Genomic DNA, 144,179 nt, shown 5'->3' on the forward strand with positions numbered 1-144,179 from the left:
AGACTTTAAGACAAAGCTTTATATGCCAGTAGACTGAATGGTCGATAATGGTATTTTAATCAAATATTTTTTTCCACAGTATAATGTATATATTTTTTTTTATCAATTTGAAGTAAGTTTTTTTGAGTTTTGACCGTTAGTGATCTTTTTTAAGGTGTCTCATTGCATAACAGCTTTCATTATTAGGATTAATGTAATTTAAGTGTTCTAACCGATTTATATCGTTTTTCCTTATACCAATTTGTTTATCTGAAATCTGCTTCGTTTCGGTTTCCACAATTACGGAATTTATTTATTTCTTCGTGCTAAGATGTGCATCAGAATGCTCATGAAAATCGAAGAAATTTTTATGCAATATCCTGAAATTTATTTACAGCTGCACCTGCTGAAGAAGTTGATGATGGATCATGGCGTATTGTCGGAGGATCAAACTCTGGGGCTGTTTCATACCAAGTTTCCCTGAGGTCAGCCTCCAACTCTCACTTCTGCGGAGGATCAATCCTGAACGCCCGCACTGTCGTCACAGCTGCTCATTGCGTTGTTGGGTAAAGCATATATAAATAAATTCGTATTTCAAAAGAGTTTATGCATTTTATTTTTGTAATTTTATACAAACATATGTGTTAAACAAAGAAAATGCTAAGAAAAAAACAATATGACAAAATTGGTATATTCTAGGAATAGGTCCAATATACGGAAATTTAGGCTAGCCGATTTGTTCTTTTGTGGGCAAATGTCTTTTCTAAGAAACGGATTTTCTGTAGGTTAACGCATTTAAGCATAAAAAAATCATCGAATATGTTTTACAAATATTTGAAAAAATCAAACAATTGTAAAAAAAAGATATTGCACATTGGAAAACTGAATAAAATTTGAAGACAGTACAAAAAAATTAAATTAATACATCATTTAATTAAAGATATACTAATAAAATGATTTATTCTAAAACAATTGTTAAACTCTTTATTTTTGTTTTTTTCAGTCAGTCAGCGAGCAACGTGAGGGTGGTTGTTGGAGCTGTTCTTCTGAACTCTGGTGGTACCACATACACCGTCTCCAGACTAACAAGCCATCCACAATACAACGGAAACACCATCGTCAATGACGTCGCCGTGGTCATCACCAGCTCTAACATCGTAATGGGATCAACCGTTGCTCCCATCGCTCTATCAACAGGAACCACTGGCGGTGGAGTCACCGTGAGGCTGACCGGATGGGGAAAGACTAGCGTAAGTTTATTTATTGAAATTTGAAATGAACACTCTGGTATTTTGAAAATGTCTAAATGTTTGTGGACAGGCTAGATTTCACTTCCTAGGGTGTTATTGAAATCTCAAATTATTGCAACACTGAGAAAAAGTATTTTTGAGAAGAGAATATAAATGTTTAGGGATTTACTGGTCTTATGACCTGAAATTTGCGGGTTTAAGTGGCCACATTACACATAATGTGAAGTGTACAATGTTGATACTTTCATCCGTTGGCTTTTTTTACAGCAAAATAGCTGAAACCTTGAAACCCTGAGATGTGGGTGAGATCCATCTGGCTGAATTATTTCACCTACTAGGCAATGACTGAAAATGTTATTCAATTTCATTTCATTTCATTCATTTTAAATATTGGGAATAAAACAGTTATGTCTTCTGAAAAAGAAATAGATACATCTTAAAATTGAGGCATGCAAAATAAACTTACTAATTGTTTTCTTCCAGTACCCATCAAACACCTTGCCCAACAACCTTCAGACCATCAACCTTAACACCATCACTGTTGCCGACTGCAAATCCAAGCTCTCATCTGTTGGAAGCGTCTCCGATACCCAAATTTGCACACTTACCAAGTCCGGAGAAGGCGCTTGCCAGGTATGGAATCAGCTTCTAAATAACTTTTTAGTAACTTACAAAAATATGTCTTCAATGACATTTCAGCATATTCCAAATCCCACAAGTCCCACAAATCTAAGTCTTCAAATATCAAGTCCAGATTAAGCGCTCTCACGTCGATGGGGACCAGAGGTTTTGAGATCGTGGGTTTGTTTTAGGATATATTCAGATACACGTCATATAACCCAATATGTTTATTATCTTTACTCTGCAGTTCAGCAACCAACAACTAGAATTTTAAATAACTGTATAAATGGTATAAATTGAATATTTAGTTATGTTGTGTTTTACCTCTGCGGTCTCTGTTTTACAGTTTTTGTTGTTTGCAAGAAACAACATTCCTCTCTTACGAAGTTCCTTTGTCTTTCTTGATTGCTCTTCCATCTACATTTGTTCTTTTATTGTAATCATTAACATAACCTCAATTTAAATCTCCTTAAGCTAGGGTTTCCTAGGACAGCGGTGCCCGTATTTTAACGGCCGTAGTGAACGGTGATGCGGTGGACAGTCGTCGTTACGTCGACTAGAGAGTGGTTTCATAGAGAAACGGTGTTAAATAGTGTTGATAACACCGTTTTCCTAGAAAACCACTCTCTAGGCACCGTTACGACGGCTGTCCACCGCATCACCGTTCACTACGGCCGTTAAGATACGGGCACCGTTGCCCTAGGAAACCCTAGCTTTAATGGTTGACAAAGGAGTTGTTTCATTATTTTATTTCATAGTCCTTCAATAAACATCTGAAGTATAAGGTTGTTTATGGTAAGAGCATATTTACATAAAAATAATTTGACAGAAATTGGTTTTACCAATGCAGTATCATATTTATCATCAGTTGTGGACTGGATGAGAGAATGATGCTAATAATACGCACCATTATTGATTAAGGGAAACTAGGCGGGTAAATCACATATTTTTTGCATAAAATACAGCATTAATTATCTTATGTATATCTATTTCGTATCGCTGTCACTCTGCCGCATCTCTTACATAACTGTACGAAATAGTTTCTTATACGCACATGTCAATTTCCAGGGAGATTCTGGCGGTCCATTGGTTGCTGGTAGTACTTTGGTTGGTATCGTCTCCTGGGGATCACCTTGCGCTCGTGGATACCCCGATGTCTTTACCAGGGTCAGCTCCTTCGCTTCCTGGATCCAGAGCAATGCTCAGAACTAATTTGTTGAAAGCAACTTAAAATACCTCATCATAAATATATAATTCAAGTTAATACTGAGTTAAAAGAATTTATAATGTCTAACTTTACTTGATATATATATGACAAACCAGAAATAAAACATTATTAAAACTTTATTGTGAATTGTTTTTTGTCTTGTTTTCTATAGCCATTTGTGCCTAGTCGTATTCTGTAATCTTGAAAGTAGAGACAAATAAAAACGCTAAACGTTATATATATGTATATATCTGTGACAGCCTCCGTGGTGTAGTGATCAAGACGCTTGACTCACACACGAAGGTTCCGAGTTCGATTCCCGGTGATAACACAAAAATTAAATGTGATTTTTCTCAAGCCTGGGTGTTTTGTGATGTAATTCACCTCATAACAATGAGGTCTCCTCTCCTGTTGCGGTGCAAAAAAATGAAAATATTAAAAAAAATAAAAATATACAAGAAGTCGTGTTGGATCAAGTTCTGTATCCAAAATTCCCTGCGCGCATGCGTGAAGTGGCCACGTAATGTTGCCAGACTGTGAACAATATATTATCATAACAAAAATATAAGTGAATTTTGGGTTATGTTTTACTACAAAATATATTTTACTGACTGAACATTTGAAAAAAAAAACAGGTACTCTTTTATTTGGCAAACGGAACAAAATCATTCAATAATCATTTTGTAAATTAATACCGTTTAATATTATACTAAGGCATATTAATAGAAAGTCGGGTAAAAAAATCGACTACCCTGGCATTCCTAGGAAACCACTCTCTGGTCACTGTTACGACGACTGTCCACCGCATCACCGTTCACTACGGCCGCTATGATATGGCCACCGCTGTCCTCAGAAACCAGTTTTATACATGAAAAGTGATACCACCGCATTTCCCTTTAATCCCAGCAGTATTTTGACACCTACAAACGACACAACACGGCATAATTTAATTTCAATCGGCAGTTGCGTACAAAGCGACGTCTACAGAGTAACTAATGGCTAAAACGTAAAACCACTCATTTATGAGTAGTTTAGTCCCCTTACGTTTGATACGGTTTCTGGACTTATACAATAGGGTATTATCACTCGGGAGGAATATCGGATTTAACCCACTTTACAAATAAAATATATTTTAAAGATTCTCCTAGGGTTTATACAAACCCTTATAATGAATATTTTTATTTATTATTTTTCTTTCGAAAATAAGGTCTTTTGAAAACGTCCGTTTCTCAAGTTGGTATTAAATTTTGTCACAAAAGTTCACGAGTAATGCATTCATTTTAATGGTGGTAATGCCACAGGCCACAGACAGAAATATAAGGAGAGTTATCCATGCATATTGTCTTAAGCCCCCCCCCCCCTCCCTTACCCACTCCACACTCCAGTTCCAGGCACTGACAGATGAAAGTTAAAAGTGATTACATCTTAAATATCGATTTTCTTTTATTATTTTATGGTTTTCAACCTCTTTTTAACATTAATTTATTATGATAATGATAAATTGATAATTCAATTTATCATGAAAACTGTAAAATACAACTCGTGGCGTTTGATAAGTGACAGGACGCCAAAAATGTAAACAAACGACACAGAAAAAGGAAGCTATCTAAATCCAGAGACATTGATGAAAATAATCTGATGACGTCACAAAACATCCGAAGACGTCATACTTGATTACGTCACGAATTTAGTACATATAGAACGGCTCTTCTTCTTTATTTCATTAGTAATAGTTCTAGGTAACTATTTGTTACTATTGTTAAAAATTTGTTTTAAACTTCTTTTTTAGTGTTTTTTTTTTCTTTTTTTGTTTCTTTTCTTGAATTAATTTATAAGTAAAAAATATTTCTCTTTATCATTTTTTTTACATCATTATATAGTTTTATACATAAACATATACTATTTACCTAAATATTAGTTTTAAATAATACATATATATATATATATATATTTAATGTTATTCAATATTGTTTTCTTAGTTTTTATAATTTTTTTTTTAACTAGTTCAAAGTATTTCTAAGACTAAATTATCTTTTTTTTATCGATAATATCTATAACTGGTAATATTTTATTCTTTTAAATTGTTTATATAGTTTATATTTCTTAGACTTTCTTAATTAATAATATTGTTTTAAATGCTCTGTATTACTTATGCTTACACGTATGTATATTTAATTGTATTTGTAACTAATATGTAAAAGGCACTAAGTGCCGTTTATTTCAATAAAATAAAATAAAATTGTTTGTTTTTGTCACCATTCAAATTACTCGAATATAATCCTTTCTACCTCTTCTTAACATTAATTTATTATGATAATGATAAATTGAATTATCAATTTATCATGAAAACTGTAAATTACAACTCGTAGCGTTTGACAAGTGACAGGACGCCAAAAATGTAAACGAACGACACAGAAAAAGGAAGCTATCTACAATACTTTATAAAATCCAGAGACATTGATGAAAACAATCTGATGACGTCACAAAACATCCGAAGACGTCATACTTGATTACGTCACGAATTGTTTGTTTTTGACACCATTCAAATTACTCGAATTGCTCCTTTGTATCTTCCTTATTTCTTAACAGATTTTAATAAGAATAGTACCGATCGGCTTGTGATTTTTCGGATTAATTTATTAGTTAATAAAAAAATCAATCCATTCAATGTCTGTGGCTCATATATCAAAGAGCCAATGTCGTAAGTCTCAATATTATAGGAGTGTAATTTTTCGATTCATCAATTTTGAGGCGATATATTTAACTGTTTGACGTGACGTATCTATATAACGAATATAAATTATAATTATAATCGCATTCGCATGTGTTTATAAAATAGTTTAATACGTTTTTTTTGTTAACATAAACCCTTTACAAAATGTTAGAAATAAACTAATTAAATTTGTTCATCGCCAAAATACCAAAATGTGTACCAGTAAAAAATACCGGTGCGGCGCGGTGTTGCGTTCGCATCGCATCTAAACTACATGGAAAACAATGTATTGGTAAGTTTCGATTGCTTCCGTTGCCTGGTGAGAATTGAAGTGTGGGCCTGCGCCCGGACTACGCGTTCAGTACGGCGCTGGAACAGAATTTCGAATTTGCTTTCACCGCGATCGTTCTTTAAATCGATACCCAGCTAGCCGGTAGCAAGTACTAGCCGATCAGTACGCGCATGACAGCGCTGGTAAATGGATGTGCTAGTGGGCTGCGTCGCTTTTTAACATTTTTTTAATAAAACCATTGTAAAATTCTCCCGCAATTTATCGCGATTTTAAATAAAATTATTATTACACTATTTGTTAATAGTAATCTAAATGTTAAGTATTATAACTGATAGTTAATTTATTAAACATGCTATTTTATAAAGATTATTTGGCTAAATTTCGGTGAACCAATGGTTCCATGCGTTCTATTAGCGGACCGCGCATGGTATTTACCGGAACTAGGTAAGATCTAAGTATTGAATCTCCAGAACTAATAAATATTGTATCATGATGGATGACTAAACCAAACAAATATTTGTCCAAGAGAGAACAGCTCTTGAGAAAACCATAATTAGATATGTCTACTGTCCACCACTTGCAGTCACAAAAAATTATCATGGGTATTGTGAAAACACCGAATTTTCGGGTTCAAAATACTATCAATAAACTAATTATATTTGGTGACTACAACTTTCCTAATTTGGCCTGGAAAAATAGTGGAAGTGGCAAAAATGAGAACAACCAAGGGTGACCAGTACGGGACACGATAAAATTTTAAATTTTTAATCAACTTAATTTTAGGTACAACATGAAGAACATGAAGAATAAATTATTAGATTTCAGTTTCATCAAATTATGCTAATCTAAATGGTGAAAAAAGCGTTGATCCGATCTTGTCAATTGATATCCCACCTTCCTCTTGGAACTAATATTACATTTACTCGGAACTTGTTCATATGACGTATCTTTGAATTACAATAAAGCTGATTTTGATTAAATTATTACTCAACTTTCCAAAACAGACTGGACTTTTTTAAATATTGATTATAAGGAATGATCTATTTGCCACATACATTTGTCCCGTATCAACGTAAACAATCTTTCCCAAGTGATTTACCGCCGAACATAAATTTTTACTACATTTTTAAAAAGGGTTTGGCAAAAAAATTCAACAAAGTCTTTGAAAAATTTATAAAACTTCTTACACAGGTTGGTAATAATAAAAAATAATTGAAGGTAATATAATAAATTTATTTAATAAAATTTTCAATTACAAAAAATAAGTACTTTGGCGTACTCATTGCTACAGCAATATCTTCCAGCCATCTAAAAATCAAACTGGTCAAAAATTCATCCTAAAAAAGTTTATCAAAAAACATTTACAAATTTTTGTACATAAATATCAATGTTACTTCAAACCGTCTTGATATATTCTGATGAAGACGGCGATTGTAATAAATTTGTAAGAGTTTTACTGTTGCGGGTAAACTACCGCGTGATTTAAAATTGAAATGCGCGCTTGGCTTAAAACAGGAAAATAATTAAAAATAAAGAAGGATATTAATGTAAGATTTATCTTATCTCTCTGTAGATGCCAATTGATTAGTGATCATCGGGAAAACCTGATTGTCCAAAACATTATCGAAAAACAAGTAATCACATAAAGATTAGCGATTAAATATTATAATTCAAGCTTTATTTACATCTATTTGAAAAATATTTTTTTGATAAAACGATATCAACAGATTAAAAAATTAAATAAATACCCTAACCACAGGTTAATTTTTACTATCAGTAGTACCTTGTTAAAATGTTTAAGGTTGTGTTCCTATTGGCAGCACTATTGGTGTCAGCTTATGGTACGTTTTAAGATATTCTAATATAAATTTTAAATTTTGGTTTTCTGGGCAAACGGCCGGGATTTCGTGCAATGGTATAGGGGATTTTGGAGCTGTCCATTAATGGAATTTTTGACTTAATCTCTCCATGATATATTTACTATGCAATGGGTATCGCAAATCCGTCTAACTTCTTGACTCTAGATTCTGCCTCTTTTAGGTTTCCCTGCCTTTTGTACTGTCTTCTTTGACGTTCCGAGCAGTTATTTAGTTTTTCTATTTAGTTTTTATATTTAGTTTTTCTACTAGGTTTCTCGTATTTAATATTTTCTCTCTATCTATCCTTGCCTGTTGTTAACGCCATGATTTGGTCTGACACACGTTTCCAATAACTATGTGTTCATTGTACTTAACGACATTTCTTAGGCATCCAGATGTTTACTAACTGAGATAGATATGTTCTCATAATCACTATGTCAGCATCATCTGCATGGCATGTGATGTTAATGACCTTATCTCCTTTGGTAGATTCACGACTTTTTTTATTCTTAAAAGCGTTTTTTTTGTATATATTTGTTCTGTTTGTGTAAGAAAAGGTTTTTGGCGTATATATTGTTTATTTATTGTGTATGCAGACAATTGGTAGAATTCCATATTTAATTTGGTAATGTATCCAAAGTAAAACAAGTTTATTGGATTGTAATTCTACTTTATTTTTTATAAAATATAAAGTACTGCTTGAGTAGCTATGTCAGCTACTTTTAACTTGTTTATTGTGTATGCAGAATTCTACCAATTGTCTGCATACACAATAAATAATTTAAAAGTAGCTGACATAGCTAATCAGGCAGTACTTTATATTTTATAAAAAATAAAGTAGAATTACAATCCAATAAACTTGTTCTATTTTGGATACATTACCAAATTAAGTATATAGTGTTGTCCTATATTTAGTTATGAAGGTGCTAAACTTGCTTTGTTTATTTGTTGTTCTCAATATGTGCTGTTTTCTAAATTTTAATAGTATTTATGTCGTATTATACTTGTACAATACTTTGTGTTATATGATTTAGATTTTTTTTTAAATATGTCAATTTAAAAGCATTATTGTAAGATATCGCTGCGCTGGCTTGAAGTTTTTCACTAAAATACGGCATCTTCTTCTTCAGCCCTGTTCTGTTTACTGCTGGATTTTACTACCTCTTCTATGCATACTTCTGTTTACTACCTCTTCTATGCATTTTTACATCGTTCTATCCCCCGCTTTTTAATCCTTGTTCTATTGGCTATCGTGGCAATGTCGTCAGCCCATCTATTTTGGGTCTTTTTAACAAGTCTTTTGTTTGCCCATGGTCTCCACTTAATTATTCTGGATGTCCACCTGCCTCATTTTGTCTCGCCACGTATCCAGCCTATTTTAATTGACTTGTTTATTTTCAAAATGTACCTCCATTTAGCCCTATTCTCTTTGACAACCCCTCTGTCTGTTGTCTTTACCAAGTTTGACTTTGTACGACTCATAATATTTATATTTTATGTATTCATTTTCAAAACCGAACCTTTCCGAGGTTTTATGTAGTTCCATAGAACTTTCAGCTAGTTCATCCGTATTGTTACTTATAACAACAATGTCAACTTTGAATCTGAAGTAACTTAAGTACATGCCATCGATATTTACACCTTTATTCTCCCAATTATACACCCCCCAAGGCTAGTGAAATGAGCTTTGGCGATATTGTGTCCACCGGTCGAAACACTTTGATTTTATCAGTTTTTGTTTCCTTGTCAATCTTCACATCCGTAGTAGCGTTATCATAAAGGAATTGTATTAGTCTTATGAATCTAAAATCATCTCTGAACTTTTTGATATGACTTTAAGATAAAGCTTTATATGCCAGTAGACTGATTGGTCTATAATTTTCGATATTTTTGGTGTATTTCAATAAAAAAAAAAATTCCACAGTATATAATGTAAATATTTTTTTTATCAATTTGGAGTAAGTTTTTTTGAGTTTTGGCCTTCGTGATCTTTTTTAAGGTGTCGTATCGCATGACAGCTTCCATTATAAGGGTTGATGTATTTTTGTGTTCTAACCGATTTATATCGTTTTGCAGTCGATGTTTTATGCCAATTTGTTTATCTGAAACCTGCTTCGTTTCGGTTTCCACAATTACGGAATTTATTTATTTCTTCGTGCTAAGATGTGCATCAGAATGCTCATGAAAATCGAAGAAATTTTTATGCAATATCCTGAAATTTATTTACAGCTGCACCTGCTGAAGAAGTTGATGATGGATCATGGCGTATTGTCGGAGGATCAAACTCTGGGGCTGTTTCATACCAAGTTTCCCTGAGGTCAGCCTCCAACTCTCACTTCTGCGGAGGATCAATCCTGAACGCCCGCACTGTCGTCACAGCTGCTCATTGCGTTGTTGGGTAAAGCATAAATAAATAAATACATATTTCATTCGAGTTTATACACTCATTTTCAGTTTCTTTATACAAACATATGTGTTAGACAAAAACAGTCAAAAAAAACAACTAGGAATAGGCCCAATACGAAAAGTTGGGCAAGCCGATCTGTTCCTTTGTGGGCAAATGCCTGTTTTAAAGAACCGATTTTTTATTGCATAAAGCTTTTCAGTTAATCATCGTATATGTTTCTCAAAAATATGAACAATATTAAAACAATTGAAAAAAGTTTTTTCACAAAAAAGAAACTGAATTGAATTTAAAGACAGTGAAAAAAAAGATCAAGTAATACATAATTTAATTAAAGACACACCAATAAAATGAGTTATTCTAAAAAAATGGCTAAAACTCATTATTTCTGTTTTTTCAGTCAGTCAGCGAGCAACGTGAGGGTGGTTGTTGGAGCTGTTCTCCTGAACTCTGGTGGTACCACATACACCGTCTCCAGATTAACAAGTCATTCACAATTCAGTTCTGCCACTCTCGTCAATGACGTCGCCGTCGTCATCACCAGCTCTAACATCGTTATGGGATCAACCGTTGCACCCATCGCTCTGTCAACAGGAACCACTGGCGGTGGAGTCACCGTGAGGCTGACCGGATGGGGAAAGACTAGCGTAAGTATATTGATTTAAATTTGAAATGAAAACTCTGGTATTTTGAGTATGTCTAAATGTTTATGGACAGGCTAGATTTCACTTCCTAGGGTGTTATTGAAATCTCAAATTATTGCAACACTGAGAAAAAGTATTTTTGAGAAGAGAATATAAAATTTTAGGGATTTACTGGTCTTATGACCTGTAATTTGCGGGTTTAAGTGGCCACATTACACATAATGTGAAGTGTACAATGTTGATACTTTCATCCGTTGGCTTTTTTTAAAGCAAAATAGCTGAAACCTTGGAACCCTGAGATGTGGGTGAGATCCGTCTGGCTGAATTATTTCACCTACTAGGCAATGACTGAAAATGTTATTCAATTTCATTTCATTTCATTCATTTTAAATATTGGGAATAAAACAGTTATGTCTTCTGAAAAAGAAATAAATACATCTTAAAATTGAGGCATGCAAAATAAACTTACTAATTGTTTTCTTCCAGTACCCATCAAACACCTTGCCCAACAACCTTCAGACCATCAACCTTAACACCATCACTGTTGCCGACTGCAAATCCAAGCTCTCATCTGTTGGAAGCGTCTCCGATACCCAAATTTGCACACTTACCAAGTCCGGAGAAGGTGCTTGCCAGGTATGGAATCAGCTTCTTAATAACTTTTTAGTAACTTACAAAAATATGTCTTCAATGACATTTCAGCATATTCCAAGTTGTCCATTTTGTTTGACTATCAGACGAAACCAATCTACCCTCGCGTGAATGGGAGAAAAATGATCACGATTAGAAGTTTATCTTTATTTCATTTACCCAATTTTGCACACTTACCAAGTCCGGAGAAGGCGCTTGCCAGGTATGAAATCACCTCCTAAATAACTTTTTAGTAACTAACAAAAATATATCTTCAATGACAATTCAGCATATTCCAAATTGTCCATTTCGTTTGACTATCAGACGAAACCAATCTACCCTCGCGTGAATGAGAGAATAATGATCACGATTAGAAGTTTATCTTTTACAATCTTTTGACATTTCTGCAACCTATGTGTATCTTTTGTAACGTTCATGTTAATTTAATATCGTCTTACAAACCAAAGTCTCAAGTAGAAATTAAACGCTCTCACGTCGATGGGGACCAGAGGTTTTGAGATTGTGGATCGTTTTATGATATACTCAGATACACGTCATATAACCCAATATGTTTATTATCTTTACTCTGCAGTTCAGCAACCAACAACTAGAATTTTAAATAACTGTATAAATGGTATAAAATTAAAATTTAGTTTAGTGACGTTTCATCTCTGCGGTCTCTGTAAAACAAGGAAACACATTCCTCTCTTGCGGAGTTCCTTTATTATTCTTGATAGCTCTTCCATCTACATTTGTTATTGTAATTATTAACTCAACCTCAACTTCAATCTCATTCGTGGTTTACAAAGGAGTTGTTTCATTATACTATTTCATAGTCCTTGAACAAACATCTGAAGTATTAGGTTGTTTAAGAGCATATTTACATAAAGATAATTTGACAGAAGTTGGTTTTATCAATGCAGTATTCTATTTATCATCAGTTGTGGACTGGATGAGAGAATGATGCTAATAATACGCAGCATTATTAATTAAGGGAAACTAGGCGGGTAAATCACATATTTTTTGCATAAAAATAGCACTAATTAACTTACATATTTTTCTGTCACACTGCCGCACCTCTTACATAGCTATACGAAATAGTTTCTTATACGCATTTGTCAATTTCCAGGGAGATTCTGGCGGTCCATTGGTTGCTGGTAGTACTTTGGTTGGTATTGTCTCCTGGGGATCACCTTGCGCTCGCGGATACCCTGATGTCTTCACCAGGGTTAGCTCCTTCGCTTCCTGGATCCAGAGCAATGCTCAGAACTAATTTGTTGAAAGTTACTTAAAAGAGCTTAACATAAATATATATATATAATATATATTATACAAGTTAATACTAAGCGAAAAGAATTTATAATGTCTTACTTTATTTGAAATATATGACAAACCAGAAAAATAAAACGTTTTAAAAACTTAATTGTGAATTGTTTTTTGTCTTGTTTTCTGTAGTCATTCGTGCCTAGTCGTATTCTGTATTTTGGAAAGTAGAGCCAAATAAAAACGTTTAACGTTATATATATCTGTGGCCATATATATGTTATTATAATATACCAGAAAGCGCGTAGAACCAAGTTCGTATACATTGTAGAGTATCCAAAAGTCACCCTCTACCCGACATCCCACCTACGCGCATGCGTGAAGTGGCCGCGTAATGTTGCCAGACTGAAAAATATATTAACATAACAATAATATAAGTTAATTTTGTGTAATGTTATGTTTTGTTATGTTTTACCACAAAAAATATTCAACTGGCTGGACCATTGAAAAAAAAAAACAGTTATTTTTATTCGGCGAAAGGAACAAAATCATTTAGTAATTTAGTAAATTAATACCGTTTAATATTATCCTAAGGCTTATTAATAGAAAGCCGGGTAAAAAATTCGACTACCCTGGCATTACTAACAAAATGATATTTAATCATCTGACAGATAGTAAAATAAATAAACTCTCAAATAATATTTGTTAATTCGCTTCTTAAAGCTAGGATTTCCTAGGACAGCGGTGCCCGTATCATAACGGCCGTAGTGAACGGTGATACGGTGGACAGCCGTCGTAACGGTGACCAGAAAGTGGTTTCCTAGGAAAACGGTGTTGACAGCATTTATCAACTTAATTAATTAATTATTATTAATGTTACTAACACCGTTTTCCTAGGAAACCCCTCTCTAGTCACCCTTACGACGACTGTCACACAAAATAATAAAAGACATAACATAGCTTAAAAATCTTTATTTTAAAATGGAGTATACGACTTGTTAATACAATTTTATCGAGATCTATAAAATTACTGCTTTGATGATTTGAAAGATCTCCATACTTTGTGAAAGCACAACGCGTCGTGGAATCTTTGAGTAGTGTATTCTAAAATATCCAATTTTGATGAATCCATGATGCAAATGAACTAATCCTTAGAAACACATCAGGAGGACCAGGCGAGCAAGAAATAACCCAGTCTAGTATTCCAATAAGACGCCCATCAGCAACCAAAGTACTGCCATACTCGTTCTAAAAAAAACATTAAAACAAAGCTAGCAAGCATTACCTGACGCCAAGCATTTGAGAGATTGTCTGATGACGTATTTTAGTTGATCATAATAATTGAAGGCGTTGCTGATTTTATCACAGCAATACTTCGTAGACCTATTTAATTTTTTTATTCGTTAGACTGATTCTTGATTTAAGAATCAGAAACTAATTAATTAGTTCAATACAACTTTACATGTTTAAAAATATGTCTAAAATAGACAAATCAGTTAAAAAATGAACTTATTTTTAAAACGGCATTTCAATATGTGTTCATTTGATTTTTTTGTAACCATTTTCTGAAAAATAAAAGCAGTGCTTGATCTTCTATTATTTTCAGTAGTTATCTTAATAGCCTTTTGAAATATTAGCTGCAGGATAGAAATAAATCAAAAGAACATAAAACATATTTAAGATAATTAATTTTTGGTACATTTGCTCCTGGCGTTGGAGTACCTCAAGGGAGCCTTTAAGAACCAACATTTTTTTTACCACATTAATTTGCTTAATCTAAATCCTTGTGCCGAAATAGGTAATATTTTTAAAGGTGCAAATCTTCGCTTCCAATATTGTTCTTACAACTAAAGGTAATATTTTTAAAGAAATAGAGGTAAAAATTTATATCTGGGGCACGTAACGCGTGAAGGAAACTACCACTTGCTATATTTGATTTTGAAGGATAAGATTGAAGGTTGCCGATGGATTGGAAGAAAACTTATGTCCTGACTGCGAAATTTTTCAGACTGGACTGGTTTCAAGACTGTGGAGCAGATTTTCTGGCAACACAAAATAGAAAGTCCTTTGCCAGAGTGATTTTCAATGTTAGAGATACTTGGCAGGGCACTTAAAGAAGAAAAAGTGGTAGACGTAACGTCAGAGAGAATGCAACGCATTGCATGGTATATGGCACGTCTTGGTAAATAACTCAAATCTCATAATATTAAAATGATTGTGATTAAATAAATATTGGAAAATTCATGTTTAGCAAACTCGTGAACTTTTGAGTATAATTTTTGAGAAGTGAGTAGGAATTTGAAGAAACTCAGTTCTTTTAATTTTATTTCTTAAAATCTTTATTTTTATTTTTTATTTATTAAGGAAAAACAACAGTTGTTTTATAAGAATACAAAATACATAAAATAGTACATGCATCCAGTTATAGTTTTTCACAAACATAATGAGAGAACATGTTACACAGTAAAGAGAAAAATAATATATTATGTAAGACATAAGAAAGAATAGAAAAAAATGAGCTCGTAAGAAGGTTAAGGGACGAGGAAATAGAGTGGAAGAGTAGAGAAGAGGAATTATAATATAATTGACCAATTCAAAATTTCGAAATCATAATAAAATAAACATATTTAAAGAAACATAAACTTATTACACACTGACAAATGTTTCATTTTACAGTGTTTCAAATAGTTTATTTTTGAAGTCACAAAATTTTGTATTAAAAATATCTAAATGGGGAAAAAGTAAATTAAATTTGGAGCAGCTACGATAAATAAACGAATTTTGAACATTATTTTTTCTGGACAATGAATTATTAAAAAAATGAACTTGTCGTGTTGTCTTTACAGGACAATTGATTGAAATACGCTCCAAAAGATATGGACAATCGATAAAATTGTTTTAGTTTTAAAGAGGAAAGACAGATCAGAAATGCTTCTACGTTTAGTAAGGGAAGTTAAACTATGAACAGAAGAAGAGTCTTCATACGAGTCAAAATATGTAAGAGATTTATGATCCAAAAGTTTAAGGAATCTATTTTGTATTCTATCTAATTGTGATATATAAATTGCATATCGAGGATTCCAAACAACAGATGCAAACTCAAGATGGCTGCGAACGTATGCATCATATAAGATTTTGAGGGATGCGGTTGTTTTAAATTGGTGAGTGATGCGTATAATAAAGCCCAGATTTCTGTAGGCCTTATTTATAGACGCCTGAATATGGTAATCCAATAAGAGTTTTTCATCCATAATCACACCTAAATCTCTCAGCTCGTTTTTCCGGACAAGACTTATATAAACGTTTTCTTACCCAACAGCCTTTTCCACTCTCTGAATATGTGCATATATTATATTCTTTAATTGCAGGTGTGTGTGAAGAATTAACGCTTGCTTCGCAATCTTCCATAGGTATTGTTCGAACATTTAGTTTTTTTAACACGATAGAGAATTCAGTAGAGCTCTAAAATGTGAAAAAAAATGTGTTGATGATATTTCACATACAACAAGAATCATAATATTAATAAGTATTAAAAACATTCCTACATTATGGTGTAAGTTTCTCGCCATTAAAATCATTCTACTCGTATTACCTAGTGAGAGCATAAGGTTTCTTTGGCAACTAAATCGCACCAAGAAATTTTTTGTAGTACCTAAACAGCATTTATGACGACCAAGAACATGCGGTTACATTCATACGCTGCAACCGAAAGTCTGAAAAGTTGGATCGGCAAATTGTGCGAGCAACTCCAACCTGCGACGTAGGAAAGAAAAGTGTGAAATACTAGTATGGAAAGAGAGCAGAAAATACATGTATAATGGAAAGACTGAAACCAATTAATGACTTAAGTAATGACTTAAGTTATATTAAAAAATGGCTAGACGAAAACCTGTTGACTTTAAATTCGGATAAAACAAAGTTCATACGTTTTAGTGCAACTTCCGCCGGGCAACCTAATGAAATTCACGAACTTCAACTACATAATTGTTCAGTGATGGTAAATTGCAACTGCAAAAAACTGAGTAGTGTTCAAAGTATAAAATATCTTGGAATAATTATAGACCAGTATTTGAGATGGAATGAACAAATTGAAACTATAACTGCAAAAATTAAGCGCTTAATACATTTTTTCATCCCACTTAGAAATATACCTAAAGTCCCGGACTTGAAACACCTATACCATGCACTGGCAAATTCTGTGTTGACTTACGGTCTAATTGGTTGGGGAGTTTGCACAAAAACCGCCCTTGAACCTGTAGCAATTGCACAAAAATCTTTAATCCGAGTCATTTAAAAAAAAAACATTTCGTTATCCAAGTGACTTGCTCTTCAAAGAATTCAGAGTACTGAATATTATTCAACAGTATATATTGAGAACGGTAGTGGTTACACACATAAAGAGAGACATTTACCCAGGCGTCAACCACAACCATAATACAAGATACTCTAATAGGGATCTGATACTAAGTGAAGGGGTCAACACTGTTCTGGCATCGAGACAACACTATTACGTAGGCAAAAAGGTCCATAACCTTTTGCCAGAATCGTGGAAAGGCGGGAGTGTTGTCAAGTTACGGAAGGTGTTGACCTCGCTCTTTCATGACATTGGTCGTAGGGAGTCAGAAAAGTTTATGCATGCCACGGATAGGAGAACCTTACTGGATGTCAAAAATAAAATATAAAAAATAAGGAATAATTAAAAAAAATATATTTATAGATGACAACCATGAAGTTTCGCATAAATAAATTGTCTATGTTTTTATGAATGTATGTATGTGTATGCGCATGGGTGTATGTACATGTGTATATATGTGTATATTTATATATACATGTGTGTATATGTGTGTATGTCTGTATGTATATGAATCAAAATGTGTATCCGAATAAGTTTATATTTTGTTTGTCTGTGCTCTATATTAATTTGTTAACTATTATAATATATTAAAATGTAATTGCCTAGCTTGGAACGGGGTATGTACCCTTGTTAGCTGGGCAAAGTGAACATGGAATTGTATTTTGATAAAGAGTGTGAATAAACAAATTTAAAAAAATAAATAAAAAAATGATTGGTTTTGAAAATTTACAGAAATTATCAGTAACACAAAGGAAAAGAGAATTCTGAGTATTTCTTTAAGTGACCAAAGAATTCATAAATGGATAAGAGCTAGAGACAAAGACACCGGTGTGGTCCACAGGGTTGCCAACAAGTAATGAAGCTGGACTAGTCATATCGCTGGACGAAAACGATTCAACAAAAAAAGCTTAAAATAATGATTATGATAAAATTATAATTAAACTCTTCATTGAAACTTCTTGTTTTAGTTTTACTTTTTATAATTAAAAAAAACGCAACATTCGGGTGGGAATAGGACAAACCGTTACATCGGTCTCTTCATTACTTTACTCTTCAAAATTTAGATTCCGTGTCAGTACGGAAGCGACGCAATTATTGTTGTGTTTACATTGCTGTGTGAAGGACGCAACGCAGACACACATATAGTGACCGAAAGCCGGTTGAGTCGATTTCATTCCAACACAAATGGCATTTGATTTGATTTTTTAAAATATTAAAACGACCAATTTAGTTTTGTGATTGTTTCGTTCCGACCTACCGATTATCTTAGTAACTTAATTAAGTTAATGTTATTTTATTATATAAATTATCGATAATCTTAGTAACTTATTTACGTTTATATCATTTCATGAATAAATAAAAACATGTGTTTGGTGACCTGATCTGACCTAATAAAAATTAAATTATGTTTTTTTTTTAAGGGAAAAAGAAATATTTGCGTTTTTATGATTTACCCAAATATTTAATTTTGATAGCCATTTTCAACGAGTTGTAAATAACTCACTTTTATAAAATGGAATCGAGTTGGGGTAGAGTGGGATTTAAATCACGGACCTTTGGTCCGTGAGTCCTCGATACTAGGCACAGGACCACAACCCGATTAAATATTATTTATCAAGGTGCTTTTGTTCTTTTTTTTTCTATCTGATAATGACTCAATTTATTTTTTCATTGATTTATGGCTGAAAGCCTTCGGTATAATTTTTAATTCAAAATTTGTTTTTTTTTACTTCGAAAAATATGAAACAATCGTTGAAAGAATACAACGGTATTAAAATTTACATTCTTCTTTTGCAATTTTCTAATAAGTTGATTTTTTAAGTTGAGTCATTTTCGTCCTAAAGGTGCGATATGGCCAGAGCCACAGACTCTAGATGGAATGAAAAAGGCCTAGATTAGTGACCCAGAACAGGCTAAATAAATATCGCAAGCTTCAGGAGTAGCATGATATTAAATGGACTCTCTGTTAGCGTGTATAAATACACTTAAGTACGTAAATACGCGTTAATAATGCGTTTTCTACGCACGCTTTTGCGTTCAGAATACCACCCCTGGGGTAATATTTCAAACGATTTCGCGGCCGCAGCAAACACTTTTACTTACAAAATACACGAGATAAAAATGTGTTATACGACCGCGAAAGCGGTTCAGAATAGCACCGCTGGAATTGGTTAAATGCAGTTCGCTCAGGATAAAGAGTAATATTATTAAAAACAACTATGACACGAAATCATAACAAAAACCTTTTTTTTTTTTTAATATTTTTTTGGTATTTAAATTTCATACCAAAAATATTAATAATTAACAATAAAATTGGCATTTTATTGTAAAACGTCACCACCCATTATTTATTTATTTATTTTTAATTGGGGAAAAAACAACAGTTTTTATTTATAAAAAAAATAAGAATACATATGAATGAAAATTGTGAAAACAGTCAATTAAAAATTTCTACAGTGGTGTAAGATATCGATTAAGTACATTATTGGTATAAAAATAAAAGCAATTAACAATTGTTAGGCACGTTAAAATTTTTTTAAAACATTTTTAACTTTTTTTTTTGCACCACAACAGGCCAGGAGGCCTAATTACAGTGATGAATTACATCACAGAGCATCCAGGCTTGAGAAAAATCACATTTTTATTTTTTGTGTTCTCATCGGGAATCGAACCCGGAACCTTCCGTGCGTGAGTCAAGCGTCTTGACCACTACACCACGTTATGTATACAAGAATTGTTTTTTCTTTTACGTAATGGGAAACGTTAATGTAAAACGTGTATGAAATATATATAAAATTTGTATTTGGTAGTTTGTGAGAAACGAATTCCCGCGCGGATGCGGGGCGAGAAATAGCGAAGGCGAAGCCCAAGGGCTACGATATAGTGGACTGTATTTTAAATTTGATATAAATAAATAAATATCCTTCTATGTGGTAATCGGCCACAACCCCAACGAATGAGATGGATTAGGAATTTTTTTTTTTTTTAGAAAAAAAAATATTGGCGTTCTTATAATTTACCCTAAAATTTCAATTTCGCTGGCCATTTTCAACGAGTTGTAAATAACTCACTAGAAGAAAATGGAAATCATGTTGGGGTAGAGTGGGGTTCGAACCTCGGACCTCCGGCCCGTGAGTCTGCAATACTAGCCACGGGACCACAACCCGACATAAATGGATGCCACGAGCCTGGTTTGTTCTTGACGGGATTGTGGTGGTCCGATAGTTCAATTGCGAGCGGCTCCAACACAAGGCAGGCCCCCAATCTGGTGCTGAACACTGGTGGTTGGTGGAAACAAAGTCTATGATGCGGAACACGTTCAACAAAATAAACGCGCGATTAACTTTACGAGGTCTCAACGTGGCGGATGATCATAGGATACTGGGTGGGAAGTAAACAGTTGTTGTGGGTAAAAAGGATGTTGAAGTGTGACAATATTTTAACAATACATACCCACATATTTCGCACGTTCGCTGAATAAACCAATTGAGATTAACGAGGAGGGATATGTTCACCATTAAATACGAGATGGCGCATGGTAATTATGATGATAATTTCGTAGTTTAATAAAATAAATAAAATAATGTTTTTTCACTTTTCACGTTTATGTCAACAAGAAATTAAGCCGTGTATGTCAAATAAATAAGTAATAACTTACATTGGTTGGGTAACCCCATCCCGATAGTTGGGCCTGAACACCAGACTCAGTAAAGGCAGTAGATATTGGGATACTGTAGATGTTTTTGAAGAATACAAATGGACTACTTAAAATCAACAAAGCAATGTTGTTTCTGGTCAGACCTGGGTGAAAATAGTAATGCAATTTTATCTCCAATCCACTTTGGAGCGATCCTCCTGACCGGTGAAAATTAGTTCCTGCGTGTGCAAAAACTTCGGTAGGATTCCGACTAAAACAAAGAGATATTTTATCACATACGTATCGAAATTGAAAAATTATGCGCAAATAAATATTATCGTCATTCCCCTTTTTGGTTTTACAATTTAAATAAGTCAGGGTACATAACTAATCGTATCTTTATATGTATAATTCTTCCATACGTGTGATGTCACTGAACTCCTAAACGGCATGACCGATTTACGTGCAAATTTTCAGTGAAATGTAGATTTTTGCGCTGCGCGTGTTCGTAGATATTAAAATTTAAAATCGAATTTGTAAAAAAAAAAAGTTAGGAGCATAAATCTTTTTTCATCGATCTTCCAGGGTTACATTCAACGAGAATGCATGCACAAAAAAATTGAAGGATGTTGTTTTTTTGAGTTTAAAAAAAGTTTGTTATTGAATGTTTACAAACAACATTCGCTTTTTATTGATCCCAATCAGATTCTTTCCTTACATTCCTAATAATATTAACTGACATTCGATACATTTTTGAAAATAGCATTCATGAATAAAGTGCACCCCTGTTGGTCAGAAAAGCCGAGTTTGACATTTGAAAATGAATTTTTTTTTTTTGGAATTCAACCAAATCTAGGTACCTACTTAAATTCAATATTTGAAAATGAATAATTTTTGCTTTTGGAATTCGATCATAAATAAGTACCTATGTACCTACTTATTAATTGAAAGTCTTTTTCTAAGCTAATAGCAGGCAAGCCAACGTTCGGGCAGGACAACGTCTGTCGGGTCTGCTAGTTATTTATAAAAATATGACTTCAATTATTATAAATATGAACATAAATGTATACTTGAATACAGAACACCAATGTCGGTCGCACAGTTACACATTATATTCATAATTCAAATAGTGTAGTCAGCGCGTTTGTCTTCCATGCACGTGGTCTCGGGTTCGATTCCCGATATAGTTGACATGAAATATTTATTTTATAAAGTTGTTTTTACACTCGAATATTTCACAGTCTCTGGACTGGCACCTGAAGCGTAAGACTGATCATCTTACCTTCATGTAACAAAATGATCAAGATACTGTGATGCGATTGGTTTACCAATGCAGTGCCCTATGCACTATTAGGTGCGGATAAGGAATTATGATAATGAAGGTGTATTATATACCTACTTATAACTCATGCATATGCATACAGGGCAGCCATCGTATTATGGACTCCGGATTCAAGGAATTACTTCTGAAGTTTGTTAAACAAACTTCATTACTAGCGATGTATAAGACACATTATTAAAATCAATACGATTAAATTGGAAAAATAAAGTAAAATTACAGTATTTAAAAAATATTTTTTAATTTCTTACGCAAAAACGCATAAACCAGTCGTGACAACAGTTCGCGGTGTAAGTATTGCCCCTCCACAAAAAGGTTCAAAAGATGAAGATCTCAACAAAACTTGGTAAGGAATTTCTCCTGGTTCAGTAACATAATCCCCCCCGGCTATTTTTAAGTTTGGGCTTCCTGCAGACAAAAAGTATTTTACATTTTTGATCTTGGGCGAAGCAAAATAAACAAATCACCATGTTGTTTCACCGTAGGGGTAGGCAAAGAGAATAGAACGCTTGACTACTCTGTCTATCAGGGGCAAACCGTGTATGGAAGCGATTACGCGCAGCTTACCATTATTTTTGACTATCCATAATGATTTTTTACGGTAACTTTATATGCTGAAAAACAAACAAATAATTAATATTTCTTATAAATTATTGCCACCATTCGTATTTTCTCCAAATATAAATCAAAATATTATTAAAGCGCCCCCATCACCAGCAATATGAGCCAAGGAACTAAATAATTACTCCAGCTTTTTTCTTCATACAAAAAAGTGTACTATATTTTGAAAATCTTAAACTCAGTGGCGGGATTTTTCTCCCAGAGTAAACTTGCAGATTACACAAATTCTTTGAAGATTCTTGATTTGGAAAACAGTGTTTCAAACATTATTTCTTAAGGATTATTTTTCTTTGAGATGATACTTTTGACATATGACTCGCAACACACGTGGCGCTTGACACGGCCGTTTTTGGCATTATTAATATCTAGAATAAATCGGCAAATTGACATTTCAATCGTAGTGAGAATACCCAGTACTGGCTAAATGCATTGGGGTATTTTTAATAAAATTTTACATAATTTATGGGTTAAATTAATAGATAATATATCTATTGCAACATATCGATTGGATTCGATCATATGACGTCTGAGATGACATGTCAGTAGATCAAAATTTGCCATACCGAGGAAGATACAGATAGTAGAAAAATTCAATATACCGATAAAGATAGCGTTTGTAATTGCGGCCGTGGGTTCGATTCCAGACATGGAATATATGTTTATAAGTTGGTTTTACACCACAATATTTCATAGTCTGCAGCGTAGGACTCACCACCTTACCTTCTCGTTACATATGGTTAAAGCACGCTGCGATTGATTTCAATAATTAGAAAAATCAATCAACATTTAAAATGCCACGATATTCGTATAATATCATTCACACAACAAATCGTCTCTGTTAAGATATTCTATTTGTTAAAATTCAGAACTCGTTTACAAAGTTCAGTACAATCGTAAAAATATTTCTTATAAACTTGAATTATTTATTTTATTTAATTTTACAGTACGCCCAAGGGGCATTTACAAAAACTATGCAGGTAAGTACAAACATAGTAAGTAATACTTTTAAAAATAAACAAGACTTTTTTTTTGTATACATGTAGAAACAAAAAAGCATGCTGCAATGAAAAATAAAAGATGAAACTTTGCATAGTAAAAAAGAAAAAAAGATAATTATGGACATATAAAAATGTTAGAATTGAAAAGCAAATTGTCAATAACTTGTAAAGAATTTAAGCAAAAAAATGATATTAACAAATTAATGTTAAAAACAAATAATAAAAATTAGTTTACAGTAAGTACATATATGATAATAATATAATATTTGGTACACCAAAATATTTGATAAATTAATTTCAGAAAGAGATAAGATAATAATACGAGTAATACACATCAAAAACAGAGAAAAAATTGCACAAAAAAGAAAGTTTTATTACGACTTTAATAATTAGTTTTAAACAATGCATTTAAGAACGTTTTAAAATGAATGATTTTTGAATTAAAAATGTCTTAATTTATTTCAAAACAGAGGGAAAACATTTTTGAGAAGGGGAATATGGAAGTCTAGGCATTTACAGGGCTTATGACCTGTCATTGGCTGTTTTAAGTGGCCACTTTACAACTGTGTAACATTCACCATTCTGCCCATGTTTGAACATCCACATTTCCTCAACTCTTCCATCTGTTGACTTTTGTGAAGTCAAAGAGCTGAAACCTTTATCACGTGGGTGAGATACATCCGGCTGAACCAAATCACCTACTAGGCAACGCTTGAAAACAATTTTCCATTTTTTATACTTCTTCTTTTACCAGGTAGTTAATTCAACAATGTTTGAGTATGTCCAAATGCTTGCAGATTGGCTGGATTTTCTCCCAAGGGAGTTGTTCATATTTAAATTTATTTCTACAGAGAGGGTAAACGTTTTTGAGAAGGGGACTATGGAAGTCTAGGCATTTACAGGGCTTATGACCTGTCATAGACTTCCATATTCCCCTTCTCAAAAATGTTTTCCCTCTCTGTTGAAATAAATTCAAATATGAGCAACTCCCGAGGCAGGAAATCCAGCCAGTCTGCAAGCATTTGGACATACTCAAACATTGTTAAAAATGTCTATATCACAAGTAAATTTGTTGGCTAAGGAATGTAAACGCGAAATCGGAGAGTTTCCTGCAGAATAAACCTGATTTATAAACAAAGTTGTCACCAAAAAGTGTAATTTAATATAGTCCGTCACCAACTAATGTAATTATAAAAACATACCATCGACCAACGATACTAAGCCAAAAACAATACATAAATAATATTTTGTATGCATTTTTAATTATGAAAACTAAATCGCACTCAAGCTCGTATTAATTTTTTTATTGTATTTGTTGTTGACAATTTGCTATTTATGGAAAATTTAATCTTATCTTATACAGGAAATACTTTTTGTAACAGTTAAATTTGATAAACAGTTATAAGCAATTAAAAGTATAATGATTTCGCAGAAATTGATATGATTTCCATAAAAAAATATTTTTGTTTTGAGAAAAAACGTGTTGTTAAATGTAAATGATAATTTTATTTTCCGTATTTTATTTCTCACTTGCAAAAAACTATTACAACCCAAAAAATGCTCACCTAGGATAGTTGGACTTAATTTTTTGACTAGTACCAGCAAATAAAAACAAAATAAAATTATGCCTTTAAGAGGAGGGGAGGTAAGGTTAATTCGTTGGCTTTGTGGTGTGGTCAGCGCATTTGCCTACCATGTCATGCAAGGGGTCTCGGATTCGATTCCCGACATGGTTGACGGAGCGGAGAGGGGGACACATATTTAGCCTTTTGACAGTTATCGGCAAATACGTTTGTTGTTGTTTCGAATTGTTTGAAGAGACTTAAGAAGATATATTTTTGAAAAGTAATATTTGTTGCTGACTAGAGCCGGAGCGCAGCTCCGCTCAGATAAGAAGAGCCGGAGCGCCGCTCCGGTGCGCTTCTGCCCGACTGGGTTGGAGAGGAACTATATTTCACGCCCAGCCCGGACGGTGCGGTGGCTGAGCGAATGAAACACCAAAGTTCACTTTTATTGTAAAAATGCCCGTTTAAGTTAAAATATAAATCTGAAGTCCACTTCGTTTTAATGCAATATCAGTAGACCCTGATATACTATTTTTATATGTACTGTTACCATATACATATTTAAAATAGAAAGTTCTTTACAGACAATATTTTGAGTTTGTCCAAATTTTTGTAGACAAAGACTGGATTCAACTCCCTGGGGAGCTGTTTATATTAACATATTACAACAGAGATGAAGAACATTTAAGAGAAGGTAATATAGAAGTTAAGGCATCTACAGGGCTTATGACCTGTCAATGGCTCGTTTAAGTGGTCACTTTACACACTGTGTAACATTCACCATTCAAACTTAAAATATTGTTGATAAATTACCTGGTCCATGAAAAAGTATAGAAATTGAAAAAAATAATATTTTCAGGCGTTGCCTAGTATGTCGGTGAAATAATTCTATTAGATGAATCTAACCCGCATAAATAAAGGTTTCAGCTCTTTAACTTCACAAACATCAACAGATGAAAGCATTGAAGGAATACAGATGTTCAAATATAGGCATGTTAGTTCTTTATAGCTTGAAATCATCACATTTGGTTCAAATTTATGATGTTTTGGAAATCGCACAATCACAACATCTTGTTTCCTGAACATTTCTTCCAATGTGACTACCGTGGTTTATACTTTAAGGTACAGAATTAATATTTTACTATCTTTGTAAAAAATATTATTAAATCATCATCAAGGCTGATTTTGGCGAGTCATGTTCGTATCATTTTAATTTGATAATAATTAAAATGAATTCTTAATAATTTCTCTAATGATTTAACGCGGGTCATTTAACGAATGGCGTGTAGGTGGTAAGTAGTATTAAGATGCAATTTATGATATAAAGTAACTTAAATCAATCACTAATAATCCTGCTGATAAAAATGGTTGATTAAAATAAATGTATAAATAAGTGGTGTTATTTCTTTTGTTAGTTTTTATCGTAGTTAATGTGGGTAAGAATGCTTAAGCTAACACTAGTTTTCGTGTTTTTGGGATTGACGTTTTGTCATGGTATGTACATATTGTATTTAAACGATTCCCAGATAGGGGTGTGTACCCAGTTAAGTCAAAAATTGACTTATTGATTGATTTATTGACTTATTTTGTTCAACTCCATATTTAAACTTATAATTAGAAATCAAACACTGATTTGAGTCTACTGAACACTTTATTTTATTTTTACAAAAAAATATAAACATATAAAAATGAAAACTTCGTGACAATTGTTGAATCATGTTACAATTGCATTTATATATTTTGTTGAAAATAGAAAAATTGTATAATAATACATTTATGTTTATATAAATTTCCTCATAATATTTCAATCATGTTTTAAAATTAAAATGAACAGCACCCTATTATAATATTATTGATATTTTTTCGACAACAATTATCTAAATTTACAAAACTATAAAGTTTCATTAATTATCTCACAATACATACTTGTATGTCAATAAATACTTACTTTGATATATTTTCCCCGAAATTCAAATATAAATACCTAAATTCCCCATTACCTATTAAACACTTAGCCTCACCCTAAACCATTGGTTTTTCCCTCAATTATTATTAATGTACATGCTATAGTTCATAAGATTATTTTTATTTTCTACTTAAGTACCTTGAATTATATAACTATACAAGGACATTCAATCCAAATAACCTTCACATTCGTTTGAAAATGCTCTAATAAGGCGAAAAAATTGTCACGAAGTTTTTATTTTTATATGTTTATATTTCTAAAATAAAATAAATTGTTCAGTAGACTCAAATCAGTGTTTGATTTCTAATTATAAGTTTTCAAAAATTGACGTTTTGAGGACCAGCAAGAGCTTAGTTAAAAAAAAATTCAAACAAATAACGATTTATGTTATTGACTTTTTGTTTTATGTCCAACATACTAGCTTATCAAAATATTTCACAACGAATTTGACGATTTAAAAAAAGGTGATGGACTTATTTAGATTGTCACAAAATATTAATAGTATAACACTTTGTATCCCAGAGCCGCGTAAACACGTGATTAAATAACCACGCGTTGTGTCCCGGTCCCGTATTTTCACGTGGTTTACCAGCTGTCCAAAAAAGTGCATTTTATTGACATCTAGTGACTTTTATTAGTACTTTTTTGCTGCTGGTGAACCACGTGAAAACACGGGACCAGGACACAACGCGTGGTTATTATCATAACGTGTTTGCACGGCTACGGGATACAAAGCACGGGTTGTGGTCCTGTGGCTAGTGTCTCGGACTCACGGACCAAAGGTCTGTGGTTCGAATCCCACTCTACCCCAACTTGATTCCATTTTCTAATAGTGAGTTATTTACAACTCGTTGAAAATGGCCCTCAAAATTAAATATTTGGGTAAATCATAAGAACGCAAATATTTCTTTTACTCTTTTAAAAAAAAAAAAAAAAAAGCACAATAAAAGGAGTGAGACCCTGTATGTGTGCGAACATTGCAATGTGGCTCTCCATAAAGGCCAATGTTGGCAAAACTATCATACAAAAAATGACTTATTAAACTATTTAAAACAAACATGAGCAGTTTCAATTGATTTAACCCAGTATTTTCATAATTATGACACTTTTAAGAATCCCTTCAAAAAGCATAAAATTTCACAAAAATGGGCCGAGCACAAGGCAAATTCTATGTGTGTTCGCCGGTGCTCAAAGTGCTCACACACTAAGGATTTATGAGTTTTATTTAGTAAAATTAAAACAATATACCTCCCCGATTATGTACGAAAAAAGACTGACTACGCTCGACTAATATCGACAAAATTGACGTATGTTTTTAGGAGCCCCATCATCTCCAGAGAGGATTGTCGGAGGTGAATTGGCGCCTCCAAATGCGGCGCCATACATTGTAAGCCTGAAGAATCCACCACCAAATAATAACTTATTTTGTGCTGGAGTCATCATCACTCCAAGAACTGTTTTAACTGCCGCTCACTGCTTAATTAAGTAAGAACTTAAATTTATTTAAAACCAAAACTAACTAACAACGTCAAACGTTGCTAACTATAATATAATCAAGCTCGTTCCTTAAGAGACAGGGCGATTTACAATATTTAAGAAAACTATTTCTTGAAGAAGAGCGGTTTGATGAATAAGGTATCTGAATACAGTTTGTCACTCTCTAGCAGATGCCTCCTTGAATACTGAACGATACAAACAATTGCATGTTGGACTGAATATGCCTAACTAAAATCGACAAAACCGAGTTCTTGCATTGCCGAAAACTGAACCAATTTGGATTTGTTAAAAAAAAAGAGTATGATAAAACATTTTTTTATACAACACAGTTTGTTTTTTTAAATTTAATTTATCTTATTTATTTAATGTATTTTGTTTGTTTTCTTTATTTGGTTAATTTTTTTTTTTTTTATTAAATTTACTTATTTTTATTTCAAATTGTTATTTCAGATATTTTTTATAAATTATATGTGACCACAGCATGCAGAAATACATAATTTATAATAAATATTTTTTTAATTAGCTAGCTTAATTGATTGTGTTAAAAAAGTTATTACAATAAGTTATTACTAACAGGTTATTACAAATTAATTTACCTAACTAACATAAGTGACAATTTGATTTTATAAATTGCGTTACAGTTTTTCTATAATAATTAAATGTATCGTTAAAGATATCAATATCGGCATTACTTTCTACATTATCATACAATCTTAACATACGTGATAATGCATTAAAGTGCGCCATATTATTATTGAAGGTAGGAAGATAAAATGTTGTGTTCGATCTCAATCGCCAACTGGGGACATTCAGGGGTACATTCTCTAAACAAAATGTAGAATCAACATTACAATGAATTATTTTATAAAAATATATCAAGTCTAAAATCTGTCTGGTAAATTCCAATTAATCCAATTAATAGTTATCATATTTTTATACCACAACCCTGCAGATAAAAGTAGGCGCTTTCAAAGGTTTTTGGATGGTACTAGCTCCTATAAATAATTTATGAAAAAAATATAAAGAAAACAGTAAAGAACGCCCATTCTTCCTCACAATGCCGACATTCAAAATTAGTTTTATGCGTGTTTTCTCATTGTAATAGTCCATAGATCTAATAATGACTTCTAAATAGAAAGGCTCTCAAGAAGGTCTTGATTATTAATTCCAAACAACTGAAATTCTTTTCAGATTCTTTGTTTTTCATCCGTAAAAGATTACTTGTTGAATATTAATGGTGTTTAGACCTTTTATAAGCAGATTTCCAGACATATATTAATTTTTGTATTTGGCCCACTTGAGTATTCTGATTAAGTCTTATAGCGTGTGCGTATGAATATTTTTTGTATTTTACAATTAATACTCACATTTTCTTTGTAGTTGTATTTTAGTTTTAAATCTGTAAATATGTACTATTGTCTAATTAATTATTATAGATAGTTGTGTAATTAATAAGAAAGCTCTTAAATATTTAGGTTTGCTGCGCGGTAATATTTCTTATAGGGGAAATACTTACTTTGGAATTATGCCGCTTGTTTAGGCAAGTTCAATTTTCAACTGGCGCGTCTTGACGCCGGCCGTTTGCTTTATAAAAAAACTAATTTATTGTTCTCCTATATAAAAGGGGAACGCATTGAAATCTCAGTTAGATTGAAAAGACAATCAAACAACTAATTGGTTAGATCGGTGGAGAGTGTAAATCACGCCGTTCCCCCACGGGGGTAGGTGGAGAGGATAGAACGCCGTATTATTCTGTCTTTGCATATGGACCTCATTTTCTTTACATTCATACGTCTCATCTTCGCAGACGACATCTACACCTTGTTTTTTACTATTGTACTTCTTAATTTGTCTGTGTTTTTTCTACATTTTGACGTACATGACAGCCAACTTCCAGAACCAAAAAGACAATACAAATGGAATACTAAATTGGTTTTCTAAAAGACTTTTTAATATTATTTATTGAGGATATCAACAGTATTATATATTTATATTATAAACAAAATATATCGAGAAAAAAACCAATGAAAGATATCCACAGGAAACTTAATTTATGATTTCAGCAAAGAAGCTTGGGCTGTTATAGTCACTACTGGAAGCCAAAAATTGAATTCCGGTGGCGATAGATATGTAGCCGAGAAACTGATTATTCATCCTAATTACCATGATTATCTGATCGTCAATGATGTAGGACTTGTTATACTGGAAGAAGAAATAACCTTCTCTGCTTCAGTTGCCATCATACCGCTTGCAGACAGTAAAATTGAAGAAGGGTCGAACCTGAAGTTAAATGGATGGGGAGCCATGGAAGTGAGCGTGATGATTATTTTTTGAATTCTATAATTTAACTTTATGACAAAAAAAAACATTATAAACCATCAAGAACAAAAAGAGGCATGGTATAGAGACATGTTCGATTTGTACATTGTAAATGCCTTAACTTCAAAGGAATATAAAGGTGAAAAAATGGTACCCGTATGGAGATCCGTCTTCTACAAATTTCCAATCAAAATTGGCAAGTTGTAACATCTTTAGCGCTATCAATAATTGCGGAAATCCAAAATTTTGTTGTAATTTTATACCAAAAATGCTATGAATCAATTTCATTATTGCCTTTTAATGTTTTTCCAAATTTCCCTGTCGGAACAAATTCGGGTCTGTTCTGAAGACCTTTTTTGGTTTAATTCTCGGATTCGTTTGCAACAAATACCTGCATATTTTTCATTTATCATAACCTTCAACTGCTTTTCTTAACTTTATGGTTTATACTCATTCAGCAGTAGTGAATGGTAATTTTTTTTTAGAGGTAAGCTACAAAAACACTCATAAATTTGTACCAACGTTAAAATACGTAATATATAAATAGCTACTTTTTCTGTGGTTCTGTAAAATCATATTTTTGCTTCAGCATCTGACAAAAGACGATTTTTGTCAAATATCTATCAAATCAAATAAAACAACCATCATTATTTGATTTTGGTAAATTTTTTTACTTAAAAATGTCACTATGACTCAGTAAATATATTTCCATTATGATACATACATACATACATTTTTTTTTGCACCACAACAGGCCAGGAGGCCTAATTACAGTGGTGAATTACATCACAGAGTACCCAAACTTGAGAAAAATCACATTTTAATTTTTGTGTTCTCACCGGGAATCGAACCCGGAACCTTCCGTGCGTGAATCAAGCGTCTTGACCACTACACCACGGAGGCCGCCCCGCTATGATTGAAATGTTAATACTAAGCCCTGGCTGATTTCTCCAAGAAGTTAATAATGACAAAAAGACACGACGAGCGCCACATGTTCTATGTCAACCGTATCATTCCATGTCCGCTCCCAGGTTGGAGCGTATGGTGTCCAGAAAGAGCCTTCTGGCATCTCTATTAGCTGCCAGCTCTTATGCGTCCGACTTGCCATGTCAGGTTCGCGCCCTGTAGTTTCGACACAAACTACCGACCAACAGTTAGCATCAGACGTCCGGGAAGACGAGAGCCTGATACTTTGTAAAGTAGGCAAGCGTGGTTAACGCTCTCAGGAGGCATCCGCAGTATATAGCCCAGCCAACCGTATCGCCTCTGCTTGGTGAAAGTTGTCACTGATTCTGTATCATATCTATGGAAAATAGTCCTTACGAAATTACGTTTGAAATAGGTTATCTTCATGATATTTATTTGTAATGTGCAAGCTTGTTTTTGTACAAAAATACAGTTGAAACGTAAAATAAAGCGTACACCCTTGTAAACAGAAATAATCAGCAAGTTTTTCCGTTCACTGAGAACGGGCTGGCGCTGGGCGCGCTTTATCAATATATTTATTCATTTTATTTTATTTTATTTATTACGGTTCACTAACAATAAAAAATACATACAAAATTGGTACAATGATCCCAAATTGTTGTTTAAGATATTGTTCATTAATTAAATGTGAACGGAGCATGAACAAATAAAGAAAAAAACGTTTTTAATATTTTTTTTATTTGGCTAGCTTATTAAATAAGTATTACTAACAGTTAATTACAAAATATTTATAATCAAATTTATTTCAACAGAGAGGGAAAACATTTTTGAGAAGGAAATATGGAAGTCTAGGCATTTACACGGCTTATGAAGAAGTATCGAAATTGGAAAATTGTTTTTAGGCGTTGCCTAGTAGGTAATTTGGTTCAGCCGGGTGAATCTCACCCACGTTATAAAGGTTTCAGCTCTTTTACTTCACAAAAGTGAACAGATGGAGGAGTTGAGGAAATATGGATGTTCAAACATAGGCAGAATGGTGCATGTTACACAGTGTGTAAAGTGGCCACTTAAACCAGCCAATGACAGGTCATAAGCCCTGTAAATGCCTAGACTTCCATATTCCCTTCTCAAAAAGGTTTTCCCTCTCTTTTGAAATAAATTTAAACATAAACGAATATTCGATTTTATAAATTGCGTTAGTTTTCCTATAATTATTTAATGTATTGTTAAAGATATCAATACCAGCATTACTTTCATTATTATACAATTTTAACATGCGTGATAATTAGAGACCGGAAAACAGTGGTGTTATTATTTGCCAAAAGCGGTGTTATTTTTGAAAACTGGCGGTATTATTTTTTAGAACCAATTTGAGTACACGGGTTGATAATAAAAGTCAAAGGCGTTGTTTTTTTGCAACAAAAATATTTATTTTACAATAATACAACATAAAAAACACTAAATATGAACTACATACTATAAACTAACTTGTAATATATGTTTTATAAACTGAATACAAAAATTTAACCAAATATTACATAAAACGCGGAATATAATATATGTGTGCCATGCACATTGCAAAAGATGGTCACCCAAAACCACCTTCAACGTCTCAACACATTTGGTCATGTAACACGCTGAATCTGTCACTACACTCTTCATATTTTTAAACTCAATATTGTAGTCTTTCAGGGCATCTATTATAGCCCTGACACAATTTGTAGCGTTGGCTGACTCTAAAAATTTCACCCCTGCCACAAACAATTTTACATCTTCAGGACTTGTATGAATTCTAAATTATTATTCGCCATACTTGGCAATCACACAACGGCCTAAAGAATCGGTAGTTTTGTCACAAACAAATCAATTTTTTGTTTTGTAAAACTTCTTTCACTTTGAAACTCCGTCGGCAACTACAATTCCGAGATACTTCTCCCTTAATGTTTATGTGCACGGCAAATCTCCAGCACCTGAAAAAAAAACAATTGTAAACTGAGAAAGGAAAACTGTATTTTCGACTTTTTTTAAAGTCTACTGTCAAATGTTTTCATTCGGCGTTAATCTTGAAATTATAATAGTGTTTGTAAAAGTTGTGGCTTTGGAAATTGTTTTGATCAGTGATGTTTACAAAACAAATTCACTGCGTACAATAAAAATTACAGGTAAAATGTTGAATGTCGTCACTTTATGAATATGTATCAAAAATAGTTGGGTTATCGAAATCGGTAAAATAACATAAAAAATAACTAATACAAATGTTTACACTTTGAGTACCGGCCGAATACACATAGAAATTTACCCTGTGCCCTGCCCATTTTTGTGAAATTTCATGCTTTGTGAAGGGTTTTTTAGAAGTGTCATAATTATGAAAACGCTTAGTTAAATCAATCGAAACTTCTCATATTTATTTAAATAATTTTATCAGTCATTTTTGTATGATAGTTTTGCCAACATTGGCCTTTATGAAGAGTTACATCGCAATGTTCGCACAACTGGTTGTGTTTTTTATAATTATTTTAGTTTAAATTGCTTATCATGTTAATAATAATTAAGTTAATTAGATTAACATATTACAACAGAGATGAAGAACATTTAAGAGAAGGTAATATAGAAGTCTAGGCATCTACAGGGCTTATGACCTGTCAATGTCTGGTTTAAGTGGCCACTTTACACACTGTGTAATATTCACCATTCTGCCTATATTTGAACATCTATATTCCTTCAATTCTTTCATCTGTTGAAAAAAAAATTGAAAAACTCAAAATATTGTTGGTTAATTAGATTAATTACATTTTTATTTTATTATTATGTTAACTTTGTTATATAACTAATTTAAGGCATGTTTTACTTGTAGTTAAATGTTTCCCTCGGCACGGGACACCCCAGTGACAAAGAAGAATACAAACATTGTTAAACTATAAATAAATTACGTGGTTTACCAGCAGCGAAAAAGTACAAATAAAAATCACTAAATGTCAATAAAATGCACTTTTTTAGACAGCTGGTAAACCACGTGAAAACACGAGACCGGGACACAACGCGTGGTTAAAAAATCACGTGTTTACACGGCTCCGGGAAACAAAGTGTTAATATACAATATTAATTTTAATTACTCCTCCATAAATATAGTTAATACAAAACATTATTATGGATAACCATTTTGGTTGAGTGAATTTATTAACTATGATTTCCTGTTAAATACTTTGAACTTGTTAAAACTAGCTGAAAGAAGAAAAATTATAGATTTATTGAATTTATTTAAGATTGTCAACATTACACAAGACTGCCCAAATCTATTAGCGCTCATTAACTTCAAGGTACCTGGACGAATGACTTGTCAAGTACATCCGTTTAGTTGCAACAATTCACGGAACCGTATACTCGTATAATGCTATTCTGAATCGACACCATGTTCTCGGCAATAACTATTCCGACGTTGCTGATATTTTTCATTTAAAGTATAGCTTATATAAATTAACGCTATTTAATCATTTCAAAGATGATGAACGGTAATTTACATTTTTTAGATTTTAGTGCTTTCTATGTTTACTTTTGTATGGGTACTATTGTGTACCATATTTACGTGTTTACTTATTTTTTAAATTAGTTTAATTGTCATTATTATTTTTTTTATATAAAATAATTTTACTGTATTTTATATACTTATATTTTGTATCTTTTAAAGAAAAATATACATAAATTATTTTCCTTTTAAAATTTTATTTGCACACATTGTTTAATTATTTTTTATATTTTAATATGTTTTTTATACAAAACTGCTGTATTATATATTTAGTATTTATGTAAAATAATACTTGAATATTTAATTTTTTCACATTATATTGAAATGTTTATATTTTTTTAATATGTATCTTTTTAAGGTAAAAGGCACTGCAAGCCGTGTATGTTAATAAATAAATAACCAAATAAATTTTGAAATAATTATTGCAGGCATACGGAGATGTTTCAAACGATTTAATGGAACTCAAAACAATGACAGTAAACTTTGATGACTGCCGGGAGTACTTTGGCCCATCAAACCAAGTATTCCCTTCTCAACTCTGTTCATACTTTGGAGTAGGGTATGGTTCTTGTGGTGTAAGTTTATTCGCTATTTTTATTAAAATATACGAAAGAACCGAGAAACAAAAGGACAACTGGCCCACAGTAAAGACGTCGCCATTGAGGGGAGATCCACCCGCAGCTGTTATATAGTCCTGGGAGACTCTGTCAGCTGCGCATAGAGGAAAGTTTATGTAAATATTCCCAAGGAATACAAACCCCATGCAGATTAAGGAGGGGGGAGGAGGATGTTTGGACAGTGGCCAACACATCGTCCTTACCCCTGAGGATCCCCTCAATGCCTCTATTTTTTTTATTAAAAAAAATGTATTTATACAAACAATTTATTTATTTAATTTTACTTTTTGTACATAATGTTATTTGTACATTGGCGGGCTTATTGCCAAATGGCAATTTCTTCCAACCAACCAATAAAATAAAAGTTTTATTTATATAAAGCAAGTTACAAAACATATTCAATAGAAAAAAAAATTAAAAAGCTAAAGATATTAAATAAAAATAAACGTAATAAATTACCTTAAATCAAAACTATTACTCAATGTAAAAAATAAAAAAAGAGGAAAGAGGAAAGGAGGAGAGATTAAGGAAGAGAAAGGAGATGTTTCTTCAGACGTGATTCAAACAGAGATAATGTAGTAACATCTTTGATGGTGGATGGGAGATGATTCCACAGTCGAGCCGCATGGACACTATATGAGTTAGAGAAGAAAGAGGAATTGTGGATGGGTATTAAGAGAGTGCCTTGAGAATTAGAACGAAGAGGTAAACCATGAACTGATAAGCAGTTTACACAAATAAACGTATACAAATACTAACATATTACAACAGAGATGAATAACATTTCAGAAAAGGTATTATAGAAGTCTAGGCATCTACAGGGCTTATGACCTGTCAATGGCTGGTTTAAGTGGCCACTTTACGCACTGTGTAACATTCACCATTTTGCCTATATTTGAACATCCATATTTCTTCAATTCTTTCATCTGTTAATGTTTGTGAAGTTAAAGAGCTGAAACCTTTATTTATGTGGGTGAGATTCATCTAATTGAATTATTTCATCTACATACTAGGCAACGCCTGAAAATGTTATTTTTTCAATTTGTATACTTCTTCATGGACCAGGTAATTTATCAACAATATTTTGAGTTTGTCCAAATTTTTGTAGACAAGGACTGGATTCATCTCCCTGGGGAGCTGTTTATATTAACATATTTCATACGTATACAAATACACAAAAACAATGCCGTAAAACTTTAGTAACACAGCAAACATAATTAAAAATTGAATCATGTTGTAGTCCCATGGATACTGTCTCGGACTCACGGCTCAATGGTCTGTTGTTCGAATCCTACTCTACCCCAACATGATTTACGCCCATTTCCTAATAGAGAGTTATTCACAACTCGTTAAAATGCCCCTTAAAATTAAATAATTGGGTATATCATAAGAACGCAAACATTTCTTTATTAAAACAAAAAAAAAGAAAGAAAAAAAACACGTCGCCGGGTAAGAATGCCTACGCTAACACATACTTTACGTTTTCTTACCTGGCGACGACTTTGCATGTGAAAAAACGATCGACCAACGAAACGAACGAGCGAACGATCGAACGAATAAAGTGTTTGGAAGCGAATGCTGATTCGATAAATTTTATATTATTAATATTTAAAGCATTAGCGTTGTGGTCAAAAATTTTACGAAATGTTATTAAATATTTGTATAAAACCATTTACCGACAATTTATGTCTACCGGTTTTGAGACGTACCCTTCTCTTCGTCAGGACACTAATTTAACCTGCTGGTTTAACTTGTTGTAAAACCCACTATACGCCTTCACCATAGTTGTAAAACCAACAAGACATGCATTTTAACCCTTACGCTGCTACGCAGTTTTTCAAGAATCTAATCAGAAATCCTCTTATTTATTCATTTTAAAAATATTTTATCGAATACTTTGTTTTCCAAACACACTACTGTTGATACTACACTACATCAATTAATAGCAATTCCAAGAAAAATCTTCCATTTCATAAATATCTAATTCAAGCCCAATGGAGTGAGCAAGATAGACAATTCGTGCCGAAAATATACAATTTTCGTACAGCGGTTGTAAACCCTTTCTTAATTGAAAATAAAAACAAACAAAACTGATCTCGTACTGCAATCTCAAGGCGCATTGTTATTATTGAAACGAAATAATTATGATAGTTTTTTTGTTGATTGCGGGGCAAAGTGCTCTGTTATATATTATCAAACCTACCACTTCCATCAATGCATCTAAACAAAAATTGTGTAAAATATATCTTGAAATTTGTTGCAACAGAGAGAGAAAACATTTTTGCCAAGGGAATATGGAAGTCTAGGCATTTACAGGACTTATGATCTGTCATTGGCTGGTTTAAATCACCACTTTACACACTGCGAAATATTCACTATTCTGGGTATGTTTACACATCCACATTCATGATTATTTTTACATTACCTCAACTCTTCCATCTGTTGACTTTTGCAAACTAAAAGAGCTGAAACCTTTATTGATATCGGTGAGTTTCATCTGGATAAACTATTTCACCTCTTAGGTAATGCCTACAAATACTTTAAATTTTTTATGCAAGTTATTTTAATCAACAATATTTTGAGTATGTCCAAATGTTTGTAGGGAGTTATTTAGATTGAAACTTAAAGGTAACCGGTAAATTTACTAAGAAGTGATATTATTTCTTGGTAGTTATAATATAATTTTAATTTGAAAAAAATAATGTTTTTGTAAAACTGTCTCACAAATTGATATCACTCCTAAGAAAAATATTCCGTTACACTAATAGCTAGTTCACGCATAATGGATTGAGCGAGATAGACAACAGTTGCCGAAATTACAAACAGCTGGGGTAAATTACATATTTTTTACATTTATATATATTTTTAATCTTACTTTGTTACTCTAACTAACAATTTAACCCTGCAAAGCGTCCTTTTTATTATGAATAAATTTACAAAATATATCATTCAAAATGATAACGGATAGTGAAAGTGATAAAGAAGTTCAGTCATATCACTCCACTACTTCGGGAACTACACTGGCTACGTTTTCCACAGAGGGTCGAATACAAACTCTGTTGGCTTATGTATAAGTCACTGCACAATTCTGCTCCGGAATATCTAAGGGAACTATGCATTCCAGATGAACTAGCTGACAGGCGTCTCACGCTTAAGCTAGGGTTTCCTAGGACAGCGGTGCCCGTATCTTAACGGCCGTAGTGAACGGTGATGCGGTGGACAGCCGTCGTAGTGGTGACTAGAGAGTGGTTTTATTTTTTAACGGTGTTATCAACACCATTTTTATAGGAAATCACTCTCTAGTCACCGTTACGACGGCTGTGAACCGCATTAATGTTCACTACGGCCGTTAAAATACGGGCACCGCTGTCCTAGGAAACCCGAGCTTTAGATCAGCTACGTCTACGGCGAGAGGAAAAGTTATTATACCTCTACGCAAACAGCGCACTAAGGTTGCAGGCCCTATGGCATGGAATGCTCTCCCAGTAGAGGTGCGAGGCTGTGAAAGTGAAGTGATTTTTCGGAAAAAACTAAAAACCCACTTGTTCTCTAAATCATTCGAATAAATCCGTAGCATGTGACAACAAAATAAATTATTTTAATTAAATTACAAATTTAAAAGCTTCAATTAAATTAATTTAACAAATAAAAACACTATGTAAAGCGCCCTTGAGGTATTTTATTACGAAAATGGCGCTATATAAGTTATCCATAATAATAATATAATAAAAAATAAATAATAGTACCTCGCCGAGAAACTCGGAGGCTTAGCAGCTCAACCTATTCCGAAAGTGAATTAGACAACAACGATATTTTTTTAAGTGATAGTGATAATAATTTATAATATGACTCTTACGTCTTCGTCTCTTCTGCACGAAATCGAAGAAGCTTTTTCTGAAGTATTTTTGGATCAATATCGAGCTGATATACCTCTTTTACGTTTTGTTTGTAGAATAGTTTGTAGAATAGAGTTTGTATAGTAATAATTACGTTTTGTTAATAGAGTAATAATTACTACCTAATGAACAGCTAAAACATTTTGATTTACCATTACTTAATAATAAATTAACAAATGATTTCTTTAATATTCAAACGTCCTAATTGACAATCATTAGGTTCCATGGTAAATTATTTTTATGTTTTATGGCTCTTTACTTATTTGTTTATATTCTTAATTATGGGGTTTTCCAGTGATATAGGGACCTCACTAGATAAGAGTTATTATATTAAAGGTAAAGTATTCAATTAGTTATTCATTACGGAAGTACATCAATATTTTCGTAATCACTGAATCGGGTTTAATAGTGGGGAAAACACCAAATATAATTATTTTCCTCAAATATCATATAAGTGATTCAAAATCTAACTATTAACGTAGATTTATTTTTTTCACTGTTTTTGGAATGTAAAAAAGTTCACTGTTTCAGGTCCCGACTAGCTAGAAGTTTCCTGTGTTTAGTCGTTTCTCTTTTCTTAAAAGCACTGTAAATTTAAAAATCATAAGTAAATTTATAATGAGGATGTTTAGTGGTTTAAAAAAAAAAATGTTTTTAGACAAAGTTTTTTAAAAAAAAAATTTTTGTATCGTATTATCAGCGCTACGGTCTTTTAAAGTCTTGTATTTCTGACATTTATCCGCGTTTGACGTCGCAAAATCTCTTCCGCTTCTTCTCGGTTAGTTCTGTTGATTGGTCCATTGACGATTAGCAAACCGGAAATCTTACACAACCCTCTTATCATTGGTTGATTCATATGAACAAGTGACGTCGTTCAAAGCTGTTCGTTTTCATTAAAATATTTTAAATGATTTTTCATTCATTTTCAAGAAACTTTGCTGTACAATTTAATGCTTAAATTTTTACTACGCGTAAGAAATCATTTTTTGTATTATTTTTTTCGTAGGGCTGAAATAGGTACGAAACTAAATAATAACCCGTCGAATAAGTAATGTTTATGTTTTGAAAATGTTTTATACCACTGACGGTTAAGTGCAACAAGCAGTTCCCGAATTCATTTACCCTTTTGGGGATTATGACGTCAGCATCAGTCTAGTTAGAACTTTATGATAGGGATTAACAACAACGATATATCGTTGTTTAGCAGTATAAGGGTTAATAAGCAACCCTTACATGCACTGACGAAAAGATTTTATGTTGTGGGGGAAATATTTGAAAAATGAGGAAGAGAATGAAGGGTGGGGCGTGAGTTTAATAGATATAAGGTGACTTTTGTAATATAATTGATTACATTACAAAAACAGTTTTTCCGAATTCGCAAATCACATAATCAATTGTAAAAATTACTGTAATGAAGATACAGGAATTAAAATCTTAGATATAAATAATAAAGGGTTGAAAGCCTATAATTTGGAAATATTTCGCACCAGGAAAGGTTTAAAAAATAATGTTCTTTTGATCAATGATCCATTGGAGCTGCACCAGGCTGCGTATTATTGCCCTTACTTTTTAACTTATACTCAGAAAAAATATTTAAGAATACTCACTCTGATGTCAGAAAAGGAATACAAATTAACGGCAAAATTATCAATAACATCAGATATGCTGACGATATCAATATCCTGGCTGACAACTCATGTGTCCTTCAGGAACTCCATGGTAAAATTGACGAAGCTGGTAGAGTCGTGGGCTTGAACTAAACGCTAAAAGTTCTAAAAAAGGCTAAACAAAGAAGATGGTGTTTAGCCGAAACCCTCACAATAATGCTATTATTCGATTTAAGGGTCAAACAATCGAGAAAGTGGCTAACTTTAAATACCTCGGCAGTCAAATCACTTTTGATCTGGACCCAGGTAGAGAAATATGGTGCAGAATAGAGATAGCACGATCAGCATTCAATGGCATGAACTCATTCTTCTGCAGTGATAGTCTTAATTTAAAACTGAGACAGATGATGATCAAGTACTATCTGCGGTCAATACTGCTCTACTGGGTTGAAACATGGACTCTCAAGGTGAACTCCATGAACCGATTAGAAGCTTTTAAAATGTGGCTTCCCCGGAGAATGTTGAGCATTCTATGAACAGATTTAGTGACTAACGTGGAGGTGCTGAGACGAGCTAGTGCCAAAAAAGAACTACTGTTTTCAATAAAACAGAGAAAACTAGCATATTTGGGCCATATCATGCGCGGAAGCAAATGTGCGCTTCTACAGCTAATCATGACGGGGAAGATCGAGGGAAAGCGTGAAGTTGGAAGGTGACAGATGTCCTGGCTGAGAAACATCCACGACTAGACGGGAGTGGGCGGGGTTGAGGTGCTGTTCCAGTCGGCACAGGATCGGAATGCCTACTCTAGAGTGATCGCCAACGTCGGAGAGACCTGATATGCCACAGAAAGAAGACGATCAATAATCAAACATTTCAATATAGCCCATTATACGATTTCCAACGGTAATGGTCACCCTTTACCATTAAATTCACACCCCTCCCTTCATCCCCTCCCACTATTTTCAACTATTTTTACCACAACATAAAATATTTTCATCATTGCATGTAAGAGTTGCTTATTAAAATGCATGTTGTGTTGGTTTTATATTTGAGTTCAACAACTATGGCGAAGGTGTACAGTGGGTTTTGCATGTTGGTTTAATTGGTGTCCTGACGGAGAGACAAGTACGTTTCGAAACCGGTAGATTCAGAAAAGTCGGTAAGTGGTTATGTACAAATATTTAATAACATTCAATAAAGTTTTTTTTTTTTTAATAAAAATAAATAGTTGCGTTCTTAATTTCGAGGGCAAATTTTAACGAGTTGTAAATAACTCACTATTAGATAATGGGAATCAAGTTGGGGTAGAGTGGAATTCAAACCACGGACTTTTTATCCGTGAGTGCGAGACACTAGCCACAGAACCACTATCCGATACAACCACAACCACAACCGATTTCTTATAACCGAGAAATCTGTAAATAGTCTAACTTTGAAAAATCTTATATTGAAACCCTGTTTTCTGTACAAAAATACTGCATTTCAACAATAAAATAAATAAATTATTACACTTCTTTTCCAGGGAGATTCTGGTGGACCACTTGTGACTGATGATGGGAAGCTCTATGGTTTGGTTTCCTGGGGAATACCATGTGCTCGAGGTGCCCCGGATGTAAACACTCTGGTGCCTTATTTCAAAGAGTGGATCATAAGCAAAGCTGTGTAAAAGCAAAAAATCAATAATAAATAAAAAAAACTTAACTTGTACAAATTTTAAACATTTTCTTTCTTTAACCCTCTTGGGCCGGAGTCGGGTATCTAGGGTCCCCCAGGTAGCATATTCTTCCAATAACTTTTTTATTAATCGGCATATACTACAGATCTAATTTTTTGCGTTATCCTACCCTAAAATGTTGAGAATGTATAAAAGTAATTGAAAAAAATAAAAGAATTCTTTCCATAATTTATAATCGTCTTTGCTTTCCCCCCGTGCAAACAGCAAACTTTATAATTCATCGCTTTACAGTTTAATAATTTTTGGTATATTGGTCAGTTTGCTATTTAAAAAAATTTCAGCCATAAGCACAAAAATCCGGATTTCTTAATTTACATTTTATATCAATTCCCCCTCACAATTCTCCGCTGTACTACCTCGCTAATACGTAGCCAGGATTATGATCAGCGCTCTTCAACATGTCACAATGAGAGCTGCGCGAATTCATGTTGCATTCTCTCGCAATAATAGTTAATGATTAAATGCGTGAATTTCGCAGAAAACTCGAAATATTATGAAATAGTTTAAATAACACTACCATGAAAATCATAATTGGCCCTCTGATGAAAAGGTTTTCTTAGTACCGACTTAACAAAAAACTTTTTTTTCATATTTGTGTATCATTTCGTAACTACTTTTTTCTCTTTTTTTTTACAAGTGGAGTGATACGGACATTTATAAATAAAAACTTTTATTGGTTTATTAGTAAATGTTTTATTTTTCTTGTTGGGATGGCGATTATAATTTTGCGTGAGTATTATTTGACTGAATCGTTGATCTGTGTTAATTTTTGCGGGGTGAGAAAATATGCGTTTGCGCGATAATGGCAGATGCGGAAAAGAACAGTATGCGGCCAAACAAACTACAGCAAACGAAAATCCCGCTTTTAGGAAGACAGGAAAGGGAATCAGGGACAGGAATCCAGATGCTACCTCCAAGTCCTGACTTCTGGGAAGTTTTTTCCTTTTTTGGTGAACACTGCACTTTCACTATAGTTATTTGCAAAATATAAAGATGTATGTGGCGGAGCGGCGGTCAGAAAATGTATAGGTGTTCAGATGCGGGCAGATGAATAAAGAACAAGCAGATACGGGCAGATAAAATTATGAACATGCGGTAGTTGACAGAAATTATCAAGAAGAGGAAAAATGTGATTATTGATGTTGGTTGCTATGGATATAGAAAATTGTTCTCATAGCAACCGTAGCTACCCATGGTCACAGAGACGAGAAGAATAAACAAACATTAAAAGTTGGGAAACCACAGGATGCGTAGGATAGGTGGACTTTCATCCACTGGCGGTCCATCCAGCCACAAACCATTTAATCCCATCAACCACTTGTAATGGCTATTTTTTACTGGAAATGAGTAAATAATGTTTTTTTTGTGTCGTATGTAATCTAGATATACACGACACCTCGCCGTGCATACAGTTGAACTGTAGATAGGGGTGATTCTGCAGGTGTTATTTGACCGGCCATCTCGGGTGAGATAACTTTCTTTAGGCTGAGTCTGCGGCGATATTCTTCAAAGGGGCAGGCAGCGACATCGAAGGCGGAGAGGGCGTAGATTCAATAAAAACGCAGTCTTGATTTATACACAACATTTATTCATAAAAAAGACAGAAGTTTTATCAACGAATTTGTACCGTGTCACGGTCGAGCACGGTACGAGGCAGCATACATAGGCCGCAAGGGAGAGCGAGAAGGGGTCGGACTTTCCCGGCTTACGTCGTAGCACGCTCTCCCATTGGCTGGACAATTTCACATATTGTTTTTACTCTCATACTTATGAGGTCCGATAATTCCCTCGTAATAAGTTTCACATATGAAACGAGTATGTAGGCCTCTTCCCCGTATCTTAATTAATGTACAAATGATAAAGGGAAAGATCTTACATACTGATAAAAGGGTGACATAAGTTTCAATGGGATTGGACAGGGTCTGATTCCCCGCAATCCGATACAAATATGTGACTAGGGTCTCGATATTCTAACTTCTGCCCCTGCGAGTGACATAATTTACCGTCTTTTTTTAAGGGGCAGCTAGTTAGATTACAAATCGAGACTCCTAGCCGAAAATAAACATGAAAACCTGACATATAAATATTACTATAAAAACACTGGCATCGTACACTCTCGTCCGAGCGCCATTCGTCGCCCTGGCGGCCACTCGGGAAGCTTCAGTCGCGGCCGGGGGTTCGACCGCCTCTCCGTGCTCATTTCTTATTTCCACTATTTTTTCCGTGCTGCTACCATCTTCGCCTGGGAGCCCGCAAAAGGGCCGCTCGGCTTGGTGTCGGTGTCTAATGCTTGGCGCTTGTTCGCCGCGTCACAGGCCGCGTGGTATGTCCCATTACCGCACGCGCGGCGATGTCCAATACACTAGGTCTTAAGTAATTATTAAAATTCTACCTTAATGGAAATGGGGAATTAGAATCCCTGCATTAATTTAGCCTATGCACCAAAAAAATTAGTAAGATCTGTTTTTTATTTTTAAATAATCGTTTACAAAAATAATCTATATTATATGTCCTGCAGGCACAGAACGCATGGGTGGTCAAAAATTTGGTCCCCGTTTACAGTTAAATTTGAAATTCTGGTCAACAACTATTTAGAAAAGCCAATCAATCAAATATATATGTACCTCAGAGGCAGACGGATGCAAATCCAAACGACAAATGGTCTTCAATAGCCTAAAGAATCTACTTTCTCTAAGTAATTTCTAACAATTCAGAATATAAATTTGTATGCTCAGTATTTTAATACATTGGTTCATTCATTATAAGACTGTCATTTTTTTCAAAATCAATGAACACGATCATAAACTGGATACAAAAATCGAAATGTCATTTCATCTAATTCTGGATTTGCATCTGTCTGCCTCTGAAATACATATAATGTTGTGATAGATTTTTGGTTTCCAGGAAGCCGTGTTTAGCGTGTTTTCATATCAACAGGTTTTTCTTTTTAAATGTCAGTTTAACTTACCGACTTGTAACGCTGTCGCTTGTTAAGCGGAGTAATTTAAAAATTAAAAAACATAAAAAATTTTAAAATTCATAGTGATGGTAATTGACAAATACTTTTATTTAAATCACTGAACTGCCTTATTAGAAACAATATTTTTGAGAAGGTATGCTTAAACTATATGTGTCCAGGCGAATGAAAAAACTAGAACTTTGAACCAGTGTTTTTTACTCGAGGGCTGCTCTTATCTTAAAATCCAGAATAAGGAAATCGAGTAGAGATAAGTCCGCCTCATTATGTAGTGGTTGGTGCAGGAAAAAACAAGGTACAATAAGTAATGCCTAAAGATATTCTATTTTTAAAATCCTGAATTAATTTTAATGCAAGGATACCTATCTTGCATGTTTTTGTAAAGTACGCTTTTTTACATGGTATTGTGTAGAAAGCATCCCCAAGTAAAAAGAGATTCCAGTGCATTTGGCACCAGCACTGTTGAAAGGTTGTAAAAAATGCATTTCCAAGTTATGTCATTGTTGAACTCCAAGAAACGGAAGATTCCTTGTCCCGACCCCCATAAAACCTATAGGTTCTGCATTTCAGAGGGTACATAATGAAAAACACAGTTGACGTAAAAGCTTTTTTTTAAATATTATGGTACAAGTACATGGGATATTGTACTTTCATTTAATTTATTGAAGTTGTTGATTGATGGAGTTCTTGGGACTGGATTAAACCATGTTGCTCTTGATCCATCCAGCGAATGAGCTGACTCTAGTATACACATCGGGCATTGCATTGGCACAAGGGCTGCCCCAGGATACAATTCCTACTATGGAATTTTCGTGCACCAATGGACCACCAGAGTCTCCCTGGAAATTTAATAAATAAATTTAAATTATGAAATGCGTACAATACTTATTAAAGAATAAATATGGGGCAACGTTTGATTAGGACCCCGTTAGTTGCTTTATTTATTTGGTTGATTAACTCTGAAAAAGATTGTTCTCTTAAAAGATTAGCCTAAACTCTACCAGTAACCGTTAATTTATCAGTGCTTAAAATTTCCTTGGGTAATCTCTGATCACTGAACTATGGAGTTATCAGATCATGGTAAATTGCATGAAATTTTTAAACAATGTTATGGGTTTGTCCAATTTTTTTTTGTCTTAATTTGTTGTAACAGAAAGGGGAAAACATTTTTGGGAAGGGAATATGAAAGTCTATGCATTTACAGGGCTTATGACCTGTCATTCGCTGATTTTATTGTTTCAGTGCTGCAGAACAGCGTTTATTTAATATTTTTAAATACATGTTTCAATTTGTTACCCTCTAAGTCTAACGACATTTTAGTGGGACACATTTTTTTTAAAGACAGGTTTTTTTTAAACACTATTTTATTTAAATTCATTTCAACAGAGAGGTAAAACATTTTTGAGAAAGGAATATAGAAGTCTGGGCATTTGAAGGGCTAATGACCAGGTCATTTATAGGGCTTATGACCAGGTCATAAGCTCTGTAAATGCCTAGACTTCTATGTTCCCTTCTCAAAAATGTTTTCCCTCTCTGTTGAAATAAATTTAAATATGAACAACTCCCTAAGGAGGAAATCCTGCCAGTCTGCAAGCATTTGGACATACTCAAAGATTGTTGAATTAACTACCTGGTAAAAGAAGTATAAAAATTGGAAAATTGTTTTCAGGCGTTGCCTAGTAGGTGATTTGGTTCAGCCGGATGAATCTCCCCCACGTGATAAAGGTTTTAGCTCTTTTACTTCACAAAAGTCAACAGATGAAAGAGTTGAGGAAATGTGGATGTTCAAACATGGGCAGAATGTTGAATGTTATACAGTGTGTAAAGTGGCAACGTTAACCAGCCAATGACAGGTCATAAGCCCTGTAAATGCCTAGATTTCCATATTCCCTTCTCAAAAATGTTTTCCCTCTCTGTTGAAATAAATTTAAATATAAACAACTCCCTAGGGAGGAAATCCAGCCAGTCTGCAAGCATTTAGACATACTCAAAGATTGTTGACTATTTTATTTATTTTTATTTATATAGGTCCATTGGGCACTGTGGCCATAGACAACAACACATCCTTGTCTCTCACTCTCTGGTCCCCACAGTACTATACATATTTATCGAATACCGTTTAACAAGTATTTAGAAGGTATTTCAGACACTTTAAAGTATCATTATCATAATTTCCTTTCCACACATAATGGTGCATAGGGCACTGCATTGGTACAGCAGTCGCAGCGTATCTTAATCATTTTTATTACATGAAGGTATGATGATAAGTCTTTAGCTTCAGGTACCAGTCCAGGGACTGTGAAATATTATAATATGAAAACATCATTTTATATAAATATTTCATGTCAACCATGTCGAGAATCGAACCCGAGACCTCTTGAATGGCAGACAAACGCGCTGACCATTACACTACGAGGCCGATTATAAAGTATTTAGAAGATAGATAATTCTTCGGTTCCTTTTTTTCCAATTTAAGATCCTTCATGTCAATGATGGTTTGTGGACGATCATTGAACAATCTTGGAACAACGCAATTTTATGTTCAATTTAATTTAAGTGGCCACTTTACACTATGTGAAACATTCACCATTCTGCCCATGTTTTAACAACAACATTATCTCAACTCTTCCATTTGATGATTTGTGTGAAGTAAAAGACCTGAATCCTTAATTATGTGGGTGAGATTTCTACTGTTTTAATTGGCTGAGAACAAATATATAATAAATGAAATAGAACGAGTAATCATAATAATTATGTTTGTGAAAAAAAAAAAATCTACTAAATCCTAAAAGGAACACTCCCACACTACCAGAAGTCAAACTACAGGATGAGTCATGAGGTTTATCACAACTTCTGAATTCGGGCAAAGATATTTCAGGATTTTGGGACCTAAATATTCAATATGTTACCCGAACATTGCAAAACCATGACCCAAATCCAATTTTATTTTATTTTATTAAATATTTTATTTTTGCACCACAACAGGCCAGGAGGCCCAATTACAGTGGTAAATTACATCACAGAACACCTAGGCTTGAGAAAAATCACATTTTTATTTTTGTGTACTCACCGGGAATCGAACCCGGAACCTTCCGTGCGTGAGTCAAGCGTCTCGACCACTACTCCACAGAGGCAGCCAAAATTACAAATTTGTAAAAAAATGGTTACTGGATTTAGGTAGAGAAAAATTGGAAAACTTACTAAAAAACATTCAAAAATATAAAATGGTATGTTTAAATATTGTTAAACTCTATAATAAATTAATTAGAAGGTAGTCATGTTATTGTTAATTTTTGCATAAAAATGTCTGCTTTAAAACAGGTTGTTCCTAGTTAGGCAGACTAGACGTAATCCAGAAAAATCTATTACCTAAGTATGTACTAAAATAAATGGTAGTCTTTTGGTAATACATCATGATTATTATTATTATTATTTATGATTGGACTGATAAGTATTGAATTTAAATTTCTTACATGACAAGCTCCTTCGCCCTTCTCGGTAAGCGTGCACACCTGTGTTGGAACTACCATATTATTCCATTTTTCTGTACAGTTGTCATGAGATATGGTTTTCAAGTTAATTGTTTGCAATTTTTCCGACACCTCTCCGGGATACTGAAAACAAATAACGCTGAGATAATTTGTTTGTTTGTATACAAAAGATGCTCTTGAAATCATGCGGTAAGCTGTATCAGCAAAATTGAGAATTGAAAAAAAAAACACACCAGTTTGACATAAACTACTTGACTAAAATTGAGACCTTAAAAATTGTGCACAAAATAACACTGGGAAACATACAAGACGACGACATAATATTAGTCAAAAATGCTGACATACACAAATATAACACCAGACAACAACAACAACAACACTATCATATTGAAAAAGCAAAGACAAACACAGGACAGTCAAAAATACTACATAATGGACTTAAACACTACAACGACCTACCTTACTACTTGAAAACTTTTACTGGAGACAAATTTAAAATCAATCTGAAAAAGCACATGATGACTGAACTAACAAGACTAGACGAGACATAAAATGACTAGACAATATAAAATTTCTAATGTAACCCTAACGGGTTTTTTAAAATTGTAAATAAATAAAAAAAAAAAACGTACACAACCATATTATTTTTTAAAAACATTACACACCAATTATACCGCTATTTTTATTTCATAATATTAGCATACGTCTAATTCCTGTATTCAACTCACTTTTCCTTATATTGTTTAATCACATATTATATATATTTCTGATCATTTTACTTTTTTTGATACATTGCATTGTGGTACGTCTACCGGTCTAGATAGGGGGGTATGATGGTTATCATTGTGGTATTGTGAAATCTTTTGGACAATGATGCAATAATTAATTCATTACTTACCGACGTTCGTCCCCATCCTGTTAGAACCACATTAGCATTAGCAGCAATGTCTGTAGTTCCTATCGGAATATTAGATACCACGGGAGAATATTGGATATCTTCTTTGAGGAAGATAAGTCCCACGTCGTTAACGATTTCCCAATCATCATATTCCTCGTGAATTATATAACTAGCTGCTTTGTATGTTTGTCCTCCTGAATCAAGTAAGTTTGTTCCAGCGATAACAGCTATGGATTCTACAGTTTGACTGAAATATTAAGATACTTAGCAATATTTTGAGATTGTTCAATTTATAATTTCAAAGACAAAAATAAGGAAGTCAAAATAAAAACTATTGATAGATATTACAAGAGAGATTGAGAAAATTAAAAAAGGTAGATATTGCTAGCCCAAAGCAACAGTGAGATATCTCTGAAGAACATGTTCTGACATAATCGGACTTCGAGGTGTGCAAAAGGTCTGAGTGAATTAAATTATTTGAAGTAGATAATGAATACTATATTTTCACATAGGTTTACAAAAAAACTTAAAAATTGTATTATTTGAAAACATTAATCTATCAACACATATCTGCACGTGTATCTCAAAACCAGAAATTTAGAGTTTAGCTCACTGTTGCTTTGGGCCAACTATTTATTGGATTTTCGAGCTGTCATTGGCTGGTTTGAGTGCTTACTTTATATTTAATGATGTTCCTTATTTCATATATATATATATATATATATTTGGATAATTTATATAGCGCCGTTTTTGTAAAAATCACCTCAAGGACGCTGTGCAATAAATAAATATCCCACCACGTCTTGCAGCTACAGAGCGCATAGACAGTAAGAAATCTAGCCCCTATTTACATTTTTTATTTAACAATAAAGTTTAGAGATTTAGATATTTAAGAAAAAATAATAAAAAACTAATTTATAAAAATAGATGTTAGGTTACAACAAGTCTTGCAGCTACTGAGCGCATGGACGGTTGGAATTCTAGACCTCATTTACTAAATTTGGATATTTGATAGTTGAGAACATTTACCTATTGAAGCTAGATTACTAATCATCTTGCAGCTACAAAGTGCATGGACGAGTGATCATATTTATTGTGATATGTCGATTTGTTTTGTTATTTGTCCCAACTCAACATAGGACTTCAGTCCCATGGAGTTGAGGCTATTCTCTCAAAAGTTGTATATTAAATATTGTACTGCAAATAAATAAATGAAAGATTGTATCATTATCTATTTTGTCCATTTAAAAAAAAATATATTTCTTAATTTTTCACAGCTGTTTGTTAGTTGGTATATTTATCTTTTCTATACCTAAGTTCCAATAAACTTAAAAACAAAAGTCTCGACACATGTATCCTCCCGGTGGTAACATATGGGTTGGGTACGATGACATTAACTGCCAACACAATGTATAAATTAAAGTGCACATGGCGGTATATGGAACGGTCAATGTTAGCCATAAGGAACAAAATTAGACATAAAGAGATGAGATGCCGAACAAAGATCACCGACATAGCAGATCGTAAAACTAAATTAAAATGGCAATGGGCGGGTCATGTTGCGAGGCAGGGAAACGAGAGATGGATACCCGGAGATCTGAAATGGAGACCGTGGGAAAACAAAAGACCAGCGGGGCTTCCCCAGAAAAGATGGGTAGATGATGTAATCCCAGTCGCGGGAAGAAATTGATTGAGAAGGCACACTATAGAAGAGAATTTAAAATATTACAATAGGCCTATATCTAGCAGTAAAGAGATGGCAAAGAAAGAAGATATCTTGTCTGCTCGATCGAGCTTGTACATGAAATACGGATTACTTAAAATTGCTTCTATATCATTTTTCACGAGGCAAGGAATCTGCAGGATGTGGAATTAGGTAATCTTGAAAAGAGACAGAAAGGGGATTCAGCAAAAAAGGCAAAGATATGTTGGAAAATATGGACAGCGTTTCTCAAAGGCGATCAGAAAAGGTCCATTCTTTAAATAAACAAGTACCTCATTTCAGAGTCTGGCACCTTGAATAAAATAATAATTACTGAAGAATCATGAGGTGTAGAAAACGCTTTCTAAATCTTCCGAAAGATTATGACCAGACGCCTTGATAAAATTATCCATTCATAAATTTCTAGTTGTTCTGTAATTCGTACTATGCTTATTATCCCAAAGCAAGCTGCATCTTCAGGGGACCACTAGTTACACCTTATGATATTAGATCACTTCTCTCCAACTAAATAGCCGAACTCTTGGACAACTAAATAACCTGGACTTGGAAGACAAGATTTAGCAAGCGCTTGCCCTTCACTCAGTTGTCTGGCTCCAGCCTTAGAAGGCGAAAATTTATTATAAGGGCCCCATCACAAATCACAATAGATCTTTACAGGACGTAGTGACGTAAAGAGCGTACTTATCACTGACGTTCACCTGCATATTTGAAAAGAAAGGTGAAAAACGTTTATGAAGGAAAATAGCAGTAATAAAAATCTAAATGACAATAATTGTGGGGGTTCCTCTTTATATTTCTATAGCTGTGGATTGTATACAGAAAGGCATTGCTTTTCTGTAGAAATTTATTCTTGGAAAAATTAAGGTTGCTCACGAGAGTTAAAGTACTGCAGGGATATGACTGTTGTTTTAGGAACTAAGCAAGCAAGGCAGTAGTAGCAAAAATAAAAGCCGCAAACGAAAGAGAGACTACTTCACTACCTTATACAGCGTTTTTGGGTAGCTCCACATATAATCCAAAATATGCATCTAATTAGAAAACTTTCCCATATCTTCAAGTCGATACGTAACATTTTATCCCTAACTAAACTCAAACATTTTTTTTTGTAACTCAATTATAAGTTATGGCATAATAGGATTGGGAGGCACAAATAAATCAATATTAAAACCTCTTGAATCCGCTCAAAAATCAATAATTAAAATAATTTTATAAAAGCCCTTCAGGTACCCCAGCATCAAGTTATTTGAGAAATTTGAGATCTTAGATATAAGGCAATTATGAATAACAATGTTTTTGAAAGCAAATTATTCTACCAAATCCCAAAAGGAACACTCCCACACTACCAGAAGTCTAACTAGAGGATGGGTCTTAGGGTCTAACACAAACTCTGAATTCGGGCAAAGAATTTCAGGTTTCGGGGCCCCAAAATATTCAATATTTTACCTAAACATTGCAAAACCATGACCCGGATTCAATTTAATAAATTTGTAAAATATTGTTGCCTGGGTTTAGGTCAAGGAAAGTCGGAAAATTTACTCAAAATACATTCTTTAATAATAAATTAATATTGTTTAACTGTATAGTAAATTAACTAGAAGGTAGTAATGTTATTGTTTAATTTTGAATAAAAATGTCTGCCTTAAAACAGGTTGCACCTAGTTAGGCAGACTAGACATGATCCAGAGAAATCTATTACCTAAATGTGTATGTAGTAGATAAAGTAATTGTTATTTTTGTTAATAAACTATGATTGTTATTATTATTTTTATTATTTACTGGAACATACCCACAGAGGAAAACCAAATCTAAACAACAATATTGAGAGAAATCTTACTAAATAAGACAGTGGGCAGCTGTGAGTATTGTTCTTTTGCTGATGATGGATCCTGAACACAGGAAGAAGTCATCAATCTTCAGGACTATCTGGTATGGAGCCGCACCAATTTCAGCATCAGTTCCTCCAACTATCCTCCAGTTAATATCATCCTTAGTTGGAGCACCTAGTCAAAGTGACAATAATAACACTATAAGCAATATATTCCACCATATGAAATTAAATGTGATTTTTAACAAGATTTTACCATTGCAAAGAATCAACACCACACTGCAAAACAAACAGCAAATTTTAATCATTTTGAAAATGCAAAACTTTAAGCTTTGAAGTATCACACCACTTTGTTAATACAATTAATATTTTTATTTTATTTATACTTTGATTTATCTTCAAGTGAGATTAAACCCACAAAGAAAAAATCATAGAAGATAATCAATATGCTTTATTACAATCAGCTAAGGATTTAAATTATAATATTCATATTAAATATATATTTTTAATAAATCATTTAGTTCAATACCCTAATTCAAAATATTTTGACTAGAGGTTAATGTATAAAGGTAAACGAACTGTTTTAATTTCCTTATGTATATATTCCAAGTTCGTATCTTTGATTGATAAGAGAATATCATTCTGATTGAATCAATTTTTTTCCTTGGTAGAATCCTAAATAATTAAGCCGTGGGCTTATTTAACTTTATAAATTTTCATATATTTCGGTATAAAAAAAGACTTGATTTACTTGTATTTAATTATGTTTAACTTTTATTTTATTGATATGTTAAAATTTAAGACTTTTTTAAGTTTTATATAAAAAAATATTATATTGTGTTACCAAAATATGTAAAGTGAGAAATCCCTGCAAAAAAACAACTTTTGCAGTTTGGCGGGAATTAAATAATTGTGTTTGTTAAAGGAAAGCTAATGTAAAAATTAAAAAAAAAAAAAAAAACTAGAACTGACATTAATAAAATGATGCAGAGTCTACACAATAGTACTCATTAGTTAAGATAATTATTGTCCCAGCATACATTTTCGGACAGAGAAATGATAAAAGCCATAGTGTTTAAAGTAACTTATGAGTCAATTAAAACACTGCCTGTTCGAGTATTATTTTATATTTATTTATTTCTTAACTAAACTAATATTTACACTTACTTTACTTGCATATCAATTTAAATCATTTTACAATTTAAAAACATTTTATGCGGCAATGCGTAATGTGACCATTTATTTTTCCTTTAAAACGGGACATGCACTTTTTTTTCCAGTAATAATCTCTAGTTTTTTTAAGTCATCGCCGCGCAACTAGGCGCTACCGTCAGATGATTTTTTCTGTTTTTCGCAACTTTAAAAAAAATCGCACTTAAACATTTTTTTTATTTGATGGCAGAAAAAGGCTTCATAAGACCGGATAATCTCAACCCACTTTCTTTTTCCAGTATGTTTTACATGACCTTTTTAAACCCCTTCATAAAACAGCTCCAAAATTCCTATTGGGCCTCTGTTTTAGGGAAAATACATGTCGAAGAAAATCTACTCTTAGGTCAGCATTCGATTCAGGCAGAGGAAAACTTGTCGAAATTCGGCGCTGCCCAAACACTAAATTCGGAGATCGACCCCTCTGCCTGGGACCAATAGCGAAATATCACTTTTTTAAAACATTTTTAAAGTAATAAAGGTCTATGTTATTTTTTTTTTGTACAATATTGTATAAGATAACTTATTTTTTGTTTTGTACACTATTTTTGTGAAAAGAATCTAAATTTTATTTTTATGGTATTTGCTACAATCAATATACTGTAAAGTTTCTGCAAACCAAGTTTTGTAAAATTTCCATTGAAAATAAACGTAAAAATTGCATTTTTCAATAAAAAATTATAAAAGCGCAATCGATGAATAATTAGTTTCATATTTTCGTTTATAATAGGGGAATATCATTTTTTAAAAGTAATAAAGGTCTATGAAATACTGTCCAGTAAAAAAATATTTTTTTTTGCTAATTATTAGTAGCATTAAAAATTCTTTTAAATTTGTAATTTTGAGTTCCCGCAAAAAACAGTCATTCCATTGGCTACGCCCCTAATACGTCACGATTCATGTTTGTTTGTTTCTGCCATTGAAATGTGCGTAAAACATTTTTTATTTAAAAAAATATATATATTATAGAGTAATTTATTTATTTTATTTATTTATTTATTTGACGGACTTATGCAGTCCATTTTAACAACGGTAAATACAATATCTTATAATGAATACAAGCACTAATAAAATAAAATACAATTAAATAAAATTAGAGCTAGGACAAAAAAATATAAATTACTACCTCAAGACAAAATCTGGTCTATTTTAGTGAATTTTCAAATCTATAAAGACTTACACCAAAAAAGTCCAGATTTTGTCTCGAGTTTACAATACGACACACTCGGGACATTGGTGCATGCTAGCCATACTTTGTGCTGCGTTGTAATGCCTAGTAGGAGAAGACCCGTGCTAAGGCAGATTTACAGATACGTTTATTTATATATTTCCATATACCTACACACACGTGTGCAATTTCATGAATCTTGACACAACAACCAAGGCCAAACACGTCGCGTTTTTGTACTGTCATATTTTTATTGAATTTCTCTTTTACATTTATGCATGAAAACATTATTTCTCAAGAATATCAATATTGATTTTGAAAATACAATTAATTATTTTTAATCCATTTCACATATTTTTATCGGTAATCGTAGGATGTGATATTTTTCTACTGCCCTCACACTTGCGAATCATCGATTGTCCTAATCAGTTCAGATCTCAACTGAAATCTCACTTCTTTCGTTAATCGTACCCTCAATTTTAAAATCAGGAATATGTAATGTTATCTTAGTTATAATGTAAGTTTAGATAAAAAAATATAAAGCGCCCTTGAGGCAATTTTTCACAAAAGTGACGCTATATGATCAGCCAAATATTATTAAAATTATGAGAACAACCATCGAGCCATTAATTCTTGTCTAGAAATATTGTTTTATTTTACACACTGAACTGTATTTTTTATTCCATCGGACGCGAAAAAAATAGGTGAAATAAAGTTATATTTGTATTTACATTGGACAAAGGGTAAACAGTTCATTTGACTACAGAAGAAGATTATTGGATGTGACTTTTAAAATATGTGCATTTTTTCAAGTCTAGACATATTTATTTACTAATGGCGTTTGAAGCGTCTCGGCGCCATGTCTTCGCCCGTCCCGACGCGACAACTGACGCTTCAAATCACAAAGAAATTGAATTCTTGAAATACTTATTATAAATTAGTCAAAAAGCGCTGTGCATTTAATTTTATTCTAAATAATTTGAAAATAGCACATTCTGCGCCGATTTCGCAATGTTCTTTGTCTTATTTTAGATTAGCAATATCCTTAATGGTTTTATATCAAGTTGAGTCATGTAACATAAGAATTTAAGTGGCTGAAAGGTCTGTTTAAGTGGCGTTTCTTAAATCAATGCACAGAACAGACATTTTAATTGATAATGAAGTGTTTTTCAACACGTGGATAAATATTATCTTGAAGATGCTTGACTAAAATGTAATTTGATACATGAAAATTTTATTAAATAAATAAACAACTAATACACAATACCTTAGTCCCAAGTAAAAACTCATTCCTTGACAAAACAGTTTTTTTATAAACCGTTATAATTTTTGTTTTAATTATGTGCTTGTAGGAAAACATGGTCTTTTAAAATTTCCAAAATGAGTCATAAGTCATTATGCCCCAAATATTACAGTTACATCCTTGTGATTCAACAGGATTTTAATGCCCGTATTCAAAGGAAGGTGAGGAAAGTACATTCTACAGTCCTCACCTCAAAATTATTATCTGCATTTGAAATAAGAATCTACATTGCTATCTTTGAGTTTTGTTTCCAAATACACGCATAATTCTGTCGGTTAGTGGTAGAAGTGCCTAGAGTGAGCTATGTAGTTATTGGCACAATAGACGGATCTTCTAGATCCAGTTTACGTTTTAAAGAAACCAACAAACAGATGGAAACAAATAACGATTTTGAAAGATTGTAAATCAGGGGTCTAAGCAATAGACGATCAAAATTCAGTCAACCCTATTCTTATGAACATTCATTATGATACACAGAAACTAAAATACAGATCACGGAATGTGTACATGGGATGGATAAGAGAACATAGCGGAATCCAAGGCAATGAAGAGACCCAAGAAGCTTCTCTCAAGAAAACGGCTCCTGATTTTGCCTTAAAGAAAATAAGGCGGAGAACTTTTAAGCTCTTTTTATATATGGGGGTTTCATTATTTTTTACCTTGCTTATAATATACAAGTTTATATTTCAAAAAAAGAATTTTTCAGCAGTTAAATTACTTTAAATTTTAGTTAAGTTTTGGGGATCAGAAGGATATTCTGGAAAGGGCCAATTAAGAACTTCTCAGAATTTGCTCATTTGGAGAGGATACCACTTAAAACTCTTCAGGAGAAGTTGACAACTGTCAAGAAGCTTTCCGTTCCACTAGAAGAGTGTTCGGGATTTCGTTCCCTACTTTGGTTTATTTTACCAATTGCCTGCACTATATTGACCATGTATAAATACGATATTTAATGACATTCAATGTATGATATTTAAGCTCTTAAACAACCAGTATTTAAGTGAAACAACTGGACAGGTGACTCAAATATTTTTCACAACAATTTTTCATGCCTTCATGCATTATTTCAGGAAAACGCAGCGAGTTGGCTTCGAACTTACTCAAATCATCACCAGCCACGATGGTTTTATGAGCTATTTTCACCGCTTTAAGCTGTCAGAAATCAACAGCTGTCCATGAAATGATGAAGCACCCCAAGATGTATTTTATTTGTTGATGCATTGTCCAGTTTTCAGGATAGAGCGCATGCAGCTAGAGACGAGTAAAAGTCTTAGTGAGGATTTGTAGATATCGCAACCATAATAATGCATAGGGAATAGGGTGGTTGATAATTAATTAAAAAGTAAGTAAATCTATTAATGGTTCTCTCGTAAAATTGCTACATGTCACTTGGTAACTTTTTTATTTCCATTGTCAATATGCACATTGTAATCGGCGTTGCCAACTCTACCGATTTTTCGTTAGATCTACTGATTTTAGAAAAAATCTACCTATCTGCCGAATTTGATGGTAATTCTACCGATTTTCAACAGTTTTTGGCACTGTGGCTCGTCGCGAGTAACAGTTTAATTCAATCTTGTGAAACTGTTCCAGTTGACAACGAATCTACCGATTTATTTTCCTGAATTTATCATGGAAGTTGGTAACGCTGATTGTAAATGGCAGTTGTGCTACATTATGCATTTTGAAAAACATATCAAAATAGTGTTTGAGCATATTTTATACCATAAAAAATGTTTATGTTAACATACGCTAGAAAGGGATTGAGTTATTCGAGTAAAAAATGAATTAGACCTCATAGGTAAATAAATAATTGTCACAAAAAAAATCCTGTCATTTTAATTTTATTTATTTATTTAACTTGTAAAAAAAATACAGGCACTTGGCGGGCTCATTGCTAAAAGAGTATCTTCTTGCCAACTCAAAAACAGAAAATTCAAACAAATTTTTCAAAATATACACTTATTATTTTAATGTAGAAATTTGCTTTCAAATTAAAGCTGTTTTTACGTGGGCAGATAAAGCTTGTACATATACTTTTATTAATAAAATTTTACTAATGGAAGAAATTTCTTTATTGATTTGGGTAATTTTGTACAAAAAATCGCTAAAATAAACCAATTATTATTGATTATAAGAGATAATTTTTAAATGTTTTATTAAATAAAATAAAAATCTGGAGTCTGATTTAAACCATGTTGTCCTTGATCCACCCAGTAAATGAGCTGACTCTGGTGTATACATCAGGCATGGCTCTTGCGCAAGGACTGCCCCAGGATACGATTCCTACGAGCAAATTTCCATACACAAGTGGACCACCGGAGTCTCCCTGAAACAAAAATAAATTGTTACATTAACACTCTTACGACGGCCGGCTACAATGCCAGTCTGATAAAAACGACCCTTCACTCCGGATGGCCACATTAACAGCTCCGACGAATTGTCCTTGTTCACGTCACAAGTTTTCATAGGACACAAGGCTTGATATATCTTTCTTTTTTGTTTAAATGATGAAGTTGTACTTTTTTAATCTTCGAATAGACATTTTCAAATCGGATTCGGAAAGAAAAAATTGTGTAAATATGTTGCATTTTAACACAAAACATATTAATCCTTATTACGCGAAGAATAATTATATGAATGAATTTGATGCCAATACGATAATAAATCTGTTTTACTGTATAAGAAAGAGCTTGAAAATAGAACATATAACCAGGAAGACAGAGACGCTGTTCTATGGCCAATGTTTGTCTCTTCACACGCGACGTCGCGCGCCAGGTCCGAGCGACGGACAAGGAGAGAAGCGTTTTGGTTGTGTTCGGTGACACACGTTCTTTAGACAAAAACTTGATTTAATTTAATTGTTACGATTTAATATTGAGCAATTTATGTGGAACCTACTAGGCAGTCGACATAACCCGACGTTTAGTAGTCAACAAACACGACCATAAGTCATGAATTTTTAAACTACGATTTTTTTACTAAAAACATTAAATTTGTTAAAACTTAACGATAGAAGAAAAATTATAGACATTTTAAATTTATTCAAAATTGTAAATTCAATATGGGATTGCCCTGAATTCTCATCTCTCATCCACTTTAGGGTGCCTGAAAGAATTACTTGACAAGTGCCACCATTTTGTAGCAACAATTCAAGGATGCTTGTAATGCCGTATTAAATAGACTTCATGAACTCGGCAATAGTTATTCCCACGTATCTGATATATTTAGTGTAGGGTATTGTTCCTATAGAACAAACCTTTTGAACTTTTTCAAAGATGGTGAATGGTAATTATATTTATTTATTCATGCATTTCATAATATATGTATTTACAGTTTTTTGTTCACTTTGCCTAGCTGTGTGAAACAGTACTTATGATTTTCTAGTTGTTTTACTGTAGAATGTTTTATTATTTAAACTTTTTACTGAATATGCTGTATAATTTTTAGATTACTTTTTTAAATATAAATTTGTATAATTTTTGGTTTATTTTTTTAAAAATAAATCTTGGGTATAAGGAAATTCATGTTTAAAAAAAATATATATACATTAAACCAAATATGTTAATATTATGAATGTTTGTAAAAGGCAGATTTGCTGTTTATGTTTATAAAATAAAATAAAAATAAAATTATAAAGAGGATTTTTTTATACTCACGTGACAAGCTCCTTCTCCCTCCTTAGTAAGGGTACAGATCATTGATCCTACAACGGAGTTACTAGTCCACATATCCTTGCATTTTTGATGCGAAAGAGTTTTCAAAGGAAGAACTTGAAGCCTTTCTGCCACATCTCCTGGATACTAAACCAAAAAAAGTCCTTTTTTTATTTTTAATTCTTATGATAGCTCATATTACAATTATTAAAAACCATAGAATTTGGAATAGTCCAGAAACCGCATACGCACATCAAACAGAAGGCGACTGAACTACTCATAAATGAGTAGGTTTACGTTTTGACCCATTAGTTTCTTTGTAGACATCGCTCAGTGCGCAACTCCTGATTTGAATTCAACTATGCCGTGTTGTGTCCTTTTAAAGTGCAGAAATACTGCTAGGATCTTGAAGAAACAGGATGCAAACACATTTCCAGTGTAATTGGCAAATGAATGTGTATGTAACAAATGCATTACTAAAAATTGAATTATTTTTCCATCTGTCAGATTGTCGAAGAAACTAAATGTACATTTCGTTAGTGTTGCCAGGGTAGTAAATTTGTTTACCCTACTTTGCTCATCTAATGAGAGAACTAATGAAAATTGAATCTCGGATTAAACAACTCTTTAGTGGATATTTGACCGACATTATCTTTAAAACATAAAAAAATATTTGACATAATATAAAAAAATATCCGTTTTATGTAAAATAAAATTTGTTTTATACTTTAAGCTTAAAGTTCATTAATTCAATAACTCTTATTAAATGACCCTTTACTTATCTACTCTGTTGTGTCAATCAATATTTTCACGCGCACAAAAAAATTTTAGAGAAATAAACAGATTGCTTTTTTTTACCTCACATTGTGTTGTGGACACAGTCCGATGTATTCAAATATGATTCTACGCTCCCTTCTGGACTATTCTTAATTCTATGATATAAACTAGTGGTTGCACTTACTTTAATTACACATCAATTACACCATTTCACAGTGAACATAATATTTATTTTTAAATTAATTCATACTCTTTTCATGATATTCATATGCATGCATTCAGGCATCTCTTCATGCATTTTTAAGACTTTTTAATACAATGCAATTTTAGGATCCTGTTTTTTAAATGGCAGATTTTTCTACACTTTTTTAATTTAAGTTTAAACACAAAAAAATTAATGGATCCAAAACAAAACCGTTATATAAAATCCAACAGAATACCTGAAACAGCACTAAAAGCTTTTAAAAAAATAACTTACGCTTGTGCGCCCCCATCCAGATAAAGTAACATCAGCATCACCAGTGATTTCGCTTTCTCCAATGGAAATTGGTGACACTAGTTCAGAGAATTGTATTTCTCCCTTGACTACCATAATTGCGATATCATTAGCAAACTCCCAGCCATTGTAGTCAGCGTGAACTATGACACTTTCGATGTCATAATTTGTTCCTCCAGAGTTCAGCAAATTTGTTCCAGTTGTCACAGATAAAGAAGATAAACTTTGACTGTAAAGAAACATAGTTTTTTGTAAGCAATATATTTTTGTAAGTAATATATTTTCGGGTCAATGCCAAAGACGCGAATGTGCGAAAACATCATATGGGATATTGAGGTTTGAAGTTTAGAATTGGTGTCATAAATCTGTTTATATTTTTTATTTATTTATATATATACGCCCGATGGGCATTTTTAAAGACATATTTGTGCATAGAAAATTATTATAAAGGAAAATTGAAATAGTATATAGTAGACTTGGTGGGAGTGGAAGCGGGAGAGAGGTGTCTTTAATTGAATTTGATTCAGAGATCGTTAGAAAGAAGACCACTTGTTATTAAAGAAATCAAAACTGGCATGTTCGTTGGCAGACCTAAGAATTCTATGCATAGGGGAATAAAAACCATAGTTAGTTCTATGGTTATCGGTATGAAAGAGTAAGTTTTGTCTGAGGTTTCTAGTTGGGATATTTAATTGTATTGAGCTCAGTAGTTCAGGCGCAGGAGTTGATAATTTTAAATAGGACTAGAAGGTCGGATTTATTTTGACGGTCTTGAAGAGAAAATATATTTAAGCTAGTTTCCAACTCATTATGCGTATATTGGTCTTTGAATAAGCTCAACCAAGTAAGTATCATAACTATTTATTTATTAATATACACGGCACGTAGTAAAAAAAACATTATAATAGTGAGTTATTTACAACTCATTTTTTTTTTAGAAATAACCCGCTAAGCCTCTTTTATGAGGCATGTCAGCAGGTGCAATAGAGGGGATATGGAAGGAAATAATAAAAAAATACACCACAACACCCAGATCAATTAAAAAAAATAACCATCGTGAATTTTTTTCATGCAACTGGCGGGAATCGAACCCGTGACGCCAGTTTCACAGTTGGCGTCTAACCAACTGCGCCGCGGCGCCTGTCGCCATTAAAATATTCGGGTAAATTAAAAGAACGTCAATATTTATTTTCTTTTGATAAAAAAAAATGTGTTTATAAACTATACTGTATGTTAAAAATTGAGTTAAGTCTCGTGGTAAGGTAAGGTCATAGGTTCAAACCTCGCTCTACCGCAAAACTGCTTTCCCATTTTCTTACATTTACTACCAAACGAAAATTGCCCCAAAATTAAAATATTTGTGTAAATTACAAGAAACACAAATATCTTTCTTAAAAAAGAAATATTGATTTTCATTATTTTGTAAAAAGCCTTACTCAGAAACGCAATGAGCCGCAGTCACAATAGTTTTCTTGCTCAGGATAGATCCAGAGCAAGCGAAGAAATTGTCGGCTCTGAGGATGACCTGATGAGGAGCAGCTCCAACTTTAGCGTCACTTCCTCCTACAACTCTCCAGCTTCCGTTGTCAACACTGGGCGCTCCTAATGGAAAAATATCAAGGTATATCTTCCAAACAGAGAATCCGGGAAACTGTACAGTAGTATATTGTGTCTGTTTTACTACTAAAGTGGGGCGTTTAATCGATTTTTAGTGAGACGTAAGCTATCTCATCAGCGCCCCTCATAACAATTGCTGAACACCCAAACCATGCTTCCTTCCTCCCGAAATTTTAATAAAATATTTGAACGGTACAAGATATAAAGGATAGATATGAATTTTTATTAGTTTTAAACTTATAATAGCATCTAACGACAGATCACATTATTTACATTTCTGTTTAATAAAATTTGACACAAAGGCCGTACTTTCCAAGATATCTGAACATGAAACAATATTTGGAAATAAAACGTAATGTAATATTGATGAAAACCATCTTAAAGTTTTGTTGTAAAAAAAATGACAATTTAAATTGTTTGTTTATTTCCCCTAGGTGTTCCAAAATACCCTATTTTCCCCTATACGGATCAGAAAATGGTACAAGATCTTGCGCAAGATAATATGCAGTATTTAGATACTAGCACCATAATTAATTATTATACTAGTACCACAATTCTTGGGAGAAATCCTGTAGCACAATCACAAATATCTATTGACGTGACGACATTAATATTGGCGCAAACATGTAGATCTTAATAACTCCATAAAGAGTAAAATCCAGCCAATCTATAAACATTTGGGCATACTTAAATATTGTGATAGTTAAATCAGTATAAAAACTGGTATGAAAAGCAGTATAAAAATTGAAAGGTATTTTCAAGTAGATAAAAGGTTTCAGCTCTTTTACTTCATAAAAGTCAACAGATGGAAGAGTTGAAGAAACGTGGATGTGCAAATTTAGGCGAAATGGCGAATAGTACAAAGTATGTGAAATGGCCACTTAATCACGCCAATGACAGGTTAAAATCTCTGTTAACGCCTAGACTTCCATAATTCCTTCTCAAAATATTTTAGACAGATTAAATGTTTTTTTCTTACCATTGCAAAAAGTGAAGAACACTGCAATTAATGCAAAAATCAAATGCGTCATTTTTAATATTTTGAATTTCGTACAAGTGGTTTTGATTTCAAAATTACTTATGTTTTGATTATAATTAAAACCTGGTATTTATACCGATTTCTTAAAAGGATTCTGATTAACTCACAAAGAAAAGAATCCAAGATTAGAATTTGTGTTTCATGTTTGATTTTGGAGTTCAAATGATAACATGTGTACCCACCAGATTTTTTAAATTATCAGATATAGTTCATTAACGTATCCGATAAAAATGTATGGCGGTTTTGGCAAATCAGTTACCTATTTAGCTACTGTCAATAAACTAAATATTTTCAATGCTAAGGTCACATTGAGGTACAAATATATATTTTTTTAAGCAAATACATTATTTTGCAGTTTTTTTTTTAATGTAGGTTAAGTGTGAATAATCGATGCAATTTATAATAACCTGCTGACGAGTTGTATGTATACAACTTAGCAGGACTTTAATTTAAGACTATTTTGTAATTATTTTTGAAAAATATTTTTTTTTTAAATGTGAGTTAAGTAATTGAAAAACTAAATGTTTCGTTAATTCGCCAAAAGCCTAGTAAAATCGCCCAGATCACACGTAAGAAATCTCCATATAAATTACAGGACCTCGACTCACATGTTTTATACGTGTATGATTCATATCATTAATTGTAGTGCTTTCACACTTATAGATAACGCAGACAGGGTATAGTCTAAGCTTATAACCGAGTTACACAGTTTAAACCCGCGCTGTGTAGGCCGGATAAATCATATCGAATCGGTGCAACATCGTTTGCTAAGAAAAGTAGCATAGATGATTGGCCTTGAGAGGGGAGACTACACTTACGGAGAATTGGAGTCAATGTTAAAAATCTCAAGTATACAAAAACGTAGAAATAACATTGACTCCATATTTATGTTTAATTTTCTGAATGGCTTAATTGATGTACCATCGTTACTGGAACAAGTGGCATTCAATGTTCCAATCCACCGGTTGCGAAATAATAATGTGCTGTTCCTCGATCAACACAGCACAAACTATGGCTTGCATGCACCAATGTCCCGATTGTGTCGTATTGTAAACTCAAGACAAGATCTGGACTTTTTTGGTGTAAGTCTTTATGGTTTTGAAAATTCACTAAGATAGACCAAATCTTGTCTTGAGGTATTAATTTTTTTTTGTCCTAGCTTCAATTTTATTTAGTGGTATTCTATTTTATTGGTGCCTGTATATATTATAAGAAATTGTATTAACTATTGTTAGAATGGACTGCATAAGTTCGTCAAATAAATAATAATAAATAAATAAATAAATCAGCCAATAATTGGCCGAAACTTTGGCTCAGCTGAAACCTGTGGTCGGGACGTGTAGGTCATGTAGAATCGTCACTTCCCGAGTAGAGCCATTTTTTATTGATGATCAACATGGGTTCAGGAAAAGCCGCTCGGTTGAAACCAATCTGATGGTTTTGACGAACTACGTCACGGAAGCTCTGGATGCAGAACATCAGGTAGACTGTTCATATAATGACATCGCCAAGGCCTTTGATACTGTCAATCATGATGTTTTCCAAAATAAGTTTTTGGAATATTTCTACATGAGAGTGCGGGTATTATCCTTGGCTCTACCCGACTGAGTTTCTCCAGGGTACGCTTGGCTATAACAGTTTAGAGACTAGAATGAATGTGTATTTGACTACACTTTTTATCGATTGTTGCGCGGTATGATCGATAATTCTGAGAGTATGATGAGCATTGGTTTGTATGTTCCTGATAATTAACTAAGACAGCGTCAGCATAGATTGTTTCATATTCAGATATACAGGACCACACTGCCGTTGGAAGGGCTACCGCTATGCTGAACAACATCGCTCTGTGTATTGGATCTGTTCCATGTATCCGAAGGGGTTTTCTGGAGCAGGATTATTATTATAATGGATAAGTCATATAGCGCCATTTTCGTAATATAACACCTCAAGGGCGCTTTACAAAGTGATTTTATAAAGATATAAATTTAATTTTAACTTTTTAATAAAAAAAATGTACTTTGTCACCACATGCTGAGAATCTATTCAAATGATTTAGAGAACAAGTGGGTTTTTAGTTTCTTCCAAAACATCACTTCACTCTCATAGTTTTGGACTTCTGCTGGGAGAGCATTCCATGTCGTAGAGTCTGTGACCGCAAATGCGCGTTCGCCAAATTTAGTGCGCTGTTTGCATAGAGGTATAATAACTTTTCCTTTCGACGTTGATGTAGCTGATCAAAGCGTAAAACGCCTGTCAGCTAGTTCATCTGGAATGCAGAGTTCCCTTAGATATTCTGGAGCAGAGTTGTGCAGTGACTTATACATAAGCCAACAGAGTTCGTATTCCACCCTCTGTGGTAAACTTAGCCAGTGTAGTTCCCGAAGTAGTGAAGTGATATGACTGAACTTAGAGATTCCAAAAATAAGTCTCGCTGCGGCATTCAATACAGACTGTAAGCGAGTCATTTACTACTACTTTGACATGAGTTTCTTTGACGTATTCTTTTCTTTTTTATAATATGTACGTATTGAATATATGTTTGTAATGAACATGTTATATTTAAAATAAATTAATTGAATTGAATCATGCTCGGCTATATTAGGGTGTGTCATATGGCTCGTGACTCTTGAATTCTTGTGAGTTCTTAAAACTTTTATGTTTACATTTTTGTCATTCCTTTATAGTTAATAAATTAAAGTTCCTAAAATGTACTCTGAAGAAGTGTTACATATAATTTATCATCATCATCATTTCCTTTCCGCACCTAATGGTGCATAGGGCACTGTATCGGTACACCAATCGCAGCTTATCTTGATCGATTTTGTTACATGAAGGTAAGATGATTAGTCTCACGCTTCAGGTACCAGTCCAGGGACTATGAAAAATTCTAGTGCGAAAAACCCTTTAAATAGATATTTCATATCAACCATGTCGGGAATCGAACCCGAGACCTCTCGCATGGCAGGCTACGCTCTGACCATTACACCACGAGGCCGACTACAAATAAGTCATACAATTGCATAACGTAACAACGAACAATTAAATCGACGCTTTTTATTTCAGTGAACTAATACAGCTTTTACTACCGTCACGCCATTTCCCCGTAGGGGTAGGCAGAGAAAAAGGACCACCACACACGTCTATCCTGGCATACATTTCTAGATTCTTCCACATTGCATCTTGTCATACATGCCCTTCGTTTCTGCCTACTTTTGACATGACCAGACGTCGTCCTTGGTCGTCCTCGTCTCAAGTTACCGATCATTTACGCCATATATACTTGTTTTATCATTCTTTCGTTGTCCATTCGTTCTACATGACCAACCATCTCAGAGACCTTCCTTATTTTATAAAATAAACCTGACTCACGACACACGCTCTTGCCTGATTTCATCATTCGTAATCCTGTCATACATTGATTTCCCACACGTTTGCAGTTTGAATTCCGACCGCTTTCATCCTTCCTCTGCCCATTCCATGTTTCACTTACAAACATAAGTGTTATGACCAACATTCCGTTGTGCTCTGCCAGTTTAGCTAGATTGACATATTCTTATTAGCAATTACTGTGCTTAGTGCGCCTTTTATTTTGTTGCCCGCATTCAATCTCCTTTGAAAATCTTTTTCTACTCTTCCATCTCTTAAAAACATGCTCCCCAGATATATAAATTCTTCTAGTTGTTCACAGACATTCGTTGTTTACATTTATTACGTAGTCAGTAACCTCACTTCCCTTTCAAATACCATCACTTTTGACTTACTTTCATTCATCGCCAATTCGCTCTCTCCAGGCATACATCATACATTCTAGAGACTATTTGTTGCAAATCATTCATTCCGTAAATGAAATGAAATTAAATTAAAATGTAAAGTAAATTGCTATTCTTTAATTTTAATTGTATTATTTTACGCTATTTTCTTACTTTAAAAAAATCTTAAATTTATTTTTTATGTTTATTATTTTATACGTATACAGCATTATGTCTGTACCCTTTTTTAAAAAAAACTAATGTCTGAGCACTCAATGACAAACTATAATTGAATATTTTTCTGGACAAAATATATTTTAATACTTTGTTTTCTTTATAATGTGTTAATATTGTAATAATGTGTATATTTTATTGAATAAAGACTCTATAAAAAAAAAATTAAAATGTATGTTATTCAACACTTATTTAATAAACTCGTCACTTTGAACTTATTTAAATAAGTTACGGTTTCAGCCGAAACTAGAATAGAAGCTGAAATTCAGTTTCGGCTAATAATATAGTTTTGATCGGTCACTATATACGGTTTTTCATGGCCAGATCGCGAAACTTTTTTTCAAAAAGTCATTTAAAAAAAAATCTTGATCCAAAATGTAGTAAATCCTCAGAGTAATAATGCGTAATAATGCTAGAGAGGAGCCCAAACGTAGGAAAACCATCCTATGACTATTGGGTATTAAGTTAGCTACAGTTTGCAGCAAAACAATAGGCCGTACTCTGGTCGAGAATGGCCAAATGGATATTAATTTGCATTGTAATTACTTTTAAATATGTACCTGTGTATTTATCATTGCAGGGTTATTCCAATCTATTTTTCTTTAATTTGCCTATATTTATTTTATAAAACTAAAAATATGTGTTTGTGTTTATTTTTTTATTTATTTCATTCACAATATATTTATGTTATATTTATTGAGACAAATCCTAACTCCATTGAACCAAAGTCCTATGTTGAGTTTGTTTGTTTATCCGTTACATCTCCGAAACGGCGAGTCGTAGCGACCTGAAATTTGGACACGTCATTTTAGATGCGATTGCAAGGTTAACTTTGCTATTTTCGAGTAAAATTTTGATTGACCTCTACTCAATAAAAACTCAAACTTTGTATGCGGTACAAACACCTGGACATATTGAAAAGATTGTTGATCAATTTATCTCATTCATTTATATATTTTTTTCTTTATCTACTTATTTATCCTTCACGTTGCAACCCTTGGGGAGTCTTAGCTTCCTCTAAGAAACGTCTTCATCTTGTCATGTCTCTGGCTGCCACATTCCAGGTTTGAGGTCCCAGACCCCGAAATTCTGTCACGACATCATCCAACCATCACAGTTTTGTTCTGCCAACACTTGGGGTCTTTAAGAGGAATTGAGATCTCGCTTTTCTTCAAACAAACGTATTCTCGTATTTTCTCCCTGGATCGCATCGCTAGAGCAATGTTTCTTTTTACACACAATAGAAATGCGTTTTCTATTTATATATTATTGTTTTCAACGAGAGCGAAGACCATCCAAAAAACCCCTAAAGCGCCTAATTTTAGTTGCTATATTCGGACGTACGGTAAAACGTATACGATAACTATTTTAGTAAATACTAAAACGCGCCAACACAGTAAATTTCAGATTAGGTATATAAATGCCCTTATATATAAAGATTACATAGAGGGTAATCTTTATATATAAGGGCATTTATATATGCGATAAAAACGAGCATAGAATTTAAATTTCGAAGGTAAAAGTATTTAAATGATTAGGGTAATCCAATTTCATTCTGAGTAAGAAATAATTAATTTGCCAAGTAAATATCTGTGTGACACTCGGTGCAATGTGAAACAGGGTGTGTTCAAAAATTGCAATTGTATGCGTTAGAAGTCTGGAATCATTTTGACGAAAAAATTTTCCGCACGCGCGGTTGATGTCCCCTTACAGCAATTTCTTCTAAACCGTTAGATTATGAGAAAATCAGTGCCATATGAACATATTGTAGGTATATTATAATATTTTCATAACAAAACAAAATATTGAAAAACATATATATTTTTAAAGAAATACAAATGGACTTAATATCTACACGATACTATGAACAGAGGAGGGGGTAAAAAGGGAAGGAAAGAGGGAGGAGAAAGGAAAAACTAAAATATTCAGGAAGTGACATTTCAGACGTGCTTTGAATGTAAATAAATACATTAGAGCGTTTCTGACATTAGAGGGTAGATTTTTTAGAAAAGAAAAGAAAAGAAAAGAAAAGAAAAGAAAAGAAAAATAAAAGAAAACCCAAATTAACATATGCTGAAATTACGAAAATATAATTTATTTGCAGTATGCATTTATTATTTATTTTAATTATTATTATGTTTTTTTTATTTTTTTTAATGTGTCTATCTGCTTCTTCCATGCTAATCCAAGACCTCAAACCGATTTCCGAGATGCGGGAAAATATAGACAGAATGGTGAATGCGATAGGAATTTAAATCTTAAAACTAAAAAAGACAATGGGAAACGAAACACATTCATTTCTATATATACGTTTCCGAATCAGTGAAGTCTGACGATTGGAGAATTTAATGTATACATTATAAAAATATGTTATTATTATTATTTTTATGAATAACTTACATAGCGCCATTTTCGTAATATAATACCTCAAGGGCTCTTGACAAAGTGATTATATAAATAAATATTTTTTTTTTTTTTTTTAAAACAAAAAAGAAATATTTGCGTTCTTATGATTTACCCAAATATTTAATTTTGAGGGCCATTTTCAACGAGTTGTAAATAACTCACTATTAGAAAATGGAATCAAGTTGGGATAGAGTGGGATTCGAACCGCGGACCCTCGGTCCGTGAGTCCGAGACCACAGGACCACAACCCGATTGGTTTAATTGGTAATTTAAAAAAAACAAAGAAATTTATCACCACATGCTAAGGATTTATTCAAATGATTTAGAGAACAAGTGGGTTTTAAGTTTACTCCGATACATCACTTCACTCTCACAGGCTGGGAGAGCAATACATGCCGTAGGGCCTGCGACCACAAATGCGCGTTCGCCGAATTTAGTGCGCTGTTTGTGTAGAGGTATATATTTTTTTCTCTCGACGTAGATGTAGCTGATATAAGCGTAAGACGTCTGTCAGCTAGGTCATCTGGAATGCAGAGTTGCCTTAGATATTCTGGAGCAGAGTTGTGCAGTGACTTATACATAAGCCAACAGTTTGTATTCCACCCTCTGTGGAAAACATAGCCAGTGTAATTCCCGAAGTAGGGAGAGTGATAGGACTGAACTTCCAAAAATTCCAAAAATAATTAATTTAATGGGCCATTAGGCGAGTCCTTTTATTCATTGCTAGGAAGTTATTCCTTTAAAAAATATTGATTGTCCATCTAAAAAAAAGCCACAATATATTATATTATATATTATAAGGGCGGGCATTTTGCCTTAAGGCAATTTCTTCCTACCCACTCTAAGTTTAGTTTGAGAAAATTACAAGTACATAGACATATTCTATGGAATTATACTGAATCTTATAATTTTTATACAAAATTAAAAACAAAAATTAACTTTAAAAAAAAGTTAACTTTATACTGTGAAGAGAGGAGAGGAGATGGGATGGGAAGGAAAAAAGAAAGAGAAAGGAACAACTCAAATATTTGGAGAGTGACATTTAAATGTAAATAAAGAAGGGGCGGGGCATCTCTAACATAAGTGGGTAAATTATTCCACAATCGAGCAGCTACAACTGTGAAATGTGATATTGTAACATGTAATAAAAAAAATTAACATTTTCAGGCACAATTTTATTTTAAAAAAATGTTTTTACAACCATTAAAGAAAATTATAAATAACACAATAAGCTATTTTTTGACTATATATTTTGATATTTATAAAAAAAATATATATTCATGTTTAAAGTTAAGTAAGAATCTATTTAATTTAAAGTAGTAAACGTAAAAATATTTATTCATGTGGCAGGATTTAAACCATGTTGTCTTCAATCCATCCAGCGAATGAGCTGACTTTAGTGTATACATCTGGCATGGCATTGGCACAAGGGTTGCCCCAGGATACTATTCCTGCAAGTTTTTTGTCGTAGACTAAGGAGCCGCCAGAATCACCCTGTGAAAAAAAAACATTCAAAATAATTATGCTTACAATACGTAAAAACTTAATGGTGCTTTAAATTTTTAAATAAAACGTATAAAACTGCGTCAAATTATTTATTCATGGCCTTTATTTCTCAGAACGAATATTTAGGAATTGCTGAAAATTACCCAAAAATTTCAATATGTGAATAAATTTAAGAAAAAAATATTTTTAACTTTTTATTAATCTTCCCGAGTCCAAGCGTGAAAAAAATTCCCGAGTTCCCAGAAATACCTCAGCCAAAATGCTATAAATACAACGTTAATAAAATGGAATGTTTCATTAAAACTGTCACGGTAGTGTTTATAAAACTTTTTGATGATATTTCAAGTTTGCTGCGGAATTCATACTTTTTTCCATAAAATACTGTTGCGAGGGTATACTATTTGACATCACGCTGCTCTCGCTGTTACACGTAGAACAGCACTGATCTAAAGATCCCGCTACACGTTAGCGTGACAGTACAGCGGGGAATTGAAAGGGGGAATGCATGTCAAATGTAAAGCAGTAAACCCGGATTTTTGTGGTTATGGCTGGAAATAAGCGATCAAATAGGAAGAAGAACACGTGCGAACTGACCAATATATCAAAGATTATTCAACTCGTTACTTTAGTTCGTCTTTGTCCAACAGACCATTTTTACGAAATTCAGAGAAGTGTTTTGAGAAAGCCTTTATTAATACAATTAAAATGAAATCAATGACTTTTTAAAATTGTTTAAGGGGGTTTTAAAACGAATTTTTTCTCAAGTTTTTCTCAATCATTATTTATGCATATTTCGAAAAAATCACTTTAAAGCTCTATTTCAGCAGATTTGCGTTTTAGTCTATTGGATAAAAACGAACTGAAGCGACGAACTGTAGAGCGATGAACTGTAATGTTTTCCATTTGCACGGGGAAGAAGTAATGACACGTGTGAATTAGTATTAAAAGAATTCGACAGAAAAATATTTTAATAACTTTGATAAATTCTTAACACTATGAGGTAGGATTAAGCAAAAATAAAATTGTATGATGAATAGAAAAAAATATTGAAAGAATATGCTCCTGCGGTGTTATTTTGAACCGCTCTCACGCTCTCTGAAATACGCGAGATAAATGGTTTTTCTACGGCCGCGAGAGCGTTTGGAATACCAGCCCTGGGGTGCTATTCTGAACCGTTATCGTGCCACGAGAAAACAGTTTTTCTTGTGTATTTTGTATGTAAATACGTGAGATAATACAGCCGCGAGAACGTTTGAAATACCACCCCTGTAGCTCAATCAGAAATAACTATCGACGTGCTTAAAAATATGCTAAGCATTTGAGCGATCACAGTGAACAATAATGAACATGCTTAAGTTATCGAAGTCACAAGTCAACGCGTGTGTAATCTTTAAATCAACGCTCGTGTTGGTTTGTTTTTTGTTTTCCTCGTAAATAAATACAGTTCATTGGCAAAAAATCGACGTTAACTACAAAAAATAATATAATATATTGCATTAGCAAAATAGTAAGTAGTATCAAATACAAAAAAAAAAAAAACTACCATGGCGACTGCTTTTATTGACATTTGGCTTGATAATCGCCGGCTAAATGCAATAAATAGCTTGATAAATAAAAATAGCAGTTTTGGAATATTTTCCATATTTACACAGGTGAAATTCAAATATGCGATTGCGTAGCAGGATTACACGTCGCGAAACGTAAATATTTCGACATTTAATATAAGGTGTTCACGGATGTTGCATTGTGATAGCGAATACGATAAACAACCAAGGTGAGAAATTGTTATCACGTCGCTTATTAGCAAGTCAATAGTTATTCGTGATTCAGCTACTGGGGTATTTAGGGGCCCCTTAGGCCCGGATGAGTTAAGAAAAATAAGGTTATTTTGAAAACTTACATGACAAGCTCCTTCTCCTCGAACAGTGAGGGTACAAATCTGAGATTCATAGACGGGATTATTGATTCCCCACATGTCCTTGCATTTCTGAAGTAAAATTGTCTTAAGAGGAAGTGTTTGCAGTTTTTCTGCAACGGTGCCTGGATACTAGAAAATAAACAAATATAAATATAATTTAAATGTCCACCCGAATCTCAGTAAGTTTGATCACAACATGAAGCAAAAAACTTTTCATTTAAGACCTAAGTTTATTGCAGACGGCTATAAACACTTTTTTATTTTATTTGGTTTCGGATGAGCACGTGCTCCTGTAACAAGCTATAGCCTATAGTTAAACATATATCCCACATATTATTTTTTTCATAAAATTATCTTTTTTATGATTCTTTCTTTTGGAAAGGTATTGTATTTGCAAATTTGTGTTAAGCTCGCGTTACATAGATCAGAAAATGATACAAATTCTAAACTTGTTGCAACAGAGCGGGAAAACATTTTTGAGGAGGGAGTATGGAAGTCTAGGCATTTACAGGAGTTATAAACTGTCATTGGCTTGTTTAAGTGGCCACATCCACATCCACATTTCCTCAACTCTTCCATCTGTTGATTTTCGTGAAGTAAAAGAGCTGAAACCTTTCTCATGTGGGTGAGATTCATCCGGCTGAACCAATTCACCTACTAGGCAACGCCTGAAAACAATTTTCCAATTTCCTTTTACCAGTTAGTTAATTCAACAATGTTTTGAGTGTGTCCAACTGTTTGCAGACAGGCGGGGTTTTCCCCCTTCCCTAGGGAATCAAACTTAGGTTTGAATGGCTCTAAATGACAAACAATTGAACATACGCAAAACATTGTTACATAACATAATTTTAAAAAGAAGTAAGGAAAATGAAATGAATACTCGTAAAACAATAAAAAGTGACAAAAGGAGAGACTTTCAATGCGTATGATTATACTCTGACGTATGAGACATATTTTATTTATTTATTTTATTTATTTTATTTATTTTATTTATTTTATTTATTTTATTTATTTTATTTATTTTATTTATTTTATTTATTTTATTTATTTTATTTATTTTATTTATTTTATTTATTTTATTTATTTTATTTATTTTATTTATTTTATTTATTTTATTTATTTTATTTATTTTATTTATTTTATTTATTTTATTTATTTTATTTATTTTATTTATTTTATTTATTTTATTTATTTTATTTATTTTATTTATTTTATTTATTTTATTTATTTTATTTATTTTATTTATTAGTTTATACATACAATGTTACAAAATGGCACAAAAAACACTCTGGCAAAATTCTGCTAGTACTAGGAGTAGGCTCAGTATATGAAGGGTCGGCAAGCCAGAAATATTAATACGCCTAATGTTGCAATCGGTTCCTATATGGGCAAATGCCTGTTCTAAGAAACCGATTTGTTGCGGCAAATATGGTTTACGAATATTTTTCCTATAAATAAAAAAACTATATTGCAGAAATAAAAAAAAAAAAACAGTTATAGCCCAAAAGAGAAGAAAAGAAAAAAAAAATAAGTTTACATTAAATGTAAAAATACAATTAAACACACAAATATAAAGCATACATACTTCGTACATACATATACACATACATACATATATACACACATATACATACATATACATATATATATACACACATTCATACACGATATATATGCACATGCGAAAATACAATAAATTTATATATGATTCAATGGGATAGCATAATATTTAGATTACTATCTTCAATAAATTCTCCGATTCCTTACTTCCAATGTCTGTCAACCAAATCTTTAAATTTCTTTTCAAAACTGATGGTTTATCAGATTTCCAAAAAGACGGTATCAGGTTGTATAGTTTAGGTCCGTTATATAAAAATGATTTTCGGAATACCGCTGTACGCTATTCCTAAATATTCTTTAATATAACATAATATTTATAACATAAATATGAAGTATATATTTATTACATAAATTAAAAGCTAACTTAGAAATTTCCATTGAAAGAGTTACTGAGATATTTGCAAAAAACTTTGAAAAAATAAAAGGGAAATATCACATACAACGAATACCGATGAAATATATGAAATGGATTAAGAATAATCAATTGTATTTTCAATTTTAATATGGATATTGTGGAAAAATGTTTTCATATATAACATTAAAAAAGAAATTTTTTAAAAATGTCACTAGAAAAACGCGACATGTTTGGCATTGATAGTTGTGACGCCACGATTCGTGACGATGTTCTAAGAAAAGTTGAATGGTCAGGAACAATGCTGAAAATAAATATGAATCGTGACGTATTAGGGGCGCGGCCAATACAATGACCGTTTTTGCCTGAATTCAAAATTACAAATTTGAAAGTTGCAAAAAAAATTTTTTACTCGAGAGTATTGTATTTCATAGACCCTTATAACTTAGAAAATGTTTTTAAAAAAAGTGGTATTTCACTATTGTAAGATTTCTAATTATGCTTCACCAACACCATAGAAAATGCTAAGGTTGCGGTGTCAAGTAGTATAATTGAATTCTGTTTTGGCAAGATTTAGAGAAGGTTTTGAATTAGGCTATTATTTAGGTAGGTAGGTTTTTATGTATAGTTTATTTTGGCTTCAATAAATCATTTTCCATTTTTGGTGGAGATTTCTAAGTTTGCTTTCAATACCTGTATGTATATTTATATTTAGTTGGCTATATTTAGTTTTATTTTATAACACTTCATTTTATATTTTTTTGATAGACAGACATAAAAGTATGGCTGCATTTTTGTTCATTTTGCAATTTATATAAGAAAATATTCCTTATACCTACATCAACTGAAAACATAAATAAACAATTTTGTCAACAATATTTTGAGTTTGTCCAAATTTTTGTAGACAAGGACTGGATTCAACTCCCTGGGGAGCTGTTTATATTAACATATTACAACAGAGATGAAAAACATTTAAGAAAAGCTAATACAGAAGTCTAGGCATCTACTAGGCTTATGACCTGTCAATGGCTGGTTTAAGTGGCCACTTTACACACTGTGTAACATTCACCATTCTGCCCATATTTGAACATCTATATTCCTTCAATTCTTTCATCTGTTGATGTTTCTGAAGTTAAAGAGCTGACGCGGGCAACAAAATAAATCATAGAAAAAAAGAGTTCATATCTTTATGTTGAATCCAGGAAAGTGCATGTTTTTTAAAAGAAGGAAAATTTTGAAAGTTTGAAATCAATGAAATATTATCAGTAAAAAAAGAATTAAAAATTTTTGGGCCTATAAAATATGCATGTCTCTGTGCGAGCCTCGTTTTACAGTATGGTATTTCTAACACACGATTCATTCTTTGACTTGATATATTTGAATTACTTGTAAATATATTTTTTTAATTTTGCAGTTTTACTCTTACCCACCAATGATTAGTACACAAAGTATTTTTAAAAACAACAAAAAATATTTTTCTTACGCTTGTGCGTCCCCATCCTGTGAGAGTTACATCCCCATTTTCAATTTCAGCCTCCTCGAGTGCGATAGGTGACACCAGGTCAGAGAATTGTATTTCTTCTTGTAAAATGATAATTCCAATATCATTAACTAGTTTCCAACTATCGTAGTCAGCGTGAGAAATAACTTTTTCTACTTTGTAAACCATCCCTCCTGAATTTAGAAGATTTGTTCCCACAGTCACGGTAAGAGAAGATGCTGGACGACTGGAATTACAAATGATAAACAAGAAAATTACATTTCTATCTTAATTGTCTATTTAAACGAGGGTTGATTGGTAAGATCCGAGGGTGATTCGTCCAAAAATTTGCGAGAGAAGATCGAACTTTCAGATTGGAAAAATCTTATTACAAGGTAGGTAATTGCATAAGTTTGTATTGGGGTTCGGTGGAAAAGTATATGATAGTAACGCAATTGCATCTCCAAAATTCGCGAACCAGCAAAACTTGCAAATTTGAGCGTCTACCTGCTATCTAGCGAGTGGCGCAATTATTTTTTGCTCTGCCTGCTCCGAAAGCTTTTGTGTCTTCTTTATCTCTAGCCTCTAGAACTCGCTTCTTATCAAAATATTATTATTATTAACATTTGTCATAATTAGAGATGAAAATAATCTCATAAATTTTATCATTAAATTATTAAGGACAATGTTTTTAAATATTATAGATATTACATAAAGCCGGCTGTACGGGTTATTCAATTTTTGGCTTTCATTTAATTAGCATTTCACGGTATTTCAAAAATCATGTAAGAAATCGATCACATCACAAAAATGGTTTATATAAATTGTTTACGGAAGAATCAAACTTGTATGCCCAAAATATATACCAGCTATTTACAAATAATAGCATTTGTATTTTCATTACATATTGTTGTCCAAATTACTAAAAAACTCTAACAATATAAGCCATTCTCCAATCGTGTTTAGATTAATTTAATATATAAAAGCAGATTGTAAAAAAAGAAGCATATATCATTTACTATGTTACTTTATTAATTATAAAAAAAATCTTCAATATTATATAAACTTTATGGAAAGTAAAATAAGGTTTTCTGTATGAAAAATAGAATATCCAAACATTATTTTTTTAAACATGTTCAATCACAGATTACCGAATTTTTCATTAAAATATGCACATCTTTGTGCATAAATTTTAACTTTACTTAATAGACATTCGGAGGTTAATTGTTTTTATTTTTTAAAATAAATATTTGCATACTCATGATTTACCCAAGTATTTAATTTTGAGGGCCATTTTCAATGAGCAGTAAATAACTTCCTATTAGAAAATGGGAATTAAGTTGAGGTAGAGTGGGATTCGAACCATGGACCTTTGAGCCGTGAGTCCGAGACACTAGCCACGGGACCACAACCTGATTCTGTTAACTTCCCATTGTAATCAGGGCCCAGGGGTTGTTTACCTGAAAATGCAATGAGCTGCCGTTACGACTGTTCTCTTGCTGATGATGGAGCCAGAGCAAGAAAAGGATCCTTCGTATCTGAGGACTATCTGATGAGGAGCAGCTCCAACTTCTGCTTCAGTTCCGCCGACTACTCTCCAGCTTCCTGAGTCAGCATTTGGGGCTCCTAACACATATTTAAAATGATAATAAATCATATACATACAGGTACATACCAATTCCCTCGATTCAAATCTACTTACTGAGGTGGGTAATTAGAAAATAAAATGTTGTAAATAAATAAACAAGTTTACAAATAAATTATCTTAAATGCCCATTTGAAAAAAAACAAATTTCTTAGAACAACCAAATGGAAAGAGACACATGGTGACACCAACACCACAAGAAAAAATGAAAGTAGGGATTTTAAGAAATCTAACGAATGAAAATAATATAAAATTAAAAAGTATATTGGCTTAGATAAATAATTGGAATTCATTATTATTATCATAAAACATTTTGTGTCCTGACAGATGAAGTATTCAGTTCTTAGTGTAAAATAGAAACAGAACTATAGATGAATGGTTTAGATTCAATGACTGCCCTCGGGTAAAAATTCTGACCAAGGAAATCAAGTGGACAGAAGTCCGCCTTGTTGTGTAGTGGTCGGCGTGTTCGTCTATCGTTCTTAAGGTCCTGGGTTCGATTCCTGGCAAGGTGGATGTAAAATATTGATTTTAAAGGTTTATAGAACAGCAATACTTTGTTGTTCTAGAACAGGTACCTGAAACATAAGACTGCTCACCTCATCTTCATATAACAGATGATCAAACTATGCTGGATTTGGTTTAGCAGGGCAGTGCCCTATGCACCACTGGGTACGGATAATGAGTGATAATGAGGCAGTTCAGCGCTACGGGAAATTTAATATAAAAAATGTTTTCTGACATGTGGAAAAAATTAGAGCATTTCATTAAAGCATGAAAAAATGGTTTAAATAAATATGAATTACTTTGAACAGTGTCACAAGTTCTAACGAATCAACCAATGATCGAGTTTAGTGATAGATTTCCGGTTTAAGGGAAGCCAATTCACCGATCAGCAGAACTCAATGAAGAAAACTTATTACGTCACAGGCGGAGTAATTTTAAAATTACAAAACATTAAAAAATCATAGCGCTTATAATACGATGCATTCATTTCTTTATTTTTTTAATTGGCTTAGTTTGATTTAGATAGTTTATTAACAAATAAAAATAAATTTGACCAACCATTGAACCTCCCCAATATTAGAAGTTATAACATTAAGTGTGTGATTTTCATTTGATTGACATTCATTAAAATGACTCGCCTGCAATCTGTATTGAATGCCGCAGTGAGACTTATTTTCGGAATCTCTAAGTTCAGTCATATCACTCCACTACTTCGGGAACTACACTGGCTACGTTTTCCACGGAGGGTCGAATACAAAATCTGTTGGCTTATGTATAAGTGACTGCACAACTCTGCCCCAGAATATCTAAGGGAACTATGCATTCCAGATGAACTAGCTGACAGGCGTCTTACGCTTAGATCAGCTACGTCTACAGCGAGAGGAAAAGTTATTATACCTCTACGCAAATAGCGCAATAAATACGCTAAACCGCATTTGCGGTTGCAGGCCCTATGGCATGGAATGCTCTCCTAGCAGAGGTGCGAGGCTGTGAAAGTAAAGTGATGTTTCGGAAAAAACTTAAAACCCACTTGTTCTCTAAATCATTTGAATAAATCCGTAGCATGTGACAACAAAATAAATTGTTTTAATTAAATTACAAATTTAAAAGCTTTAATTAAATTAATTTAACAATAGAATCACCATGTAAAGCGCCCTTGAGGTATTTTGTTAAGAAAATGGTGCTATATAAGTTATCCATAATAATAATAATAATAATAATAAGTGTAGTTTGATCACAATATCCAGATTATGTTAACACAGATAATTTATAGTTTATACAGATATTTCTCTATAATAATGGACAGAAGATTGAGAAAGTTGACAGGTTTAAATACTTGGTAGTTAACATAACTGAGGATAGAAACATGCACAAAGAGCTCGCAATCTGCCTAGGAATTGCTGGAGCAACTGTTAGCATGATTCGTGTTGTCTGGAACTCTAGTCTATACTCGGTCAAAACGAAATGCCAATTATTCAACTCTTGTATAATGCCAATACTCCTATATGGGTGTGAATCTTGGCACCTCACCAAAGCTCAAAACACCAAAATTCTGAGTTTTGAGAGTAAGTACTCAAGAAGAATATTAGGTATGAGGTGATTGGATTTTATAACTAATATTGAAGTCCGAGAATGGATGCAGCAGCTTCCTATAAGGAGCGGAGCATCTTGAGGATGCGGCGGTGGACCTGGCTTGAACACGTGCTGCGCATGCCTCAGGAGAACCTAAACCCAAGTTGCCTCTTCTTTAAGCCTGCGGACTCACGCTGTCCTGGAAGGCCGTCGATGACGATCTGTCGACTTTATTCGGCGAAACTAAGGGGCGCTGGATTGACGTGGGAAGAGGCGAAAATGCTGGCTGGCGATAGGGTCTCCTGGAGGCAACTGGTGATGTCCACACGCTCCACTTAGGAGCGAATGTGGAAAATAAGAAGAGTAAGTTTAAACAGTTGGTTTTGGGACTCACTATGATAACAATAACCGATTGATGACATAACAGTGAATGTTACACAGTACATAAACTGATCACTCAAACCAGCCAACAAGCAATCTTTGATAATGCAAGGACTCCCATTCCCTTTTCCGTCTCTATTGAGATATTGATTTTGAAAAAATAATAAATTAAAAATGTTCTTACCATTACAAAGAGCGAAGATCATAGCAAAACAACCAATACAGGCATTCATCTTAGTAGCTTTGAATTACTTATAAGTGATATTGATTTAAAATTATTTCTGTATGTTTTAGAAAATCAAATTTAAGTATTTATACTAATTTAATCTATGGGTTTGATTAAAGTACAAAGAAAATTAAGTCAAGATTAAATACTTTTGGGAGATCCTACTGATAACATGCATCTAGGCTGATTAATTATTATAAAGAATATTTGGCGGAGTTCAATGACTTTTAAATTGAAGTTCCTTACAGGTTTTGTGCATTACTTGACCCTGCATTGTGCTAAGGTTAATAAATAAATATTGATAGATAATTGAACATGCCTATCAGATAGTATCTGTCACATGACACTGAAAGTCGTAATTTAAACAAAAATACTATTTATTATGCACTGACCGATGCATAGAACATTAAAAATCTGAAAAACATCATAAAAACCTCCAAAACAAGCATGTCATTCATGAACTACAAAAGAAGAAGTAAATTGTTATGAGGCGCCGAGGCGATACTTTGAGATGTAATAAAACCAACTGGTCTAAGAAGTTTGAAAATTGTAGAACTGTTTTCAGGCGTTGCCCAGTATGTGAAATAATTCAATCAAATGAACCTCATTATAACAATAAAGGTTTCAAATTTTTAACTTTTATAAAATCAGCAGATGGAAAACGTAGAACTAATATTGACTCTATATATATCTGTACCTCAGAGGCAGACGGATGCAAATCTAAACGTCAAATGTTCAACACAAGCCTAAATAATCTACTTTCTCAGAGTGATTTTTAATAATTTATAACATTGATTTGTATTTTTGGTATCTCAATACATTGGTTCATTCATAATAAGACGTGCATTTCTTCAAAATCAATGGACATGGTCATAAACATGATATGAAAATCGAAATGTTATATCATCAAATTCTGGATTTGCATCCGTCTGTCTGAGGTACAGATATATTCGGCATACTAAATGGTATAATTGATGTGCCATCATTACTGGGACAGGTAAAATTTTATATTCCGACTCGTAGGTTGTAATGAAACAACAACATCGATCAGCATAGAACAAACTATGGCCTAAATTCTCCAATGACCCGTCTTTATTGTTGTATTGTTAACTGAAGACAATATCTGGACATTTTTGGTTGAAGTTTACAACGATTTAAAAGAGCACTAAATAAATAGCCCAGATCTTGTCTTGATGGTCCTTATGTTTGTCAATGCTTCTTTCATTATTTTTTTATGTTTTTAACTATTCTTATTGCAATATTCATCCCTTTAACTTGTTTAAATGGACAATGTCCGTAAATAAATAAATTGAAGAAATATAAGTGTTCAAAAATAGGCAAAATGGTGAATGTCACAGTATGTAAAGTGGCCACTCAAACCAGCCAATGACAGGACATAAGCTCCGTGAATGAATAGATCTTCATATTTCCTTCTCTAAAATGTTTTCCATCCCTGTTGTAATTTGTTGATAAATGAAAATGTTGACAAATGTTTCTTCGTCACGACCGAGATCTCGCTATTGCCGTGAGTGTTGTAACCGAATTCGACTGTCCTTGTATGTCCAGAGTCGTGTCCTTCCAGAATACGATGTAATATTTTCTCGGAAATTTCAGCCTAGACTGATGATAACACTATTTAAAAATTTTGAGTATGTCCAAATCTTGTAGACTAATACTGGAATATCAACACTTTAAATGCCAAAAAAATAACTAATAAATATAACAACTGTTGATTTGAAAAAATGTTTTATTTTTTATTCTTACTTTAATACATAATACATTATTTTCATGAACATAATTTTGGAATAAATAACATAATAGTAACAACATTATGGAAATTTAATTAATATTAAAAAATTCATACATTTTGGCGAAACGATTAAATATAAATAGAGACATTTTTTTTTTTCGTCAAGAAGCCAAATACACGAGGCGTGTAAAACAAAGACGGTACTCTCCATCACTGGTCTGAAATGAGTCAAAAATGGCGATAGCTAGAGAAACAAAAATACTATTGACAACTGTAAAGGTTTCGGAGCATAGATGACAGTAACTCATACATTTTTGACTTATCATAACTACTTACGCAATAACAACGGCAGTCTCCTTTACGCTACAGAACAAAAACAAAAAAACAAACTGAAATGAACTATTAATTTAAAGGAAGTCATAAAATTACCACATACAATTAAGTTGACTGGTAAAAAAACAATATTTCAAAAGAGAAATTAAAAACTGGCTGAAGAAAATTAGGACAGAAGAAATTTAAAAAATATTTTAATGACATGTAAAATATGTAAAAAAAAATATATTACATTGTTTCTCCTCAGAACAGATTTATCTCCCTAGTGAGGAATCTAAAATAATTTTTTACATAAAATATTTTATAAAGTAAACAAAAAAATATATTATTTACCAATTAATCGCAATAAAACACATATACAGAGAGTATCTTGAGGCAAAAATTGAAGGTTTTTTTTTATAAAAACTGCATAACTGAAATTGGAATGTTTTTTCATAAACTACAAAAAACATTGGAGAACGTTATCTTTGTTTTAACACACCTCACATTGTACAAGGTTTGATAAAAAAATATGAATATTTCAATTTTGAATTTGAGAAAATGCGGTGTCAGACAATTTCGATGAATTATTCAATGATGACGATGTCGGACTGATTATGCCTAGGTAAAATCGACAAGATCAACCGCTGTCCCGTTTTCCACACCTCAAAACTGAACCGATTGTGATGATTTTTAAAAGGGTATCAGAATGAAAATTCCGTCGGTACTATTTGCGTTTTTAAAAAATAGTTCTCATATTTATATACCATACGCTAGAACAAAACAAATAAAACTGGCGCTTTTAAGGGTTTTTGGATGGTTCTAGTTTCCATAATAAACTATCTATCAAAAAAACAAAATGATAGTATACCAATGGTAAATATTTACACCGTGTTAAAAAATCACTGCTCTAATGCTATAATCTTGGGAGAAAATCACCTTGAATACGTAATTTATTGTAAGAGCTTATTTTTTTGTACTTTAAAGGAAACAATATTAATATTGAGGAATAAATATAAAAAAATTAAAATACACTAATTCTGTGTATTTTTTATCAAACCTCGTACACACAACATTATTTTAAAATATTATGTTTATGAACCCTTTCATACCTGAATTAGTTATAAGAAAATTTCAGCTTTTGAAAAAAACCTTTATATCTCATTTTTAATGAAACTTGGGTCTCAAAGTGATAACAAATAAACACAGTTTATAAATCACGTATTTTACAATACATGTTTATTTAAGGGTCAGATATTTAAAACATCACTTAGCATCATTCCAACAGAAGCAATATTACTGAAGATTGAACTGTTAATTCTATACAGTTAGACAGGTAAATATCTAAGTGATTGAAATCTTAAATCAAAGTTTTTAAAATCCCATGAGAAATAAATGCAACAACAAAAAACCATCACGCCGTTTCCCGGTAAGGGTAGGCAGAGAGGATGGAATGCCATATCACTCTATCTTGGCATTCAGACCTCGCTTCCTCTACATTCATACATCTTCTCATGCACGCACGCCGACTATTCCTACTTTTGACATGTCCATCTTCAAGTATTTCATGGACTTGATCGTGCCATGTCTTTCTCGGTCTTCCTCGTTTTCTGCACCCATCAACATTCGCATCGTAGATCCTTTTAGCCGTTCTTTCGCAGTCCATTCGCTCTACATGTCTAAACCAACGCAGCATCCCTTTTTTGATTCTGTCGATAATGCATGCGAAATAAATGCAGGAATGTAAAAACTCCCAAAACTGCTTTTCTTCTCATGCTCCGTGCGCCTGTTACAGACATTTAATTTAAAAACCCTTTCATAATCCCAGATAAAATAAGTTTAAAAATACTCTTAAATCCATTATAGCTACTTCAAAGTAATAAAATTTTCATTGTAATTCAATCAAACTTTGGAAATACATATTTCAAAATGCTGGTGCTGCTTGTCTCCATACAAATTTATATTGCAAGTTTTAACTTACAGCGCGCGGTGGCATTGACAAATAATTGTAACAATACATGATTTCATTTGTCAGTTTGAAGACAATCTTTGAGTGAGACGCACATCGTTTTGAATTGTAAAAATATCGAAAAATGTAAGGCAGGATGTGGGAGTATGTAAATACATCAAATACCTAGCATCAGTGGCCGACTTATTTGTGTCTTGGGCCTTAATCAAATAAGCATAATTTTACTAAAACATCATTTAGAAGGACGACAGAATCGTTAACTTCGCCCAAGGTGATTTGTCCCTGACTGCCCCCCACTGCCATCTTCCCCCAAGATGGCTCATGCTTTAGTGCCTACAACTGTTATCTTCACCCAAGGCGGTTTGTACCTTATTGTACACTATTGTCATCTTCATCCAAGATATTGGTAAGCTTGTCTACGTCGGTTATAAGACACACATGCGCCGTGTCATCAAAGAAGCAGGTGATGCTGAGACCGAGTATGGCACAGGTATACGGGTCCTCACTGTACCTCTCTCTGACGTAAACTGAACGGGGGTCCTCCGAGAGGATGGAACATATAGTCGACTGGATGTTAGAAGCAGCTGCCTGTAAAAAATATAGTCAAAATTGATAGATTTTACAAAAAAAATGAGGAGCAATTATTTTAATTAACCGCCCTACCTTTGGGTTATTATTCAAAAGGTACGTAAAAAATCATCGGGTATTTTTCCTTTGAGTTTATTCAAAAAGTAAGTAAAAAATCATCAGGTTTTTTTCATAAGATTTCTCAATAACAATACTTATTTACAATGTACCAGATGAAATTTTTTAACAAAAGACTCATTTGAACGTAGTTATGAAGAAAGCAGACAACCAAAGAAAAGTGAAACTGAGATAATAGCACTTTTGTAAAAAGAGTAACTAATCAAATCTACACAACATTTTGAATGTTTTTGACTCTGACAAATCATAAACAATGAATACATTAGTTTTTTTTAACAAGAATCTAATTGTGTATTTGACCAGCTTTAATGATTTTTCAAATACCCTAAGATTTTGCTAGTGCTGTGGGCGTTTTTTGCAAATTGAGAAATGCCGTTTTTGTGATCGGCATCATTTTCAGAAGGTGATTATTAAAGTATTTTGTTTGAAAACGGTCTGGCTGTTTTTAGCGGAACATAGAATTGACCTTACTGCGCCCGATAACACCAATATCTCATTTTCTCATAACTATGTTCATTTATGACCCTTTTTTAAATCCTTTGCAAGTCAGAGGCTCTCAACATAAGACGTCGCCGGATAATTTTTTGTAATAATATTCAATTGAATATGAATATTCTATTGAATATGAATATTCTATTGAATATATAGGTCATAAGCCCTGTAAATTCCTAGACTTCCATATTCCCTTCTCGAAAATGTTTTCCCTCTGTGTTGCAACAAATCTAGATCTAAATAACTCCCTAGAGAGAAAATCAAGCCTGTCTGCAAACATTTGGACATACTCAGAAAATTGTTGAACTACAATATTTGAATTTGTCCAAATGTTCGTAGACAAAAGACTGGATTTCACCCCCTCGGGAGTCATTAAGCTTAACAAATTACAACAGGGATGGAGAATACCTTAAATAAGGGAATATGGAAGTCTAGACATTTATTTACAGGGCTTATGACGTGTCATTGTCTGGTTTAAGTGGCCACTTTACACACTGTGTAACATTCACCATTTTGCCTATGTTTGAACATCCATATTTCTTAAATTCTTCCATTTGTTGATTTTAGTGAAGTTAAAGAGCTGAAACCTTTTTTGTTGTGAAGAGATTGAAGAAATATGGATGTTCAAACATAGGCAAAATGGTGAATGTTACACAGTGTGTCAAGTGGCCAATTAAACCAGCCAATGACAGGTCATAAGCCCTGTAAATGCCTAGATTTCCATATTCCCTCATTTAAGGTATTCTCTATCCCTGTTGTAATTTGTTAATTGTTGAACTCATTTTTTTTTTAATGCGTGGAGCTCTTATTTTAAAACGGTTTAAATAATTATTTGTTAAATTAACTCACCACTGTTTTGATCTAATTTACTGAACTCAAACCCATGTACACATTATTCAGTGTTAACATAATTTGTGTACATTATTTTCCAAATTCCAAATATGCAACTATAAATATTTTAATATAAATTTGAAATATAGGTACATACCTGAGAACCCATTAAATTTTCAAGTTTGCTCAAGCAGTCATCGGCAAATTGGACACTCAATTGAGCCACGGGAGGATTGGTTATCCAATTGGCTATACGAACATTACCTGAAACAATTTCAGATAGTAACTACATTGCACATACATTTACTTAAATACTAAAAAAAGAGATATTATAAAAATTTAATAAAAAGTACATAAAAGGGAGAAGACATGGTATAGTTCCAACTCTACTTTCCTTCCCTCTCTTTCTGCTTCCATGAACATTTATATTTATTACTAAAAATTCACAACCAACAATAATTCCTTAGCAGGTAGTAGATGTATGTAAAAGTTAAGAGTTAGGCAGAAGAAATATTTAAAATGTCTTTAACAGATTTGATAAAACTTTAGTATTTACAGTGTGGTTGCGAATTATGTAAGTATGCATTGTTAAAATATTTTTTTTTATTTTTTTAAAAAGAAATATTTGCGTTCTTATGATTAACCCAAATATTTAATTTTGAGGGCCATTTTAAACGAGTTGTAAATAACGCACTATTAGAAAATGGAATCAAGTTGGGGTAGAGTGGGATTCGAACCACGGACCTTCAGTCCGTGAGTCCGAGACACTAGCCACAGGACCACAACCCGATTTTATATTGTCACAACTTCAACATCCTTTGTACTCATAACCACTGTTCACTTGCTGACGCGCTACCGACGAGTTAGCGGGTCCACCACTCTTCACAAGGTCGTCTCTTCCGCTGTTTGTAAGGTAGCGGAAACCGAAGAACGAAGCACACACTTCATTTCACTGGCGGCGGGAACCGAAGGGTGAAGCACAAGCACTGGTTCACTGCAGCGAAAAGCCGATTCGACTAGTAGTCCTGAAAAGGACTTTTAATTCCAAGAGAGCGCCGCGGTCGGGATCCGTAAGGTGAGAAGTCCAGAAGTCGAATCCAAGGGCAGGCGGAGGTCTTGTAGCATAGTCGGTATCGGCGGAGAGTAGAGCGGGAGATGATTCAAACACGAGTGAAAGATAGAGACTGATTTATTTGACGGCGCTGCGTCGTTTTATACATAACAAATCTGCGCGGCCAACACAGGCCGGCCAATGGCGGGCGGAAGTAAGCCGACCAATCCCGTCGCGAGAGAATAGCGCTGTCTATCTCTCTCTCGCCACGTATAAGGACTCCCTCCCCCCGCCACCCGCCCGCACTAGGTGCAGACCGCGCCGTAAGAAACATGTACAGAGAAAATATTATTATTAATCAAATAAGGGCAATGCGATATATTTATAAATTTGATAATAAAATCCTAATTCTATAGGCCTCGGTATAACGAAAGCCTGCCCCGAAGGTAACAAATAAAGTCTTTATTGGGGAGGTGGCATTTCGTGTTACATATACCGAGGTTTCTACACTATTCATTATTCATGAGGCCCCAGGAAGGGCTGCTGAGTCTATACAACGTCCGTAACAAGTGTGTAACTTCTAGTAATAAATATTTCAAATCTAATCCGTGTTCATGTTTATAATCCGCACTCTCAAATGAATATTCTATAAATGGTGACCCTGACGTGCCCCTATAATAATAATAAATTCACCTTGTGGTGTGGGAGAAGAGGGTCCCTCACTTCCTTCTGGGGCCTCTCTTTGGGAAGTTGATATAGTGGAAGATCTAAAATAAAAATAAGTTTATAAATACACCGGTCGTATTTAGTAAGAGCACAGTAGACGACAAAACATCTCTTTGTTCAGATTAGCGGCAGATTGCGAGAAACGTGTTAACTCTGATATTCTTAGTGTCAAATGGACCAAAAGACTTGTGATGAATAAAATGAACTGGGCATTACTTAATTCAGTTATTATAACATTATATCTGTGCTGACACGGAAAAGGAGCATAAGTCTGTGTGGTGTAAGTTTACAATATGGCTGTTTTACTGATTGACAGCTAAGGTCTCAATAGTTTTTTATTAATTACAAAAGATATAACTTAAAATTATCAACTTCTATATATTTAAATAGAGTATTTTCTACAAGGAGTCATATTTATTTCTTTAAAAATTCGCATATGTATATTTATATATGACTTGTGCCCTTTTTCATTGTTATTTTTTTCTCCATACTGCAATCAATTTGCCCATAGATTCGCTGCAAGTGGAATAAAAAAGCAGGACCCAGGTGCAGTTAAGGTAATGATGACAATGAGATAAAAAAATGTTTTTTTTTATTTTTATTATATTAGAAAGAAGTCGAAAGAGTAGAGAATGCTTCGCTTGCACGTAATTTACGAACTAATTACGCTCTAGCAAATGTTTTTTTTTTTTACATTTTTTTACATTTTTTTTTTTTTTTTTTGCACCACAACTGGCCAGGAGGCCTAATTACAGTGGTGAATTACATCACAGAGCACCCAGGCTTGAGAAAAATTACATTTTTAATTTTTGTGTTCTCACCGGGAATCGAACCCGGAACCTTCCGTGCGTGAGTCAAGCGTCTTGACCACTACACCACGGGGGCCGCCGTGATCTACACTCGTGAGAGCGTTCAGAATCGCACCACCGGGAGAGTAGTGGTAGAGTATGAAATAGAAAGCACCATTCAAAGTGCTGGGAGAGCAGCTAGGATTAGCAGCCGCCACATTCAACAGTATTAAAGTTGTCTGGATATCAGACGTTTACTCAGTAAAAACGAAATATTGCCTTTACAATACATGCATTGCACCGCACCTATTCTCATCTACAGATGCGAATCGTGACAACTCACTAGGGCCCAAATCAGCAAACTATGGAGTTTTGAGAATAGATGCCTCGGAAAAATACTGGGTGGGTGACATTTTGCACCACAATAAATCTACACAGATCGCAGTAATGTCAAGAGCTTATTTAGCACCGACCCCCATTTACAAATGGTTTGACTTCGTAAGGAACGTTGAATTAAGACAACGGACGAAGAAACCTCTGCTGATAACCTTCATCAAGTATACGTGATACACTTAGGTGGGCCAATAACGAATGCCCGCTGAGAGCCTTAACCACGATTGTCTACTTAACAAGGCATCAGGTTCTCTGCAGTCCTGGACGTCTACGGCTGACAGTTCGTCGGCAGTTCACATATGAATTACGGGATGCGGACCTGACTTGGCAGGACACATGGGAGTTGGCCGCAGACAGAGAGGCCTGTAGATATTTTATAAATACCATATCAACTGTGTTTAGGACAAAGGCTTCAAACCACGATTTTGCCTTTTTTTTGTTGTTTATTAGTTTTAATGCGTTTTTAACCATTCTAGCAAAAGGATTGCGCCAATAGGCATTTGCGGTTTAAATACTATTTGTTGGAACATGTATAAGACCTACGTAATTGGTTAAAAAATGCTTGAAATATTTGTGGTTAAAAGCCTTTGTCCTGAACTAAGTCGATATGTTCCACCAGGGAGTGGACATGGATTAAACAAGTTACTAGAAAGAAAGCTAAAGTGATATGTTTTACCTGTCTAAATATTGATTATGATCTAAGTTGGAATGCATATCCTGAGGGTGCTGAAATACTTCATCGGAATCTCTTCCATCTAGAACTCTTACATCACTATTGGGGCTGGAATCGGACAGTACAGAACCATCCATCTGATCTCCGGAAGAACTCGACTCTCCAATAAGTAAGCGTTCTGAAATGTATAAATATTACAGTATAAAAGTACAAAAACAGAAGCGTACAAAATATATGGTCGCTGGCCTACTGCCTGTCCTTAAGTAAAGTTTCACTGTAAATAGATTTTGTGTGCAAATGCATCAGCGTTTAATGGCTGCACACAGAGATAGTTTTATTATGCCCAAAAAGACATTTCTCAAATGCAATTCAAGGTAGGATTAAATTTCTAAATTACCTTGGATGTCCAAATCTCTATCATTGGAAGAATTCCTTCTCATTCTGTGCCAGTGTAACCTGCCTGGTGGTCTACTGAGCTGAGTCGGGTACGGGCTGTCATACTGAGGTATAAAAGGCTTAATATCCAAAACTGGAGTTCTATCCACCATGTCCACTCCAGAAAAGAAAATACAATTATCTGAGAACAAGATTTAAAAAATATTAAGTCAGATAGATATCCTACGGTATAATATTTATTTAAAAAAATATGAATCCAGTCGAACTTGGTTCTAACAATCACGGAAATATTATATAATGAAGAAATATTCGTTGACATTTTAGTTTATGATTTTGGTTGGACATACTGAACAAAAATACTGTCAATAATTGGGCAAAAAATCTTCAACCATTCGAAATCATAATTTTAGAAATAAGAATGTAAGTAATAATAAAATCCAAACGGCCGGCTAACTTAAGACTGATGCCGCTAGGCACTGGGATCGGATTATGTTTATAATACTATGTGTCCAGGTACCTGATTGGTGCTTTCACTGACAATATTGAAAAAGCTTCACACACATGAATGGAATTGTGGGTAAAAAAATACAAGCTTTGCAAACTCAGTAAATACCGGCCATTACATTTTACAACTTTCTTGTAGTTTATAAATGACATCCCGGTTATGAGGGTTTTTACGATGTTTTTCAATAAAAAAAAATAGTATTCTATGATTATGGTCAATGCATAATAAAACATTACGAGTGGGTGATGTCAGATCAGTTGAAAACTAACGCCTGAATTATAAACATGTCTAATAACAATAGGAAGATCTCTCAATTTGTGAAAATGGTTTTTGAAATGGAACATGGCACTAAAAACATTGAAGTGTGTAAAAAGTTTTCTTTATCCCTAACCAAAGTGCAAACATTGCGGAAAAACAAGGATGTTTATTTATCTGCATTTGAAATTTATAAAGTTGTATGGTCGTAATTATTTATTATAATTCTCCTTATCAGATTTTATTATCTGAATCGATTTAATGTATGTTCAATTGTTTATTTAGTGACAATATGCAATGGAGATTGTATTTCGAAAAAAACCTTTTTTGGTAAAACAAGTAGTGCTTGTAAAGAGCAAATTCAATCGGTTTTTGAACTGGTTGTCTGAAATGGAATAGACAACCAGTCTTGGCAATTTATTCCAGTTTGAAACCACCCTGCTGGAAAGGAAGTTTTTCTTGGTATTGAGATGGAATTGGGGACGATGGAGCGTCCAGTTATGACCCTGTAAATTGATTTTAGGATTTAATTGATACGTCTGTTGCAGGGGGCCGTCATAGTAATCATTTGGTATCTTCGAAAGTTCTATCAAATTTCCTCACTTTAGTCGTTCTTCCAATGATGTATGTCCAAGTGCTTTTAATCTACGGTAGTAAGGCATCCTTTTGAGTGATTGGAAATTTCCATAGCACATCTTTAGACTTTTTCCAGTAGCTCAATATCTTTAGTAAAGTAGGGAGTCCATACTTGGTATCCATATTTCAATACAGGCCTTAAATAGCCCTTATATATTTGAAAGATTACGCCTGGAGTAATATTTTAGAATGCCTCCGTAAGCAAATAAATTATTGACTTGAGGCTGAATTTAGTTTAACAATGGGCGGATAAGGGTTTGATGATGTTTTCTTTGAAAAATTATTGTTAAACACAAATAAATAAACTCTAAAGATTTGAGCAGGATATTATCAAAGATAATCATTATAAGATCCATACCTTCGACACTGTTGATCTTTACAAGCGATAATCCAATAGGCGAAGGGCGGTGAGGAGATCGAGTAGCAAATACTCCCATTCTTGTTCCATTCATACGTGGTGGAGCCACTTTAGCTTTAGTGTGATTACTATCGTTGGCGTGGAAATAGAAAAGAATCCTGAAAAACAAACCACAGTCAAATACAACAGACTTCCATTTTACGCGGTTTTAAAATTAAGTGTAAATTTTTTTGGATTTTTATTTTTCAAACATTAATTTAACAATGCGGGCAGTGGAATATCGATTTCTTTCTCCTCTCAAAGACTCTGCTGATGGCGGTTGATGGCATTGTCATTATTGATGACTCAGTCAGGGGCCATCAAATCATTATTAATTAAAAAATAAGTGGTCAAAAACAAAGTTGTTTTCCTTATTTTTTTTATAATAAATGACAACAAAGTTAGCGCTTTAAATATACAAATTTAATCATTATTTTCTTCGAGATAGAAGTATCGAAAAATCACTTTTAAACCTTGGATGTGATTCAACTCAGAAGGGTCCCAAATGAGGAAGATCAGTGCTGTGGGAAATTGAATATAAAAATATTTTCTATTACACATTAAAAAATAGAGCAAAAAAGTTGTCACGATGTTTCTTGAAAATGTATGAAAAAATTAACTTCTTTGAAATGTCACAAGTTCATGTGAAGATGTGTTTATCCAATAACAATTAATTATAGCATTGTTGTTGTGATAGATTTCCGGTTTCCGGGCCAGCCATAATTTAAAACATTTTGTGTATTTTCACATTTAGCAGGTACAAATTAGCAGGTATTGGGTGTTTTTTTTAATGTCAGAAAAACTCACCGACTTGAACTTGCCACGTCGCAGGTGGTGTAATTTCGAAGATAATATTAACTGTTTAATTTTGATAGTCTATTAACAAATAAATAAAAAATCAAATAACCACCGAACTTCATCATTATGGAACAGTACTCTAGTACAGCGTTTCCTAACCTTTTTCAGCCGCGGACCCCTAGGAAATCAAGCACAATTTTCAAGGACCCCCTTAGTAAAAAAAACCAGCAATAAATTTCGGACCATTTATTTTAGTAATACAAAAAAACTTTTTAATAAAAAAAATATGTTAATAATTAACGCACAACAGCAACACCAATACGGTTAATCAATGTGAAGGTTGGTGTTACTACAAAGTTGTAATCTCAAATCGGATTCCACTTGTAATCTATTTCTGTATTTGTTTTTAGTATATACAAGAGCAGAGAATGCCTTTTCACAGAGATATGTGGTTGAGAAAAGCAGTAAATATTTCAGTGCTTCTTCTGATATTTCTTTACATTCACCCAACATACAAACTGTAAGAGTAAAGTGATGTTTCGGAAGAAACTTAAAACCCACGTGTTCTCTAAATCGTTTGAATAAATTCTTAGCATGTGGTGACAAAGTACATTATTTTTCTTAAATTAGAAAGTTAAAATTAAATTTATTTCTTTATATAATCACTTTGTAAAGTGCCCTTGAGGTATTTTATTACGAAAATGGCACTTTATAAAGTTATCCATAATATTATACTATTATATTATATCACCCAAAAACTTGATAAAGAGGATTCTTTGAAATAACATTTCAATGCTGAATCACAAGATATTTCTATAAATTTTTATGTTTAATGGGTACTGGAAAATAATCCCGAAAAGAAGACTTTAAAGCCCGGGAGTGTTTAATTATTTTGTCTTGTACTTGTGTTGGCAACATTGCTCAAGCAGAGGATTCCAAAAACGCAGTGTAGGAAAGTAATTTTAGTTTTTTTTTAATTGTACGATTTGACCAAAGGTCAAGCTTTTTAAGCATCGTTTCAATTTTATCTTTAGTTTGGAGATGTTATTATCTCTTCTTTGTAGACTCAAGTTCAGCTCGTTAAGGGCACGTCAGTCTCATACACTGTTCGCTGTCGCACGTTCGCCGTGTTAAGTAAGCGTGGCGATTACGAAAATTTTGGAGACATTTATTTATTATTGTTTAATGGTCCAGAGATGAGACTGCAGACCCCCATAATTATATTCGCGAAACCCCAGGGGTCCGCGGACCACAGGTTAAGAAACACTGTTCTAGTACATTGCTGACAAGTGTTTCATACAATGTGCTTATTGTAGTAAATTGAAAGATTTAGAATTTCAAAGTACAAATCATCAGGTGTGGATAAGGGTTTAATGATGATGATGCCTGAGTAAGAATAACCAATGTTATTACTGAATGAAGAATGACTTACCACATGTGAGAAAATTGTTCGAGTCCTTCTAAAGCATGTTGTGGATTCGTCAAAACGCGATTATCTATTCTAATGATTCCTTGCGACTGAGACAATATTCCTGGCTGTCGAGGAACTGCTCGTTTGCTAGCGAATCCGGTTTCGACATGACCAATAAACTTGTAAGGAAGGGTTGTTTCTTCTTCAGATAATGACGAGGGATTAAGACTTGTACTTGAGGATGCGTTAGAATCTAAAAAAGGGCACGGTCATTACAGATTTCCAGTGGAGTTTAATATGGACGCAAATCAGTAAAACAAATCGAATTCCAGGTCAATCTTACCGTTCGAGGTGCATTTTCCACAAGTCCAGAATTCAAGAGTTTGCTTTATGTGGTCATAATCTTTCTTGTGGCTGTGTTTCAAAGATACGACCTGTTGCCTAAAAGCAGACAAAATAAAAATCGTGAAAACGTAATAAAATTATAAAAACAACACGTCCACAATTTATTCAATATTGATGCTTTCTAATACTAACCTCAAATTATTTATTTCGTTTCGCGCTAACGTTAGCGCGTTTTTGAGTTTCAATGTTTCAGAAATAACCACTGAATTTTCTTCCGACTCCATTTTCAAAAACTATATCACATTTTCTTTTCTATAAGTAGTTATATTTTATCTTTTTACGTTTTTGCACAATCTGTAAAGTACGAATACCGGGGCCGGTGACTATACGCCATAGATAACACAACAGAAACAGGATGACAGCAAACAGGCAAACACTAACAAAACACAGATTCTGTTTTGGTCTTTGATAATACCAGATGACAAAAAATATAGCAAATTAATATTCGTAACGAAAGTTCTTGATTATTGAAATTTTTATGAAAAATATGTGAAGTATTTTATTTCAATAATCAAATATAATTTTACATTCTCAGAGTAATAATGCACTATTTATATAACCATTATATTTATGGTAAGATAAAAAAGATGAGTGATATATTTCTAATGGACTAATTCTCTAATACTTTTTATAGTGTTTAGCATTAAACTATGGCAAAAAATCTCTTCGATAAAACAATAACCTGTTAACAGGTTTTACAGGCAAACAAATTTCATTTATTTTATTTGGTTTAAATGAATTGCTTGTTTTTTTTTTGTATTTACAATTTTATTTAAAACTAGTCGAACTTTCCAAAGCCCTCCACTCAAATAATGAATGCCGAATTAAAATCGATGACGTTGTCACAAATAATTTGTTTGAGAGCACCACCAGAGTTCGTCAAGGTTGCGTCCATGCACCGTTATTTTTTATAATCCTTATGGACTTCATCTTAAAAAAATCAATTCCACTAAGTCAACGGATATGTATCTTCTTCTTTCTAATTTGTTTTTTTTTTTGCCATTATTTAATAATGTACATGCTTCCACTTTCTATTATGTTGTATCCCTGCTCAATACAGGGCTCTTGGCTTTAGAGCTTGGGATGCGTTTTTTTTTGTAATACCTATATACGAGAATGTATTTCTACGAAAAAATCAAATGAATAAATGAAAATAACTATGCGACCTAGAGTATGTTGATGATGGGGTTATAATTGACGATTCAATCAGAGGTTTTCAGTCCATTGTAAATTATTTCAGGCCTAAATAGGTACTCCGCATACATGGGTTTAAAAATCAATATTGCAAAAACTCATACTTTGTAACATTTCGTGCCTTGATGTCTAACATTCCTTGACTCTGTCAAACCAATCCACCAAAAGGTCCGAGAGTTTCAAATATACGGGAGTATGTGTTACAGAAAATGGCAGATTGCTCTCTATAATAACTAGGAGTGCAGTCTAGGAGTGGCAGGAGGCACATTGAAAAGCATGGAAGCTGTCTGGAGATCGGAAATTTACTCAGTGAAAACCAAATGCCGCCTATATAATGCTTGCATAACATTTATTCTCCTCTATGGATACAAATCGTGGCACCTCACTTACTAGGGCCCAAAACAGAAAAATACTGAGTTTTGAGAATAGGCGTTTTTTATTTGTTAATAGACTATCAATCTTAGGTATCGTATTATCATCGCTACGATTTTTTAAAGTTTTTCATTTTTTTTATTACTCAGCGCATAAAGTCACTAGTTCCCTTTGGTGAGTTGTTCCGATTAGTGGGTTGGCTTCCTAGAAACTGGAACACCACAACACTCTTTATCATAGGTTGATTTAGAAATAATTGTGATGACATTTAAAGTAGTTCATTTTAATTATTTTTTTGATGCATTTTAGAGAAACTTTTGTCTTACAATTTAATGCTTTAACTCTTACTGCGCGCAAGAAATCATTTTTTTAAATCCGATTTCCCGTAGCACTGAACTACTTCATCGGTAGAATAAGGGTGAAGAGGAGGGCATAATATGTTTCAACGTATTTTATATTTGCATGTCATTATTTTAAAATATATGAAAACATTACCTACAAAAAGGCTCGTTCATAAAACATTTATTCAAAAAATAAAATACAATACAAAATACCATTAGACAACATGGCGTTTGTCGCTGTTGAGTATTCCAGTAATGAACAATTCATGGCAGTGCCATTGGAAAAATATGCATCATAAATAAAAACACAAATAAAGTGAAAAACGAGAATCGTGTCAACAGGGAAATACAAATAAAAAAAACGATTTAAAGGCGTTTTTTTTTCTGTCAGCAAGCAGCTTTGGGGAACGCGGTTTTAGGGTGTTCTTCAACCACACAGCAGCAACAATCTGCAAAACATAGTAATATAAATAATTAAAATCAACAATAAATATCTATACACAAAACGAAAACATATTTAAGATAATTGAATGAAAAACTATTAAAACTATCATGTTATTAAATAAATTCAGAGAAAAACAGTTTTTTTTCTGAATCCGAGTAAAAACAGCATTCCTATTTCAAATAGTATTTCCAATTATTTTTCTCTGTATTTAGCGTAATTTATTTTATCTTAATTTTTACAATATTTTGAGTTTAAAATGATTTATTTATGATTTTATGTTTATTTCTAAAGAAAACCTTAATAATCAAAGGAATACCCTGCAAAAAATCACTTTATGTATAAATGAGTAATAAAGAATATCAAGAGCGTAAAAATAAAATCAAAAACATAATAATATAACTAATGTCTTATCAATGGGACAGCCTAAACAAAACCCTCAATTAAAAATATGCTCTGAAATACATAAATCAGCATACCATATAAAATATTTGGGAATAATTATTGATAAATATTTTAAATGGACAGAACACATAGAATATATAACACAAAAAATTAAAAAACTTTCCCATATCTTCAAGTCGATACGTAACATCTTATGCCTAATTCAACTCAAACAACTATATTTTATTTTATGTAACTCAATTATAACTTATGGCATAATAGGATGGGGAGGCACTAATAAATTGATATTAAAACCTCTCAAATCTGCTCAAAAATCAAGCATTACAATAATTTTTAAAAAGCCCTTCAGGTACCCCAGCTTCAAGTTATTTGAGAAATATTCAATATGTTACCCAAAGATTGTAAAACCATGACTCGGATTTAATTTAATACATTTGTAAAAAATGGTTACTGGGTTTAGGTCGAGAAAAATCGGAAAATTTACTCAAAATACATTCCTAAATAAGAAATTAATATTGTATAACTGTATAGTAAATAAAAAAGTAGGTAGTAATGTTATTGATTATTTTTTGCATAAAAATGTCTGCCTTAAAACAGGTTGTACCTAGTTAGACAGACTAGACATGATCCAGAAAAATCTATTACCTTAGTGTGTATGTAGTAGATAAAGTAATTGTTATTTTTGTTAATAAACTATGATTATTATTATTATTATTATGTAATATATTAACTGCGATTTAGTAGGACATATAAGTTAATCAGGATTTACAAGGAGACGGTGATATACCCCCTAAATAAATAAAAATAATAAAAAAAGTCTATATAAAACATAGACATCTAAATTCAAATTGAATATTGAGCATATTATGTTATAATCGATTGTGCAGATGTGTTGTCTGAAATTAATTTCAATTCAAAGGGTGAACCCCATCTAGAAATATTCCGTAGAAACACGAGCGGACACCATGAGAACGAAAAACCTGCTAAGAACATTAGAAATGAGGGTCCTCAGATCGATTACCGGAAACACTGAGCGACCGGGTCAGAAATGACTTTATAGGGGAAACGTACATAATCGAAGCTATAGTGTTCTCGAGCAAATCCCGTAGAAGATTCTAGAGAGGTCACATAAACAGACTTAGCAGCGATAGACTGGGGTCCATCGCAGCCAAAGAAATGGCGTCCAGACGGCGCCCATCAGGAAGACCTCCTAAGCGATGGAAGGATAGTTGGGCCGAATCACGGGAGAATGAGTAGTCTAAGTAAGAGAGATCGTCAGATCTACAAGAAGACAACAAAGAAGTAAAAGAAGACACCCATTCGTCGGGCTTGACAGATAACACCATTGAACACAACCAAATGCAACAACAGAACAGCCCGAAATTCTCTATTATGAAGAGCAATTTGTACTTTTTCAAATATGAGATGTACGACAACAATTCGGCTCCCCGCTACAAACGGAAGCTGAGTATCATTGACACTATATTATAACTAGACTTTTTTTTATCTAAACTAAATCTACTCCAAATGTTTGTAGACAGACTGGATCTTCTCCCTAGGGTGTTATTTAGATGTAAATTTGTTGCAGCGGAGAGGGAACACATTTTTAAGAAGGGAATATGGAAATCAAGATATTTACAGGGCTTATGACTTGTCGTTGACTGATTTAAGTGGCCACTTTACACACTGTGTAACATTGACTATTCTACCCATGTTAAAAACACCCACATTTCCTTAAATTTCTCCATCTGTTTGTTAACTTTTGTGAAGTCAAAGAGCTAAAACCTTTATCACGTGAGTGAGATCATCCGTCCGAACCATTTCACCTACTAGACAACGCCTGAAAACATTATTTATTTTTTTATAGTTCTCTTATACCAGTTAGTTTAACGAACAATGTTTAGACTACGTCCTACGTTTTGTAAAATGGTTCAGCCGGATGAATTTAATTAACATGATAAAGGTTTCAGCTGTTTTATTTCACAAAAGTCAACAGATGGAAGAGTTGAGGAAATGTTGATGTTTAAACACAGGCAGAATGGTGAATGTTACACAGTGTGTAAAGTGACCACTTGAACTAGCCAATGTCAGGTCATAGGCCCTGTAAATGTTTAAACTTATATATTCCCTTCTCAACGATGTTTTTCCTCTCTGTTGCAACAAATTTAGATCTAAATCTACTCCCATAACCACACACACCACATTCGACACACACCACATTCGACACACTCCACACACCACACTACGAACACACAAAACATTAAAAACAAAAATGTAAATAATATCATGTTGTTCTCAATACATTTTTTTGTCTTTGTTAAAAATTCAAACGGTATACCCTATTTTGGGCTGTGCAGGTGCGTAATTTTTACGATTTTAGGGTTATGGTTTATTATAATATAGTATGCATAACATTAACTTTACTATAAATATATTTAAATTCGGTTTTTATAACGTTTGGCATTATGTAAAATAAATTAGCATTTTTGAACAATAATAAAGATTGACTTCTAATAAAATAGAATGACACTAAATTTTCCCGTTTGTTTTGCTTGCATCGATTCTCTAAAAACTTAATGTCCAATGATACAGCAGTTAGATTATTGGGGACATTCAAGAAATTCACATAAAGTTTCAGTGCCCACATAATCAAATCATGGCCGCGGGCCCATGAACCCCGGGGAAAACCCTTTAAACAACTTTGACATTTGACCCTTAGCAAAAGAGTTAATACGCCACTAGGTCTAGTAATAAACATATTAAAATTGTCTCATGAATTATTTATTAGATGTTTCCATATTTTATTGCTATCAGAATATATTTTCTCTAGAATACACGACATTGAGTTTATTCGTGATCAGTTTGATTATAATTTCAGATGATTTGATTTGAGAGTTTTCTTAATAAGTCGAAATACGAACAAATCTCTAAATGTCTAATATTATAAAAATAACTGTTTTCTGTCCCATAATGAAAGCCATGTCAAAAAAATAAAAACACCAAGAAGAACGAGGTGTTTGGAATTATTTATACATTTAAATGTCAAAATTGTATTCAAGTTTAGATATAAATTTACAACCCCGCGCCCCGCCCGAAACATTAATGGTTCATTTTGACGGTTAAAGACTGATACCCGTATGCAGAGACAAACCTTAAGGTGAGGAAAGTACATTCTATTGTCTTCACCTTCTGGTTATTCTCTGCATTTGAAATTAGAATGGTACTTTCCTCACCTTAAGTTTTGTCTCTGCATACGGGTATGAGAATCGATGTTTCAGTTATGGTGAGATTTTTTGTTTTTTAGATGGGAGTTGCTTATTATTTTATTTATTTATTTTATTTATTTATTAAAAGAAAACAACAGCCATTACAACAAAACAAAAATATTTACAGATAAACGAAGACGTGAGGTTGCTGTTTAAATATGTGTTTATTACATGGCGAATAAGATATGAGTTATGTCGCACGAGTGTAACGGTGATGAGGAGTTGAAGAAACTTCACTTGAACTACATGTTGGAGCTGAGTTAACTGGACTGACTGACTGGTCGACTGAACTGAATTTGTTGGGCTGACTGACTTGCGTTGCTACATCCTGTGGTCTTTTTATAAGCGATGTTCCTTTGTAGTTCATTTCTTCATCGTAGGGACGATATGAATGTACTGCAGAACGACGCTTCCGATTTTAGAAGCAGTACTGTTAGAGTTGCATTTTAACGTTGTATTGGATTCTTTGTATTGGATTGTCATCGATTATGGACTATGAACTCTACATATGTGTATCTCGCCTAGTGATATAATTAGATTACATCTCTTTCTCTCAAATTAATGTTTGATACCGCTTTTACATATATAAAATAAAGAGATTTTTAGTATTATTCAATTAAAATCTATAACCTACTTCCACCATCTATTAAAACAATAAGTAACGAAATTATGTTCAAAAAGGCTATAAAAAAATGGAAAATGGAGCTAGGTAGAAGTGAAATGGATTGTCTCATTCACCTAAACCAATATTGAATCAGCTGCTCCACAAGTGTATTAGGTTTTTTTTTTCTTTCATTGTGCGTTTTGTAATATAAATAATATAGATGTACATAAATTAATTATAAACATAAATATGTAGTGTTTAAAACTGTTTGAACATTTTGTTAATTATCCGTGTTTATTAAGTTAGTCTTCTTTGTTTATTCTCAAATGAAAAAAAAAAAGTGTATTGTTAAGTGTCCTCGGCACGGGTAACCCCAGTGAGGTCACATTATTTTTATTTTTAATTATAGATTGTATGAGAAAAAACATGAATAAATAAAATAAATAAATACATTTGTCTCAAGGTACTCGATATTTTGTCATTATTGAAAATCCTGATGGACAAAATATTTTATTTAAAATGATCTTATATACCTGAACCTGAGATTTTATTTTTTTATTACGTGTTCAGCTTTACTTGAAGATTACAAAAAACAATTGAGCCAGTAATATTCATAGTAGTTACCGAGATATGAATTAAATCAATATAATTTGCAAGGCCTAGATCTGTTTAGATCTAAATTTGTTAAAACGGAAAGGGAAAACATTTTGATATGGGAACATGAAAGTCTAGGCATTTACGGGGCTTACGACCTGTCATTGGCTGGTTTAAGTGGCCACTGTTCAGCCGGATGAATTTCACCCAGATGATAAAGGTTTCAGGTATTTTACTTCACAAAAGTCAACAGATGGTAGAGTTATGGAAATGTCGATGATTAAACATAGGAAGAATGGTGAATAGTACACAGTGTGTAAAGTGGCCCACTTAAACCAGCAAGCCGTAAGCCTTGCAAATGCCTAGATTTCCATGTTCCCTTCTCAAAATGTTCTTCCTCTCTGTTGCAACAAATTAAGATCTAAATAACCCTCTAGAGAGGAAATCTAGTCTGTCTACAAACATTTTGACACACTCAAAGCACAGTTGAAAATGTTTATATTTTATTTAACTCTTGTGTGGATGTGATGTCACACTAGTCGACATAAAAACTTGATATATCTCTCTTATTTTTTTAAAATGATGAATTCGTATTTTTTGTAATCTTCAAATGGACATTTTCACATCCGATTTGGAAAGTAAAATTTTTATGACTATGCTAAATGTTGATACTAGAAATATTTATTCTTGCTACGCAAAGAATGAATGTCCGCTGATTCAGCAACACATCTATACAGATACCTTATACAAGAGAGGGCACGAAGATATAAGTCATAATAATGAAGACAGAGACGCTGTTCTGCGGCGGGTGCTGTGTAAAACAGATTCAGTCTTCAGTCGGTTGATTACAGTGATGGGGGACGCACGCGCGTAACATAAGCGGCGTATTTCTAATTTCTAATTTATTTTGCTATAACAGGGCTAAATTATATGTTTATTTGCATTAATTATGGAAAAGGAATTATCAAACAATATGTCTCCATGTATTTTTAGAATATTCCGTATTTTAATGGTGGTAACGCGATGTTACATCACCGCGGGCAAAGGAATTATTTACCACAGTTTTTTAAGAGTTAACGAGGACGTTCAGTGGTACGAGTATTACAAATTTGAAATAAATAAACATCTCACCATCGCAGCAGTTTTCCTCCCCTCCGCCGTCCGGACACTCCTCCCCTGGCGCTAAGTACGAAGCCCTGTATATGGTGTTGCCCTCCATGGCCGCGCAGGGCGGGGTGTAGGACCGCAGCGCCCACGGCGGGATCCAACGGGGGCGGATCTCCACGGGGCGGTAGCTTAGCTTCTGTACGGTGGAGCACTCCATTTTTGCGCAGGGCTTCGCGTACACGGGGATCGGCTTGTACGACGTCGGTCGCTTCTGGGCGTCCGGAGCCGGGAACGATAGTCTGTTCACAGTCTTGTCTGAAAGGCAAAAAAAGAAACGTAATCATCGCGAGAATTGGTGAAGTAGAATAATCGAAAATGGAACATTTGAAAGTAGGCTGAACGCTGTCAAAATGCGATCTCTTATCTCGATAGATGCACAAATGTCGAGATCCGTACATTGTGTAAAGCTGAGATAGGCATTAGCGACAAAATCAAGAAAGGAGCTCTGCGCTGGTTCGGACATGTAGAGCGAATGAACAGTGAAAGAACGGCTAAAAATATTTACAACGCGAATGTCGATGGATGCGGAAATAGAGGAAGACCGAGAAAGCCATGGCAGGACCAAATCCAACAAATACTTGAAGATGAACATGACAAAGGTCGGAATAATCGGTGCCCGTGCATGAGAAAATGTATGAATGTATAATAGAGAAAGCGAGATCTGTATGCAAAGATAGAGTGATGTGGCGTTCTATCCTCTCTGCCTACCCTCACGGGGAATTGGCGTGATAGTTTGTTGTTGTTAAGTGTGCATTGAAAACACCCCTAGGGTCTTTCTATCGGTTTTGCTCAAACAACATAGAGCAATCAAAATTGCTGTTGCCAGATTTTTAAAATGGGTTTTTGATCTAATCGACCGAATTTGAAAGAACTTTTGTGGTGCGTACATGCTCGAATTAAATCTTTACGCACATTTCTTGCGGGATTCAGTCAAGGAAACCATAAAAATATATGATATTAATTTTATGGACGATGAAGAACTTCAGCCCCACGAGAAATTGGATACAAAATATGTTTTCTTGCACGCGGTAAAAATTAAAGTGTTAAATTGTGGCGCAAAGTTTCTTGAAAACGTACAAAAAGAATAATAAAAAATATTATAATAAAAACGAACTACTCTGAACGATATGACTCGTTCATATAAATCAACCAATGATAAGAGAGCTGTGAAAGATATCCGGTTAACTTACCGTCAACGGACCAGAACTGACCGAGAAAAATCGGAAGAGAACCTTTGACCATGCGAAGTAATTTAAAAAAATTAAAACAAAAAAATCACAGCGCTGATAATACGATATATAGTAAATTTTTTTAAATCTTAGATTAGTTTAATAATCTATTAACAAAAAAAAATAATAAAAAAACCACTGAACCTGCTCATTGGAGAAAATTGTTATGGACACCATAAAGGTAATATGGACACTTACTTTCTAGCGGCAATTTGGAGTTACAAATGCTCATAATTGGCATTATCGGGGGCCTTCTGCTGGGTGGTTTTGGAACAAAGTCGTGTTTCTGCGTCGTCAGATCCTGCATAGGTCCCCTGCCTGTCAGATCATGGTTGCAAGGAAGAATCATACGTGTTCGCTTCACATCGTTAGGCAAGTATGAGAGCTATTGAGAAAAACAGATAAAGCATACATTTATCAATCTCCACGGAGGCGTAAGTATAGCCTGTGAGCTCGCCAATACATGACAGATGACAGTAAACATAACCATAGAAAAACATTGCAGTTGAGCTCTCAGAAGTAAAGCAACGTGAATGCAGCAATGCTTGAACTACATGTCAATAATATTCTAATAATAAATCATATTATTTGGACATACGGAACTTTAAAGCATACCTTGGTTTCATTACTAATAGTATTTTATCGGTTAGGTAGGTGTATTTAAAAAAAAAATGTTGCGTACCTGAAAAAAGCACAAATAATTATGTTTTTGTAAATGATGTCAGTAGCGACACTCAGAGAGTGGCTTTGTGACGTTTTGACATTTTTTATAAGAAATTCATGGCGTAGCCGAAATACTGTTATAAAAACGAGAATGTTTTTGTTGATTGACGTTAGCAGGCGCTACCCAGGGGCGACTTTGTAACGTGAGAAATTATTTAAAAAAAGAGATTCATGGCGTAGCCGAAATATTGTAATTAAAACGAGGATTTTTTGTTGATTGACGTTAGCAGGCGCTACCCAGGGGCGACTTCATGACGTGATGAAATTATTAATTTAAATATTTTTTTTCATTTTACATAGTGTAGCCGAGATAAGAAATTGCGTGGTGTTTCGAAATTTAACCGTGTAGGTAGCCGCCTAGTTACAATATTATTTTTGTATTTTTATAACTCTTGTTTTATAATGTTTATGTTTTTATCGCTATAAGAATTAAACTAAAGATAGTTTTTACTTTTAATCGCTATCCGTTTATAAAATTATGTTTGTAACACTCAATAATATTTATTTTTCAAGTATTCAATGTTATTTTTGCATTTTAATTAATATTGTTAATATAAAGCGTATTTTTATTTATTCGAATTTACTAGACTATTTTTATTACAAAAAATAAAAATGCATATTTCTCTATGTATTTTTCTGTTATAAACAATCTATTAAAATAATACACATCAAATTTCCATTGTCTGTTGATTTGATTTGCAATCTTCTTTTTTTTTTCGATGGTTAAAACTCTAGGAAATTCAAAGACAATAAAAATTTTACTGTCATATATTGGCGAGCTCACACGCTATACATAGCCCCACGGATACTTACGAAGATCGCATCAGTGCAACCAATTTTATGCATGTTTTTATCTGATTAAAAACTAAAATTAATTGATAGAAAAAAATGTTGTATTTCATGTTCTATATCAACAATACAGACATATAATTTAGTAGAGGCAAAGATGTTTCTTGAGAAGGAATAATATTAAAATATGTCAAAGATGAGGTTATATAACATGGTAATTGTCTGATGCTAGTAAAAGTCATTGTGTAATCAACGGTTTGCCAGTGTTCTGACAACAACTCCACGTACACAGGTGGCTAAATAGGTACTCGAGGTTAAAAAGGTGATAATAGAACACTTAAGATTTCAAAAATAAATAAAATAATACTGTATCACACAAAAAATAATGAGATCTATCGCAAAAGGGTAGGTATTTTTATTTCAATCTTCTTGGTATGAAAATAGGTTTTTTAACAAGCGTGTTGTAGATGCTTATTTTAATAAACAATTATTTTTTTATATTATATTAATTTCAAGCGAGCAGCTAAAATCTGATATTATGCTTAATTTTAATGAAAGTTAGCTGTTGGCGCACTTTAACTTTTCCGAAACAAATCTAGTCAATGTTTAAACTCCTCGAGACTACACATTGAGATCAGCTCTTGTTCCAACCATCAACAACCCTATTGCTCAGGAAATGCTTCCGTGGATTTAGATTAAATCTCGTTTTCTCCAGCCTGAGACTGTGGCCTCGAAGAGAAGCATCTTGCTTAAGCTTGAATGTGGGATCCAAATTTGGGCAGATATAGTGACTGCTGACTATATTGTATGTCTCAACTATGTTTTGAGTTTTTCCAAATTTTTGTAGACAAGGACTGGATTCAACTCCCTAGGGAGCTGTTAATACTAACATATTACAACAGACATGAAGAAAATTTTACACAAGGGAATATGGAAGTCCAGGCATCCACAGGGCTTATGACCTGTCACTGGTTGGTTTAGGAGGCCACTTTACACACGATGTAACATTCACTATTCTGCACATATTTGAACATCTATATATTTCTTCGACTCTTCTATCTGTTGACGTTTGTTAAGTTAAAGAGCTGAAACCTGAAAGGTAAGAGCTGAGCTCACTAGGCAACGCCTGCGTATATTTTTCATTTTTTATACTTTTTCTTGGAACTGGTAGATTTATCAACAATGTTTTGAGTTTGTTCATTTTTTTGTTGACAAGTACTGGATTCAACCCCCTGGGAGCTGTTAACACTAATTTAACTCATTTGACTAATTCTGCTTGTACTAGGAGTAGGCTCAGTATATGAATGGGTCTTCAACCCATTCCATCTTTGAAATTCTACATAGAATGAGAATGAATATGAACCATTGCATTTGCAAGCTTACTTTTTGCACTGTATCTCCGGACATTCTCCCACAGGACCTGATGAAGTTGCCGATGGGCAGCACTGCCGGGGGGCGGAATCCCTCCACGGGCTTGTACGACAGCTTGTAGACCGTGCCCCCTTCCATGGCCTTGCATGGCTTCTGATAAATGTTCCGAGGGGCGAATGACTCGGGAATTGGCGGCTGGCAGTAGCGCTGGAAATGAGATGAAAAAATTACTGATTTGAAAGAATACATCGAGATTTGCTAAGAATAAACGTGAATATAGTTTTGAAGCGAATTATTGCTAGCGCTGTATATAAATTTCGTAAAATGCTTGGATTTGTACTTAGAGACTCGAAATTTTTTAACAATACTCTGCAATTTGCACATTGTGTGATACACTAGTCGGCAGCATGCTAGAATACTGTTCCATAATTTAGGACCCCTCTGAATCAAACCACATTCTTGAAATAGATAAGGTTCAAAAGCCATTTTTGAGATACTTACATATTAAAGAAAAGAATAATTATCTATTCTTGTATCCATCATTATTCCTAGCAGGGATGTTAGATTACAACACCTTCGAATCTCGTCATCTGTAGTTCAGTCACAAATAACTATCGACGTGCTAATAAGCGACGTGATAACAATTTCTCATCATGGTTGTTTATCGTATTCGCAATCACAATGGAATATCCGTGGACACCTAATATTAAATGTCAAGATATTTATGTTTTGCGACGTATAATCCTGCGGCGCAATCACATATTTGAATTTCACCAGTGTAAATATGGAAAATATTCCAAAACTGCAATTTACATTTATTTATTGATTATTTATCATGCTATTTATTACATTTAGCCAGCGGTTGGCTGCTCAAATGTCAAGAAAAGCAGTCGCCATAGTAATTGTAAATTAATTTAACTTTTTAGTATACGATACGCCTTCCTTTTTTGCAAATGCAAAAGATTATATTATTTTTTAATAGTATGCGACGATTTTTCGCCAGTGAAGTGTATTTATTTACAAGGAAAACAAATAACATACTGACACGAGCATTAATATAGAGATTACACACGCGTTGACTTATAACTGCGATAGCTTAAGCATGTTCATTATTGTTCATTTTGATCGCTCAAATACTTAGCATGTTTTTAAGCACGTCGATAGTTATTTGTGATTGAGCTACTGGAGTGAAATTTTTCTTGGAAAACATTTCTACAAGCTGATTTATGGAAGTATATTATTTAATTTATTATATAACATTACAAATAGAGCATGAGAACCTCGGGATTCTTGCTGCGAACGATACGGGATTTTGAGTCTATAAACATAATGAAAACATTGTATATTGCCCTAGTGCGAAGTCAACTCGAGTATAACTCAGTTATATGGTCACCGTATTTTAGGGTTCATGTTAAGGACATCGAAAGAGTTAAGCAATTTTTTTTGCGTTTTATCAATTTTAAATTAAGTATACCGATTGAATACATAAATTACACATACTTAAATGATTATTTAAACACCCAAACTTTGGAAAACAGACGAAAATTAAATGACTTGCTTTTTTTGTTTAAAATAATAACATCAACGTTCGATTGTTGTGAATTTATCAATTTTATTAATATGCGAGTGCCTGGTCGAGTTACCCGATGTAATACTCTGTTCTACTGCGGTCCATCATCGACCAATTACAGCGCGAATTTACCAATAGTGCGGATGGATGTACTCGCGAACCAATATGCTAACAACATCGATGTCAACAATATTTTGAGTTTGTCCAAATTTTTGTAAACAAGGACCGGATTCAACTCCCTGGGGAGCTGTTTATATTAACATATTACAACAGAGATGAAGAACATTAAATTACCTGGTCCATGAAGAAGTATAGAAATTGAAAAAATAATATTTTCAGGCGTTGCCTAGTATGTAGGTGAAATAATTCAATTAGATGAATCTCACCCGCATAAATAAAGGTTTCAGCTCTTTAACTTCACAAACATCAACAGATGAAAGAATTGAAGGAATATAGATGATGGCGGCCTCCGTGGTGTAGTGGTCAAGACGATTGACTCATGCACGGAAGGTTCCGGGTTCGATTCCCGGTGAGAACACAAAAATTAAAAAATGTGATTTTCCTCAAGCCTGGTTGTTCTGTAATGTAATTCACCACAGTAATTGGGCCTCCTGGCCTGTTGTGGCGCAAAAAAAAAATTAAATGAAAAAAAATTAAAAAATATATAGGCAGAATGATGAATGTTACACAGTGTGTAAAGTGGCCACTTAAACCAGCCATTGACAGGTCATAAGCCCTGTAGATGCCTGGACTTCTATATTACCTTCTCTTAAATGTTCTTCATCTCTGTTGTAATATGTTAACATCGATGTCTTTAACGTGATTCTTGTGAATTTTAAATATCAATGTATATGTTCCATATCAAATAGAACTTAATATTCTGTTTATATTGTATTTTATAACATTATGTACCTAGCGACTTTAAACCTTTAAATGCAATTCTGTAGCTTTTTTTAAATTTTATTTTTTAAATTTAAAAAAAGTTATTATTATTATTATTTTTTAATTTTTTTAAAAACCAACTAAACTTCTAAACATAGTTCTATATTTTATTTCTTTATATTTGTATTTTTTTTAAAATTTATGTTGTTTACACACTCATCTTTTTATTTTTATACCAACTATACTTCTTAGCACTGATCGTATCTTTTATCTTCTTATATCGTATTTTTTTTAACTTATGTTGTTTATATACTCATTTTCCTTTTTATACCAACTTTACTTCTAAACACTGTTCTATCTTTTTTTGCTTTATATTGTATTTTTAAAATTTTATGTTGTTTATATACTCATGTTTTATATAACTTCCATGTATGTAAAAGCCTTATGGGCGTGAAAAATTAATAAAATAATAAAAATAATAATCCAAATATACTGAAAGAGAGTTTGTATGTTCCCAATTATTATACTAGAGCGAGACATTTTGCACTGTTTTACGCACTCAGAAGCCGTACAAATGCAACACAGAATTCACCCATTAATAGGGAAATTTGCTTGCTGAATACGGCATCTGCGGATAAAATAGACCAGTTTTTTGACATATCGAGAATTTAGCAGCCATCTGCACTATATTAATTAACTTTCAACTTATATTTAAAAATAATGCAAACTGCAATTGTCAAATAAATAAATATAAATTGAAGATTTTCTTAGCGTATGCTTGCAGTCTACTAAAAAACGGCTACCGGTGGTCTGCACAGTTTAATTTACACTCACTGAAGTTTTTTTCGGAGCTATTTTCGTCATTTAATAAATACCCCAAGGGCGCCTTACAAAGTGATTCTATCAATTCTCATTTAACTATTATTTACAAAAAAAATATTGATTTAATTTGTTAGTAAAACAATTAGTTTTGTCAAATTAACGTTTCCTATCGTTGTAGATATAGCATATTTAAGCGTAAGGTGTCCGCTAGTTCATCTGGAATTCATAGTTTATTTAAAAATATTCCAGAGCAGAGTTGTACATTGACATATACATTTTCCAACAGAGTTTGTATTCTACCCTCTGTGGAAAACACAGTCAATGTTATTCATAAATCTAGTGAACAGCAAACATTCCTTCTAATATTAATGAGAGAATATTCGACTTTTGCTATCTCTTATATAAATAAACAACTTATTTTATTAAAAATAATGGTTATGTAAGTGTGCGGATTTGTGTCATATTTTCAGTGTCGCAAATAGTGCGAGATGGTCTCAGTAATATAAGTTGACTCATTTCTGTCACATCTTTAATGGTTCAAATAGTTTATGTTGAATATTTCTGTTATTTGTACAAATAACTCGAATGTCAAAATGAAATAAATTCTAAATATCAGTTCTGAAGTTAAATAATTGGGTTCGTAATAACGTTTTTTGGCTCACCTAAAGAATTAGACTTTTGTAGTTTTTCTATTATGTCCACCCATCAAAGATTTGATATTTGTCTCCACTCATTAAATGCAATATTTTTCCATATTTTCTTAAACACTCACTCTCTTCAATGCGATATCTGAACGCTCCCTACGGGGTAAAGAAAGCGTTGCTAGGGCGCAATTAGTACGTACATTACGTGCTAGTATAACGCTTTTTCACTGCAGAAGCTCAATCACAAATAACTATCGACGTTCTTAAAAACATGCTAAGTATTTGAGCGATCACAATGAACAATAATGAACATGCTTAAGTTATCGCTGTCATAAGTCAACGCGTGTGTAAGCTCTAAGCCAACGCTCGTGTCGGTTTGTGTTTTGTTTTCCTCGTAAATAAAAACAGTTCATTGGCAAAAAATCGGAGTTTACCAAAAAAAAAACAATTTATTGCATTTGCAGAAAAGTAAGGAATATCTAATACAAAAAATGAAAATATTATTACAATTACTATGGCAATTGCTTTTCTTAACATTTGGCTTGCCAACCGCTATCTAAATGCAAAAAATAGCATGATAAATAATAAATAAATAAATAAAAATAGCAGTTTTGGAATATTTTCCATATATACACTGGCGAAATTGAAATATATGATTGCGCAGCAGAATTATACATTGCAAAACTGAAATATTTTAATATCGGGTGTTCACGGATGTTGCATTGTGATCGCGAATAGAAATTGCTATCACGTCGCTTATTAGCACGTCGATAGTTATTTGTGATTGAGCTACTGGATTATGTTTTTTTTAGTTCAGTGCCGAAATACGGCGTTTATCAGCAAGAAAATTATAGTACATGCTTGCAATACAAAATAAATGTTAGACATGTTAAAATTGCAAGAAAATATTCGTAGCGGCTTAGATACAAAAATACCTGGGCTGGTATTCCAAACGCTCTCGCGGCCGTATTATCTCATGTATTTACATACAAAATACACGAGAAAAACTGTTTTCTCGTGCCGCCAGAGTGGTTCAGAAAAGCACCCTAGGTCTAAATTTAGATATTTACAAATACAAAGGACTAAATCAATACCCCCTTTCGCTTTTTGGGACAGCAGCAACATTTGGACGTCTTCCTATCCTGGTTCCTCGCTGGATTAATACTGACTGGTTTTCCCGAATAGTCGCAGCAAAAGTGGCTTTTTGTTTTTCTGTAAATATACAATTATGTGTCTGATAAAATATCATAATCCATAGTCATGGATTTTGTAACCAGACCATACAAGTGAATAAACAGTTTACCCTTATTTATTTATACATTTATATACACCACTTTAACTCTAGAGTTGTAGGATTAGGTTGCTGAGAGTTTTTGGAGCTTCTAATCTAGTTAGAGGTGAACAGAAGACACGAGGTTGCTGTTTAGTGAGTATTTATAACATGGCAAATAAGATACATAACTTAGTTGTGTAGCGCGAGCGTAGCGGCGTTGACGGGTTGAAGAGACTGCATTTGAATTACATGCTAAAATTGAGTGACTGCGTTGAGCTAAAAATAATATTATAATCTAAATAGCAACGCGAGTAATCCTAAGTAAGCTCAAATCCTGATGATGAAGAAGCAACCTAGAAACCGTTCGACGTATAACTCTGTAGGGTTCATAGTCGATAATCGATGACACACACGTGTTAACGTATTTCTGAAATAGAACTGCGACCGATGAAGCAAGTCATCGTTTTCTATAGAATCCAATACATAAATTAAGTTAAGGTGATTTATACAAATTTGTAAATAAATACGTGTGAAATGTTTTACCACAAGTTAAAAATATTTTTTATATTAAACATAGAATCAACAGTTTTTGCTACTGTTCGTGTAATTGTAATTTCATGAGAAAGAATGACAATATCTGACATAAGTCCTCAGCGTAATTTGCCAAATTCACAGTGAAAGGAGCAATGTTTTATTTATTAGTTCATAACATATTAAAAACTTATATAAACTTTTAATAACATTACAATTTATGAAATTGAAAATGAATAAAACCACTCGATTTCTGACGAAAATAGTTTTTCTGTAGTCTGAGCCAACTCAATCGAAAGACCGTTGGGCTTTGGTTTTCGGGTATGTGGAGAAAGTGCTTTGAACTAACAAAAGTAGCCTATAAATGTTTTAAAATTGATTGTAAAAAAATTGAAACAAAAAAAATAATGGTTTCAGCGTCACCGACATATTCCGCCGCAACGAGGAACTTCAGCCCTACGGGTTGTTAGATACTAATATGGTTTCTTACGCGCCGTAAAAAACGGCTAAGTTTCTTGAAAATGAAAACGTAGCTATTGTTACTAAATGTGTTTATTTATACCGGGGCTGCGTTCAAATATGAAAAAATTCCATAAATATTCTATTAAAATGCTAATTAAAAAAATGCATATAAAAATTTTAAAGATATTCATTTTTGACGTATAAAAAAGTTTTTTATTCAACGTTAAAAATCAAAATTCGATGCTGGTGGATCGCAATCAGGATTGTACCTTAAATTCCTTATAATTTAAACGCATTTATTTCTTTTCACTGGATTTCGGGAAACTCAAAAAAATAAATTAAACCACGTTTATTTTATTTCAAAACCTTATTCCTATCAATGCATCCCTGTGCTTAGCATAGCTTCGCAATTGCGCCGCTAGGCGTAGTTCGACGTTCACAAAAAAAATATTTATATTAGAATATAAATTGTTTTAAGCTTTGTCAATCACTCATGAACAAATAAAAAGTTACATAATATTTTTTACAATGCTTATCCAAATGGTTTTTACACTCTTTTGTGACACAGGTAGACATTTTGGTTTCGATTCTAAACGTCACGCCTGGCCGCCGCACTATGCAAAATGGTAGAACAATAGTATATCATAAGTGATTCTCACCTATTGGTAAGAACACATTTCTATATATTTTAAAAATAGTTTAAGAGGCAAACTATAAAATAATGTGAAGAGTTTTAAATTCAGTACATATAATTAAAAACATTTTAATGCCACAAACTGTATTTTTTTACGGAGACGATTTTAAATCTATTTACTTCATCACTTTAAAAGTTAATTTCTTACTTAACTTTTTTTTTCTTTATACATACATTGAAATAATTATACATTAAAATATTATTTTTAAAAAAAGTTCGAGACTTTTGAGATTGACCCACGTCTTCCCATGCTTTACATTTAATGTTTTTTTGTAGTATAGGCATACATAAAAAACATTTATAAAAATTAGCTGCCAAAAAAAAATCACGAAGTTTTTATGAAAAATGTGATAAAAATCAGAAAACCAAAAACCGCTATCTATGGCGGTTTTAAATGTAGACTATTTATGAAAAAAAAAATCAGTTTGTTATTCATTACTGAATCATTTATTGATATAATTAATAAGTATTTGTCATTTTATAATAATAATAATAATAATAACCCATCGATATCATAATATTTGGTTTGTATACATATTATAATAAAATGAACACCAATTTTTGTGATTGCAATGTTAATTTCAATATTATTTTTAATATTTTATTGTATGAAAATAAAAATATCGTAATAAAAACTGTGTCAAACTGTGTCCAATAATCCCCCCACTATGCCCTACTTTTGCCGAGCGCAATCGTGATGTCGCCGCGTAATGTGGTTTGACGGGAAAAAAAATAATCATAACACAAATGTAAGGTTAAAAAAAAGCAATCTGTTAATTTTTGTAAAATTTTATTGTACACGCGGAGACATTGATTGACACAACAAAGTAGAGAAGTAAAGAGTCGTTGAATAAGTGTAATTGAATCAATGAACTTTTAATTAAAAATATAAACAAATTTTATTTTACATAAAACGGATATTTTTATATCATGTTAAATAATATTTTATGTTTTAAAGATAATGTTGGTCAAATGTTTACGATAGAGTTGTTTAATTCGAAATCCAATTTTCATTAGTTCTCTCATTAGATGAGCAAAGTAGGGTAAAAAAAATACTACCCTGGCAACACTAATGAAATGTTCATTTTGTTTCTTCGACAATCTGACAGAGGGAAAAATAATTCAATTTTTAAGTAATGCATATGCTACTTAAACATTCGTTTGCTTATTACACATGAAATGTGATACCATCATGTTTCTTTAAGTTCCTAGCAGTATTTCTACTATTTTTTTTAGGAGTCAACACGGCATAGTTGAATTCAAATCAGGAGTTGCGTACTGAGCGACGTCTACAAAGAAACTAAAAGCTATGGTTTCCTAAGACAGCGGTACCGTCACAAAGCGGCCGTCACGGGACGGCGGATGACGTCATTAAAACGTTGACTATGTAAATCAATGGCGCTGGTTTCCTAGAGAGCGTTGACCGTGAACGTAACGTCGAAGCAACGGTGCCGCCATTTGCAGGACGGCCGTCACAGCGGTGCGAACTGTTTTCGAACGGTTTTTGTCGCGAAGCGGTGACCGTTTAGCTGTCAAAATGAGTGCAAACGTGGTGCGGAATGTTGAAAATGACGAAATATTGATTAATTTTGTAAAAATCATGACGATTTATGTAATGGACGGGCAAAGACTATTAAAAAGTCGAGTTGAAACAAAGTTCGTGAAGAAATATCGGGACAACGCTTGAAATAACAAGTATGTACTAAAATGTAAATAACAATAGAATCATATAAAAATAACAGAGCAAATGTTTATAAGCTACAAGAAAAAAGCTAAGCATCTATCATAATGCTATTTTTCTAATTCAAAACATTTATTATAACATTGTTTATACGTAATAGATTCCAAGGAATCCTAACCTATTTATTGTGTCTGCAGATAATTGGTTGAATTCTATATTAAAATTTCGTAAGGTATCCAAAGTAAAATGCTTTTATTGGATTCAATTATCCTTTTATTTTTTTTATTTACAAGGGTGTAAAATGTGACGCATTTTGTCTTGTAAGGACATTATCAAACTTTTTATTAGATTACCTTACCAAATCCTAACCTATTTTGAAGTTGACATTTTATGAAATAACACACAACATTTCAGATTAAAAGTCACATGGGTGTGATTTAAAATAAGGAGTTCTCCATGAATATTAAAGAGCCAAGAAAAATGCCTGGAACATAATCTTAACAGAGTTAGTTTGATGAATTTTAAATAAAATATGCCCTTTGAACATGAAATGAATACAACAAATTTGTCGATGGATACAAATAAGTATACCAATGTAATTCTTGTATGAACATTACTATAATATTTTTTCTGCATTAATTATTACATTTATTTATTCTAGAAAGCTACAAACACCAAAGAGTAGTCACCAATATAAACAATTTTATGTTACAACTGAGAGGGAAAACATTTTTGAGAAGGGAATACTGAATTTGCGTCGTAGGTGAATTGGTTCAGGCGAATAAATCTCACCCAAATGATAAAAGTTTCAGCTCTTTTACTTCACAAAAGAAAACAGATGGAAGAGTTGAGGAAATGTGATGTTAAAACATAGGTAGAATGGAGAATGTTACAATGTGTAAAATGCCTACTTAAACCAGCCTATGACAGAGCATAAGCCCTGTAAGTGCCTAGACTTCCATATTCCCTTCTCGAAAATGTTTTCCCTCTCTGTTGCAACAAATTTAGAACTAGATAACTCCCTAGGGAGGAAATCCAGCCTGTCTGCAAACATTTGGACATACTCAAAACATTGTTTTTAATGAGTAAACTTATGGCACAGAAAAACGATTAAATGTAGACATACTTGGGACTTATTAATACATTTGTTCCAGGATTCTTATCACCGAATTCAATTAAATAATATGGTATGTAAATGAGCTCCCATTTATATTTGAGACAAGTTCAAACTAGTTTTATAGCAACTCCATAAACACCAGTAATAAGTTCTTATTTAGATACATAAGGTAGGTTGCAATAACTTTCCTGTATATTAATTGTGAATTTTATTTTCAGAATAAGTACATACTACAAAATTATTTTCACCCAAGTGCAGATCAAGATACGAGTAGTGAGAGGGTAGATACTCTCCCGATAGTACTACTAGATTTGCTGTGCGAGTCGAACTCAAATGTTTGCCAGCAGAAATTACTAGGCTCCCGAGCGATTTCTTCACTGCCTCAACATGCAAGGACAAGGGGACATTCGTCAACGACCTACGACTCAGACTCGCAGACATCAGACAAACACCAGGCATCCACCACAGTCCAAAGAAAACCTTTATCCACAAAGAACTTCTCAACATGAGCCACGTATTTATATTTACTGACTGCCACAGAAGACCATTCCATAACGCCATACAATGTAGAACAGACGGGAGACAAGACTTTCTGAAATCTACCTTCACTATTGTGATGGAAAAATCCAATGACACCATACCCACAGCAGTACTTACTTCGGACTCACCAGATCCACCTCCAGGAAGGCAGACACTCCCCTGAAATGAACACTTCCCAGAATAATACTGATCATAAAAACAAAAATGTACTAATAAATATGAGCAAACTATTTTTACCTGGATGCAAATTATGTTTTATATACCTCTTATGAATGTACACATTATTGTAATTCCATTTTGTATTATAATTTTATATGTATTCTTCTCCGTTTTTTAGATCATGAGAAATGTAGTTTATACTCACATAATATATTTTCTATTACATAATATTTATGTAAATTTAGGATTATAATGAAAAATCCTCAAGTATGCTATACTAAAATGATTTCGTGTTTAGCATTAGGTCTTATACTCATATATATACATATAACTCATAAAATATTAGTTCTTTATACAAATATGAACCAAACTCTTCTTCTTTAAATATCTCTTTGTAAAAAGAGATATTTAAAGAAAAAAAGAGAGTTAATTAAAAAAAACATCTTAAAAAAATAATAACATAATATTATGGTAAAAAAAGCAATATATTATTTTTAAATGCTATTCTAAAAGTAATTCAAATAAGTTTAAAAATATAAAACCAGCAGTGAAAAAAGAAAGAATAAAAGTCTTTCAAGTGAAATGTAAAAGAGCATCAGAAATTCAAATATATTAAAAAAATATTTTGTACTTTCTCCAGCCTGTCAATATAAGTAATGTATTGTGGATTCCAAATTATGGATGCAAATTCTAGGTGAGTACTTACATAGCTATAATAGAGTAATAATGAATTGATTACAATGTCTGATTTGTAATGACAAATGTATTCTGTATGTTTGTTGTTACTATGTAAAATACTATATTATATTTTGACAGACTAATAAAATGAATTTAATTATGATTCAAAAAAGTTGGATATATACTTGTATGATAGGGAGCAGATGATATTCCTAAAGAGTTAAAAGTTATACAATACTGTGTTGTGGGGTACATAAATTATTAGTTAAACGCTGAAGACATTTTGGTTTCGAACTTACAGTTTGTAGTTATGTATATTATTACATATGAAAGTTATAAGTATATATTATGGTGTCTGTAAGAAGTAAGTGTATAATAATTGTAATTTTTCAGAAGAAATCTGTACAGTTTATATATAGTAAGCAATATTAAGTTCTGATGTTCCAGTATAAATTGTTACTACAATTATTACAAGTTTATATATGTATATTAAAGAAAACGTAAAGTAAAGTGAATTCTGGTTCTTTTGTTTTACAAAGAGATATTTAAAGAAGAAAAGTTTGGTTCATATTTGTATAAAAGTACAAATATTATATGAGTTACATATAATATATGCGTATAAGACCTAATGCTAAGTAATCTCACGAAATGTAAGAAAGCATCAGAAATTCAAATGTTTTAAAAAATATGTTGTACTTTCTCCAGCCTGTCAATATAAGTAATGTATTGTGGTTTGTAAGTTATGAATGCAAATTCTAGGTGAGTACTTACATAGCTATAATAGAGTAATAATGAATTAATAACAATGTCTGCTTTGTAATGACAAATGTATTCTTTATATTTGTTGTTACGATGTAAAATACTATATTATATTTTGACAGACTAATAAAATGAATTTAATTATGATTCAAAGAGGTTGGACATATACTTGTATGATATGGAGCAGATGATATTCCTAAAGAATTAAAAGTTATACAATACTGTGTTGTGAGGTACATAAATTATTAGTTAAACGCTGAAGACATTTTGGTTTCGAACTTACAGTTTGTAGTTTATTTATTTATTTTATTTTATTAAATATTTGGGTAAATCATAAGAACGCAAATATTTCTTTTTTTAAAAAAATAAAAAATAAGTATTAAAAACAACAATTTTTTAACATAAAAAGACCAATTAAGTTTTCATAAATTAAAAAGATATAAACATTAAATGTGACAAAAAAATAAAAAATAGATAAGAATTTTAAGTGAGAAAAGAATAATTAGTTATGTATATTATTACATATGAAAGTTATAAGTATATATTATGGTGTCTGTAAGAAGTAAGTGTATAATGATTGTAATTTTTCAGAAGAAATCTGTAGAGTTTATATATAGTAAGCAATATTAAGTTCTGATGTTCCAGTATAAATTGTTACTATAATATTTACAAGTTCATAAATGAATATTAAAGAAAACATAAAGTAAAGTAAATTCTGGTTCTTTTGTTTTACAAAGAGATATTTAAAAAGGAAAAGTTTGGTTCATATTTGTATAAAAGTACAAATATTATATGAGTTACATATATATGGGTATAAGACCTAATGCTAAACAAGAAATCGTTTTAGTATCGTTATCGTTTGAGAATTTTTCATTATGATCTTAAATTTACATAAATATTATGCAATAGAGAATATATTATGTGAGTATAAACTCCATTTCTCATGATTTATAAAAAGGAGAAGAATACATATAAAATTATAATACAAAATGGAATAAAAATAATGTGTATATTCATAAGAGGTATTAAAAACATAATTTACATAAAATTTTGCATACTATAAAACTATGTAATAGTACTTAATGTTTCCTAAATAAAAGAAAAAAATATTTCTTTCTCTTATTTCTGTTTACAGGATATCATGATTTGTTCACCAAAACACTAGAAATTGGCCCTGTGAAGGAATAGAACGCACCAAGATCAGTTACAAATAAAAATGTAGTTATTGCATATATTATTTTTATTTAATCAAAAACATACACCTTTTATTTTATAAATTATTATGTAATGTATTTTTTAAAATTATTTGAGTATGATCTTCTTCTTCTCTGGTCTCAATCCTGGGATTGGCTGGCAGCAATTCCTTTCATTCTTCTCCTCCATTCCTCCCTGTCTTGTGCGGCTCATTTAAAGTCAACATATGATGAGCAGCGCACGTCCTCTAATAGGTCCTCCAGGTACTCTCGGCATGGGCATCCCCTAGAATTTGTTTTTGTAATGGGAAACGTTAATGTAAATATATGTAATTGAAAAATGTAAAAAATTGTATTTAATATTGTGTAAAAAATCTATTGCACCTATAACTTTAAGAAATCCTCTCATACAAAATAAGCCGGATATAACTACATTTGTTCTGGACACTGGCTTCATTATAATATAGTCCGGTGTTTTTCATGCCAATTGATGTTGATGTTGAAATAGTTTGGTGACTAAATTTGTGTATATCAGCAGAGTCGTCTTGAATCTGGAAAATTTATCAAAAGTTAATATCTATAGGCATTAAACATTTACGTATTTAAAATTGTCAAATGAATTGACAGAAACGATACTTACATATTGCCAAAATTATTATTCATTACATACCTCATTACTACCCCAGTACCGAATAACAAATAGGCCCTGGAGTTCTACTGGTATTTTCTCATCTCGTTTGTGTCCTTCCAAATCGAGTTTTACTAGAGTAATTATGCGCCTCATATTTTCCTTCGAAAAACAGTATTTTTCCTTGAATTCACTGTCTTAAAAATCTTAAAAAGAGTTGACTCTTTTTTTAATACAATTTTCGTGCACGAGAAGGTCGCATGCCTTCGAAAATGTTTAAAATTAAATAAAACTGTGACAAACTATTCATAAATAACGACAAATATGACAGATCGCATTCTAGGGCATATTTTTGACAGATAAGCTGCCGTGGCCGCCAGATATGACAACGTTTTCCTAGGAAACCACTCTCTAGTCACCGTTTCGGCGGCCGTTCACCGCATCACCGTTCGTACGGCCGTTAAGATATCGGCACCGTTTTCCTAGGAAACCCAAGCTTAATGGGTCAAAACGTAAACCTACTCATTTATCAGTAGTTTAGTCGCCTTCTGTTTGATGTGCGTATGCGGTTTCTGGACCATTCTTAATTCTATGCCTTTAAGGCTTCTCTATATTCGAGTTTTCTTTTTTTAATATACCTCTAAAAATAAACGAGTTGTTGACTTTTGATCCGAAACCGACCTTTATTTTCCATAGTGCGCCGCGCCGGTCGAAGAACATCTAAATACGCGTTGCGCAGGACTTTGGGAATAAGTTAAGTGTCATCATGTTACAGTTTGTTAATTGTTATTTCTAATTATCTACTTATTCCATGAATTAGAATGTTTTTATTAATGAAACTTTATATGTTTTGATTTCACAATTGCAGCGATTTTTTTTTATTACCCCCGACGGCAAACTTCTGCCGAGCATTACCCCGGATCACGATGAAAAATTCATAAAGTAAAGTACGTTTTACAAATAAAAAATATACTCACCCCGTCATGATTCTTTAGAATTCGATACAGAAATTTAGATTTGCCTGAAAATTTTATGAAAGGTACAAATTTAACAATCGTTTTGCTATTTCAACCAACGATTGGGTACATTTTTATGAAACTATATAGTAAACCTGAAGAATTTGAAGGGATCGACAAAACAGTTAAGTGATTCGGAAAAAATATTTTAATTGTTCGCTTGTCTTCGAATGCGAAAACTGGAAAAAATGTTTTACGGGTTTTGAAATAGGAATTTATTTTTTAAAAATTAAAAAAATATTTTGTACCGATTGAATAGAAATAGGTTCCTACTTAACTGTATTTAAAATATTGTACCATACAAAGTAAATCGATACGAATATTATTATAATTGCGAAAGTGCGTTTGTCTGTTTGTTTGTTTGTGTTTCTTTCACGTCGCTATGAAACCACCGCTCGAAGTGATTTTTTAAACAGGTATAGCCTAAGAGCTGACAGATGTCATAGGCTACTTTTCATCTCGAAAAAAACATCGCACTCTATCGGAAAAAAAATTGGTAGAAATATGAATTAATATTTAAACAGCATAACAATGCTACGTCGCCATAGACTAACGGATCGTATTTTTTGTATAACGAAAGTTGGAGGCCCGGCAATCACAACAAGCTATCATTTATCTCAAAAATGTATATCTTTCCATCAAGAAAATTCATATTATTTAACGACAAAACAAATTAATTATCTCATTTCTCCCAAGTGGAGCCGCGAGTAATAGAAAGTTATCAATTAATTTAAAATGTATCAAATAGTTATAGCAGATTTTTACGATTCAGTCACAAGTGATAATGATTTAACTATCATTCGACTAAAACTAATATTAAAATGATCCAGGGTCTACAGTATTCTATAGTTAAGCGAATTGTACCTGCAGAGATTTACGAACAAAGAAGTAATAATGATCTCCTGTACAAAACAATCAAAACTCTGCCTGTTCGAGGACTACTGTGAGGATTTTGGAACAATTTCATAGTAATACATTCAAGTTTCCTCTCAAACATAACCATAATACACGCTTCACGTCTAATGATGGCTTGGTAGTACCAAAATTATGTAATAAATATGGAAATAAAACTCTCAAATATTTAGTACCTAGAATTTTTAATTTATTACCAAAAGAACTTAAATTTAACTCACATTGTAACAAGAGCAAAATTAGAGAGTGGCTACTCGATCAAGAGTTTATATATGAATAGTAGCTTAGGTGTAAATATTTTATTTTTTCATATATTTTCTTGTATTTAAAAAATAAGTTTATATATTATTATTTGAAGAAACATGTTTATTCTGATCTTTCCGGCTGTTAATTTTTATATGTTATTCATTGTTTTTATAAATGTAAATAATATTATTAAGTCAGTATAAATATAATCTTCACCAACAAGCTACAAAAAGTGGCTTGGTGGGATTTTAGTTTTAGTAAAAATATAACAAGTGAAATTTTTTTTAAATTGTAAAAATGTATAATTATGCTATTAAATCAAATAAAATAAAAAATGCAGAAAAAAAGTTTTAATTTATAATTTCCGAATTTAAATCATCCAAAACGGCTCGCAGTTGACGTCACGCGTCATGTCCGTCGAGTGCGCTTATAACAATTACTGCGTACAAGTATGGCGCATTAATGTAATATTTGCCGTTTGTCAGGTAATTCAAAATATGCGAATTTGAATCCTTTGTGATTAATTTATCCGACATCGAACAGAAATATTTTAAAACGCACTCTTAAAAGGGCAGAAACTTTTTCAAATGATTACAGGCAGTATTGACAAATAATAGACACATGAAAAATAGACTACGTTTGAAGTCACCCGGTATTAAATTTTTGTCAGTACAAAGGTGTAAAATGTAAACATGAATACACTATGAATAGGGTCGAGGAATTCGAGATGTGGGTCTACAGGAGCATATTGAAAATTCTTAGGACAAGAAAAATAACTAATACGCCAGCGGCAGTTTGAGAAATGGACAGTAAAAGACACCAACTTTTAAACACTGTTAACCCTAGAAAGATAACCATACATTAAAGTGCATTAAAGATAACCATGCGTCGATTCAACGTGAATATGTTTATTTTATAAATTTATTACAGAAGTAAGTATACATACTTAATACCAGGGAATCTATATAGAACTAGTGAACTAAAAAATTAATTCGGAGCGTCCTCTGGGCCTCAATTATGAACGCTATGTTCATATTTATATATCGAGACGGTATACTTAACTTCTGTACTATCTGTATATTCATCGATATTTATTTATTTATTTATTTTTAAAAAAAGAGATTACAACAAAAAAATAAATATTTACAAATAAACCAAAATGAAAGGCTAATTATAGTTTTCTATACATTACTAAATACAATGTCAAAAAAAATAAAAAAAATCGTACATTGAAATAGCCACTCCGTATCATTCCACACGTAAAAAGTAAATAAAGTATTACAATAATAATGAAATAATAAAAAAAAATAAAAAAAAGATTTTTGTTTCATCGAACTTAAAAATCCTTTCGCCGGCGGATCCATACGGAGTAATATATGTTCTACTTACTTGTCATCTCGACATCATATGATCGAAACGAACCAATGAATGATCGCAAAAATTATTCCGCTTTCCTCACTTCATTATCATTTAAAATAATTCTTATTTATATTTTAAATAGGCCTCTGCGATGGAAAGTGCCCACTTCAAAGCGATTATAAACTTCAATAAATCCCAATTCAAGGAAAAAGTGCTCGCTTGAACATTATTTTTAAAAGACTTTTGACAGTTGCCAAGACGATATGCTTAAAAATCGTCTGTATTTATCTACTGAGCGACTACGAAGCCAGCTCCTTAAACGTCTCTATACGTACACTCCGAAAGATAGTAAAACAGACGGAGAAAATATAATAACTAATTATCTTTTTAAAGTGGCAACTTTCTTACGCCTAGATACTCTTTGATGTTAATAGAATTTAGTGAGATAATTTTTCGCATCTAGCCACTCGTTTCGGAAACTGACGGTTATGTCAGAATTTAATTCGGAAGCATAATTAGAAATCTCACAATTCTTTTTCAAAGCTTTTCGCAAAAATCTCAGGAACTCCGTAATGGAGATTTCTAAGTTCGCTTCTAATAACATCAAATATTTTTGGAGCAATCACATTATATTATTTTTTACCAAAGAAGATTAATACGAGTTGAAGGATTGCTGTGCGAGTATTTATATTTTGTTGAGTTTTTTTGACTTCACTTAATTTATCATAAAATTTCAGCAGTAGGCACCTCACAAACAGCTGTCTTAGAAACATTATCTTAAACTCAGCGAATAGATCTTCTGTTGGATACCTCGAGGGTTTTTTAAGAATGATCTTAATAATCCATTTTTGTGCCATTTTCATAGGTTCAAGGATTGAACGAGAGCAACCTCCCCGAGATAAATTATTGCAATACGATAGTTTCGCTTTGGCAAAAAGCAAGGTAAATTTGCCTCATGAGTGGAGCATTGAAGATATTCCTTAGGCTTTTATAAATGTACGCTGACTTCTATGTTTGCTTGGATATTGGTGGTCTCGGCAAGATGTCCGTACGAGGTTTTTCAAGAGCATGAATTATGTCATACTCAAAACCCGTACGACTTTTGCTCAGATACATCTCTCATTTATCGCACCGAGAGTGTTCAATATTTTGGAAGAGCGTATTAAGCTCTAAAGGATAAAAACTATTTTCAAGAAAGTAGTTAAAGACTGGATTTTCCTTAGTGGGAGGGATTTGAGTAGGAAAATCCTTGATGATTTTCCAAATGTTTGAGTTTACTGTTAACCATATTGATGTGCCATATATACATATATATATAAATATGCATTAAAAAAAATTTTTTTTTTTGTTTCTGATCCTATTTTTGTGGTGGTATACTCATGTGTCTGTGTCAACTGGAATACGTTTAGAAATTTTTAAAGACTATCTTTCAAACAGATCATCTTTGGTAGAAGTTGGAGGTAAGTTTAGCAATTCTGGTAAAATCACCTGCGGGGTACCTCAAGGGTCTATACTCGGTCCGTTGCTATTTCTTATATACATCAACGATGTGACAAAATGGGGCATCAAAGGAGGAATACAGCTTTATGCAGATGATACGACTATTTTATATCACACTAAAAACAAACAAGATTTACAGAAGATGGTTGAAAGTGACGTTTTACATCTGGCGGAATGGCTGCGTTTAAATAAATTGAGCTTGAATGCAAAAAAGACTCACTACCTTCTATTTGGAAACAAGAGTAATGAATCTATTGATGTCTTTATTGGTGTTGATCGTCTGGAGAAAAAAAATAGCACTAAGTACTTGGGACTGTTAGTGGACTCGCAGCTTACTTGGAATGAACATGTTGAGCGCGTGAAAGGAAAGATTGTCCCTGTAGCTGGAATACTGTACAGATTTCAGAGAATGCTTCCAGTTTCGCTGCTTCGAGCAATCTATTTTTCTATGGTCCATTCGCATTTATCATACCTATGCTGTGTTTGGGGTTTTGCAACTAAGAGCAAAATTTCTGAGGTGCAGATTATTCAGAATAGAGCGATCAGAAATGTGTTTCACCTACCGTATGATACTCATGTAAGGGACATTTATTTTGAAACAAAAATCATGCCTTTTAGCATGCTTTCCTATTTCGAGATAACTGACACTATCATTAATACTACTCTCGACTCAATGCACAGTAACATAAAGCCAGCTTTCATTGGAGACATCCATCGGTACAGTACTCGATCAAAAAACAATATATATATTGGATCTGTGAAGTCTACGAAGTTTGGTACTAGATCTTTACAATACATAGGTTTCAAGGAATTTAATAAATTGCCACAAAAATTTAAAGTACCTATTTCAAAATATAGAAACAGGACTTGCGAATTGAAGAATTATTTTTTCCAGAAGTACTTTGAATAAATAATGTTAGTTTATAGAGAATGCGCATCTTGAACATATACCTTTTAATATTTCACCGTTTTTGCTTGTATATGTAATTTCAATTTTTTCAACGTTTTTGATAAAAAAAATTAACCTGTATTGGGTGTGCGCATATTTTGTTAATTAAAAAAAATGATTTTATTTTGTACTAGTTCAGTATGTATATATACATACATGTAATTTTTAAACTTTTTCAATTTTCTTTCCCAGTTTGCATAATGTAAACATTATTTTGAATTTATTTCCATGCCTAGTATTCTGTTTATTCTGTTATTTTCAAGTATTTTTCATACCCTTTTTAATTTGTAGTTTATCATAATTTTAATTTTTCTGCTTTTGTTAAATAATATTATAGTTTAAAATTTAAAAACGTCTCTAAAAAAAATATTATCTGTATGTCCCTAAATGAGTTTTTTTTTTAAAAACTCCTTGGGAATATTGTATATAATTATGTATAATATGTTTTCAATATAATAAAAAAAATAAAAAAAACTAATTGCTAGTCCCATCTCAACACAGAACTTTTAGTCCAATGGAGTTGGAACTTATGTCTCAAATAATGTACAATAAACTTATGCATTTAAATATATAAATAAAATAAATAAAATTACCCGAACCTTGTTAACCCGAAAAAAATTGATGATGATCCTTAAGATAAAAATAACTTTATTTAATTTACTTTTATATAATTTTCAATTATCTATCCTTACATCTGTTTTGTATAAATACATTGAACTCCTTAATAAAGATACCAGTCTCGAAGATGTCGTGAAAGCGATGAAACCGGTCACTGGATTTTCCAAATTTGTGGAGTAAAGTATCACTCGTCTTTTATTTATATGATAAATTAAATGATAACCTGTGTCCAAGCGGATGTAGAATAAAGTTATGTTTGTGAAATAGAACTAGAACAATGAACAAGTGTTTTCGACTCTCTGGTAAAAATTCTTAATAGAGAAATTGAGTGAAGACACGATATACCATTCTTTAATTCCCGGGTTCGATTCCTGGCAGAGCAAGAAATACCGATTTTCAAGGGTTTTTGAAAGGTTAATCGAAATACGCTGCATTTGGTTTTCTAATTCACTGTCCTATGCACCACTGGGCGTGGAAAGGAGAATAGTGATGATGATTCATTTTCTACATCATTTTTTGTTACTGATTAACCCAACCCTAATTAAAATGTCAAATTGATTTGAAAATTGCTTTAATAGATAACACGCCAGATTCATCAACAATTATTTTCATTACAATAGTTTTTCTTTTGTGCAAAGTGTCAAAAAGATGAAGACCTTGATAAAAAAATATATGAATTATAAAATGTGACAAATTAAGTGGCATATTTAAAATAAAACGCAAAAATATTTAACGCAATTTCACAATCGCGTTGAAGCTTTTTATATTGTATAACTTACGTGGAAAAAAAGAAAATGTTTGAAAGTAGCACGTTTTCTGTACGGAAATCTTTAAATCCAATTTTCGTTGTTAAAAAAATGCTGGGGTTAAATTTAAAATCTAATAAAAACAGTATGAAGTGTTTAACGATTAAAGAATTTAGCATTATTAAGGTTATTTATATCATTTTGATATTTTCAGTTCAAATTTATACTACAATAATGACTCCATCAAATTACGTAAGAGCCGAGAATGTTTTCTTCATAAATAAACTTAGAAGAATATCAGAATATATCATTCTAATAATGAACATTGCATTTGCATTTAATCACAAGAAACTGAAATATATATATGATTCATTCGACAGCATTGATCGTCAAATGAACATGTATATCAAAATTAACAACAACAAATCTCTTTACAAATTACAAGTCGTTTTAATATTGCTTTCTCTAGTTAAAGTTACATTTGCCACAGTGATGAATAATTTCTTTATTAGGAAATTTGTGTGGTCCTTTACGCTCGTTTTAAAAGTGTTCACTGTATTCACAGTACAGTTTATAAATTTAATTATATGGGTGGAAGAAATGGTTTTAATTTTTTCTCTAAACAAGAGATTTGAAACAATTAACAAGTTATTTTGTAATAAAATCGCCGCTTTTGGTAAGGCCAATTGCATGAAACTTTTTGGTTTAAAAGATAGTTATTTTCAACTTTGTGAACTCGCTTTGTTATTGAACGAAGCTTATAAAGAAGTTAATACAGCGATTATTTTTGAGTCTTTTGTAAAATTATTTATGGTGATTTTTATAATATTGTATGATGTGTTACAAACAAAAAGTCTGTCAGCTGTACATCTTATTCTGGCTTGCATTATGCTCGCTGAGTCCTGTGTGAAAATATGGTTTCTAGCAACACAATATGATTCAACAAAACATGAGGTAAGAAACGTTTATATATTTATATCAATTATTGATTTACAAAGGATATAAAAGCGTACAAAAGCAGTCAAAAATATAGTGCGTTGGTAAAAATAAGATTAAAATCATATCAAAACTAGTCAAATGAAGAACCATAGAATTAAGAATAGCCCAGAAGGAGTGTAGAATCATATTTGAATATATCGGTCTGTGTCCAATAATTCCCCCACTTAGACACACTTTCGCCGCGCGCATACTTTAAGTCACCGAGAAATATTGCCAGATCGCGAAGAATATAACCATAACACAAATGTAAGGTAAAAAAAAAAACAATTTGTTAATTTTTCTAAAATTTTGTGCACTCGGAAAAAAATGTTTTTTAAAATCTATCCGTTGATTTTTGTAAAGTATAAGAAATGTAAAAGTGTAGATTTTGTCTAAGGGAACAGAAAATTGCAGGAGACTGCTGCGAGACATTGTATTGATTCATATAGATACTAATTAGCGTGTTGCCCATGTGTTAATTCAAATCTATGTTTATATAATAACTTTTTAATTTTTAGATCTCTTTAATAATATGCATGCTTCCATTTTCCATTATGTTGTATCCCAACTCGATACAGGGCTTTTGGCCTCATGGAGTTAGGGATACGATATATATTTTTTTGTAATCTGTATATTTGGATGTATAAATAAATAAAAAGAGCCAGTCTACATTATTGTATTTTCCACCCTTCTAGATATGAAAATAAATACAATTGTTTTTTTTGTTTCAGGCATCAAAAACTGGAGAATTACTTTCAAAAATTTCGATCCACGGGGATATTAAATCTAAAAAAGAGGTTAATTATCTTTCTTAAAAATATTGACCGCGAAGAGAAAGTGCATGAATGTTTTGAATTTGTCCAAATATTTATAGACAAGGGCTGGAGTTTACTACATTCATGAATTTGTTAATATATTATTAAGATAAAGAGATAAACAACATTTTAGAGAGTGTTTTCAACTACATACTGGGCAACGTCTGACATTCCATTGTGATTGGTGGGACATTTGGTCCCAGAATTTGACCAACTTTGAGTTGTAACTATGTCATTAGAATCATTTTTTTTTTTTATATAAGATAAAGAGCCATTTTATTATACTGCTTTCAAGAAAAAACTAAACAGTCAATATGTTCTGTAAAATTATTATTTGAATGAATGTGACTGGTGGGACACTAGAAAATCTCTTATTCTACCTTTGTGCATTTGAAGACGTATGTAAGCCAAACCACTTCATACCAATTTTTTTTTGTGTAGATTTATACACATGACATTAAACACTAATTTTTACATAAAATATTTCTCGTGAAAATGACAGGATTGATTCTAGATACACGAGGTTGATTAAATATGTATATGAAAATGCTACCATGGATGTAAAAGTAAACGACGATCTAAAGACGGAGAAAATCAAGAATAAAAGGGTGGAAGACAGGGTGACACGATATCTCCAAAACTTTTTACATTAACTTAGAAGACGTTTTCAAGATGCCAAATTAGAAAACAAAGGCATAAAAATAGATGGAAAGTATTTAAATCACCTCCGTTTTGCAGACGATATAGTAATAATAAGTGAAAAGGTAAATGACCTGAAATCTATGGTAAAATAATTAAACAAAGCCTCTAGAAAGATTGGTCTGGAAATGAATATAAACAAAACCAAGATTTAAAGTCTATTACCTAGCAACATATGTACTGGAAGTAAAACTATCGGTGCTGTTGACGAGTACAGTGAGGAGTCCAGAATTTGAATCCAAGGGGCATGCGAAGGTATTGTAGAGTAGTCGGTATTGGCAGAAAACAGAGCGGGAGATGATTCAAACACGAGCGAAAGATTTAGACTGATTTATTGAACGGCGCTGCGGCCTTTTATACACAACAAATATGCTCGGCCGACACCGGCCGCCCAATGGCGGCCGGGAATAAGCCGACCAATCCCGCCGCGAGAGAGATAGCGTGATGTCGCCTGCTCTATCTATCTCTCTCTCACCAAGTATAAGGACTCCCTCCCCCCGCCACCCGCCCGCACTAGGGTGCATTCGTGCGGCAAGAAAAATGTACGGGGAAAATATTATTTTTAAATCAAATAATGACAAAGCGATATATTTATAAATTCAATAATAAAAATAAAAAATCCCCAATTCTATAGGCCTCGGTATAAAAAAAAACCACCCTCGAAGGTAACAAAATAAAGTCTTTATTGGGGAGGTGGCATTTCGTGCTACATATACCGAGGTTTCTTTTCTATTTTTAATTCAAGAGGCCCAAGGAAGGGCTGCTGAGTTTATATGACGTCCGTAACAATTAATTTTACATCTGTAAAAGAACTTCATGTAAAAGCTCTGTTACTGTACGCACACAAACATTATTCTCTACCTTTCATAACTCATTTCACAAATACAAGAGTTACTAAATACTCCACCCCGATGCTGCAAAAACAATAAAAAATTCATACAAACTTTGGTCATAGAGGATTAGCCTACTACTCGGTTAAAGTGTACAATCTACTTCCATTGTTCACAAGGACAATTAGTAAGTACTCATAGTATAGAACTGCTATTAAGAAATTGATAGTGGAGGTGCGTTGCGCACGGATCGATGGGTGGATCAAGACAAATATGTAAAAAATTGTGTCCTGTTTATGAATTTTGGTCTACATGTTTATTCGATTTTTTTATGATTATTTTTGTTTGTATTGCTTATTATGTTTAAACTGTTAATTAGGTTAATTACGATCTTATTTTCTTATTATGTTAACTACGACAAATAACTCATTTAAGGCATGTTTAACTTATTGGAAAATGGATTCCTCGGCATGGGACACCACATAATTCGGTATAAAAAAAAAATTAAAAAAAAAAAATGATACGAGTATTGATATACAATTCCTGCCTTATTCCATAGTGGAAAAAAGTAATATTATCGGTGTCAGTCAAGTAAAGAGTTGATTTCAACGTTGTAAAGTACACTATAATGTTGTTTTTTAGTTTCGTTTAATTATTAATTTTAATTGCATTTCATATTTTATCTCATCATCTTACACTACCTTTTGTTCACTGTTACGATTTTTATATTTGTATCACAATTTTGCGAAGGGTCTTCGAAACTGAAATAAATAAATAATTATTATATGAAAATAAAAGCCCCTTTTTTTTCAGCTTCTTAATTTTTCCATGCAAATTTATCACAGGAAGTTAAACATAACAGCTTGTGGATTCTTTCCTATTGATAATTCACTCATTTTTCACGTAAGTTGTAAAAACGATACATTTTCTATTTATATATAAATATATATTTTGAATATTTTAAACACTGTCTTTGTGGTTATTCATTACAATAAAATTAATATAAAACTCGCCTTTCACCTTCTCCATATCTTCTGTGATCATACCGTTTTGAGTGTGATTCCATTGACCAGGGTTTGCGACGTGGACGCTAACGAGTTGGACTAGTCAGTATTATTGCCGGTAGAATGCAACTGGGCGTTCGCAGCATTATATAGAATCACTCCCTCTAGCAAGATGCGGTGACCCTACTGACAGTTCGAACCTCAAACGAGGATGACAGGAGAGTTTCTGGTGCCTCCAAACCAGAACCAATCAGCTAAGGGAAGGTTACCTCGACGCAAATATCCATCAGAGAAGGTAACGGGAAACCAGTCTAGTCCACTTTTCCCAGGAATCACTACGGAGAGTACATCAATAAGCAGTCATCCTGACTGGAATATACGAGTAGGACAGGACATAAATGCTTTCTCTGTAGTGATCGGAACGTCGAGGGGACCCGACATGGTAGCGGAAGAAAATAAAAAAATTTAACCCTTCGTCTTTTTATTTTTTTGACCGACCGGTTTCAAAGCCGCCATCTTTACAACAAGAAAACCATGACAAAAATACTTGACATATTAGCTCTATATGTTTCGATTTAATATTTAGTAAAAACTAATAATAATAAAACAGGATTATTTATTGATTGATTATACCTTGATAAAGAAGCTTGTGTAGCTTTGAAACCAGTTAGGAGATTTTTTTAAAAGTGGTTTAAAACAAAGGTGTTTTCTATTTATTTTATTTTACCTTTTAACATTAAATCATTTGTCAAAACCATATTTCACATTTGGATTATTTGGATTGTAAAAAAAAAACTCTTCTATTTATACCAATTGTTTTTTTTTCAGATTTGTTCAACTGGAGTCTCAATTCTTGTGATAATTGTGCAGTTTTGCTTTGGTTAATGAAATAAAATTGAATGCAGCAATTTTTTTCTCAAACGAGTGTTTTTATTTATTTATATTATTTACTTTTAAATCAAGATTGAAATGTCACTATCTAAATGTTTGAGTTGTTCCTTTATCCTTCTTCTTTTCTTCCCATCTCCTCTCCTCTCTTCATAGTATAATGTAAGTTTTCAGTTAATTTTCGTTTTAAATTTTGTACAAAATTATAGGAATTTGCATTATTACCTAGAGTATGTCCATATACGTAATTATCAGGAACATACAAACCAATGCTCATCATTATCTCAGGATTATCGACCATACCGCGCAACAATCGATAAAAAAGTGTAGTCAAACACATTTCTTCTAGTCTCTAAACTGTTGTAGCCAAGCATACCCTGGAGAAACTCTGTTGGGTAGAGCCAAGGATAATAGCCGCACTCTCTCATGTTGAGATATCTCAGAAACTTTTTTTGGACTTTCTCTATCATAAGAGAGTACTTCAGTTCATGTGGTCCCTAAATCATCGAGCCACTCTCGAGTCTAGTTCGCACCGAGGAGTTGTAAAGAGTTCTCAGTACGCGGGTATTTTCGAAAACCCTGGCAGTACGCAGAACAAATCCCAACATCTTCAATGCATTACCACTAATTGCCTCTATGTGTTTATGAAATGTCAGGGTGCTTACAAATCTAACGCCTAGATCTTTAACATTCGATGTTCGTATCAGATTCTGGTCATTCATTATGTAGAGAAAAAATAGAGTTTTTTTGGCCCTCAGTGAATGAAAGACGTGACCGAACACTTGGAAACCTTAAACATAAGTTTGTTTCGCCTTCCCCAATCGGATACATTAGATATTATATCCGCTTGGAGAAGACGAAAATCGTCAGAAGTTGTCACCTTTATAAGTTATGGTGGTTAATACAGTACAGTGTACGGAATAATTCATTCAATTCATTTTAGTTTTTAAAAAATCATAAAATAATGATTAATTATTAATTATTAAATATAAAATGATTTATTTACTACATGCATTTTTTTTTATACAAATTATCGTTAGTATCGAATAGTCTGGAAGCCTCAAAAAGTCTCAAAACTTCGAAACTTGATCTCAGAGTCTGGTCTTAGTCTAGACACTCAAATTTGACCCGAGACTGTAAGATTTAGTACCTATCTACCCACTTTTGATCCTAAGGAAAATTCGCGATACACCAAAACTAAACATTAAGAAAACATATAAAGATAACTTTTATTAAAAATAAAACTGATTATTTTATTGAAGACAAGTTAAAAAATAAATAAAAACATAAATACTCCAATGAAACTTTTTGTGGCGAAAATGATTTAATGTGACACCTATGCTTGTCGGCTTTTACAATTTTCAGCGATATTAAATTTGGTCTAAAATTTGATACAACTACTCCCATGTCTTTATCCAAATTGCTAAGTTTTTCGCATTTATTCGTTTTAATATTGGTTAATGTCGAGAAACCTAGCTCACAAATATGAGGTTGAAAACTGTAATATTTAAAAAAATATTAAAGATGCACTTATGTTATAAACAGCATACACACAACACTATCAAAATAAATACACAAAATATGATTTAATCACAGGGTCTGAATTTAAGCTTCGTATACAGGGTGTTTTTCAAACCCTGTCACATCCGAAATTACAATGATCAGTATGGGCAAGAAGACATATAAATATTTAGAACCAAGTTAAAAAAAAAATATTGAAAAAAACAAATGGTTGCTTACTTCTGCAGGGGAGAAGTGAGAAGAGCGCGGCGCAGCATCAGACACCCCCCTCCCCCTCCTCGTTTATCCACTGCAGAAGTAAGCAAACATTTTTTTTTAAATACTTTATTTTTTTAAATTTGATTCGTTCCAGAAGAATAATTTAATGTGCCAATATGTCTTCTTGCTCATACTGATCATCGTGGTTTCGGATGTGACAGGGTTTAAATAACATCCTGTGTAAACGCAAGGGTAATTCCCTGCGTGGAAAAGATAGTAATTATAGTCTTTAAAATATAGCTTGATTAGAATGACAGCTGTCAAACTAATTTGATTAGTGATGGGAAATTACAGATCACTGATCAAATCAATTTTATCAGTTATTTCATGCAATCATCAAACCCCCTTTCCAAAAATTTATATAAAAAACGAAAAAACAAGTCTACTATAGTGTGTTTAACACAATTATTCACCAAAAAATGAGACATTTTTACTTTTTTCATGAAACACATCAAATGAATTTTTTTTTTTATTCGATCAATTTGTCCCATCTCTAACGTGTCATCAAAATGATGTAACCTTGTAAGAACGTCGTTATAATTAGGTTTATTTTGTTTTATTTTTTAGTTTTAAAGCTGATTTTATATATTGATGTTGATTTATGTCTTAAGCATTGTATTAAAAAAATAAATTAACACGCCAGATACAAATGATTTTTCGTGTGTCAATATAAATAACTCTTTTGACGTTACTACAAAGTTATGTCGTCACTTTTTCTGACAACTGTAATTCTAATCAATCATGTTACATTTTAAGGATTATAGTAACCGAGCAACGGTTCTCGATAGAGTACTTGACCGCTGGCGCTGTTGTGAGTTGTGAGCAGCGTTGGCAGACCCAATCAAGCGAAAAAAGGTAGATTCAGAAAAATAAATCGGTAGATTTCGGTAGTTTTGGGAGAGGGGGTAGGAGGGGAGGAGGGGGGCAAAAATAAATTTAACAGTTGTTCGAAATTAAAGCGCCGTTTTGCCTAAGGCCGTTGCTTTAAATAGTTGAAAACGCTTGGTAAATGAACAATTGAAAACCAAAAGGACTGCAATAAGTGAATCATCAAAATGTAGTGATTTATAATGTCTTCTTTTTCTTACAAAAAAATGTAAATTACAATATTTTATTTCAATACTCAAATATTCATTTAAGGAAAGGAATATTTGAGTTGGTTCTTATAAAAAATAATAATAAAATACATAGATTAAAATTAAAAATATTATTTTATAGAATGGATGACACAATTTTACAAAAATATATAATATTTTTATTGTCAAACAAAGAAATAATTAACGTTTTAAAGTTCTTTCAGTGAAACTTAAAACTTAATAAAAAATGCTAACTGCTGAAGTACTGAACAAATTATTAAAACATTGATCAACTAAATTTAAATAGATATTTAACTGAAGATAAAACCATTTATATTATTTTCAATATGAAGTGATCCCTCTACATTTCATTTAATAAAATAGACATTTTCAATAATGTCATGAAATTCTATGCCATGATTAATTTTTCCATATTATATTCAACAATACTAGCCAATTCCATAATTAATATATCATTCATTGTATAATTATGTACGATGGATAAGCAGTTTTTTTAAATAGGCAACTGATGGCAATCGAAGTGAGCAAACAAGCAATACATTATTATAATATGAATTCGTTTTATTTGCATTTAAATTTTTTTCTGTGGAAAAAACAAGGAAATGTATAAAAATCGGTAGAATTTCAATCGAATTCGGTAGATCGGTAGATTGCTCACAAAATCGGTAGATCTACCGAAAAATCGGTAGATCTGGCAACGCTGGTTGTGAGATGAGCGCACACAACTTCACTTTGCAAGGGTGCTGCCATCTAGCCATTATATTTGCAACTAAAATCGCCCAGTAAATGAGTTAACATTAAATTTTGGTTTTCATAATTTCACGGAGCACTTGCACTAGTTGCAGCCTTAAGCACCAGTGCTCCGCGGAGCACCGGTTAAGAAACACCATCTAGTATTAAAATGAATTAATGTTTTTTTTAAATGCATTTTAAATTTTATCAGTGACATCTTTTAGATTTCAATGTAACTAAAGTTCAACTTAAACTCTTTATCATATAATATTATAGGTAATACCTTGTGTAAAATTAAAGGTTTGTGTCCAAGATAAAAGTTTCCAGTTTGTGCCAAAGGAGTGCAAATTAAAGTTTTTTTTTCTTTCATAAATAAAAACAGTTTTCGTGTGCTAAATATTAATATTCAACATTAATATTTTTTTTAAAAATAACAACAAATGACAAAACCAATTACGGGTTTCATATGGGAACAAAAATATTTAGAAAAAAAAACATAACGTACAGTTCGCTATGGGTGAAAAGAAGGGGGATGGAAAAATAGAGAAGGAAGAGATGAAGAAGAAAGAGAAAATAAATAAAAAAATAAATAAAAACGTAAATAAATGTACACATAAAACATACATACAAACATACACACACACGCACCCTTATATATACATACATGCATACACATATTATATACATACATGTACACACATGAACATGCTTAAAAATATCAGGGGCGAACCGTGTATAGAAGCGATTATGCGCAGCTTACCATTATATTTGACTAACCATAAAAATGTCTTACTGTAACTTTATTTACACAAAACAAATTAATAATTACCATTTATTTAAAATCATTTCTACCGTTCGTATTTTTATTATTATATAAATATTAATATTAATAAACCGCGCCCAGCGCCTGCGGTGAGTCAAATACCTAATATCGACTGAATTCATAGTGCTATTTTTTATTTATTTTTAATGAGTTATGTATTAAAGTAATGGATAATTTATCTATATAATATAATACATCACGAAGTTACATCGTTTGAGTTGATTTCATGGATGAGAGTTGTTGTATCACACAGAACCACAGAAAAATATCAATTTATAAAATATATTATTTACATTATATTATGTACCTTCTATGCAGGTACAAATACAAGTTTTTTTTATAGCTTACCTGTTAAGAAAATCACAATTCGCCACTGATATATACATATACATATACACATAAACATATACGCATACACAAATGCTCATACATACGCATACAGATATAAAATTAATAATAAAATAATGAAAACAAATAAATAAAACAATAAAAAAAGTAACTAAAATTTTTCTCTTGTGACGTCTCTATCGTAATTTTGATATATTTTTCAAAACATTATTTTCTTTCGTTGAAAAGATCTATCGTGTTAAAAAAATTATCGTTAGACGAGCATACTCAATGAATGTATTTATTTTTACCCAGATTCGATTGTTGAAAAAAGATGATTGAGTCTACTATTAAAAATTGATATCACAATATATATATTTTTAAAACATACTGTACATTCAATAACTATTGTAGTGGAGCAGATATTTAAAAATTTAATTGGTTAAACGATAGATACAATCCATTGTATTACTAACTTAACATTTACCCAAGCGTCAACCACAACCATAACACAAGATACTCTAATAGGGATCTGATACTAAGTGAAGGGGTCAACACTGTTCTGGCATCGAGACAACACTATAACGTAGGCAAAAAGGTCCATAACCTTTTGCCAGAATCGTGGAAAGACGGGAGTGTTGTCAAGTTACGGAAGGTGTTGACCTCGCTCTTTCATGACATTGGTCGTAGGGAGTCAGAAAAGTTGATGCATGCCACGGATTGGAGAACCTTACTGGATGTCAAAAATAAAATATAAAAAATAAAGAATAATTTAAAAAATATATATTTATAGATGACAACCATGAAGTTTCGCATAAATAAATTGTCTATGTTTTTATGAATGTATGTATGTGTATGCGCATGCGTGTATGTACGTGTGTGTGTATGTACATATGTATATATGTGTATATTTATATATACATGTGTGTATATATGTGTATGTCTGTATGTATATGAATCAAAATGTGTATCCGAATAAGTTTATATTTTGTTTGTCTGTGCTCTATATTAATTTGTTAAGTATTATAATATATTAAAATGTAATTGCCTAGCTTGGAACGGGGTATGTACCCTTGTTAGCTGGGCAAAGTGAATATGGAATTGTATTTTGATAATAAGTGTGAATAAATAAATAAATAAATAAATAAACTGCCCTTGCTTTTCATTTTGTATAGCCGTTTTAAACATTTTATCGCTACTTATTGTTTTAATGGACAGTAGAAGTATGTTAATCATAAATATTGTATTAAAAATGTCTATATTACAAGAAAATTTATTGCCTAAGGAATGTAAATTCGGAATCGGAGAGAGTCGTGCATGGTTAGTATCAACGTATATAGTTCCAAACAACTCGGTACTTCTAGTAACTCAATTCTATATTTATGATAAATAATAAATAAATCGATAAAATGTCTCGCAGCAATCTTCTGCAATAGTCTCTTTTCCTAGACCAGTGGTCGGCAAACTTATTAGTCAAAAGAGTCAAAGATCAGCAGATCAACAATTAAGATTTCTTTTAGAGCCAAATTAATTTTCGTTTCCTCTTGAAAGCCAAAAAAATCATAATATATTTTATTTAAATTACACATTCTTTAAATTGACGACGATGAAGAGCTTTAGCGACAATTGTGTTAATTCTTAAAGGGCTGTGCTACAAAATTCCTTTACATGTGGTGATGTTACATTGTGTTACCTCAAGCAAAAGACAGAATATTCTGAAATTCAGACATTTGGAAAAAAAATATAGACATGCTGGTAAATAATTAATCAAAAGCAGACAGAACCGAAGGGCATGTATGACAAGATGTATGAATGTGGAAGAGGCTAGGAGTGTATGCCAGGATAGACGTGTGTGGCGGTCCATTCTCTCTGCCTACCCCTACGGGGAAATGGCGTGATGGTAGTAGTAGTAGTAGTAGTAGATAAAAAATATAATACAACGTGCTGAATCCGGCAATGCTTTACTATTTCTAGATTTGAGTACATGCTCATATATATATTTTAAAAGAACACAATCGAAAATTTGATATCAATTATTGTATTTAGTCGAAATGAAATATATACGTATACATAATTACTTCTGTGTTTCAGTTTACGTAAATTTTGAGGACAAAGAATATTGATAAATAGGTATTCGAACATTGTTTTCCTGTCACTGTCTGGCAGATGCCTCCCCGATACTGTGCGAAGATAACAGAATGTCAGACCTTTTGTTAGAATATACAAAATCAACGCCTCGTTGTCTCGTTTTCCGCACCTCAAAAGTCAACCAATTTTGTAATTTGGAGTATCAGAATAAAATTGTCGGTATTGGTACGTTTTGCAAAAAATAGTTTGTATACAGCGCGCCCGAAGAATGCAGATAAAGCTGTGTCTAGTTCCCATAATATACAATATGTGTAAAAATTAAACAATGAATATCTAGTGGGTAAAAAAATCACTGCTCTAATCACTGTCATAATCCAGAGGAATACGTTCGTATTAAGAAAAGTCGGACAGCGTTTCCTCTTATGACTTAACATTATTAAACAAACTTACTAAACTTTATTTCATAATCTTTTTATGTAACCATAGAACTAAGTTCTGTTTTTCTAATTTAAACTATGACACTTAACTCATGCCCAAACGTTCAGTCCTGCCCTAAGTGTATTTAATCGTTCTTTAACCGCCAGGGTTTCGACGTGAGCTTGACATTTAATTAGAAACCGAAATGCTTGGTTGTGTCATGGAAGCGTGTGAAAACCGTACGGATAAACGTAAATGCAACTAAAGTAACGCATTTAAGTGGCTAAAGAGCTGCGAGTGGCTAAAGAGCCTCGGTTTGGCGACCACTGCCCTAGACAATATCCAATTTTGCATATTTCTTCTAAAGATGGCCGTTGTATATGATTGGGATGTGTTGAAGTGCATTTTATGGGTTAAGTGTGGCATTCGAATGTTGCATGATTGCATTTTGTGTCAAGAATGAATAGTTTTTGAATGCATACTTGAGCGAAT

General features: G+C 32.8%; 7 protein-coding genes and 2 long non-coding RNA genes across 16 annotated transcripts in view; 4 read left to right on the top strand and 5 right to left on the bottom strand.

The window, feature by feature from the left end:
- Window positions 1–3,168, top strand: part of LOC148283371 (chymotrypsin-2-like) — a 6,779-nt gene extending 3,611 nt beyond the window's left edge. The window contains exons 2-5 of the mRNA XM_088223620.1: window positions 377–545; window positions 983–1,229; window positions 1,713–1,862; window positions 2,919–3,168. Of these exons, the coding sequence (XP_088079746.1) occupies window positions 377–545; window positions 983–1,229; window positions 1,713–1,862; window positions 2,919–3,062 (710 nt within the window). The 3' untranslated portion in view covers window positions 3,063–3,168. The remainder of the gene's footprint in view (window positions 1–376; window positions 546–982; window positions 1,230–1,712; window positions 1,863–2,918) is intronic.
- Window positions 3,169–7,846: 4,678 nt separating this feature from the next.
- On the top strand, window positions 7,847–13,022 carry LOC148283372 (chymotrypsin-2-like). The gene is made up of 5 exons (XM_088223621.1): window positions 7,847–7,903; window positions 10,151–10,319; window positions 10,726–10,972; window positions 11,456–11,605; window positions 12,729–13,022. The coding sequence occupies exons 1-5, from the start codon at window positions 7,855–7,857 to the stop codon at window positions 12,870–12,872; spliced, it is 759 nt and encodes a 252-aa protein (XP_088079747.1). The 5' UTR covers window positions 7,847–7,854; the 3' UTR covers window positions 12,873–13,022.
- An 803-nt stretch (window positions 13,023–13,825) lies between these two features.
- LOC148283373 (uncharacterized) lies at window positions 13,826–25,104 on the bottom strand. Of its 2 annotated transcripts, XR_015821868.1 has the most exons (5): window positions 25,014–25,104; window positions 22,444–22,600; window positions 20,875–21,124; window positions 16,175–16,324; window positions 13,827–14,110 (listed from the first exon to the last, which is right to left on the bottom strand). It is a non-coding gene; the product is annotated as an uncharacterized LOC148283373 (long non-coding RNA). The 2 variants fall into 2 exon arrangements; XR_015821869.1 differs by lacking the exon at window positions 16,175–16,324 and having other exon boundaries at window positions 13,826–14,110.
- A 1,685-nt stretch (window positions 25,105–26,789) lies between these two features.
- On the top strand, window positions 26,790–43,626 carry LOC148283374 (chymotrypsin-2-like). Of its 3 annotated transcripts, none has more exons than XM_088223622.1 (5): window positions 26,790–26,870; window positions 28,662–28,827; window positions 30,903–31,149; window positions 36,037–36,183; window positions 43,254–43,626. In XM_088223622.1, the coding sequence occupies exons 1-5, from the start codon at window positions 26,807–26,809 to the stop codon at window positions 43,395–43,397; spliced, it is 768 nt and encodes a 255-aa protein (XP_088079748.1). In that variant the 5' UTR covers window positions 26,790–26,806; the 3' UTR covers window positions 43,398–43,626. The 3 variants fall into 3 exon arrangements, with proteins under 3 accessions (XP_088079748.1, XP_088079749.1, XP_088079750.1); XM_088223623.1 differs by lacking the exon at window positions 43,254–43,626 and adding an exon at window positions 38,492–38,741 and having other exon boundaries at window positions 26,815–26,870; XM_088223624.1 differs by lacking the exon at window positions 36,037–36,183 and having other exon boundaries at window positions 26,815–26,870; window positions 30,903–31,155.
- Window positions 43,627–47,036: 3,410 nt separating this feature from the next.
- Window positions 47,037–54,725, bottom strand: LOC148283375 (chymotrypsin-2-like). Its single transcript, XM_088223625.1, has 5 exons — window positions 54,637–54,725; window positions 54,390–54,555; window positions 50,833–51,079; window positions 49,917–50,057; window positions 47,037–47,282 (listed from the first exon to the last, which is right to left on the bottom strand). Exons 1-5 carry the CDS (start codon window positions 54,686–54,688, stop codon window positions 47,142–47,144), a joined length of 747 nt encoding a protein of 248 aa, XP_088079751.1. The 5' UTR covers window positions 54,689–54,725; the 3' UTR covers window positions 47,037–47,141.
- Window positions 54,726–60,247: 5,522 nt separating this feature from the next.
- LOC148283376 (transmembrane protease serine 9-like) lies at window positions 60,248–83,315 on the bottom strand. Its single transcript, XM_088223634.1, has 10 exons — window positions 83,200–83,315; window positions 80,371–80,536; window positions 78,914–79,157; window positions 75,441–75,587; window positions 73,394–73,528; window positions 65,586–65,715; window positions 64,426–64,591; window positions 62,972–63,218; window positions 61,720–61,863; window positions 60,248–60,389 (listed from the first exon to the last, which is right to left on the bottom strand). Exons 1-10 carry the CDS (start codon window positions 83,246–83,248, stop codon window positions 60,249–60,251), a joined length of 1,569 nt encoding a protein of 522 aa, XP_088079760.1. The 5' UTR covers window positions 83,249–83,315; the 3' UTR covers window position 60,248.
- Window positions 83,316–84,978: 1,663 nt separating this feature from the next.
- Window positions 84,979–98,115, bottom strand: LOC148283377 (tRNA (adenine(37)-N6)-methyltransferase). Its single transcript, XM_088223626.1, has 9 exons — window positions 97,867–98,115; window positions 97,673–97,770; window positions 97,351–97,582; window positions 95,082–95,239; window positions 93,329–93,508; window positions 92,935–93,109; window positions 91,045–91,118; window positions 89,458–89,564; window positions 84,979–87,860 (listed from the first exon to the last, which is right to left on the bottom strand). The coding sequence occupies exons 1-9, from the start codon at window positions 97,956–97,958 to the stop codon at window positions 87,642–87,644; spliced, it is 1,335 nt and encodes a 444-aa protein (XP_088079752.1). The 5' UTR covers window positions 97,959–98,115; the 3' UTR covers window positions 84,979–87,641.
- Window positions 98,116–99,805: 1,690 nt separating this feature from the next.
- On the bottom strand, window positions 99,806–125,063 carry LOC148283378 (uncharacterized). 3 transcript variants are annotated; one of them, XM_088223629.1, is made up of 7 exons: window positions 124,976–125,052; window positions 124,842–124,885; window positions 115,244–115,361; window positions 110,244–110,438; window positions 107,547–107,733; window positions 106,084–106,374; window positions 99,806–100,090 (listed from the first exon to the last, which is right to left on the bottom strand). In XM_088223629.1, exons 2-7 carry the CDS (start codon window positions 124,847–124,849, stop codon window positions 100,029–100,031), a joined length of 861 nt encoding a protein of 286 aa, XP_088079755.1. In that variant the 5' UTR covers window positions 124,850–124,885; window positions 124,976–125,052; the 3' UTR covers window positions 99,806–100,028. The 3 variants fall into 3 exon arrangements, with proteins under 3 accessions (XP_088079755.1, XP_088079753.1, XP_088079756.1); XM_088223627.1 differs by having other exon boundaries at window positions 124,842–125,063; XM_088223630.1 differs by lacking the exons at window positions 124,842–124,885; window positions 124,976–125,052 and adding an exon at window positions 114,168–114,305 and having other exon boundaries at window positions 115,244–115,359.
- Window positions 118,959–123,271, top strand: LOC148283379 (uncharacterized). Of its 3 annotated transcripts, XR_015821871.1 has the most exons (4): window positions 118,959–119,110; window positions 119,205–119,295; window positions 120,126–120,653; window positions 123,179–123,271. It is a non-coding gene; the product is annotated as an uncharacterized LOC148283379 (long non-coding RNA). The 3 variants fall into 3 exon arrangements; XR_015821872.1 differs by lacking the exon at window positions 123,179–123,271 and having other exon boundaries at window positions 119,205–119,385; window positions 120,126–120,967; XR_015821870.1 differs by lacking the exon at window positions 123,179–123,271 and having other exon boundaries at window positions 120,126–120,967.
- Window positions 125,064–144,179: the final 19,116 nt, after the last annotated feature.

The sequence above is a fragment of the Micrasema longulum genome, unplaced genomic scaffold (assembly GCF_059751315.1).
Source record: "Micrasema longulum isolate JH-2025_06_02 unplaced genomic scaffold, ASM5975131v1 h1tg000244l, whole genome shotgun sequence".
Lineage (NCBI taxonomy): Eukaryota > Metazoa > Arthropoda > Insecta > Trichoptera > Brachycentridae > Micrasema > Micrasema longulum.

Excerpts from the sequence above, each read along its gene's own strand:
- LOC148283372 (XM_088223621.1), top strand. The coding sequence starts at position 7,855 with ATGTTTAAGGTTGTGTTCCTATTGGCAGCACTATTGGTGTCAGCTTAT. Across the intron at positions 10,320-10,725 it reads GCTGCTCATTGCGTTGTTGG|TCAGTCAGCGAGCAACGTGA; the intron begins GTAAAGCATAAA and ends CTGTTTTTTCAG. Across the intron at positions 11,606-12,728 it reads CCGGAGAAGGTGCTTGCCAG|GGAGATTCTGGCGGTCCATT; the intron begins GTATGGAATCAG and ends GTCAATTTCCAG.
- LOC148283374 (XM_088223622.1), top strand. The coding sequence starts at position 26,807 with ATGTGGGTAAGAATGCTTAAGCTAACACTAGTTTTCGTGTTTTTGGGA. Across the intron at positions 28,828-30,902 it reads GCCGCTCACTGCTTAATTAA|CAAAGAAGCTTGGGCTGTTA; the intron begins GTAAGAACTTAA and ends TTATGATTTCAG. Across the intron at positions 31,150-36,036 it reads ATGGATGGGGAGCCATGGAA|GCATACGGAGATGTTTCAAA; the intron begins GTGAGCGTGATG and ends TAATTATTGCAG.
- LOC148283375 (XM_088223625.1), bottom strand. The coding sequence starts at position 54,688 with ATGATTAAAATTTGCTGTTTGTTTTGCAGTGTGGTGTTGATTCTTTGC. Across the intron at positions 51,080-54,389 it reads GCTGCCCACTGTCTTATTTA|TCAAACTGTAGAATCCATAG; the intron begins GTAAGATTTCTC and ends TTAATATTTCAG. Across the intron at positions 47,283-49,916 it reads AGGGCGAAGGAGCTTGTCAT|GGAGACTCTGGTGGTCCATT; the intron begins GTAAGAAATTTA and ends TTAAATTTCCAG.
- LOC148283376 (XM_088223634.1), bottom strand. The coding sequence starts at position 83,248 with ATGAATGCCTGTATTGGTTGTTTTGCTATGATCTTCGCTCTTTGTAAT. Across the intron at positions 80,537-83,199 it reads GATCTTCGCTCTTTGTAATG|GAGCCCCAAATGCTGACTCA; the intron begins GTAAGAACATTT and ends AATATGTGTTAG. Across the intron at positions 63,219-64,425 it reads GCGGCTCATTGCGTTTCTGA|TCAAAGTTTATCTTCTTTAT; the intron begins GTAAGGCTTTTT and ends GTTTCTTTACAG.
- LOC148283377 (XM_088223626.1), bottom strand. The coding sequence starts at position 97,958 with ATGGAGTCGGAAGAAAATTCAGTGGTTATTTCTGAAACATTGAAACTC. Across the intron at positions 93,509-95,081 it reads AAAGATCAACAGTGTCGAAG|ATAATTGTATTTTCTTTTCT; the intron begins GTATGGATCTTA and ends TCTTGTTCTCAG. Across the intron at positions 87,861-89,457 it reads AAAATTTAATGGGTTCTCAG|GCAGCTGCTTCTAACATCCA; the intron begins GTATGTACCTAT and ends TATTTTTTACAG.
- LOC148283378 (XM_088223627.1), bottom strand. Across the intron at positions 110,439-115,243 it reads GTCCCAAAAAGCGAAAGGGG|CGCTACTGCCAGCCGCCAAT; the intron begins GTATTGATTTAG and ends TCTCATTTCCAG. Across the intron at positions 100,091-106,083 it reads GGAGGAAAACTGCTGCGATG|ATTGTTGCTGCTGTGTGGTT; the intron begins GTGAGATGTTTA and ends TATGTTTTGCAG.